The sequence below is a fragment of the Trichosurus vulpecula genome, chromosome 2, assembly GCF_011100635.1.
Source record: "Trichosurus vulpecula isolate mTriVul1 chromosome 2, mTriVul1.pri, whole genome shotgun sequence".
Classification (NCBI taxonomy): domain Eukaryota; kingdom Metazoa; phylum Chordata; class Mammalia; order Diprotodontia; family Phalangeridae; genus Trichosurus; species Trichosurus vulpecula.
In genome coordinates, this window is record NC_050574.1 from 45300331 (window position 1) to 45435195 (window position 134865).

The window sequence follows — 134865 nt, forward strand, 5'->3', positions numbered from 1 at the left end:
TAATTTGTCAGGCAAGGAGATGGACATTCAATGAAATAAGGGAATTCCAGACCTTCCTGATGAAAAGGTCAGAGCTCAATAGAAAATTTAATCTTCAAATACAAAACTCTAGAGAGACATAAAAAGGTGAATGGAGGAAAAAATGCTACATTATTCAATTGTTTACATCCTTATATAGGATTGCATTGATATATATATATATATATATATATATATATATAGTTTTATACACACAAATACACACACATATAGTTATATATGTCAGTCTTGAGAATGATGCAGTTATTATGACAATTGAAAGGGATATACATAGACTGAGGGTATCAGTATAAAATAACTGATGTTATGATAAAAACATAATTAAGGGGTACAAAGGGATTATTCTGGGAGAATAGGTAAGGAGGTAGAAAAGGGTAAATTATGCCACATTAAGAGCCACAAAAACATAGAGGGAAAGAAGGGAGGAAGAAAAGCAGTGCTGGAGCTTTACTCTCTTTACTCTCATTGGATTTAGTTCAAGGAGGGAATAACATACTCTGATAAGTATAGAAATCAAATTTGTCCTACAGGCAGTAGGAGGGGAAAGGGGAAATAAAATGGGGGGTGGATAGAAGGGAGGAAAGGAGTAGCAAGGGGAAAAGGGTAAGATAATGGAAGGGTGTCATTAGGGAGGGACAACTGAGGAAGACGGTGGTCAAAGCAAAACTCTTTCGAGGAAGGGAAGGGAGAAGGGAGAAATAAAGGCATAAACGGGGGGGAAATAGGATGGAGAAAAAGATACCAATAGTAATCATAACTGTGAATGTGAATGGAATGAACTCTCCCATAAAATGGAAGCGGATTAAAAACCACAATCCTACAATATGTTGTTTACAAGAAACACATTTGAAACAGGGGGATACTCACAGGGTAAAAGTAAAAGGCTGGAGTAGAATATATTGCGATTAAAAAAAGAAAGAAGAAAACCAAATTATCAGTATCAAAAATGAAAAGGGTGAATTTACCTCCAAGGAAGAAGAAATTAAAACAATAATTAGGAATTATTTTGCCCAATTGTATGCCCATAAATGTGACAACCTGATGGAAATAGATGAATATTTACAAAAATATAAATTGCCCAGGTTAACAGAAGAGGAAGAAAATAACCTAAATAACCCCATCTCAGAAAAAGCAATTCAGCAAGCCACCAATGAACTCCCTAGGAAAAAATCTCCAGGGCCAGATGGTTTTACATGTGAATTCTATTAAACATTTAAAGAATAATTAATTCCCATACTTTATAGACTATTTGGGAAAATAGGAGAAGAAGGAGTCCTACCAAATTCTTTTTTATGACAGAAATATGGTACTAGTACCTAAACCAGGAAGAGTCAAAACAGAGAAAGAAAATTATAGACCAATTTCCCTAATGAATATTGATGCAAAAATATTAAATAAAATATTAGCAAAAAGATTGTGGCAACTAATCACGAGAATAATACACTATGACCAGGTAGGATTTATTCCAGGAATGCAAAACTGGTTCAATATTAGGAAAACAATCAGCATAATTTATCATATCAACAACAAAATTAGCAGTAACCATATGATTATCTCAGTAGATGCAGAAAAAGCTTTTGACAAAATACAACATCTATAACTATTAAAAACACTAGAAAGCATAAGAATAAATGGAGCCTTCCTTAAAATGATAAGCAGCATCTACCTAAAACCATCAGCAAGCATTATATGTAATGAGGATAAGCTAGATCCATACCCAACAAGATCAGGGGTGAAACAAGGATGTCCATTATCACCCGTATTATTCAATTTGGTACTAGAAATGTTGGCATTAGCAATAAGAGAAGAAAAAGAAATGGAAGGAATTAGAATAGGCAAAGTGGAAACTAAGTTATCACGCTTTGCAGATGATATGATGATTTACTTAGAGAATCCTAGAGAATCAAGTAAAAAACTACTGGAAATAAAAAAAAAACTTTAGGAAAGTTGCAGGATATAAAGTAAGCCCACATAAAATCCTCAGCATTCCTATACATTACTAACAAAGCTCAACAGCAAGAGATAGAAAGAGAAATTCCATTTAAAGTTACTGTAGACACTATAAAATATTTGGGAGTCTACCTGCCAAGACAAACCTTGGGCCTATATGAACATAATTACAAACACTTTTCACACAAAAAATGTCAGATCTAAATAAATCGCAAAACATCAGTTGCTCGTGGTTAGGCTGAGCTAATAAAATGACATTTTCCCCTAAATTAATTCACTTATTCAGTACCAGACCAATTAAACTACCAAAAATTATTTTACAGAGCTGGATAAAATAATAACAAAATTCATCTGGAAGAACAAAAGGTCCAGAATATCAAGAAAAATATACTAAGGAAGGTGGCCTAGCCATACCAGAAATTAAACCGTACTATAAAGCAGCAGTTATCAAAACTACTTGGGACTAAGAAATAGAGAGGTGGATCAGTGGAATAGGTTAGGTACACAAGACACAGTAGTCAATGACTACTCTACTCTACTCTTTTATAAACCCAAAGCTTCTGGGCTAAGAATTCACTATTTCACAAAAACTGCTGGCAAAATTGGAAAATGGTAGGGCAGAAACTGGGCATAGACCCATATCTTACACCCTATACCAAAATAAACAAAATGGCTTCATTATTTAGGAATAAAGGCTGATACCATAAGCAATTTGGGAGAGCAAGGAATAGTTTACCTGTCAGATTTATGGGAAAGGGAAGAATTCATGACCCAACAAGATATAGAGAGTGTTACAAAATGCAAAATGGATAATTTTGATTATGTTAAATTGAAAAGTTTTTGTATAAACTATATATGTGTGTATATATATATATATATATATATATATATATATATATATATATATATATACATATAAACAAAGCCAATGCAACAAAGATTAGGAGGAAAGCAGAAAATTGAGAGAAAATCTTTACAATCGGCATCTCTGACAAAGGCCTCATCTCTAAAATATACAGGGAACTGAGCCAAATTTATAGGAATACAAGTCATTCCCCAATTGAGAAATGGTCAAAGCATATGAACAGGTAGTTTTCAGAGGAAGAAATCAAAGATATCTATAGGCATATGAAAAAATTCTCTAAATCACTGTTGATTAGAGAAATACAAATCAAAACAACTCTTAGGTACCACATCTCTCCTGTCAGACTGGCTAACATGACAAAACAGGAAAATGCTAAACGCTGGAGAGGATGTGGGAAAATTGGAACACTGTTACATTGTTGGTGGAGTTGAGAGCAGATCCAGCCATTCTGGAGAGCAATTTGGAACTATGCCTAAAGGGCTAGACATTTTTAAATGTGCATACCCTTTGACCCAGCAATACCACTTCTAGGGCTGTATCCCAAAGAAATCACAGAAGTAGGAAAGGGACCCATATGTACAAAAATATTTATAGCAGCTCTTTTTGTGGTAGCAAAGAATTGGAAATCAAGGGGATGCCCATCAATTGGGGAATGGCTAAACAAATTATGGTATATGAATGTAATGGAATATTATTGTGCTATAAGAAATAGGAAAGATATGGACTTCATAATAACCTGGAAAGACCTACATGATCTGATGCTGAATGAGGGGAGCAGAACCAGGAGAACATTGTACACAACCACAGTCATATTGCTTCTGTGATGACTAACTTTGATAGACTTGGCTCTTCTCAGCAATACAAGGTTCAAAGACAGCTCCAAAGGACTCATGATAGAAAAAGCTATCTACATCCAGAGAAAGAATTGAATGCAGATTAAGGCAAACTCTTTGCTTTCTTTTTTTCCCTCTTTTTTGGGGGGGTTTTGTTTCTTCCTTCTCATGATTCATTCCACTGGTCATAATTCTTCTTTACAACTTGACTATTATGTAACTAAGTTTAATACAAACGTATATATAGAACATATATTGGATTCTGTACCATCTTGGTTTGGGGAGGGGAAGGAGGGGCAGAAAATTTGGAACTCAAAAACTTGTGGAACTGAGTGTTGTAAACTAAAAATAAAAAATCTAATAAAAAAATAAAAACAGTTCTGAGCTTAACAAAAAAATTTATTATTTCCCCAATTACATGTTAAAACAATTTTTAAATATTTTTAAAAATGTTTCTAGTTTCAAATTCTGTTCCTCACTCTGTCCCTCCCTCCTAGCCTTCCCCCTTCCTTGGTAAGCAATCAGATATAGGTCATATATGTGCAATCATGTAAAACATTTCCATGTTAGCCATTTTGTACAAGAAGCAATGAATGAAATTCTGAAGGTAAAAAGAGTGAGCTCCAGTGAGAAGACAAAGGAAAGGGGAAGGTGTCTCAGAGACTGATGTGGATGAGCAGTGGGCTACAAACCAACTTAGACTTTAAAAAGGTGTGAATAGAAAGATGGAAAGGAAGGCATAGAACAGAGGATAAATGGAAAAGTGTGTCTTGGTGCAGAGGGAACTCTTTCAGGTGTCACAGTGAGTCAGGATAACCTGAGGCTCAAGAGAAATAATAACAAAAAGTTTTAGCATGTTGTTTGTTGTTTGTTGTTAAAGCTTCACTGGGACAAAGAGGAAGATCAGATAAGGGACAGGTCTGATGTTTGGGGTGGATGAGACAATAGTAACTAAGGACAGGAAGAAAGCAGAATTAGTCAGCTCTCCTTCCATCTATGTATCTTCTTCCAGTGAGGAGGGCAAAGGGATACAGTGGCTACAGAATTAGCCTCCAAGTCAGGAAGCTCTGGTTCCAGTCCTGCCTATGTGACATTCTGGCTGGGTGGCCCTGGGCTGGTCACTTAGCCCCTTAGTGTTCCAGATCAGTGGGGATTACCTCAAATATACTGTTAGACATTTTTCAGTTGCATTTTCATCTGCTCTAGACTCTCTAGGGTTCTGTGGGCTGCTCAGCCACCAGTTAGACTCCTCTACTCTAGACAACTTTCCAAGACTCTAAGTCTACATTGACCTTTTTTCATATGAGAGTTCTCAGTGAAATCATAGGTGTATTGTTTATCCCCTATTTTTTTATTAAAGAGATTTACCCTGATCTAGAAAGTACAGGACGAAAATGTCTCACAGTGAGTTGAAACCAAAGATAAACTAGCATATGACAAGATTACAACTCTTTCCTTTGATGACTTCACATTACTAGGCTCACATGAACTACATCCCACACTATTGAAGGACATAGCACATATTTTGATCACTGAGGCACTAGAATGATCTATGAAAGATCACAAGAGGGCTGCTACAAGACCAGAGAAGGGCAAATATTTTGATTTTCAAAAAGAAGACAATTCAATTTAATTTCAGCAAGCATTTATTAAATACCTTCTGTGCATTAGGCACTAACAAAAATCGGAGAATTCCTGACCTCAGGGAACTTATAGCCTACTTGGGAGAAACAACAAATACACAAGTAAATAAATACAAAATATATGGAAAATAAATGCAAAGTAATTTTGGTGGTGGTGGCCAGCACTCATGAGAGTGAGGTGGGAATCAAGAAAAGCCTCATTTAAGAGTTGACTTGTGAACTGAGTCTTGAAGAAAGCTAAGGATTCCCAAAAGGCAGTAAGGAAGGAGAGCATTTCCACCATGGACAACTCCCTATCAAAAGGCCCAGAGGCAGGAAATGCAGTCTTGTGTATGGGGAACAGCAGGGGCCAGTTTGGATGAAATGTAGATTGGGAGGGGGAGTCATGTGAAATCATTCTTATAATCAGTCATATAGGGGAGATATGAAAGTTCTCATTCTGTTTACTATGCTGCCCACAAAAAAGTATATTAGAGTAAAATGTAAACTGAAGGGGGATACCCCTCTACACATCTCCTCATGTGTAAGCTTTTTTTAAATAATATTTTAATTTTTCTCAATTACATGTAAAGATAATTTTTAACATTATTTTTTTAAAAAAATTTGAGTTCCAAATTTTCTCCCTCCCTTCCTCACCTTCCACCTCCCGGAGATGGTAAACAATCTGATATAGGTTATACATGTGCAATCATGCAAAACATTTCCATATTAGTCATGTTAGTCAAGGAGTGTGCTGTCTACCCTCCCCCCCCCAATAAAAGGAAACAAATACCCTCTATTTCCCAGGTATAAACTAACAACGAATGATAAATTATTTTCTAATTTAATGTTAATTACAGAAAATATGTGGTATAAGAGTGTGTGTGTTTGTGTGTGTGTGTGTGTGTGGTATAACTGCTTACTTGGGCAAAGTTCTACACATTTTTTCAGATTTATTTTAGAAACTTCTTCACATGCTAGAAAATAGAAGCCCGGAAATCTCTGAGGGAACAAATCTTAGGTTGACCAAAAGGGCAATGGAGGGACAGGTGGTAGGTACAAAGAGATTGTAGTATATTTCTAATGATGATACACTCAAGACTATTCAAGATGACTGGTGTTGGTTTGGGAGGCCTTGACATCTTTGAAGTCTGACCAAGCTTGAAGAACCCACAGCCTCCATCACGGCTGTTGGAACAAATTGTTCTCATCTGCCCATTCCCCTGGGGAAGTCTTCACACACCCCCAACTTACCAACCTGGTTTAGCCAGTCTACAGAGACACTTTACCAGAATGTGGCTGCTGCTCATGCCACAGATTTTTGGAGCCACAGGTGAGAATTGGGTGAAGGTGGACATTATGGGTGGGTGAGCATCCTGAAGAGGGCTTGGCAAGCTCTCACACCAAATGTGCCAATCCTCCCTGAGCACCCTATATGCCCCAAGAGAGGAACAATGGACACAGTGACCATAACAGTGTAAATAGAAAGAGTAAGAGAGGAGAATGTTGTAATTATAAACGATCAAGGTTAGCCTTGGAGAAAAGTGGAGAAAACATACCTTCTGCTCTTCATTGCAGTAGTGGGGAATTATGAATGTGGAACGGTGCATATACTGTTACTCATTGTTATGAAGGGATAGTGAGTGATCCATTTAGAAATGCATCTAGAATTTAGAAATTAATGTATGATAAAAACAAATAGCATCAACATAAGAAAAAAAGATATGTATCTTTAAAAGAACTTACAATGCCTAACTAATGTGATTTCCTTTATTGACATGGTTATTAGACTGATAAATAAGGGGAATGTCATAAGAATAGTTTACATAATTTTTATTAAGGCACTTGTCTATCATGCTACTCTTATGGAAAAGATGGAAAGAGATGGCCTAGATGAAGGGAAAGGGGAAAGGAATAAGCATTTTAAGTACCTATGATGTGCCTGGGACTGTGCTAAACACTTTATAAATATTATCTTGTGATCCTCACAACAACCCTGGGAAGTACGTGGAGCTATTATCTCCACTTTTCACTTGAGGTAACTGAGGCATGTAGAGGTTAAATGTCTGTTTATGGCTTACGGATTCAGAACTGCTTGAATGGGTGGAACTCAAAAGATGTTACTAATACTTTGATGATAGCTTGGAAACTTTCCAGTAGAATGAGCCAGTGATTTGTCCTTGGCTCTGTGCTCTTTAGAAGTTTCATCAGTAACTTTGTATAAAGGCAGAGGATATCCTTATCAAACGATGACACAAGAGGAAGGCCAGTAAAACACATCACAGAGCAGAGGCAGACTACTAAAAGATTTCAACATTTACCTGAAGCAAAGGATATGAAAAGGCACTTTGAAGGGGAAGAAATCCAAGCTATCCATGGCCATGTGAAAAAAGAATGCTCTACATCACTAATAGTGACAAAACTGTAAAATTAAAACAGTTCTGGGGTTTTACTTCATACTCAGAAGGTTGGTAAAGTTGACAAAAAAGGAAAATACTGGAGGGGCTATGGGTAAACATGTATATTAATGCTGGTTGAGTTGTGGTGAAACTATGGACTGGTCTAGTAATTCTGAAAAGTAATTTGGAACTATGCCCCCAAATGATTAAACTGTATATAATCTCTGACATAGTAATACTACTAGTAGGTCTATATCCTAAAAAGTTTAAAGAGAGACAAAAAGAACCCATCTATACAAGAGTGCATACACACACACACACACACACACATACAAAAATATCAGCAATTGTTTTGTGGTGGGAAGGAATTGGAAACTGAAGGGATGCCCATCCATTGAGGAATGGCTGAACAAATTATGGTATGTGAATATGATAGAATGCTATTGTGCTGTAACAAATGAAGCAGAGGATGGTTTCAGACAAACCTGGGAAGACTTACATAAACTGATTCAGAATGAAGGGAAGAAAACCAGAAAAACAATTTATAAAATAATGGCATTATCCCAAAGACAAAGAACTTGGAAAGATTTAGAAACTTTGATCAATACAATGACCAAACATGATTCCAGAGAACCAGTGATGAAATGTTCTATATCTCATATATAATATACATAGCAATATTATATAGATATCCTGTATATATACATGTATGTGTATGCATTTTTTTATCTGACTAATGGGGGAAATTTGTTTTACTTGACTATGTATGTTTCATGTGACAGGGGCTTTTCTTTTCTCTCTTTCTCTTTGGGGGTGAGGGAGGAGAGAGGGGGGAGCAAGAGAAGTAGATTTTTGTTGATTGAAGAAAAGAAATACAAATTCAGGAACCAAGCGAAACTTAGAAAGGTAGATACATTTGATCAATTGGAAACACTATGTGATGAATTATTTACATTAATCAACATATGATAACATATGCTAATAGGAGAAAAGAAACACAGGTTCTCTCATAGCCCTAATGTGTTCAAGGGTTATAGAAAGTTAATAATATAGGCAGAAGACCTTGGAGTGGTTTTGTTCTGTTTTGATGGATGGTTTTAGGAAAAGAAGGAATTTAAATGGTAGGGAGAGTGGACTGGGCTGAGGTGGTAAGGAGGAGAAAGTCAGTTTATTGATAAGCATTTTTAAAGTAGTTACTATATGTCAGGCACCAAGCTAAATACTGAAATGCAAAAATCAGTCTCTGCCCTCAAGGAGCTCACATTCTAATGAAGGAAACAAAATGAAAACAGCTATATACATATACGATATAGACCTTATGAATAGAGAGTAATCTCAGTGGGAAGGCATTGGGGCCAGGAGGATATACTGGGAGGAGAAGGAAACCGGAAAGGCCTCTTGCAAAATGTTAGATTTGAGCTGGGTCTCAAAGGAAGCAGGAGGTGGAGGTGAGGGAGGGGAACATTCCAGTCACAGGGAATGACTCAGCGGCAAGACCAAGAGTATAGAGAAGGAGTGTAAAGTAGGCCTATGTCGATGGATTGCAGAGGGGGAAAAGTGTAACAAGACTAGAAAGTTAGTGAGTAGCTAGACTGTGAAGGGCTATAACTGCCCGACAGGATTTTATATTGGATTCTGGAGTTTATTGAGTAAGGAGGTAACAGAGTCAGATCTTTAGGAAGATGGAAGAAGGAAAGACTCACCAGCAGGCCACTGTATACATAAATGTATACATACATGATATCTATATAATATGTACTATATATATTATATGTGAGATATATCCATAGACATGTATATATGTAAATGTGCACTCAGAGTCCATCACCTTACCATCGGGGGTAAGTGGAATGTTTCATCATTGGTACTCTGGAATCATGTTTGGTCATTATATTGACCAGGCTACTACAAACTATGAGGCGGAGTGGGCCTGCACTAGGGTGGTGACCATATCAGAGGAGAGAAGGGGATGACCACAAGAGATATTCTGGAGATAGGAAGGACAAGACTTGGCAACAGAATGGATATGGGGAGAGTAAATGAAAGTGAGAAACTGATAATGACACTGAGTTCATGAGCTTGGGTTACCCTCAGTAGTAAAGGGGAAGCTGCAGAAAAGGGGAGGGCTTGAGAAAAAAGAAAACGAGTTAAGTTTGGCATATGTTGAGTTTGAGATGTCTAGGGGACATCCATTTTGAAATGTTCAAAAGGCAGCAGTTTATGATGTGAGACTGGAGGTCAGCAGAAAGTTTAGGGCTGGATATCTGAGAATCATCTTCATAAAATGATAACTGAAGCCATGAGATCACCAAGGATGACAGAAGGGATATGAGAAGCAAGCTCAGAACAGAGACTTGGGGATGCCTACAGTTAGGGAATGTAACCCCAAAGAAGATTTAGCAAAAGGGAGTAAGGAGTCAGGTAGGAGGAGCACCAAGAGAGACCAAGGTCACAAAGGCCTAGAGAGGAGAAAGTATCCAGGAAAACAGGGCGATCAGCAGTGTTAAAGGCTGCAGGAGTCAAGAAGAATAAGGATTGAAAAAAGACATTAGCTTTGACAATGAAGAGATCACTAGCAACTTTGGAGATAGCAATTTCAGTTGAAACCGAACTGCAGAGAATTTAGCAGAATGTGAGGTAAGCACAGAAATGTTAGCTATTATTATTTTGCATCCACAGGAGCTGCTGAGATTGCCAAGTGCAGTTGCATAGGGGAAGAAGAGAAGAGGACCAAGGACAGATCTGGTGGCAGCCACGGGGAGTAGCCATGACCTGGATAAAGATTCAGTAAACGATACTAAGTGTGGGGGGGTATCATACAAGTAGGAAGAGAACCATGAGAGTGCAATGCCATGAAAACCTAGAGAAAAGAGGAGGAGAAGAGGAATGATTGGCAGTGTCAGCCTGCATAGAGGGCAGGAAGGATGAGGGTTGAGAAAAGAGCATTAGCTCTGGCAAGGAGAAGTCACTGAATGGCAGTGGTATGGGGAAAGGCTGGAAGTAACAATCAGGAACCAAGAGTATTCCACCTCCTTCCCTTCCCCTGAGCAAAAATACAACCAGTGCTGGAAAGGTTGGCAAAGGAAGTCATGGGATCAGGACAGAGACAGGTAGTGAATGTCAAAAGATGGAAGGAGTATGAAATAAAAATATTTAAGATGAAAGGAAGTTTGTTACATGTGGGGCAGGTATTTCAGAAAGCACTGTGGAAGGGATGGGTAGCTTTGGGGTGGGATGGTGGAGGTTGACTTGAAGGGAATGGAGAATGGGGTTTGTACAACAGTGGCTGTTGGTTCAAAATCACTGGGATAAGAAGGGTATGGTGGGGTGGGAGTATGTTAATCACTGAGAACTGAGTTTGGGTAGGTTATCATCATCTTTAGGAGTCTGGCCTTGGTGGAATCACTCAAGGGTGTCAGACAGTGATGTGTAGCTGGGAAATAGGGGCAGTGGGTAGGGGCAGCATAGCTAGAGTGGTAGGAGGCTGGAATGGAAGGAGGAAGGGACGTGGAATGGCTGGTCCAGGAGAGCTCTTGGTGTTAGGAAAATTTTCCTGAAATCACTCTTGAATTTGTCTCTTTTCACATTTTGCCCACTGCTTCCAGATCTTCCCCCTTGGAGATAAGCAGAATGACTAATCCTACTTTCAGGTGATAGCCCTTGAAGACACCCACCGTAACCCTCCTACATGTTCTGGATGCATTTGTTCCCCTGTCCATCATTAAACACTGTCTGATCCAGGGAACTGACTTTGGGGGCAATTTTCAATTCTGTAATGCCAACTCACTTTGATAGATCTACAAAAATTAAAGTGGACTATTACAAATCAATTAAAAATTCAGTCTTGTTTCCTTCCTAATTTACATTGTAATTTCAGCAATGTTTTATTTTTTAAAAAATGATTTTCCAAAGACAGTGATTCCACCCCCTAAACTATAGTTTAAGGCAGGCCCTTAACCTGTCCTGAACCTGTCTGGTGGTATCCAGTGAAGCCTCTGGACCCCCTTTCTTAGAATACTGTTTTTAAACACCTGAAATAAATACAGAAGATTACAAAGAAAACCAATTATATTAAAACACAAAATTATCAAAAAATTTTTATAAATTAAAAAATTAGTTCATGGACCCCTGGCTAAGAATCCCTGGCTTAAAGATTCCTCTGAGCCTTTATCAAACCCTTTGAGAACATGATGAAATCAATTATTTGGAATGAAGAAAACAAACAAACTTTGAGTCATGCAAGGCAGAGATGTTATGCAGCATAAAGTTCAACATAAATGTTTCTTTAAACTATATTCATTTAGGAAGAGCATTGCAATACCTTATTATAACAATTAGATCATGTGAAGTCTAGGGCCATATAGTGGCTCTTAAGATCTATGTGGTTTCCTCCTCTTGGCTTTAGGGAGCTTATTTTAGACAAAAAGTTAGGAGTACAAGCATGATTGCTCCAAGTTCCAGCTTAGGAAAATTCCTAACACGTAGGAAGAAGTTTGGCTCTCTCCCTTAATTTACATTTATATCTATCTTTAGTTAGATGCTGACCTCTTTGTGGTTGAGACAAAATTCAGGTTCCCAGAAATGTTTGAGTAATGAAACAGCCAACAATATCATAATGTTTGTGGATAGGCAGACACATGGATGGTAAATTGGGGAAAGAGCTGACCATTTTCTTGGAACTTTGCTCAGTAAGTAGCTGGGTAAAACCAGTGGCATTTGTCTGGGTCTTCTGGTCTTCTGGTCTTTATGATATCCCTCTTCTCTTTCTCCTTTTTTTGGTTGTCCTTGGCCTCCCAATTCTTTCTGGTCCACTTTTGTATGACCCTACTCTTTCCTCTCTGCCTTCACACTCTCTGAATCTATCTGACTGAGATAGTGGCTTCTTTTTATACACATGCCGCAAGGAGTGACCAGTCTTGGTCGATTCACAGGAAACGTATAGGCCCTGTTGTTGCTCAGTTCTGATTGACTGATTCAGTCAATGAATATTCTTATCCAACAGACTGTTATGTTTAAGTGGGACCAGATGGTCAATGGAGCCCCACCCTCACACTATGACACAAACACTTTTATGAAGAATTTAGGGGCATAGATTTAAAGAGGGACTATAGAGGGCTTCCAGTTAATCCCCTCCTCCTCATTTTATAGGTGAGGTAATTGAGGCTCAGGGAGGCTAAATGACTTGCTAAAGATTGCACATGTGGTAAGTGGTGAACCTGGGATTTGAACACAGATCGTCTGATTCTTAATCTAGAGTTTTTTCTGTTGTACCATGCTGCCTCTTTAATGTCTCCTTCTTTTCAGTCAATTGAAGGGAGTCAAAGGCCAGTTCTGGACAAAATATTCTTAAGTCACAGAACCTTAAAGTTGGCAGGAACCACAGTCTAACTTCCTGTTGTTTGTCCTTCATTCTCAAATAAGTCAGGGAGGTGATACCATGACTTGCAAGTGAATTGGATTTAAGTGAAGGAGGGCTGTGCAAAGTCAACAGCCTCACTTTCTCCTCCAGAGCCAACTGAGTCCAGTGGCCAGATATAGATCAGGATGACTGGATATGGCCCCAAGTCTAACCTCCTAGACTGTGCAGAAATTCTTAGTCTAATCAAAGATGATACTGATGCTGATAACAACAATCTGCGGAACATAAAATATAAGAGATAATAAGATAGTGATTTGTTCCTGTGCCATTTCTATCTGAACTCCATCAAAAATATGAGCAGGTTATAATAATAATTATGTTGGGACAGCTAGGTGGCACAATGGATAGAGCACTGGAGTCAAGAAGACCTGAGTTCAAATCTAGCCTCAGACACTTACTAGTTGTATAACCCTGGGCAAGTCACTTAACCCTGTTTGCCTCAGTTTCCTCATTTGTAAAATGAGCTGCAGAAGGAAATGGCAAACCATTCTAGTATCATTGCCACAACCCTGGTCACAAAGAGTCAGATATGACTAAAGAATAATAATAATGGTTAACATTTAAACTTTCCAAAGTACTTTACATGTAGTACTTGATATTTATAACAACATTGTGAGACATATTTTATTATTATCCACATTTTGAATGTGAAAAAACTGGCATATTTCAAGCCCTCATTATGGTGGTTATCTTCTTTTATTGGGAATCCAGCTTGTCAAGTATCCTATTAACATTTGGTCACCAGAACTGAAGGCACTTCTGGTACTGAGCACAATGGTATTATCTTTCCCTATCAGCTAAACACAATATTTTTCCTTCCTTCCTTCCTTCCTTCCTTCCTTCCTTCCTTCCTTCCTTCCTTCCTTCCTTCCTTCCTTCCTTCCTGCCTTCCTTCCTTCCTTCCTTCCTTCCTTCCTTCCTTCCCTCTCTCTCTCTCTCTCTCCCCCCCTCCCTGCTTCCCTCCCTCCCTCCCTCTCTTTCCTTCCTTTCTTCCTCTTGCCTTTGAAGACCAGATTAGATTTGAACCAAGTTTAGAAAAGTTCATCACCTGGCTGACTTTAGCATGATGACTTTTTCAGATACAACAGTTCTCAAAGACTACCTACTAACAGGGATTGTAATCTATATCTGTAGAGGGAGTATCCACAACAATGATGAGATCACAGATGTTTGAAAGTATCATAGGATTTCCATCCATTAATTTAGCAGCTCACCACACTGTAGGCTTATTTTGAGTTTGTTGACAATTAAAATTCCCAAATATTTTTCACATGAAATGACAGTCCCCATGACTTTTGAAGGCAACAGTTATGTTTTCTTTTTAATAAGCAGGACATGCCCAGCTCCTTCAAGAGACCCTCAGTGGCCAGTTTTAGATTCTTTTACTTCCTCTGGGTGACCTCAAGATTATAAATATTCTTCAACAAGTACTACTCAGAATTGAACACAATTCTTCAGGTGTAGTCTGAGTGACCCAGAGGACAGAGGGATTATCCCTTCTTATCTGGACACTTTCTATTAATAGGTTATTAGCCTAGAGGCTGTGAACTTGCTTTTTCAAAAAAAATTTTGAAAATATTTTGTCTTTCAATAATTGGTTTCTTTTGTAATTCTCTATATTTTATTTCACATTTTTAAAAACATGGTTCTGAGAGGGGGTATATAGGTTTTGCCAGATTGATGGCTCAAGGGGTCCAGATCACAAGAAGAATGAAGAACCCTCATATTAGTGTAATTTTCATACTATTGGATAATATTGAGTTTGAAGTCAATCAAAATCCCTAAGTGTTTTTATTTGCACTGTTGCCAGGTCAGTTTTCTCCCACACTATGTTTATGCTATTGATTCCTTGAAACAACATTCAAGATTTCACGTTCATTTATTCATTCCTGTCACATTTCATCCTCATGTTTTCATCCTTGTTGATCTAACCTGCCCAGGTAATTTTGAATCTAAATTCTGTTATCTAGTGTATTAGCTGTCCAGTTGATATGAAGCCCCCACACTGGAGAAATGTGCTTCCATTTTTCCTAAAATGAGGCAGCACAGTGTCATGGGAAAAAGGCTGACTCCGGTGGCAGATGTCTAGGTGTGAATCCTGAGTCTGACATTTATAACCTCCATGACCTTAGGCAATTCACTTCAGCTCTCAACCTCAATTTCCTCCTCTGTAAAATGAGAGGGTCACGCTAGAACCTGGGAGATTTCTTCCCGCTCTAAAGCTGTGATTTTGCAACTGTATTGCCACCGACAATCACTGGAGCATGTAACCTCATGGGAAGCCACATTAAAGCTGCAAGTCTTTACTAAAGCACATTTTCCATCCTTTATGTCTTTGTTATTCTCAGAAGGTTGTCAAGACTAGGAATACTTAATTACAGCTATGATTTTCACTACATTGTTTCTCCCCTAGAGATAGTAAGTTTCTTAAGGCCGGGAGCCAAATCCTATCTGCTTGAGAGCTAATTGTTAAATTTCCAGTATGAGCATTTTACACCTCAGAAATTGGTGAATGCCACAAATTAGAGCTTAATTTGTTATTTTGATTGTCTAGACTTAAGAAAGTAACAGAGAAAATGTTAATTATGCAGATAAAAATTAAAGCATGTTATACATACATTTTCCCCTAGAGGAGCTGGTCGTTAGACATCTGTCAGCACAATTCTGCTAAGAATTGAGTTTCTGTATTTCTTGGGTAACTCCAGATACATGCAAGTGTTAGAGTAGCAGTGGGAAAATGGAAAGCCCATAGCTTGTATTATAATTAGAAATTTAAACAAGATCATCCGTGTTTAGCTAGGGCATTCAAAAAAGTTGAATCTAGGTTTCCTAAGTGGCAGATTGTCAAAATTCCTCACTTAAGGCCATGCATGGGTAATGGACATATAAGAGATATAATTATATAGAAAATACATGCAAGACAGAAACAAGGTGATGTTTTGTGAAGGTACCACTAGCTGAGGTGATTAGGAAAAACCTTACATGGGAGGTGGAGGGGCTTGCATAGATCAATAAAACTTTGAACTATGCTATGCAGGGCTATTCGAGATGGACAGACCATGTAGAGAAGAGTTCTGACAAAAGATGATCCACTAGAGAAGGAAATGGTAAGCCACTCCATTATCTCTGCCAAGGAGACCCCATGGACAGCATTAAAATGATCAAATATATAACATCAGAAAACGAGCCCCTCGGCAAAAGATGTCCAAAACACTAATGGGGAGGAGTGGGGGACAACTACAAATAGCTCCAGAAACAATGAAGTGGCTAGGCCAAGAATGAAAGGAAGTTCAGCTGTGGAGGTGTCTGGTGACAAAAGAAAAGTCTGATGTGTAAAGACCAATATTGCATAGGAACCCGAAATTTAAGATTGATAAACCGAGGCAAAGTGGAAATGGAGATGGAAAGGATGGAAAGTTTAAACATCATCATCTTGGGTGTCAGTGAACTTAAATGAACAGGAATAAGTGACTTTAATTCAGGTGATCATTACATATACTACTGTGGGCAAGAATCCCTTAGAAGAAATGGAGTAGACCTCATAGGGTAAAAAAATAGTACTGGGGTATAATCTCCAAAATGACAGAATGATATATATATACACACACACACACACACACACACACACACACACACACACATATATACTTATATATATGTATGCATATATGTATGTGTATATATATGTATGTATGTATGTATATATATATATATTCCAATCCAAGGCAAACCGTTCTGTATCACAGTGATAAAAGTCTGTGTTCTAACCTTTGATGTTAGAGAGGCCAAAGTGGCTCACTTCTGTGAAGACCTACAACATCTTCTAGAAATAACTCCAAAAAGGGTGTCCCATTCATTGTAGGTCATTGGAATGCTAAAGAAGGAAATCAAAAGATAATTGGAATAACAGACAAGTTTGGCCTTAGGGTACAAAATGAAGCAGGACACAGCCTAGGAAAATTTTGTCAAGACAACTCAGTGGTCATAACAAACACTCTTTTTCAACAACGCAAAAGGCACCTCTACATTTGGACATCAACAGATGGTCAATATCAAAATCAGATGCATTATATGCTTTGCAGCCAAGGGTCAGTTAAAATAAGACCTGGAGCCATGTCTCAGATTATGAGCTTTTCCTTGAAAAATCAAGACTTGAAGAAAGTAGGGACCATATGGGTACGGCCTAAATAACATACCTCATGGATCCGAAGAAGAAGTGAGAAATAGATTTCAGGGATTAGAGCCGGTAGACTGCCTGAGGAACTACGGACAGAGGAAAAAGAAGAGCGAGAAAGCAAAATGGCTGTCTGATGAAGCTTTACAAATAGCAGAGGAAGGAAGGAATGGAAAAGGTAAAAGAAAAAAGGGAAAATACACCCAACTCAATGCAGAATTGCAGAGAACAGCAAGGAGAGATAAGAGGGTTTTCTTAAATGAGTAATGCAAAGAAATAGAAGAAAATAATGAAATAGGAAAGACAAGAGATCTCTTCAAGAAATTAGAGATATCAAGGGAACATTTCATGCAAAGTGGGCCTAATAAAAGACAAAAGTGGTAGGAACTTAATAGAAGCAGAAGAGATTAAGAAGAGGTGGCAAGAATATACAGAAGAACTATACAAGAAAGATTTTAACATCACCGATAACCACAGTGGTGTGGTTATTGATCTAGAGCTGGACATTCTGGAGAATGAAGTCAAGTGGGCCTTAGGAAGCATTGCTAACAATAAGGCTGGTGGAGGTGACAGAATTCTGGCTGAGCTATCTAAAATCCTAAAAGATAATGCTATTAAATTGCTGCACTCAGCATGCCAGCAAATTTGGAAAACTCATCAGTGGCCACTGGATTGGAAAAGATCAGTTTATGTCCCAATCCTAAAGAGGGGCAACACCAAAGAATGTTCAAATTATCAAATAATTGTACTCATTTCACATGCCAGCAAGATTATGCTTAAGATTTTACAAACTAGGCATTAGCAAGCTATGAACCCAGAATTGCCAGAAGAGCAGGCTGGTTTTTGAAGAGGCAGAGGAACTAGAGACCATATTGCCAACCTTTGTTGGATAATGAAGAAAGCAAGGGAATTTCAGGAAAAAAACCATCATCTACTTCTGCTTCATTGACCACTCTAAAGCATTTGGCTGTGTGGTCACAACAAAATGTGTTAAGTCCTCAAAAAGATAGGAGTAACAGATCATCTTGCCACCTGAGACAGCTGTGTGCGGGCCAAGAACTAAACATGGAACAACTGATTGTTTTAAGACTGGGAAAAGAGTAAAACAAAACTGTAATTTGTCACCTTATTTATTTAAGTTATATGCAGAGTACGTCATGCAAAATAACAGGCTGGACTAACCCAAAGCTGGAATTAAAGTTGTCAGGAAAAATATTAACAATCTCAGATATGCAGATGGTATCATTCTAATAGCAGAAAGTGAAGAAGAAGCCTCTTGATGAGAGTGAAAGAGGAGAGTGCAAAAGCTGGCTTGAAACTTAACATCAAACGAAGCTAGGACCTTGGCAACTGGTCCAATCACTTTCTGGCAAATAGAGGGAGAAGAAATGTCAGATTTTATAATTCTTCAGCTCAAAGATCTCTGTGGATGGTGACTGCCTACATGAAATTAAAACACACTTCTTGCTTGAAAAGAAAGCTATGGCAAATCTGGACAGCATACTAAAAAGCAGAGGCATCGCCTTGCCAACAAAGATCCATACAATCAAAACTATGGTTTTTCTAGTAATGTATGGATGTGAGAGTTGTATTATAAGGAAAGCTGAGTGGCACAAAACTAACGCTTTTGAATTGTGGTGCAGATTATTCACTGGAAGGTCGAATACAGAAGCTGAAGCTTAAATACTTTGGCCACTTAATGAGAAGATGAGACTTATTGGAAAAGACCCTGATGTTGGGAAAGATTGAAGGCGAAAGAAGGGAATGGCAGAGGATAAGATGGATAGGTAAGTGTCATGGAAGCAATGAATATGAGCTTGGACAGACTTCTGGAGATAATGGAGGACAGAAGGGCCTGGCATGCCATGATCCATGTCACCATGAAGAGTCAGACATGACTGAAGAACTGAACAACAACAAAAATGATTCTAAGAGGCAGACATGAGGAGGCAGGGAATTCTAAGTGTGGGGGACAGCCACTGCAAAGGCCTGGAGCAGAGAAGTAGAAGATCCTATGTAAGACTGGACCATAGAGTGCAGGAAGAGGATTAATATGTAATATGCCAGGAAAGGCAGATTAGAGGAAAGTTGTGAAAGGCCTCAGTTCCACACAGGAGTACTGGTCCAAAAAGCATTTTCTGCCATTGGGTCTCAGCTTTCTCATCTTTCAAATATGTAAGTTGGACTAGATTGTGTTTTTAAGTGCCTTTTAGCTGACATTCTAGGAGGTCTTTAACAGAAGAAATGACACCTCACTAGCCCAGTATTTTGTTTCTGACTATGGTAAGGAGGGAATGCTTTTGAGGTAGAACGTGGTCCTTGTCCTTCAAGAGCACGGAGGTAGGGAGATGAGAAATTCTATCTGAACGAGGTAGAATAGAAGTTCTCAACCTTTTATATGTCATGGACCCCTTTGGAAGTCTAATGAAGCATATGGATTCCTTTTCAGAATGGTGGGGTTTTTTCTCTTTCCTTCCCTTCCTTTTCTTTTCCTTTCCTTTCCTTGCCTTTCTTTCCCTTTCTTTTCTTTTTTGAAACTGAGTCTTCCCATCTTGCCCAAACTGAATGCATAGTGGACACTTATAGTCCCGATCCCCCTGATGATCAGTATGGAAGTTTTATCCTGCTCCATTTTTCTGACCTGGGCTAGTTTTCCTCTTCTTAGCCCCATGGCTCTCTGCTCCTGGGGGCTTATCATATTAGTGCCAGACTTAGTGCAGACTCAATCAGCTTTAGCTCAAAATTCCCAAGCTTGACATTCATGTGTCTCAGGCTTCCTCAGTAGCAGAGATTACGGGTGGGTACCATAACACCTAGCTCAGAATAACGTTATCACATGCATAAAATAAAATCTATAGGATTAGAAAGGAAAACAATTATATTGAAATAGTTATGAAAATGTATAAAAATGTATAGACCCTAGGCCCTGATATAGAAACTATTTAGTTATCTTGAGAATACTCAAGCTTTCACAATATATCAAGAATTGAGAGGGCAGGAGACAGAGATAATATCTGAAAACGGCAGGAAGGTGGAAGTGTTTGATCTGCCTTGAGCAGCTTATTTGCATAAATCTTCTCCCTCTCATGTGCTAGCTATTCACAGCTATTGTATTTGCAATAGCAAAAAATCTGGAAATAACCTACACATCTAGCAACTGAAAAAATGACTAAATAACTATAGCATATTAATGTAATATAATATTAGGAATCTGTTATCATACGAAGCATATAGAGAAATATAAGAAGACCCATACATGTTATAGTTGAGAGAGTAGGTACTAGAGAGTGTGAGTAGCTGGTTTAGCCAAGGCCTTTAGCTACTGAGAAACAACACCAGTGTAGAAACTAGGTTGCAGAGTAGGTCACTTGGCAGCTTTCCTCACTATGTGGGTTCTTTGATAAACTTTGCCCTGGGAAAAGTTTGGCCTTGAGAACTTAATAAAGCCACTGCTTACAGGAACGACAGAAAGGTGAAGTAAGAGGGAGGCAACCTATAAAGGGACTTAGCCTTCTGTCCAAAGGATTTCTGGGTAATTGCTCCCTCTAAGAGAATGATGACTTGGCTGCTGTTACTCTTCCTGACAGGGTGCCTCTTTAACCTGGGAATCGGGCTGTGGGTGATCCTTGTGCATTTCTTTAGAACAGATGTCCCTGCTGCCATTGGCCACACAGGGAGGTTCCGTGTCCTACACTGTCTCTATCTACTAGTTGTAACTTGGGTGAGTTGACCACTTTGACTATCTTGTCCTGCTAAGGGGTTGGAGAAAGCAGGTTGGATGGGAGCAGGTGCTGGGGAAAGCTCATGACACTTATTACTTGGGTGATGTTAGGATATATATACATATATGTATACACACATGTATATATACACACACATGTATGTATGTGTATGTATGCGTGTGTACGTGTGTGTGCACACACACATATACTCCAAGTAAGTGGAAAGGTTCTTCCTATAGGAGAATGATTATTGTTCCTGGTCTCTGCTACAACATCTTATCCATTGTCACTGATATTTTTTTTATGCTCTGATGAACTGGGACTTTAGGTATTTTAGTGACAGTATTTTCACACAGTGGGTGCTTGGTCAGGGCCACCAAGTAAAACGACGTGGATCTTATCCTTGAGAAGTTCATGGTTTAAATTGGAGCTTCCTATTCTTTTCTGAGTATGAACCACTAAGGATCATGGATCTGGACTTGGAAGGGCTCTTTGAAAATATTTAGTCCGTTTGGAGGGAATTTACCCCTTTGTCTTACAGATGGCTAGGGAGGTGATATGGTTTGCCCAAAGTCACCCAGGTACTGAGTGGTAGGGCCATGATTCAAACTCAGGTCCCCTGGCTCCACACTCAGTATGCTTCCCACTGTACCATCCCCTAGCTTCTTCCTTTTCAACATCAAAAATTTCTGAGGACCTCCCAATGACAATATCAACTGATTGAGAAAATCCATGAGGACAGAAAGCTATTCTAAATTTGGTTCTGTCTGTAAATAAATGTGTGTTTTATTCACCATCACAACATCTGCACACTTTTGATAATCTCATCTATGTGCCATTGGGACACGTCATGCATTTGGTCTACAGCAGGGATATTTGCCTATTTATTATACTGACGTTTTGTTGGAGTGAAGTAAACGTCAAATGACAATGCTTATTGTTCATATGTAAGATCAAACGAGATCATGTTTGTAAAACACTTTGCAGATCTGAAAATTACTATGGACAGGCCAATTTTTTTTCTTGAGAGGCAGTATGGTGAAGTGCAAAGAAGGTCATCCGAGTAGCACAGTGGACAGTGGTGATGGAATTGGAGACAGCAAGCAAGACCTGAGTTTCAATCCTGCCTCAGATACCTGTGAACAGTGTGACCTTGGGCAAATCACTTGAGGTTTCTGGACCTCAGCTTCCCTATTTGTAAAATGAAAGGGCTTGGACTTGGCCTATCACCACCCAGGTGTCACCCTTGACTCACTACTCACTCTGTTGCCAAATCCTGCTGTAACATCTCACCTTTTCTCTACTCTGTACACTGATATCATCTTGATGCTGGCCTTCATCACCTCACATTTGGACTATTGCAATAGCTTGTGGGTGGGCCTGCCCTCCTTGGGTCTCTCATCATTCCCAGTCACCCTCCATTCGGCTGCCAAAGTGATTTTCCTAAAGTGCACTTTCCTATTCAGCAAACTCTAGTAGCTTTCTGTCACCTCCAGAAAAAAATACAAAATCCTCTGACATTTAAAGCCTTTCACAACTTGTCCTCCTCCTAATTTTCTAGTCTTCTTCAACATCCCACACCTCAATGGATTCTGTGATCTAGTGAGACCGGGCTCCTTGCTGCTCATTCCCCTAGATGCCCCATCTCCAGACTGCTGGCATTTTCAGTGGCTGTCCCCCAGGCCTTGAATATTCTTCCTCTTCATCGCTGTCTCCTGGCTTCCTTCAAATCCCAGCTAAAATCCCAGTCTACCAGTCAGACAATTGACATTTATTTCATTGGTTTTTTTTTGAAAAGTTTTATCATTGGTTTTTGTTTTTACATTACAAAAATTCACAGATTTTACAGACTTTTCCCAGTCCATGAGAAAGTAAAACAGTTAAGTCAATCAATTAGCATTTACTAAGCACTGGTTCTTGAAGTACACTGTGCTAAGCTCTGGGAATACATATATAAGCAGAAAGGACAGAAAAGGAGGCAAGGAATAAGCATTTTTTATTAAGTGTTTACTATGTGTCAGGCACTGTGTTAACTAACCTCTGTGGATACAAATAGAAGCAAAAAGAAAAACAGCCCCTGATATTTGGGATCTTCAATTGTAAAGGGGGAAGACAACACAGGGAATTTGAGAAGGGAGGGTGTCATATAGAGGAATGAGGCATGGCTGACCTGGGCACCCCCCCCCCCCCCGCAATGGAAGTTCTGGGAGAAGCCATACAATTAGAGGAAGTGGCAGCGGGAGAGACAGAAGGGGCAGATGGTACTTCTGATAGGGGAATTCCAGGGCTGGAATGGCTTCAATATGAAGAACTGGGCTACAGTGGAGGAAATCTGGGGTGTAGCTTCTAGAAGTCTTTCCTGGTGCCCCCTTACTCCTGGTGCCTTTCCTCTGTTGATTACCTCCAATTTATTATATCCGTATCTATATCTTGTTTGTACATATTTGTTGGCATGTTGTCCCACCCATTAGACTGTGAGCACCTTCGAAATAATGACAATCTTTAGCTTTTCTTTGAATTGCCAGCACTTAGCACAGTGCCTGGCATACAGTAGGCATGTAATTAATACTTGCTGACTGATTCTAAGGTCCCTTGCAGATCTAAATCTGTGTTCCTATGGGGCCCTGGACTTGGAATCCAGCAGATTTGTGTGACTTGCTTCAGTCTTCTTGCATGCATATTGGATTACAATAAATACCTGGCACATCTGCCTCAAATAGTTGTGGTGAGGATTAAATGACCTAATTTCTGTTTTTAAAAAAGCATTTTCAAGTGTTAAAATACTATAGAAATGGAGTATAATATGGTATGGGTGGAGTGCAGTAACTCTGTGGCCTCCTTCCCCTCCCCTGCCCATCTCTCCCAGGTTAGGAACTACTGCTCTAAATGATAAGGGAGAAGAACAAAAGCCTATCCCTTTTACCTCTTTGCAAATGTGTCTGGAAATGAAGCTCCTCTAAGAGCTTCCCTCTGTGTGACTCTCTGCCTCTGACTTCACCTGCTTCCTTTTTTTTGGTTGCTCTCTGAGCTATACTGGTGAGTTGGGCAATCTTGGGCACAGGTCAGCTTGCTAATTTGTGTTAAGTTCAGGGCCATGAGCAGGACCTCTGAGATCCCTTCCACCTCTAAGAGGTTATGGTTTCATTCTCATGTTTCTGTCCATTCTGCCTTTCTAACTAGACTGTGAACTTTCTGCACCTAGCCGGGTAGTGGCCAGAAACAAAGTGTCTGTTTCTTTTGGAACTCTACGCTGGACCTAGCCAAAAATGGTGACACGTGTCCTGCCCGTTGAAACAAGCAGGGCATAAGCTGCTTCCAGTTACCGTAGAGTAGTAGACTTGTTTATTGATCCTTGCCTAATGTTTCCCAGACAAACCTACTGTAAGCCAGCCCTTAAAGGCCTAAATTTGCCTTTCTGTAACCTCTGCCAGGCCACTTCGGAGGTCAAACAAAACAAACGTAATCATTATTTCTTACTTGTTTTTGTGCACCTAGAACTGGATACCCTGGAGCTAGATGTCATAGTGGATTAAAGTGCTGGACCTGGAGTCAAGAAGCCCTGAGACTGTGTGATCTTGGGCAAGTCACTTAACTTTTCTATGCCTCAGTTTCCCCATTTGCAAAATGGGGATATTGATAGCACCTAACTCCTGGGGTTGTTGTGAGAACCAAATGAGAAAGTCTTTACAAAGTGCTTTGCAAAACTTAAAGTGTTCTATAAATACTAGAGGAGATGATGATAATGATGATGATGATGATGATGATAAACATAGGCATCTCAAATTGGACATGTCCAAAAGAGAACTCATTATTTTTCTCAGCAAAACCACCCACCCTTCATCTGAAGTCCAGGATACTGTCACTGTCCTAGAGTAACTAGACTAGTTACTCAGGCTCAAAACCTCCTCACTCTCACATACCCTATCTGTGCCATGGGTTTTCATTTTCACAATGTCTCTCATGTTGGTCCTTTTCCCTTCCCTTACACAGCCACCATCCTAGTTGTGGCCCTCATTATCTCTCCCCATCCCATTCATCCTCCACCCAACTGCTAATGGCATCTTCCTAACACACAGGTTTGACCATGTTCCCAGCTCCCTTCCCAAGAAACTCCGGTAGTTCCCTATTAACTTTAGGATGAAATGTGAAGTCCTCGGGCATTCAAAGCTCTTCTTGCCTTTCCTGTCTTCTTATACTTTACTTCCCTCTATCCTCACTACAATTCGCACACTGGCCTACTCTGCACTGTCTGCTCTCCCATGCCTGGAATGTTCTCTCTTCCCGCCTCTGTCTTTCAGCTTCCTTTAAGACTCAGCTCAGATCCCTCCTTAGCATATTGCTTAACACATAGTAAGCAGTTAACAAATGCTTGTTGACTAACCGGCTTGCTCCATGACAGCCTTTCAATTACTTGAAGATGGCAATAATATCATGGAGTCTTCTCCTTTCTCTAATAGACTTTCCTACAGTCCAGGACACAGACCTTTTCCACTTGATCACCCTCCTCTGGATAATCTTTAGCTTGTCAAGATCTTTACTAAAATGTAATAGTAATAATAATATTGACACTTCTAATAATTACTAGCTTTCACATAGCACTTTAAGGATTATGGAGCACTATGTCTATCACAAAAACCTTGGGAGGTGGGTGCTATTGCTATCATTTGTACTTTTATGAATGGGGAAGGAATAAGCATTTAAGAAGCACCTACCATGGAGATCTACGATCTTAAAGTCCTATGATCAGATAACTACTGCCTTCCTCATTTGGACACTATGATTCTCCTGATGTGGCCTTTTTACCAAAAGCAGGCGATTGGTTTTGGCTTCTGTGACACCCAGTAGATCCTCACTAAGCTTTTTGCATGCTCAAACCACAAGTTTTTTTTCACACAGCCCCCACTAGCCTGCTTATATGTCCCCAGGTGAGATCTCAGCTGTTCATTGATTAGCCCATCTCAGCGGGGAGTACATGGGATTATGGTGAGATGAAGGGGTAAGAGAGTGAGGGCTTTGTAATAGATCCTAGACATCCTAAGAGAAGCCCTCAGGCAAACTGAATCACTCTGTTGGGTGTGGAGTAGAGAGGATTCTAATTCATGTATGACTTGGTCTAGATGACCTCTCAGGTCCCTTCCAACATGGAGATGCTGTGAATACACTCAATCAGTAAACATTTATTAAGTACCTACTATGTGCCAAGCACCATGCTAGGTGCTGAGGATACAAATATGAAGGGCTGTCCCTGTCCCCACAGAGTTCAGAATCTAAGGGGGAAAGACACCGCATCACTGGAAGTTAAAGAGCGTGGGGAGTGAAGTGAAAGGTGCCTGGTGTGGGGGCATGATGGACAAGTCCAAAGGGGTGAAGCCAGTTTGCGAAATCTTCAAGTTCTACACACTAGGGAAGCCTTTCCTAAACACCTGGGGGAAAATTTCATTATCTTCAAGTATTTAAAGGGCTGACATTTGGAAAACGGACTAGGAAAGAGCTGGGTGAAAACTGCAGATATTTAAGGGTGATGAGAATAAAAACCTCTTCATAATCACTGTCTTGGTTGGTAGTGGGTTCCCCCTCTCTGGAAGTCTTCAAGTGGAGACTGGGTGAGCCCTTGTTAGGAATATGAAAAGGGGATTTTTGGCCAGCTAAAAGTTGGACTTAGTGGTTTTTGAATCTCTACCAACTCTGAGATCTTGTGAAAACTGAGTTCTCTTCTAATCCTAGAGGCAGCTATGTGGCAAAGTGGATAGTGAACTGGATCTGGAGTCAGGAAGACCTGAGTTCAAATTCTGCTGCAGACATGCTGTGATTTTGGCCATATAAACCTCTGTCTGCCGTAGTTTTCTTATGTGTAAAATAAAGCTAATCATAGCATGTATTTCCTAGAATTATTGTGAGGATAAAATGAGATAATGTTTGCAAAACTCAAGACACTAAATTAATGCTGGCTATTATTAAGTTTTGTGTCTGTGCATGGGAAAAGAAACAGTCATCAGGAAAGTGAGGACAGCAGCGGTAGAATGAAAGTAACACTCAACACGCTCTTCAGGAGCGTCTAATATAGTTGGGGAATTTCCAGATAAAACCTAGGCAAAGATTTTTTATTTTGCTATGACCTCAGGGAATTGGTAGATTCTGAGAAAAAAAATGTCATTCCTCCCCTTCTCCTTTCACTGTCCCTACCCCTTCTGTGGAAGTTCCTTTGGAAAGTCCCTGTGTGGTCTTAACTACAGTAAAATTAAACCATCTCCAGGCCTCCAGAAGCCCCTGGTGACAAGGATTGTGAAACTCATGTCAGGCAGTGTGGAATTGCAGAAAGTGAGCTGGACTGGGCGTCAGAAGACTCAGGTTGGAATCTTTACTCGGGCACCAACTTGCTGTGTGACGTTTGACAAATCACTTAATCCTTGGCTTTTGAGTTTTCTCATGTGTAAATGAGGGGTTTGGACTGGATGAGCTCCAAACTCCTTTCTAACTCCAGATCTATCATTATATATGCCCCGGAAATTGCGAGATGGAATGGGTAGGAACAGGTGAAAGAAATGAGACATGTCTAGGTCTTCTAGATTAGATAAAGATGCACCCCTCCTCCAGATTCCCCAAACTGAGCTCTACCCAAGGGACTGTTTTTGTCTTTCTTTTTATCCCCAGTATTTAGCACATAGTAAGTGCTTAATAAATGCTTGTAGCCTGACTCAAAGAACATTCTCAAAATGGTTTTAGTCAATAAATATACTAGTGCATAATTTTCCATATGCCTGTACTCCTCTGGACTTTGCTATCACGTTCTAGGAACCTCACTATCCTATGAAATCACTTTAGCTCTGGAACTTAGATCTTGTTGGTGACCCCTGCTCCTGTGGCCCCTCCCTCCCACTGGCAGTGGAGAGTCCCACCTAGAACTTCCATTAAGGAGGGTGCCTAGCCCAGACATCTTAATTTCTCACCTGGCTGCACTGCTCTGGTCTTTGCCATCATATCGCTATGTCAGGTACTTCCCATATACAACCCCCGCCCCCAACCCGTTTCAGCTACCTTTTAAGTATTGCCTTTTCTCATCAGATTGTAAGCTTTTTGAGGGCAAGGACTGCCTTTCTAATTTTTACAAATTTTATTCTCAGTGCTTAGCATAGTGCTTGGCACATAGTAGGTGATTAATAATATAGTATATGCCAGTATTGCAATTTTTTTACTGTGTTCAAAGTCATAAAAACTAGTCAAGAGTCCACTAAATTATCTCAAAGGCAGAGCATAGAGCTAATGCAACCAAGGATGTAGGACAATTATGTCTTGCAGAACAAAGATGGAGAAAAATCACAAAACCATTCTGACTGGGTCCATTGCAAATTTATGTTACATGATTTCAACTGAGTCCTCACTATGGCAAGGTGATGCTTTTACATCTTCCTAAATGACTCACCATCACATTTACCACAATGGCTTTTCCAAACCTTTTCATCTCTCCTAAAACCTCTTACAGCTCAACCTTTCCTCCTCTCAGCTGAAAACCTTGCCCCATATTTCACTGAAAAGAATGAGACCATTCACTGAGAACTCCTCTACTTCCCTCCTCATCTCACATTGCTACAATCCCTTCATCTACTTTCTCCTTCATCCCAGTCTTGTATGAAGAGGTAGCATATTTTTGGATGTCTTGGTTTTGCAAATGATTGGTTATGCCGAATGTTGAAGTACCCTTGCATCCCTGATATCAGTCCTACTCAATCATAATTAATAATTTCTCAGATAAATTGTTGTAGTCTGATAGGATTTTGTTTAAATTTTTTGAGTCGATGTTCATTAATAATATTGACCTATTGTGTTTTTCTCCTGTTTTATCTTTCCCTAGTTTAGGTATTAGGACTATATTAGTCTCATAAAAGGATTTTAGTAGGATGCTTTCTTTCTCAGTTTTTGAGAATTTGTGAAGTAGGCATACTAACTGTTCTTTAAAAGTTTGATAAAATTCTCATGTGAATCCATTATGACCAGGAGCATTTTTTTTCCTTTGGTAGCTCTTTTATGACTAGATCTATTTCCTTTTCTGATATCAGGTAATTTATTTGGACTTCTGATAGCTTGCGTATTTTATTTTGAAAGTATTTCACTATTTTTTGGTGTGTTCTCAGTTTTGTTACCATATAATTGTGTATAATATGTTCTGATTTTTCTTTTTATTTTGGTTTTGCTGTGATTTCATCTTGCTCATTTTAAAAAATCTTTTTATTATCAACTATTAGTATTTGTTTTCAAATTGATAGCTCATTAGTAGTATTTGCTTCTTCTTGTAAATTATCATGCCTTTAATAGCTCCAGTCCTCCTCCTTCTAATCCCTGGTGAGATCATTCCCTGCTAGCTTTAGAGCGCCTGCAGACCTTTATAATACCTCCAGAGGAAAGCATATGCAACATATCCTAATGTCTCCAAACATGGGTATTTTTCATCTCATTCTTAAGGTTTATGTTTTTAAAAAAATAAGTTGTTTCAATCTGCATTCAGACTCCGTAGTTCTTTTTCTGGACGTGGACAGCATTTTCCATCATGAGTCTTTTGAAGTTGGCTTAGACCCTTGCATTGCTAAGAAGAGATAAGTCTATCAGAGTTAGACCTTGAACAATATGGCTGTTATTGTGCACAATGTACTCCTGGTTCTTCTCACCTCACTTAGCATCAGTTCATATAACTCTTTCCAGATTTTTCTGAAGTCCGCCTGCTCATCATTTCTTATAGCACAGCAGTAATCCATTACATTTATATACCACAACTTGTTCAGCCATTCCCCAATTGATGGACGTCCCCTCAATTTCCAATTCTTGGCCACCACAAAAAGAGCTGCTATAAATATTTTTATACATGTGGATCCTTTTCCCATTTTGATGATCTCTTTGGAATATAGCCCTAGAAGTGGTATTGCTGGGTCAAAGTGTATGCACAATTTGATAGCCCTTTGGGAATAGTTCCAAATTGCTCTTCAGAATGGTTGGATCAGTTCACAACTCCACCAACAATGCATTAGGGTTCCAACTGCCCTACATCTTCTCCAACATTTATCATTTTCTGTTTTGTCATATTAGCCAATCTGATAGGTGTGATGTGGTATCTCAGAGTTATTTTTATTTGCATTTCTCTAATCAATAATGATTTAGAGCATTTTTCACATGACTATAGATAGCTTTAATTTCTTCACCTGAAAATTGTCTGTTCATATCCTTTGTCCCCATTTATCAGTTGAGGAATGACTCATATTCTGATAAATTTGACTCAGTTCTCTCTATATTTTAGAAATGAGGCCTTTAGAAATGAGACACTGGCTGTAAAAATTGTTTCCCCACTTTCTGTTCCCCTTTTAATCTTGGTCGCATTGTTTGTGCCAAAACTTTTCAATTTAATGTAATCAAAATTATTCATTTTGCATTTCATAATGTTTTCTGTCTCATTTGGTCATAAATTCTTACCTTCTTCACAGATCTGGCAGGTAAACTATTCCTTGCTCTCCAGACTTGCTTATAGTATCAGCCTTTATATTTAAATCATGTACCCATTTTGACTTGATCTTGGCATATGGTGTAAGATGTTGGTCTATGCCTAGTTTCTGCCATACTATTTTCCAGTTTCCCCAGAAGTTTTTGTTAAATAATGAGTTGTTATCCCAGAAGTTGAAGTCTTTGGGTTTATTTAACAGCAGATTACTACAGTCACTGACTATTGTGTCTTGTGTACCTAAGCTATTCCATTGATCCACCACTCTATTTCTTAGCCAATACCAAGTAGTTTTGAGGATTGCTGCTTTATAATACAATTTAAGATCTGGTATGGCTAGGCCACCTTCCCTTGCATTTCTTTTCATTAATTCCCTTGATATTCTGGATCTTTTGTTCTTCTAGATGAATTTTGTTATTATTTTTTCTAGCTCTATAAAATATTTTTTTGGTAGTTTGATTGGTATAGTACTACATCTTGCTCATTTGCTAATTTTTTTTTTGTTTTCATTTTCTGCTCTTTTCTTTTTAATCGGATTAGCTAAGGGTCTATCACTTTTATTAGTCTTTTCAATGAACCAGCTTTTAGTTTTAATTACAATTTCTATGGCTTTTTTGGTTCCAATTTATCTCTTTACTTCTAATTTTTAATATCTTCTAGGTTTTACTTTTTAAATTTTTGAAATGTATATTCAGTTCATTAATCTTCTAATTTTATTGCTATATAAGGGTATGATTCCCTCTCTCCTCTCTCTCCCCATCGAGGACTGATATAGCTGCATCCCAGAAATTTTGATATAATGTTTCATCATTACAATTTTCTTCTGAGTAGTTATTATTTCTATGATTTGTTTTTTGACCCATTCATTATTTAGGATTTCATTATTAAGTCTCCACTTGCATCTATATCTTTTGTTTGTGGTCAGTGAACAAAGTATGATCATGGCTTTCAGGTGGTTCAATAATTTTTACATTGTCTCCCCTCAACCTATTTTCTAGGTCAGTTGTTTTTCCTATGAGTTATTTAATATTTGTTCCATTTTTTAGCCTTTTGACATATCTTTTTATGTCTCACTCATGTAGTCATTAGCTTCCATTTGACAATTCTAGTGTTTAAAAAGTTATATTCTTTTTCAGTGAGATTTTATACCTCTTTTACCATTTAGACAATTCTGGTTCTTTTTTAAAAATTTTAATCTTTTTATTTTAGACATATACTAAAACTTAAAGGCATAATAAGAAAAATATATTATAAACTTAAATATTAAAACAAACATAAAAGAAAAAACATGTTATGTACACAGCAGAATGTAAGAAGATTCAAAATACATAGCAATAAATTCTATTTCAAGAAAGTCTATATAATAAATACTATATGTTGTGTTGAGAGCTGTCCAGCTTTTCTTTGCTTCCTTGTATATTTTCTTTTGTTCTCTGCTGTACATTTTTCACTTTGTTCTTTTTCCCCCCCTCCTTCCCCTCCCTCCCAGAGGCTACAATTGAGTATGGATATATTTATATATAGACATATGCATACATGTATACATGCACACATACATACATATATAAACATATACTTTCCCTAACAGTTTCTCCTCCTAATTTTTGTTTTTATGTTTGTGCATATCTCTTACATCCTATCCCTCCTGACTCCTCTACTTTACTTCTGCCTACTACCTTGTTTTCCTGTTACTTAACTTACTTCTCCTCCAATGATCCCTCAATTATCTTCCCATTCCCATGAATCTAAACACCCTTCTATTACCCCCCCTTTGACCTATTCCTTCTCCCTCCCCTCTAAAGATCCTTCCCTTATCCTTCCAAGGATCTTTCCCTTATCCTCCCATTCCCATTAATCTAAACACCTTTCTATATCATCCCTTAACCTATTCCCTCACCCTCCCCTCTAAATATCCCTCCCTTATCCTCTCCCCATCTCCTTAGTGTTTGATTTCTTTCTAAATTTAGAAGACTTTTATACTCTTCAAAATGTATATGTATTGTTCCCTCTTGAACCCATTTCCAATGAAAGTAGGTTTCTAGAACTAACAGCCCTCCTCCTCATCTAATTTCTCAGTGTCAGTTCTTTCCCTTGCACCTCATTTGTATAAGATAATTACTCTTTTTAGCCATTCCTGAATAGTTTTACTTTTTAAAGTCATATCATGCTCAGGTCTACCCTAATCTTTCTTATGAACTACCCAATTGTGGCACCACCATATTATGAGCAACAAGAAAAAAACAATATGTAGATTGGTTTTTTCTTGTTGCTCATAGTATTTTATACTTGAGTTAGGGGGTTTTGGAATTTGACTATAATATCCTTGTGGGTTTTCCTCATAAGAGCTCTTTCAGGTGGTGATTGGTGGATTTGTTTCTATTTGTACTTTCCCCTCTTATTCTAATGCTTCAGGACAATATTCTTTAGTTATTTCTTGCATTATTGTATCAAGATTCTTTTTTTAATCATAGCTTTCAGGTAGTCATATTATTCTTATGTTTTCTCTTCTTGATATGATTTCCAGATCAGTTGTTTTTCTCATGAGATGTTTCACATTCTCTTCTATTTGTTCATTCTTTTTAATTTGTTTTGTTATTTCTTAATCTCTTATAACTTTGCTGGATTCCCCTTGGCCAATTCTCATTTTTAAGGAGTCATTTTCTTCTTAAGGGGTGAGAAAGAAGATTTGCACTGGGAGAAGGAAGAGATAAAATGGGGTAAATTATCTCATACAAAAGAGGCATGAAAGACCTATTACAGTGGAGGGAATGATTGGGGGTGGTAGTAGCTTGCCATGTTTGAACCTTACTCTTATCAGAATTGGCTTAAAGAGGGAATAACATACACATTAAGTTGGAAATAGAAATCTACCTTACTTTATAGGGAAGTAAAGAGGGAAGGGAATAAGAGAAGGGGGTGGGGGAGACTGATTAAAGGGAGGGCAGATTGGGGGAGGCAGTAGTCAGAAGCGAAACACTTATGAGGAGAGAGAAAGAAGGATAAACAAGGGAAAAATAGGATGGAGAGAGATACACAGACAGTAATCATAACAGTGAATGTGAATGCAATGAACTCAACCATAAAATGAAAGTCGATGGCAGAATGGATCTAAAACAAGAATCCTACAATATGCTATTTACCAGAAACATATCTGAAGCACAGAGACACACACACAGAGTAAAGATAAGGGGCTGGAACAGTATCTATTATGCTTCAGCTGAAGCAAAAAAATAAAAAACAAAAAGGAAAAGCAAAAATACATCTAATTAAAACAAATAAGGACAGAAACTATATCTTGCTAAAAGCTACCATAGACAATGAAATAATATCAATATTAAACATATGTGCACCAAATGGCATAGCATCTAAATTTTTAAAGGAGGAGTTAAATGAATTGCAGGAGGAATAGACAGTAAAAATATAGTAGTGGTAAAACTCAACTGTCCCCTATAGGTAAATACCCCTAGGTAAATCAAACCAAAAATAAACAAGAAGGAAGTTAAGGAGCTAAGTAGAATTTTATAAAGTTAGAAATGATAGATTCTGGAGAAAATTGAATAGGAATGGAAAGGAATATTCCTTTTCCTCAGCAGTACATGGCACCTACACAAAATTGACCGAGTGTTAAGTCATAAAAATCTCACAATCAGATGCATAAAGGCAGAAATATTAAATTCATCCTTTTGAGATCACGATGCAATAAAGTTATATGTAATAAAGGGGCAGAGAAAGATAGGCTAAAAATTAGTTGGAAACTAAATAGTCTAATACTAAAGAATGAGTGGGCCAAACAACAAATCAAAGAAATAATTTTATTAAAGAGAATGACAACAATGAGAAAACATACCAAAATTTATGAGTTGCAACCATAGCAGTACTTTGGGGAAAATTTATATCTCTAAATGCTTACATCAATAGAACAGAAAAAAGAGCAGATCAATGAACTGGGTTTGCAACTAAAAAAAATTTAGAAAGAGAACAAATTTAAAAATATACAATTAACACCTAATTGGGAATCCTGAAACTCAGAGGAAAGAACAATAAAACTGAAAACTATTGAACTAATAAATAAAACTAGAAGCTGGTTTTATGGGTGAAAAAAGAATCAAATAGATAATCCAATGGCTAATGTGATTTAAGAAGGAAAGAAAACCAAATTGTAAGTATCAAAAATGAAAGGGGTGAATTCACCACAAATGAAGAGGAATTTAAAACAATTATTCAGAATTTTATGCCCAACTATATACTAATAAATCTGACAATCTAAGTGAAATGCATAAATATTTACAAAAATATAAATTGCCCAGATTAACAGTAGAGGAAATAGAATACTTCAACAACCCCATCCTAGAAAAAGAAATGGAACAAGCCATCAATGAACTCCCTGAGGAAAAATCTCCATGGCCAGATGGATTCAGAAATGAATTCTATGAAACATTTAAAGAACAATTAATCCCAATACTATATAAACTATTTGGAAAAATAGACAAATGAGTCCTATCAAATTCCTTTTATGACACAAATATGATGCTGATACCTACACCAGGAAGAGCTAAAACAGATAAAGAAGACTGTAGACAAATTTCCCTAATGAATATTGAGGCAAAAAATTTAAATAACATACTAGTAAGGAGATCACAGCAATATATCACAAAGGTCATACACTATGACTAGGTGGAATTTATACCAGGAATGCAGGGCTGGTTCAATATAAAAAAAGTATCAGCATAAGTGTCCACATCAATAACAAAATCAATGGAAATCATACAGTTATCTCAAGAGTTGAAGAAAAAAATCTTTTGAGAAAATACAGTACCCATTCCTATTAAAACACTAGAGAGCATAGGAATCAATGGAGCTTTCCTTAAAATGATAAGTAATATCTATCTAAAACCATCAGCAAGCATTATCTGTAATAGGGATAAACCTGAAGCGTTCCCAGTAAGATCAGGGGTGAAGCAAGGATGCCCATTATTACCACTATTATTCAATTTGTACTAGAGATGCCAGCTATAGCAATAAGAGAAGAAAAAGAAATTAAAGGAAGGAGAATAGTCAATGAGGAAAGAAAACTATCACTCTTTGCAGATGATATAACAGTATACTTAGAGAATTCTAGAAAATCGACTTAAAAACCTCTTGAGATCATTAACAACATTGGTTGGTTGGTTGTTGTCCTTCATTCTCAAAGGGGAACAAAATGATATCACTATGCTAGATTCAAGTTTCACTGTGTCCCTACTGTGGCTGATCAGACCAATATGAGCTCAGAATGCTCTACCACAGGTCGGGCACAAATAGTCCATGTGAACATTTGGGGTGGATACTTCAAATTTGTGCATTCTGTGTTTCCTTTGTGCTGTCTCAATTCTGCTTTCCTCATAGAGCACAGCACCTTCTCTGATATGGGCACATTGTGATGAGTGGTCCTGTGCCAATGTCTTCCATGCCACACAATCAATATCAAAGTTCTTAAGAGAAACCTTGAGAGTGTCCACTTCTTCTGACCACCATGTGAACACTTGCCCTGGGTGAGTTCTCTATAAAAGTCTTTTTGGCAAGCATAGGTTTTGCATTAGAACAATATGGCCAGCCCATCGGAGTTGTGCTCCCTGAAGTAGAGTTTGAATGCTTGCCAGTTTAGTTTGAGTAAGGACCTCAGTGTCTGGTACCTTATTCTGCCAGGTGATCTTCAGTATCTTCCTAAGACAATTCAAATGGAACTGACTCAGTTTCCTGTCATGGCACTGGTATACTGTCCAGGTTGCACAGGCATACAAAAAGGAGGAAGGCATGATGGCTCTGAAGACCTTCAGTTTGGTAGCCAGTCTAATACCTCTTCTCTCCCATACTTTCATTCCGAGCCTCCCAAACACTGAGCTACATTAGCAAAGTTACAGAATATAATATAAATCCACATAAATCATCAGCATGTCTATATATTAGCAGCCAAGCTCAGCAAGAGAAGTTTCATTTAAAACAACTGTAAACAATATAAAATACTTTGGAGTCTACTGCCAAGACAAACTCAGCAACTATATGAACACAATTACAAAACAGTTCTCACACAAATTAAGTCAGATCTAAACAATTGGAAAAATATTAATTGCTCATGGGTAGGCTGAGTCAATATAATAAAATGACAATTCTATCTAAATTAATCTACTTATTCAGTGCCATACCAATCAAATTACCAAAATATTATTTTATAGGACTAGGAAATATAATAACAAAATTCATCTGGAAGAACAAAAGGTTAAGAATATCAAGGGAATCAATGGAAAAAAATGTAAAGAAAGGTAGCCTTGCTGTAACAGATCTCAAACTGTATTATAAAGCAGTAAATATCAAAACAATCTTCTACTGGCTAAGAAATAGATTGGGGAATCAGTGGACTAGATTAAGTATACAATATATAGTATTAAACGACCACAGTTATCTAGTGTTTGATAAATCAAAAGACTCAAACTTTTGGGACAGAAGCTCATTATTCAACGAAAACTGCTGGGAAAACTGGAAGACAGTATGTATGGCAGAAATGAAATATAGATGAACATCTCACACTGTATACCAAGAAAGGGTCAAAATGAATATATGATTTAGACATAAAGGTAGATATCATAAGTAAATTAGGAGAGTACGGAATAGTTTGTCTGTAAGATCTAAGGAGAATGGAAGAATTTAGGAGGAAACAAGATACAGAGTACATTACAAAATGTAAAATGGACCATTTTGATGATACAAAATTTAAAAGGTTTTGCACAAACAAAATGAATGCAACAAAAATTAGAAGTAGAAAGCTGGAAAAAAATTTTTATAGCAAATATCTCTGATAAAGCCTCATTTCTCAAATATATAGAGAAATGGGTCAAATTTACAGAGAACTGAATCAAATTTATAAGAATACAAGTCATTCCCCAATTAATAAATGGTCAAAGGATATGAACAGATAGTTTTCAGATAAAGAAATCAAAATTATCTATAGTCATATGAAAAATGCTCTAAGTTACTACTGTTTGCAGAAATGCAAATTAAAACAATTCTGAGGTACCACCTCCCACTCATGAGATTGTCTAATATGACAGAAAAGGAAAATGATAAATTTTGGAGGGGATGTGGGAAAATTGGGACACTAATGTCCTGTTGGTGGATTTGTGAACTGATCCAAACCATTCTGGAGAGCAATTTGGAACTATGCCCAAAGGGCTATCAAATTGTGCATACCCTTTGATCTGCAATACCACTACTAGGAAAGATTCTTTAAAAGGGAAAAGAACCTACTGTACAAAAATATTTGTAGCTGCTCTTTTTGTGGTGGCTAAGAATTGGACTTCAAAGGGATGCCCATCAATTTGGGGAATAACTGAACAAGTAATGATACATGATTGTAATGGAATATTAATTATTGTGCTGTAAAGAAATGACAAAGCAGGACGATTTCAGGAAAAACTGGAAAGACTTATACGAACATATGCTGAGTGAGGTGAGCAGAACCAGAAGAACATTGTACACTGTAGCAACAATACTGTACAAGGAAGAACTATGAATGACAGCTATTCTCAACAGTGCAATGATCGAAGACAATCCCAAAGGACCCATGATAAAAAACGCTATCTGCCTCCAGAGAAAGAATTGAAGGCATCTGACTATAGACTGAAGCATGCTTCCTTTCCCTCCCTCCCTCCCTTCCTTCTTTCCTTCCTTCCTTCCCTCCTTCCCTTCCCTTCCTTTTTTCTTTCTCTCTCTATTTCTTGTTTTCTTCCACAAAATGCCTAATACGGAAAAGTTTTACATTACTGCATATGTAAAACCTATGTCAGATTGCTTCCCATCTCAGGGATGGGGGGGAAAGGGAGGAAGGGATAAAATTTGGAACTCAATCTTTTAAAAAACAACAAATGGTAAAAAATGTTTTTACATGTAACTGGGGAAAATATTATTTAAAAAATAAAATAAAATTCCATCATGGTATAATAAAAACTTCCAAAAAATAAAAAAGTTTGCTGTGACCAGTAAGCAACTTGACAAAACTCTATTAATCTCTGCCCTGCTTCATTTTGTACTCCAAGGTCAAACTTGCCTGCTATTCCAATTATCTTTTGAATTCCTACTTTAGCATTCCAACCCCCTACAACAAATGTGACATCTTTTTTTGTCTTTGTTTTTGCTATGTCTAGATGTTGTAGTTCTCTCATAGAATTGATCCACTTTGGTTTCTTTGGCATCAGTGGCTGGAGCATAGACTTGTATTATTGTGATGTTGAAAGGTTTGCCTTCAATTCAAACAGATATCATTCAGTCATTTTTGAGAGTATACCCCAGTATGCTTTTCTCATGCTTTTATTGACTGAGGGCTACTCCATTTCTTCAAAGGTCTTCTTGCTTACAGTAGTGATCACCTGAATTTAATTCACTCAGTCTCATCCATTTAAGTTTACTGCCTCCCAAGATGCTGATGTTTAATCTTTCTATCTCCTGTTTGACCACATCCAACTTAACTTTGGTTCATAAATCTTTCCATGATATTATGTAATACTGATCTTTTTAGCTTTGGATTTTCCCTTTGTTGCCAGACACATTCACAGCTGAGCTTCCTGTCAGCTTTGGCTCAACCTCTTTCTAGAGTTGCTTGTAGTTATCTTCCTCTCTTTCTCAGTAGTGGATTGGACACCTTCTGCCCTGAGGGATGCCTCTTTCAGTATCCTCTCCTTTATCAATTTTAATATGGTTCATGGGGTTTTCTGGGATGAAGACACTGGAATGGTTTGCCATTTCCTTTTACAGTGGATTACGTTTTGTCAGAACTTTTCACTATGACTTATTTATCCAGGATAACCCTGTACAGCATAGTTCATAGTTTCATTGAGCTAGGCAAGTCCCTCCACCATGACAAAGCAGTGATCCAGGAGGGTAATCCAGTTTAACCTTTTATTTTTTTTTTGATCGAGGCCTGTTTCCATTGGCTCTCTTCACCTCATCTTTGATCCCCTCTTCTTGTTTGCTATCTTCTTCCCTTTAGGGTTTTATTAGTTCCCTTTTATTGCCTGATTTTATCTAGTTGCAAATTTCTTATGCCTTTTTTTCTTCTCAAGTCAAGTGGATTCCACCTTTCCTTTCCTCTCCTTCAGAGAGTCTTGTTCATTAGGTTTTAAAAAAAATTTTATTTTTTTAAAATTCCGTACTTTATTTAATATTTTTTTAGTTTTCAGGATTGATTTCCACAAGATTTTGAGTTACAAATTTTCTCCCCATTTCTACCTTCCCCCCACTCCAAGATGGTATATAATCTGATTGCCCCATTCCCCAGTCAGCCCTCCCTTCTGTCACCCCACTCCTCCACCTCCTCCCCATCCCTTTCCCCCTTGCTTTCTTGTAGGGCAAGATAGATTTCTATGCCCCATTGCCTGTATATCTTATTTCACAGTTGCATGCAAAAACAACTTTTTTTTTAGAGCATCTTCTTTTAAAACTTTGGGTTCCAAATTCTCTCCCCTCTTCCCTCCCCACCCACTCTCTCTAAGAAGCCATGCAATTCAACATAGGCCACACATGTATCATTATGAAAAACACTTCCATAAATAGTCATGTTGTGAAAGACTAACTGTATTTCCCTCCCTCCTATCCTGTCCTCCTTTATTCAATTTTCTCCCTTGACTGTGTCCCTTTTCAAAGGTGTTTGCTTTTGATTATTTCTTCTCCTATCTGCCCTCCCTTCTATAGTCCCCCCTTTTTATCCCCTTCCCCCTACTTTCATGTAGGGTAAGATACACCTCCTCAAGTGAAATCCAATGAGAGCAAGATTCACTCATTCCCCCTAACCCACCCCCTCTTCCCTTCCAATGAACTGCTTTTTCTTGCCACTTTTATGAGATAATTTACCCCATTCTATCTCTCCCTTTCTCCCTCTCTCAATATATTCCTCTCTCATTCCTTAATTTTATTATTTAGATATCATCCCTTCATATTCAAGTCACTCTTTGCCCTCTGCCTATATGTGTGTGTGTGTGTGTATGTGTGTATACACACACATATACATACATATATATGTATATTCCCTTCAACTACCCTAATACTGAGAAAGGTCTCATGAATTACACACATCATCTTTCCATGTAAGAATGTAAGCAAAACAGTTCCACTTTAGTAAATCCCTTATGATTTCTCTTTCTTCTTTACCTTTTCATGCTTCTCTTGATTCTTGTGTTTGAAAGTCAGATTTTCTATTCAGCTCTGGTCTTTTCAGTGGGAAAGCTTGAAAGTCTTCTATTTTATTGAAAATCCATATTTTGTCTTGGAGCATTATACTCAGTTTTGCTGGGTAGGTGATTCTTGGTTTCAATCCTAACTCCTTTGACCTCTGGAATATCATATTCCATGCCCTTTGATCCCTTAATGTGGAAGCTGCTAGATATTGGGTTATCCTGATTGTGTTTCCACAATACTCAAATTGTTTCTTTCTGGCTGCTTGCAATATTTTCTCCTTGACCTGGGAACTCTGGAATTTGGTTACAATGTTCCTAGGAGTTTTCTTTTTGGGATCTGAATGGTCGGTGGATTCTTTCAATTTCTATTTTACCCTCTTATTCTAGAATATCAGGGCAGTTTTCCTTGATAATTTCTTGAAATATGGTGTCTAGACTTTTTTTTTATCATGATTTTGATGTAGGATCTTTGACTTTGTTGACTTCTTCTGGCTATATGTTTTGATCTTCTTTGTCACTAAAGAAAGATTCTATAGTCTGAGTCCCAATAGTGTTAGCAAGGCAAACAAGGGAAGAAAGTGGCAACAATGTTGCTTAACACGTTGACTTGTGTTAGGAGTTGCAATAACTCATTGGTAATGCCTTCAGGATCAATTCCTGGGACTTTGCTGTGTTCAGTTAGGTGGGTGATAAATTCTAAGTCACATATCCTGTGTCACATTATGATTATGCCATAAATTTCTAGACACAAAGAAACAGGGATATGAGACAAGCTTGTACATAGTAATCCCCTTTTAAGTAAATATGGGAAGGATTGATTGATGCATTGACAAATCAAAGGGGGAAGTCCCCTTTATGAATATAGATACAGAAAGTCAAAAAGCAATTGTCTCTTTCAGATTCAAAAAGTCCTTTCTTATACAGCTGTCTGGAAAGGAATATTGTCAGTGAAATCCTCTGGTCCTTAGCATCTGCTCCAGCCATCTTCAGCACTGCATCCCAGCATCTTCTTCTTCTCTTCTTCTTCTAGGAACCAGCTTTCTGTCCATTCTCCTACAAGAGTGATCTTAGCACAATTCCAAATTACCACCTCCAATCTCCATTACCCTGATAAATTCACATCAGAAGTCAGTGTCCTACATTCATCCATTATTAATTTCCTCATCAGGAGGATGAGATGTCAGTGCATATATAAATACATTAAATAGTCAATAACGCATATAGAATCTTAACCTTTTAGTCATGTCATATTTCTTTGATGGCATCCACAAAATAAACCACAAACCATTTTTCTTTTCAGCATCATTAATTGTAACAAGACTTTAGAGTCAAATAAATAACATTCTCACATTGCTTTACAAAGCGAGCCCTAAGTGGTTCATATGCATTTCTACCATTGTTTATAAAGCTTTACTAAGTTGGTAATAACAAAGTTTCTAGTTACTGCAGAATTCCTAGATGTCACAAAGTTTCCTAGTCAAAAAGGTGTCGTAATAGAATCTCACATTGGTAACAGTAGGACATCTTAAGGTGAGTCTGAAGCAGGTTGTATAATTTTTTGCACATGTTCTAGTTCTAGATAAAAATATTGTTAGATTGTCCAGTAGGATAACACAAAAGAGCTCATCAGACCTTCACCTATTAACAGTACAGGATCACATTCCCTCTGAGTAGCTTGTGTCATTTCTCTCAGATACTGATTTAATGCAGACCCAAATTCAAACTCAAAGCAAAATTAGTTATGGTCCCAAGTGAGCCAGGTACAGTTGCTTTTAGTCGCAATAAGCAACAACGATTTGCCAGGACTCACATACATATAAGGGATTTAATTAAACATCTTTCCTTCTCAAATTTAAACTTGTCCTGGTGATAAAAGCCAATCATTAGAATCTTTTCTATTTGTACATAAATCTGCAATTCCTCAGCAAGCCAAGTTCATTGTTAGAATTTACATAACTCAAACAAGTTCTTTTCCCGGGGCTGATGACCTTGCCCATGCAGATAGTTTCCAGTGACCTTGGCAATTTGCAAAATAAAGAGAATTAACATGGACCCCAGGAAGAGGTTAATACTGGTGCCCCTTGCCTGCTACCCTCCATACAGAAGGACTGTTCTGAATGGGCAGAACCAACCTTCTTCTTATCCTTTTTTCCTGCCTGCCTCCCCCTTTCTTTTGTTTTTCTAAGAGAATTTTAATGTCTTTGTTACATCTTTCTACAATGGCCTGTAGCAAATTCTATTTGGGCAGTCTCAATATGTTGGATTACATAGATAGCATATTTGCTATCAAATATAATGTTAAGTGGTTCAGAAAAGTCCCTTACTGCAGCTATTATAGGATACAGCTCATTTTGCTGTATAGAGGCAAATAGTGTAGTAATTATTTACTTTACATTCGGTGGGGAGAAATAGCATGCTCAGTGGTGTTGAGTTGCATCAGTGAATACTGTCCTAGAGAACTTAACAATTGTGGCAAATATCCACTGGTACCTTGATACATCATTAGAAAAACTTGCCAGTCAAGGTCATTAGCTAGTAGAAGTTCGAACAGCATGTGGTCTATTCCCTATCAGCAATGTGACTCTTTTTATGCTTTTCTGAAGGAGTTGAGCAACCATTTGAGGGTAAGGAGAAATGCTTCTTGAGGCTTGAAATGGCAAATAAATCCATTCTGTCATTTTGTTGGTGTAAAGCCCCAAAATAAATTTTTGGTGTAGGAAGGATAGTAACTTCTAGCAGGTGCTTGGGATCAATCCTATATGTTTGGCACTTTTGGAGAGCCTCCTCAACTTTTGTAAGTTGTTGTGAGGCTTGTGGGGTCAATTGTCAAGGAGAACTGGGGTGTGGATCTCCCTTTAAGATCTTGAATAGTTCTCCCAGCTCTTGGGTACTTATTTGTAGGTGAGGATGAACCCAATTAATATCTCCAAGCAGCTTTTGAAAATCATTGAGTGTCTTAAGCTTTTGTCTACAAATGGAGATTTTTGTAGGTGTTACTGATGTGGGACTGAGTGTCTACCCTAAATATGAATATAGAAGAGCAAGTTGTATTTTGTCTGGGCCATGATGAGTCTATAATTTTTTAAATGTGCCTCGGTTTCCTGTAAAATGAGGCTCAAAATTTCTGCCTGTGGATATGAACACACTATGTTATTCATGTAATGAAAGAGATTAGCTTTGGGATATTTCTCTCTTATAGGTTGTAAAGCTTGTGCAACACATTGTTGACACAAGGTGGGACTATTTTTCATCCCTTGTGGCAGGACTTTCCATTGGAATCTCTTGTGAGGTTCCTTGAAATTAACAGAATCTGTGGGATGTAATGGAATAGTATAGAAACAATCTTTTAAATCTATGATCCGTAAAGGCCTGTCCCTAGGTATCATGTCAGGTGTGGGGAGTCCTGGTTGAAGATTTCCCATAGTTTCCATTCTAACATAAATTTTTCTCAAATTGGTAAGCATTCTCCATTTTCCAGATTTCTTTCTTATAGTGAAAATAGGAGAATTCCAAGGATTGTTGGAGCTTTCAATGTGCCCCGCCTTTTAATTATTCATAAACGATGTTGGTAATGGCCTGTAGTTTTACTGATGTTAAAGGCCATTGTTCAACCCATACTGGGAGCCCATCCTTCCAGGTTATCTTAGGCATCCTATCCTTAGAATTTATGGCAGCGGCCCTTCCTAAAATTTTGGGGTGGGGTGAGATTGTATAGTGACCTTCATATATTGCAAGAGGTTTCTCCCCCATAGATTTATAGGTAGATGTGATAAAAACATATGGTCTGAATTTTCCTCTCTGTTTTTCTACCTCCCAGCTTAAACATTCTGCACTTTATTTTGGGATAGTGACCATCCCTGTTCCTTGCAGTGACATATCACTTGTTACTAGTGGCCAGGCTTTTGGCCAAAGTCAGTCTGTGATGATTGATTTGTCTGCTCCAGTATCTATCAATCCTTCAAATTCTATGCCTTCTATTTTTTTCAAAGTTGCTCTTTTTGCTGTAATATCTAGTACCCAGAAAGCCTCTCTTCCTGTGCTTCCAAATCCTTGTGAGCCCTGAACCTTCTGAAAATGATTCCCTGTGGTTTCATATTTTATCAAAATCAATTGTGCTATTCTCTCCCCTTTTCCTATATGTATGGGATGTGGCAAGGTTGTGTATAATAAAATTTTGATTTCTAACTGTCTGAGGGGTAACTAGGGAAAGGGTGGCCCCAGGGCAGTTTCCCAAATTCAAATGGCATTCTGATGCCCAATGGTTCCCCTTTCCACACCTAGGGCATGGTGTGGTTGGTGGGGAGGTGGAACTTTTCCATATCCCTATACATGGTACTCTACATTCCCTTTTCATGTGTCTAGGCTTTCCATGGTTATAGCATTTTAAAGTGGTTTTTGGCTGCTATTGATTAAAAGCAGCAGCCACTACCTCAGAGCAGTATGCCAGTGTGCCCACTTTTTGGCATCTTTGAATCATCTCAGAGATGGTCATATGAGATCCCCCACCTAACAGGGCTCTCTCACAATCTGCATTACAATTTTCAACTGCCAACTTTTGTAACAATATATTGGCAGCTTCAGCATCCCCTACACTCCTTTGGATGGTTTGTGTGAGTCTATTTAGAAAATCTGGGAATGTTTCTGTTGCCCCCTGTCTTTTGTTTTTTTTTTTTCCTTTTTTTTCTAAATTTATTTAATATATTTAGTTTTCAGCATTGATTTTCACAAAAGTTTGAATTACAAATTTTTTCCCCATTTCTACCCTCCCCTCACTCCAAGATGGCATATATTCTGGTTGCCCCGTTCCCCAGTCAGCCCTCCCATCTGTCACCCCACTCCCCTCCCATCCCCCTTTCCCTTCTTCTCTTGTAGGGCAAGATAAATTTCTATGCCCCATTGCCTGTGTATCTTATTTCCTAGTTGCATGCAAAAACTTTTTTTTGTTGTTGTTTTTGAACATCTGTTTTTAAAACTTTGAGTTCCAAATTCTCTCCCCTCTTCCCTCCCCACTCACCCTCCCTAAGAAGGCAAGCAATTCAACATAGGCCATATGCGTATCATTATGTAAAACCCTTCCACAATACTCATGTTGTGAAAGATTAACTATGTTTTGCTCCTTCCTAACCTATCCCCCTTTACTGAATTTTCTCACTTGACCCTGTCCCTTTTCGAAAGTGTTTGTTTTTGATTACCTCCTCCCCCCATCTGCCCTCCCTTCTATCGTCCTCCCTTTTTTATCTTCTTCCTCCTTCTTTCCTGTGGGGTAAGATACCCAATTGAGTGTGTATGGTATTCCCTCCTCAGGTCAAATCCAATGAGAGCAAGATTTACTCATTCCCCCTCACCTGCCCCCTCTTCCCTCCCTACAGAACCACTTTTTCTTGCCACTTTAATGCGAGATAATTTATCCCATTCTATCTCTCCCTTTCTCCCTCTCTCAATATATTCCTCTCTTATCCCTTAAATTGATTTTATTTTTTTAGATATCATCCCTTCATATTCAACTCACCCTGTGCCCTTTGTGTGTGTGTGTGTGTATACCTACATATATACATACATAGACACACACATATGTATATATATGTATACACACACACACATATATATGCATATTCCTTTCAGCTACTATGATATTGAGGTCTCATGAATCATACACATCATCTTTCTATGTAGGAATGTAAACAAAACAGTTCAACTTTAGTAAGTCCCTTATGATTTCTCTTTCTTGTTTACCTTTTCATGCTTCTCTTGATTCTTGTGTTTGAAAGTCAAATTTTCAATTCAGCTGTGGTCTTTTCACTGAGAAAGCTTGAAAGTCCTCTATTTTATTGAAAATCTATATTTTGCCTTGGAGCATGATACTCAGTTTTGCTGGGTAGGTGATTCTTGGTTTTAATCCTAGCTCCATTGACCTCCGGAATATCGTATTCCAAGCCCTTCGGTCCCTTAATGTGGAAGCTGCCAGATCCTGTGTTATCCTGATTGTTTTTCCACAATATTCAAATTGTTTCTTTCTGGCTGCTTGCAGTATTTTCTCCTTGATCTGGGAGCTCTGGAAGTTGGCGACAATGTTCCTAGGAGTTTGCTTTTTGGTATCTGTTTGAGGAGACGATCTGTGGATTCTTTCAATTTCTATTTTGCCCTCTGGCTCTAGAATATCAGGGAAGTTCTCCTTGATAATTTCTTGAAAGATGATATCTAGGCTCTTTTTTTGATCATGGCTTTCAGGTAGTCCAATAATTTTTAAATTATCTCTCCTGGATCTATTTTCTAGGTCAGTGGTTTTTCCAATGAGATATTTGACATTGTCTTCCATTTTTTCATTCCTTTGGTTCTGTTTTATAACATCTTGATTTCTCATCAAGTCACTAGCTTCCACTTGCTCCAATCTCATTTTTAAGATAGTATTTTCTTCAGTGGTCTTTTGGACCTCCTTTTCCATTTGGCTAATTCTGCCTTTCAAGGCATTCTTCTCCTCATTGGCTTTTTGGAGCTCTTTCGACATTTGAGTTAGTCTATTTTTTAAAGTGTTGTTTTCTTCAATATTTTTTTCAGTATTTTTTGGGTCTCCTTTAGCAAGTCATTGACTTGTTTTTCATGGTTTTCTTGCATCATTCTCGTTTCTCATCCCAATTTTTCCTCTACTTCTCTAACTTGCTTTTCCAAATCCTTTTTTAGCTCTTCCATGGCCTGAGACCAGTTCATGTTTTTCTTGGAGGCTTTTGGTGTAGGCTCTTGCACTTTGTTGACTTCTTCAGGCTGTATGTTTTGGTCTTCTTTGTCACCAAAGAAAGATTCTGAAGTCTGAGACTGAATCTGGGTGCATTTTCGCTGCCTGGCCGTGTTCCCAGCCAACTTACTTGACTCTTGAGTTTTTTGTCGGGGTATGACTGCTTGTAGAGCAAAGAGTACTTTGTTCCAAGCTTGAGGGGATGTACTGTTGATTTCAGAGCTACTTCTGTATAGCCAGCTCTGCCACCCCAGCACTCCTCCTTCCTCAAGAACCATCAACCCGGACCTGATGCAAATCTTCAGCAGGCTCTTCACTCCTGCTCTGATCCGCCACTTAATTCCTCCCAGCACATGGGCCTGGGGCTGGAAGTAACTGCAGCTGTAGTTCTGTAGTTGCACCTCCCCCATGCCCCTGGGGCGGTGGCCGAACCACGAACTCTGTCCCCCGCAGCTTTTCCCACTAGCCTTCTCTGTGGTCTTTGGTGTTTGTGGGTTGAGACGTCTGGTAGCTGCCTCAGTTCACTGATTCAGGGTGCTAGGGCCTGTTCTGCCTGGCTCCTGGTCTGGCTGGTCCTGCTGCCTCCCACACTGCACTCTGCTCCCCTGCACTCCGTGCACGATAGACTTCATCCAGCGACCATCCAGGCTGTCCTGGGCTGGATCCCTGCTTCCCTCTGCTATTTTGTGGGTTCTGCATTCTAGAATTTGTTCAGAGCCATTTTTATAGGTTTTTGGAGGGACGTGGTGGGGAGCTCACGCAAGACCCTGCTTTCCAGCCGCCATCTTGGCTTCACCCCCAGAAGTCCGTCTTTTGTTTTTCTAAGACAATCTTAGTGATTCTAATTTTTACTCAAGTAGATTTCACTTTTGTATTCACTCCTCAAACTTTTTGAGAGTGAGAACTTTGAATTTGCCAGTCAAGGTGAGTGGGACTCTGGAAAAGATCCAGTGGTGCCTTGTCCCTTCTCCTTGTACTGAGAGACTCAAAGCATCTCTTTTTGACATCTATGCATTTTCCAAATTTGCCTTAGTGACAAATAGTATGCCAAATTCTGACTTCATTTCACTTAGATTTGAGGGAAAAATTTCTGCTTTCTTTCTTATCTCTCTTCACATTCCAAATTGGCCAGATTTGGAATGGTGGGAGAAAGAAAGAGCATTTTTTTCCAACTACATCCCAAAAGTTTTCAAATCTTGTTTCTTTCTAATTTTGACCTGATACTTCTCTAACTTGCCTTTTCCATTAAAAAAATTAAACAAGACAACATTTTTTCTCTCTAGAGATAATGGAAATTACGGGGTGTTAGATTACACACTCCACACAGAAACACAAATACAGAACACAGACACAGAGACAGGAAACAGAATTTTTGAATCCTTTACACAAATTGCTTGGCCCTCAGGAATGTAATGGAGGCCAGGTGACATGCTTTGGGGTCTTGGAGACCCTGCTTTTTATACACAAATTTCTTGGCCCTCAGGAATGTAACAGAGGCCAGGTGCCATGCTTTATTGGGGTCTTGAAGACCCTGCTTTTTAAGATGACCTGGGGGCAAATCCCTGACCACAGGGGAAATGTGCCTGTCTCTGCTGTCTCTAAAAATTCTTGTAATTTGGGTAGTTGTTATTAAGAGACCTCTTTCCCTTACTAGCTTCTTTAGAACTTTCATATAGTATTCTCGATCTCTTTCTCCTGACTGTGTCTGCCCCATTTCTGCCTGGTGATTACTTTAGAATAGGAAAGTGAAAGTAAAGGAGAGGAAAGATTATCACCCTCCCATCTCCTTAATCCCCATATAAGCCTGGTGAAAAAAAAGGAAAGTGAAAAGGAAAGTGAAAGTTTTAGTAGCTAAGAAAAGATTTATTGCCTTATACCTTAATCGACTATGTATGTCGACTGGAGCACTCCTTTTTTTTTCCAGGGTGTCTCTGCCGTGGGAGACTCAACTCTTTCAGAGTCTCTGTCCTCCAAACCTCTCTGCTTCAGGTTCATCTGCTTTGAATCCATGTTCACCTCGGGTCTGTCTGTTTTGGGTTCATTTGCTCCGAGTGTCCGCCTTTGGTCCCTTTGCTTTGTATTCATCTGCTTCATCTGTCCTTGCCTCAGGGTCCCTCGTCGGGCGCCAGTTGCCACCAGCAGCTGTGGTGCCAAAATGGCCGGAGATGGCTGAATGCCGCAGAGAGTGAAAAGAAAACATGGGACAGGCGAGAGAGTAAAGAACAGCTCTGTTTATTAAACTGAGGGACAGGGCTTATATACCCTTTTAGGCAAGCAGAATCAACAAATCCACGTGCGAGGCATTTGCATAATGCATGACTTCCTCATGCTTAGTTCCCTTTTTACCGTAAACAATATTGTTAATAGCCCACAGGTGGCATTTAGCACGTGTGTGCCATGGGGGTTTTGGAGAGAGCACGTGTGTACTGAGGAGGCTTGAAGAGCCTTCATCCTGAGCAGCACATGTATGCCGAAGTGGGGTGGAGAGTCCACATGCCGAGTTATCAGCCCAAAGGCAAGAACAGGCCTCTGGCCTGTATCTTATCCCAGAAGGGACTTTCTCAGAGCTGGCCCTCTACAGGGAGGGTAAAAAGTTTTACAAAGATTTTCCTGATCATGGGGGTGCCACACCCCTAATCCTTTTGATGTGGAAGGGATAACTGTATATGCTTTGGAAGAATCACTTGGTCAGTTAGTCAACAAGCATTTATTAAGTGCTTACTATATGCCAGATAATCACTGGGGAAAGGCAAAATTAGTCACTGTCCTCAAGAAGCTCATATGCTAATGGGTGAGACAACATGCAAAGAAGGTATATTGAGAGTAGATGGGAATGGCGGAGTCGAGAGAGGCTAATCTTTGGGGTAAGGCACTAACAGCTTGGCACCAGAAAAAAGGTCTTGTGCAAAAGCTTGGATTTGATCAGAGTATTCAAGACAAGAAAGGAAACTGAAAGGTAGGGGGTGAGGAATGGAACATTCCAGCCAGTACAAAAGCAGGGAGTCAGATATGGAATGTCTCATTTGAGGAATGACAAGGAGATAAATGTCACTGGATTGCAGAGCTTAAGGAGAGAAGAGAAGTTTAAGACTAGAAAAGAAGGAGTTAGGTTATGAAGAGCTTTAAATGCCAATAAGATTTTATATTTGATCTTGGAACTAATAGGGAGTCATTGTTGTTTCTTGAGTAGAGGGTTGACATAGCCAAACCTGTGCTTTAGAAAAATCACTTTGGCAGCTGGGTGGAACATGGACTAGAGGGGGGAAGCTTAAAAAACTCCCAAAACATTGTACTCTGCACTATATGCCAGGCACTGTGCTAAACTCTTTATAATTATTATCTCATTTGATCCTCACAACAACCCTGGGGGGTAGGTACTATTATTAGCCTTATTTTACAGATGAGGAAACTGAGGCAAGCAGAAGTTAAGTCACTTGCTCAGAGTCACAGAACTTGTAAATGTCTGAGGCCAAATTTGAGCTCAAGTCTTCCTAACTTCAGGCCATGTGGTCTATTGACTGCACCACCTGGTTATCATCAAGCACACTATTCAATAGTCCAGGCAAGACATGCTGAGGGCCTGAATGGGGCAGTGGCTGTAAGAGCGGAGAGGAAGGGATGAATACAAGAGATAGTGTGAAGGTAGATAGTGTGAAGACCAGATTTGACAAGTGACTTGATATATGAGAGGGGTAAAAATGAGGAGCTGAAGGTGGTGCCACTCTTGCAAGCCAGGGTGACTGGGAGCTGGTAGAGCTCTCAACAATAGGGAATTGGTGAAGAGGTGAGGGTTTGTGGGATGAGAGAGTGAGTTCAGCTTTGGACACCTGGGGTTTGTGATGTCTAAGGGACATCTGGCTCAAAGTACCCCAAAGTGTGGGACTGGAGCTCAGGAGAGACAAGGGCTACCTAGATAGATCTTGGATTCATGTGCATAGAGGGGATCACTGAACCCAATGGAACTGATTTCAAAATAGCAAAAATATACTTTCTTTCTCTTTGCTTTCAGTCTCTGGGCCAGACCTTGGCTTACTGAGAAAAATATTACTTGTTCCTTGGAGGGATGAGTTCTCTTTTCTCACTCTCAAACTTCGCATTCTATATGCTTGGACACAAAGCACAGTAAAAGATAATACTTGTAAAGCACTTTATGGAACTCCAAGTGCTACATAAATGCTAGCTATTGTTAAAAGAATTTGAGGTTGAATTATCAACTTTAAGTAAAAAAAAGAAGAAAACAATCATTTCAAGTTACAAACTTCCATCTGCATGTTGCCAGAGGGAAATGGTATTTGGTTCCTTTACTTTTATCCTTTTTTCTTCCTCTTGCTTCCCAACAAAGTGGGAAAGATATGGCTTGACAGCCACAGGGAACAGGTGGCAACCTAGGCTAGCCTACGGTAACTCTTGAAAAGGAGCAAGGGGAAGCAGAGGTTTGATGGCCCCTGCACATTTGAATATCCAACACTCCTGTAGCTTCCACCATTAGCTCTGAACAGTATTGGTTTGCATCTGGTTGGTTGCTCCCCTTAGTTCCCATTTGCTGTTGGTCCAACTCTGCCTCTGGCCCCAGGAATCCTGGAGGAGGCTCTGCCCTGGTCCTTCATTAGGCTGCCATAGCTGCTGCTTCTCTCCTGCAAGACACAGTCCTTACCCCTTGTGGTCACAATGGCTCATCTATGGAAGTTTGTCCCTCCTCAAGCCACCCAGAACTACAAGACCTTGAAGCCCAGGTGGCTGCATTCTCTCACCTTCAAGTCCTTGGGCTCTCATTGGCTGGTAGAGGAGTGTTCTTTATAATGACCTTCCCTCAGCACCATGTCATTCATTATCCTAAAAAGACCCTCCACCTCTCAGCTCTGGGCACTTTCTCTGGCAGTCCCCCATGTCTGGAATGCTCTCCCTGCTCATCTTCACCTTTTGGCTTCCCTGACTTTGCTTAAGTCCCAGTTAAAATCCCACCTTCTACAGGAAACCTTCCCCAAATCCCTCTTATATCTAATGCATTCCCTCTGTAGATTATTTCCTAATTATCCTGTCTATAGCTTGTACATTGTTATTCCCCCATTAGACTGTGAGCTCCTTGAGGGCAGGGACTGTATTTGCCTTTCTTTGTATTCTCAGCACTTTGCACAGTGCTTAGCCCTTAGTCAGTGTTTATTGACTGACTTGGCAAGCCTTTACACCAGAGCTGCCCTGAACACCCCACAAACCAGGGCTACTCATCCACTTTGGGTGTCCACCTTTCACACAACTCTCATCTGTGGCTCCAAGAAGCTGTAGCATGCCCAGCAGCCATACCCTGGTAAAACCTTCTCTGGCAGATGGGCTAAACCAGGTTGAGGGTAACCAACAGGCCTCAAACCCCACTGGTGATTAGGGGGATGTCTACCCCAAATATATGAATACCTCCCCCAGAAGAATGAGAAGATGAGAACATTTTGTTCCAATTACCATGAAGCAGTATTGCGGAGAGTGTAGAGCTTAGTCAGATATAGAAGATGCTAAGGTCATCCACTGCATCCTGGGCCACTGCCAGTTGTCTTGACTTTTGTCTTGATGTATTTGATGACTCTGAAAGAGAGTGTGAGGCTGACGACTTTGAGTAACTCTGCCTCACTTAAATCCAATTCATGTGCAAGTCAAGATATCACCCCATGAAGTCATTGGTCCTCTTTGAAATTCAGGATGAACCACTGACTACCCTTGCCCTCTTTCTAACCTATGTAATCTTTGATTATTCACTCCCCATGTTATTAGTTCACAAATCCTATCATTTCTATCTCCCTAACACCTCTTGTATAAGCCCCTTCTCTCCTCTGACACTGTCACCACTCTGGTGCAGTTTGTCATCGCTTCACACCTGAACTATTGCTGCTTTATCTCCCTGATTCAAGTCTTTCCACCGTCCACTCTCAAGTCATCTTCCACTGAGTTGTCAAATCTTTCTGAAGTTCAGGGTTGCCCATGTCACCCACGCCCTCCTCCATTCCATCAACTGATCAGCGACTCCCTATTTATTGCCTCCAGGATGATAATCATTTAAGCTCATTTGAAACCCAATAATGGCCAAAGCATGAACTAATCAACCAGACATGCTTTACTTTGCTCTAAAAATGCCCTTTCCTGTGTCAGTAACTATAGGACCAGATGAGGCTGACCAGGAGCATTCTTCCTGTTTGTAACCACTAAAGGACAGAATGCCTGTCTTGAATAGTGGGACATGTCTTGGTATCCTATGAACATATGCTGTATAGGGGAAACAGATATTCTGGGATTGTGACACTTGGTCAATTGAAATTACAATTTAAACTTAATTTCTTATGTTATTGTTGAAAACATATGAAGGCTATAATTTTTGAGGGCCACAGACATCCTGAGTTGAGATTATTTTAAAAGATATAAAAGACTTTTCATTCTTTTTATCAAGCAGTCAGAATTAAAGCTCTGACTTCATGTGCTAGTTTAAGGGAATAAACAATATGAATTTATATACCACTTAGACTGTTTGCCTCTTTTAACCAAACTTTCAGGTCGACAAGGATCAAATACAAAATCCTCTATTTGGCTTATAAAACCTTCTACAACCTGCTTCCTTTTCACCTTTTACTTACACTTCTTTCTCTTCTCTGCCCTCCATACTCCGCAATTCATTGACATTGGCATCTTTGCTGTGTGACCCTGGATAAGTCACTTAACCTCTGTTTGCCTCATCTATAAAATGGGTTAGTAATAGTACTCACCTCCCCAGGGTTCTTGTAAGAACCAAATGAAATAATAACTGTAAAGTGCTTAGCACAGAGTATGTGCTATATAAATGTCTGCTCTTATTATTCTTCTTTCCCTCTAACAGGGTAACATTTTAGAGAAGCTGGGAATCTGCTCGATGCCAAAATTTATCCGTTTTCTGCATGACAGAATTCCAATCAGGAAGGACCCTGATGTTGTGGTAACCAAATTGCACTTTGGGACAATACCTGTGAGGCTATATCAGCCAAAGGCACCATCTAGAAGACCCCGTTGTGGGATCATCTTTTTCCATGGAGGTGGTTGCACATTTGGGAGCCTGAGTAAGAAAAGATTTCCCTTTTGTTTAATAAAGGAGCAGAACAATGGTTGGTCTAACCTTTTCCCAAGGCTTAGTTCTCCGTGTGCATGTCAAATAGTGAACGTGCATGTCTGAAATTGTTGCTTTTCACAAGGAGTACATATTCAACGGTTTTCAAAACCATAGGAACCGCCCCACACCCCACAAAAGTTTCATACTTGATATGTTAGGTGATCCAATTCAATTTTAAGCCTTTATCAAAGAAAAGACAAAAGTCTGTGGGGATAGTAAGTGTAACCTTTGCCATCACTTCCTGACTTGGTGTATGTAGATAGTCATTATGATCTCATTCATTTATTCCTCCCATGCATTTCTTGCAAACAGGGGACATTCCCACCTGGGACAGAAGGTGATTTAGTCACATGGTGTAAAATACAAGTATTTATATGCTTTCCATCATGGGATCATAGGATTTAGTGCTTGGGGATCTTATTATATCAGATTCTGAACCTGGGGTATTTAAACTTGTTTCTAAAAATATTTTGATGATTGTATTTCAATAAAATTGGTTTCCTTAGTAATCCTATATATTTTATTTTATACATTTAGAAATACAATTCTGGGAAGGGGTTACATAGGCTTCTTCAGACTGTCAAAAGGGTCCAGGGCCCCCACATGGTTAAGAAGCTCTGTTCTAATGTGACTTCTCTCCTGAATTTTACAAAATAGGGTCTCTGCTTAAGCTCCCTTTAACTTATTTATAATCATGAATTTGCCTATTTATGGGTCTATCTTTCTCCAAGATAGTTCATCCTCTGCCATATAAATGACTGGAAGAGTAACTGGGGAATATCGGTAGCTTGAAGTTGTTACTTCTTATGGATGATTAGCTCAGAAGTTATCCAAAGGGGGGAAAAGTGTCCTCCCTTTGACATTTAGCCCAGTAATTCCCTAAGCAAAATGAGGGCATATCTTTCATCTTTCCATACTCCTCACTTCATTGTAGTAGAGTCAATTATTCAGCCACCTTACCCACATGTTTGGGCTGGACTCTATACCAAGAAAAATGAGCAAACCCTAACCAACTCCTCTGGGGCCTCGAAAAATGTGAGATTTCCACTCATCAGCTCATAGAAAAGTGGAAGAACTCAGTTAAAACAATTGGTTGGTGTATTTTCATTTCAAACAATCAATTAGACTTAAAAAAACCTATCAAAAACAACCTGGTTGTCTGAAATGGCGATAAGGTACGACTGGATATTTTAGGATCATATCGAGACCATCTCAGGCAACATAATTGTAAGGAAACATGCAACATAGAGAGGGTCATGGAAAGACCCTTCCCCAACAGGAAGAGAGCAGATAGTGAAGTAATGAGCAGATAGAACACACATGCTCTGCACAAGGGTTAAAGCTGGGGTATAAGAGGGGAAGCATGGGAGGTAGAGCAGTGCTGGGAGAGGTAAGTCAGCTCCCAGTTACTACTGAAAACCCTTTCTTTTCCAGGGATTTACAACAGCCTGTGCTGCCACTTGTCCAGGGAAAGTGATTCCGTGGTTATGACTCCTGGGTGAGTAAGAGATGTTCCTGTAGGTAGGAGGGGTCAGGTCACATGTGAGAGGGAATAATTTGACAGTGCTCTAGGAAGCAGAAAGAGGAGGAAGGAGGGCCTGTAACTAATCAGGGAAGGAGAATCCCTATTTCTAGATATTAGAGAATCATAGGCTTTTAGAGATGGAAAAGATTTAAGAGGCAATTGAAACCAATCATCATCCAAAAAGGAATCCTTACTACAAGAAACCTCCTGTATGGAGGGGTGTGCTGCCCACCAGTTCCTGAGATGACCCATAACCTTTTTTTGACAACTCTGGTTGTTAGGAAGTTTTCTTGATCTTAAGCCTAAATCAAGCTCTTTTCAACTTCTACCCATTACTATTACTTCTGTCCTTTGGGATCAAACAGGAAAAATTGAGCCTTTTTCCCATATAACAGTCTTTCAAATGATTAAAGAGAGCAATCACATCTTCCTAGGATCTTCTCTTCTCCCTGCTAAACATTCCAAGTTCCTTCAGCTAATTCTCATGAGCAATAGACTCATGGTCTATCACCATCCCGGTTGCCTTCCTTTGGACACTCCACAATTTATCAATTATCTCCCTATATGGTGGTTCCCAGAATTGAATTCAGCACTTCAGATATCACATTAGTTTTTTTTGGCTGCTATAACACACTGTTACTATTGAGCTTATTATCCACTAAAACCTTCAGATCGTTTTCAGAAAAGCTGCTATCTAACCATGGCTCCACTATTCTGTACTTTTTCTCTAGTGTAAAAATTATCTAGCTGTCTGTATTTGGTTTACTTTTATTTTTAAAATTCTGAACATAACAAACACCAGATAAAATAAGAACTGGCATAAACAAAATATAACAAGACAGAAGATTATACTTGAAACTGTGAACATAACAAACACCAGATAAAATAAGAACTGGCATAAACAAAATATAACAAGACAGAAGATTATACTTGAAACTGTGGATCTCTTACAACATAACTTATTTTCCTTGCAAGTATAAAATAAATTCAACATATAACCTTTCTAAAAAAAATCAATTTTCTTTTTTTGCTTTTATCTTTTTTATTTTAGACAAATGCGAAAACTTAAATACACAATAAAACAAAAAGAAATATAAACATATATTAAAACTTAAATACAAAATAAGAAAAAAGTCATGTGCACAGCAGAATGTAAGAGAGGATCAAAAATATATAGCCAAAACTTTCCATTTCAAGAAAGCCTATGTAATAAGCACCACACATTGTGTTGAGAGCTGTCCATCTTTTCTTTGCTTCCTTGTAAGTTTTCTTTTGTTCTCTGCTGTGCATTTTTTACTTTATTCTTTTCCCCCCTTCCTCCACCCCCAGAAGGCTACAATTATGCATAGACATATTTATATATGGATATATGTACACATATACATAAATATACATAGATAAACATACTTTCCCTAATAAATTCTACTCCTGTTATTTGTTTTTATATTTGTGTGTATCTCTTATTTCCTACCCCTTCTGCCTCCTCTACTTTACTTCTACCCACTACCTTTCCCTCTTATTACTTAACCCCCCCCAGGATCCCTCCCTTGTCCTCCCATTAATCTAAACACCCTTCTATACCTCCCCTTTAACCTATTCCCTCCCCCACCCCTCTAAATATCCCTCCTTTATCCTCTCCCCCTCACTATCCCCTTAGTGGTTCATTTCTTTCTGAATTTTCAGGACTTATATATCTTCTAGATATATATGTATTGTTCCCTCTTGAATCCATTCCCAAAGAAAGTAGGTTTCCAGAACTAACATCTCTCCTTCCCCATCTAATTTCTTTGTGTTAGTTCTTCCTCTCACACCTCATCTGTATAAGATAATTATTCTTTTAAGCTGTTCCTAAATGGTTTCACTTTTTAAAGCATATCATACTCAGGTTTACTCCAATCTTTCTTATGAACTACCCAATTACTAATTACAATCTTGGACATACATTTTACATAACATAAAATGTAAACAGTCTGTCCTTACTGAGTTCCTTGTAATTAGTCTTTGGTATGTACCTTATTTTTCTTTTGGCTTTTGTTTTTGTATGTCAAATCTACTAAGTTCAGATTTTTTTTTTAACAAAATCTTGAAAGTCTAACAATTCATTAAGTGTCCATTTTTTTCATTGAGAATTATGCTTTACTTTGCTGGGTATATTTTCGGCCAGAACCCCAATTCTTTTGCTCTTCAATATATAAAGTGTTCCAAGACCTGTCATCTTTTAGTGTTGCCACTGCTAGGTCTTGTGTGATTCTAATTGTGGCACCACCATATTTAAATTGTTTTTTTCCTTATTGCTTATAATATTTTATCCTTGAGCTGGGGATTTTGGAATTTGACTGTAATATTCTTGTGGTTTTCCTCGTAGGATCTCTTTCAGGTGGTAATTGGTGGATTTTTTTCTATTTCTATTTTCCCCTATTGTTCTAATGCTTCAGGACAATTCAATTATTTCTTGTATTATTATATCAAGATTCATTTTTTATCATAGCTTTCCAGTAGTCTGATTCTTATGTTTTCTCTTCTTGATCTGTTCTCCAGGTCAGTTGTTTTTCTTATGGGATGTTTCACATTCTCTTCTATTTTTTTCACTTTTTATATTTTGTCTTATTATTTCTTGATCTTTCATAATTTTTCTGGCTTTCCCTTGCCCAGTTCTGATTTTCAAGGAGTTGTTTTCTTCCTTATTATTCTGGATCTCCTTTTCTGACTGACTTTCTTTTCATAATCTTCTTGTTTTTCTTGGATTGTTCTAATTTTTTTTTAGCTTTTCTTCCATCTCTCTCATTCGATTTTTAAAATCTTTTTAAAGTTCTTCTATGAATTCTTTTTGGGCAGGTGACCATTTGATGTTATTCTTTTGGGTAGAAGAGGGTTTCTTTGCTTCAGTATTCTCCTCTGAAGATGGATTCTTCTCTATTTCCATAGTAACTCTCTAGGGTTGGATACTTCCTCCTTTGCCTGTGCATTAAAAAAACATATTTGTAGTAGCTTAGTGTTCGTAATCACCTCTAGTCCTGCTGCATGGGGGATGATGCCTCTGGCCTCAGATCCTCCTTCAGTTCTCCCCTCTGACTTTGAACCCAAACCAAGACCTCCAGCCCCTGAAAGTGCCCATACCCAGCAGCATCCCCATCCCACTGCTTCTACACTCATTGGGCATGTGCTGGTTCCTTCTCACCCCTGATGTGTCTCTGAAGCACAGCTGGGTCTGGCATTTCTTGTCAGCAGAAGTTCCTTCAATCTTTCTGTCGTAGATGGCCAACTCCACTCATTGTCCTAGGGGTAAAAGTTCCCATGGCTGGGGCCAAGGCAGCCTTCCAACCCAGCTAGTCCAAAGGCTTGCTGCTTGTTTGTTTAAGTGGACCTAGCACCTAGCCTGGAGGCATCTACTCTTCTCAAGGGATCAAACCTTGTCCTGGGATTTTTCTTCAGATCTTCCCAGATTATTTTAGGAGGACCCCTGTTATACCCCTACTCTTATTTATTTTTACTACTCTATGTTTGCCCTGAGACACTATTTTATCTTTTTTACTGGGGAAAATCTTGAGAGCTTGGAATTTTCTGATCTTCTCCACCCATCTTCCCAGAATCCTCTATTTTGTTTTTCAGTTTCAAAGTCCAAGATCCAAGAAAATCAAAACCAAGAACAAATATGTGTGTGTGTGTGTGTGTATACACACACACACACACACACACGCACATGTATATATATATATACACACACATATATGTGTATATGTATATATATATACATATATACACACATATATAGTTAAGGAAAACAAATTCTTGCATTAGTTTTGCCCACTCCCCCTCAATAAAAAAAATATGCTTTAATCATCATTCTGAATCTAAAAACTCTCTATCTGGTGGTGTACAACATGTTTCTTTATGAATCATTTGGATTTGTGTTTGATCATTGTGTAACCAATCTTTCAAAGTTGCTTATCTTTACAATATAGTTGTTATTGTAGAAATTGTTCTCCTGCTTCTGTAATTTCATTTTGGATCAGTTGATATGAGTCTTTCAAGGTTTTTCTGAATATGTTCCCTTCATCATACATCACAATAGTATTCCATCTCATTCATATATTGTAACTTGTTCAGCTATTCCTCAAGTGATGGGCAACTCCTTGGTTTCCAATTCTTTGTTACCACAAAAAGAACTGCTATAAATATTTTTTCGACATATGGGGCCTTTTCCTTTAATTTCTTTGGGATTTGGACGTAGTGGTGGTATTGCTGGGTCAAAAGGTATGCATAGTTTTTAAAAACCCTTTAGGTATAGTTATAAATTGTTCTCCAGAATGTTTGGACTAGTTCATAACTCCAAAGGGCATTAATGTAATTATTTTCCCACTTTCCCTCCAGCATTTGTCATTTTCCTTTTCTGTCATCTTAGCCAATCTAATAGGTATGAGGGGTTACCTCAGAGTTGTGTTAATTTATATTTCTCTAATTACTAGTGACTTTGATAATTTTTACATGACTATCAGTAGATTTGATGTCATCTTCTGAGCACTACCTGTTCATATCTTTTGACCATTTGTCAACTGGAAATGGCTCTTATTTTTATAAATTTGGCTTACTTTCCCATATAATTGAGAAATTATAATATAATTAATATTATAATAATATAATTGAATATTATATATATATATAATTGAGACCTTTATCAGAAAAACTTGCTGTAAAGTTTTTCCTCCCAGTTCCCTGCTTTCCTTCTAAGCTTAGCTGCATTGATTTTGTTTGTGCAAAACCTTTTAAAATTTAATGGAATGGGGGGCGGAGCCAAGATGGCAGCTGGTAAGCAGGGACTAGAGTGAGCTCCGTACCCGAGTCCCTCCAAAAACCTATAAAAAATGGCTCTGAACCAATTATAGAATGGCAGAACCCACAGATCAGCAGAGAGAAGCAGGGCTCCAGCCCAGGACAGTCTGGATGGTCTCTGGGTGAGGTCTATTCCACACGGAGCTGGGAGCTGGGAGCTGGGAATGGAGTGGAGCAGAGCCCAGCCTGAGCGGCGTGGACCATCCAGACCAGAAGCCAGGTGGAGGGGACCCTAGCGCCCTGGATATGTGAACTGCAGCAGTTACCAGACCCCTCAACCCACAAACACCAAAGACTGCGGAGAGGGTTAGTGGGAAAAGCTGCGGGAGTGGAAGGAGTTCGCGGTTTGGCTTCCAGCCCCGGGGGCAGCGGAGGTGGGGCAGCTAAACCTATTGTTACTTCCGGCTCCAGGCCCAACTGGTGGGAGGAATTAAGTGGCGGATCAGAGCAGGAGTGCAACAGCCTGCTGAAGATCTAAGCCCAGTCTGGACTGGGGGTTCTTGGGGAAGGAGTACTGGGGGTCTGACAAAGCTGGCACTTCCCCCCCAAACATGGAACATAGAACTCGTTAGTCTACAAGCAGTCATACCCCACTGAAAAACTCAAGGGTCAAGTTAGTTGGTTGGGAATATGGCCAGGCAGCGAAAACGCCCCCAGATTCAGTCTCAGACTTTGGATTCTTTCTTTGGTGACAAAGAAGACCAAAATATACAGCCTAAAGAAGACAACAAAGTCATAGAGCCTACAACAAAAGCCTCCAAGAAAAACATGAACTGGCCCCAGGCCATAGAAGAACTCAAAAAGGTTTTGGAAAAGCAAGTAAGAGAAGTAGAGGAAAAATTGGGAAGAGAAATGAGAAGGATGCGAGAAAACCATGAAAAACAAGTCAATGACTTGCTAAAGGAGACCCAAAAAATACTGAAAAATACACTGAAGAAAACAACACCTTAAAAAACAGACTAACTCAAATGGCAAAAGAGCTCCAAAAAGCCAATGAGGAGAAGAATGCCTTGAAAGGCAGAATTAGCCAAATGGAAAAGGAGGTCCAAAAGACCACTGAAGAAAATACTACTTTAAAAATTAGATTGGAGCAAGTGGAAGCTAGTGACTTTATGAGAAATCAGGATATTATAAAACAGAACCAAAGGAATGAAAAAATGGAAGACAATGTGAAATATCTCCTTGGAAAACCCACTGACCTGGAAAATAGATCCAGGAGAGATAATTTAAAAATTATTGGACTACCTGAAAGCCATGATCAAAAAAAGAGCCTAGATACCATCTTTCAAGAAATTATCAGGGAGAACTGCCCTGATATTCTAGAGCCACAGGGCAAAATAGAAATTGAAAGAATCCATCGATCACCTCCTCAAATAGATCCCAAAAAGAAATCTCCTAGGAATATTGTCACCAAATTCCAGAGCTCCCAGATCAAGGAGAAAATACTGCAAGCAGCCAGAAAGAAACAATTTGAGTATTGTGGAAACCCAATCAGAATAACCCAAGATCTGGCAGCTTCTACATTAAGAGATCGAAGGGCTTGGAATGCGATATTCCGGAGGTCAATGGAGCTAGGATTAAAACCTAGAATCACCTACCCAGCAAAACTGAGTATCATGTGCCAAGGCAAAATATGGATTTTCAATAAAATAGAGGACTTTCAAGCTTTCTCAGTGAAAAGACCAGAACTGAATAGAAAATTTGAGTTTCAAACACAAGAATCAAGAGAAGCATGAAAAGGTAATGAAGAAATGGAAATTGTAAGGGACTTACTAAAGTTGAACTGTTTTGTTTACATTCCTACATGGAAAGATGATGTGTATGATTCATGAGACCTCAGTATTAGGGTAGTTGAAGGGAATATGCATATATATATGTTTATTTATATATATAAGTGAATGTGAATGTGTGCATATATCTATGTGTATATGTATGTATGTATGTATATATATATATATATATATATATATATATATATATATATATATATATATATATAGAGAGAGAGAGAGAGAGAGAGAGAGAGAGAGAGAGCAGACACAGGGTGAGTTGAAGATGAAGGGACGATATCTAAAAGAAATAAAATGAAATTAAGGGATGAGAGAGCAATATACTGAGAGAGGGAGATAGGGAGAGATAGAGTGGGGTGGATTATCTCGCATAAAGGTGGCAAGAGGAAGCAGTTCTGTGGGAGGAGGGGAGAGGGCAGGTGAGGGGGGAATGAGTGAACCTTGCTCTCATCAGATTTGGCCTGAGGGGAAATACCATACATACTCAGTTGGGTATCTTATCCCACAGGAAAGAAGAGGGAGGAAGATAAAAAAAAATAAAAGGGGGGGATGATGGAGGGGAGGACAGATGGGGGTGGAGGTAATCAAAACAAACACTTTGGAAAGGGGACAGGGTCAAGGGAGAAAATTCAATAAAGTGGGATGGGTTGGGAAGGAGCAAAATGTAGTTAGCCTTTCACAACATGAGTTTTGTGGAAGAGTTATACATAATGATACATGTGTGGCCTAGGTTGAATTGCTCAACTTCTTAGGGAGGGTGGGTGGGAAGGGAAGAGGGGAGAGAATTTGGAACTCAAAGTTTTAAAATCAGATGTTCAAAAACAAAAAAAAGTTTTTGCATGCAACTAAAAAATAAGATACACAGGCAATGGGGCGTAGAAATTTATCTTGCCCTACAAGAAAGGAAGGGAAAAGGGGATGAGAGGGGAGGGGGGTGATAGAGGGGAGGGCTGACTGGGGGAACAGGGCAACCAGAATATAAGCCATCTGGGAGTGGGGGGGAGGGTAGAAATGGGGAGAAAAATTGTAATTCAAACTGTTGTGAAAATCAATGCTGAAAACCAAATATGTTAAATAAATAAATTTAAATTTAAAAAAAAAATTTAATGGAATAAAAATTGTCTATTTTACCTCCTATCAATCTCTCTCTAATATCTTGTTGGTCATGAATTGTTCCCTTATCCATAGATCTGACAGGTATTTTTTTCTATGCTCCATTAACGTGCTTATATCACTATGTCTAAACCATGTACCTATGTTGAGCTTATTTTGATGCATGTGTGAGATATTGATCTATGCCCAGTTTCCATCATACTGCTTTTCAGTTTTCCCAGCATTTTTTGTTAAATGATTAGTTTTTGCCCCAATAACTCGTATCTTAGGGTTTATCAAACAATAGGTTAATGTGCTCATTTGTTTCTATATATTGTGTACCTAATCTATTCCATTAATTAGCCACTCTATTTCTCATCCAATACCAAATCACTGTCAAAACTTAATTTTTCTTTGAGGCTTTGCTTGTAGATCTTTTCATGTCATTTTCTTCTTCTGAGTTTGTATCTTGAGTTTCCCTGTTACCATGGTAATGTTTTATCATCAGATTTTTTTGGTTGTCTATTCATTTTTCCAGCCTACTTCTTGACCTTGGGCTTTTTATTAGTATTGAGCTTCGCTCAACTCTGCAGGGAGAATGACTTAGCTGAGCTGATTTTTATGATCTCCTGCTGCTATCACAGATCGGTCTGGGGGCCAGTAATTTTCTGGTTCCTTTCAAGGTGTGATCCAGAGAAGTTTACTGCCCTCCTGGTCTGTACTCTGTCCTCACACAGGTAGGACCCCTGCTCCCTGGTGACAAGTGCTCCTTTCTACCTTATAACTGGGTAAAGGCACTATGAAACTAACAAATGTACCTAATTCTGCACTAAGTACTATTACAGGGAACCCACAGGATCTTTTTCTGACAAGGTATTCAGTCTCCTTACTGTCCCTGGGTGTTGCCACTGCCACAGTCTAGTACTACATCCACTACAGGTGCCACTTCTGCTGTGCCATGCTCCTGGCCAGTCCCTACCCCAACATCTGCAGACTTCTCTTTTTGCTTCCTAAGTTGCCCTAGGCTGGAAAAATGATGTGCTGTGACTAGTAATAGATTTTCCCACTTAGAACTTGGGTTGGTGTTTCCTGTGGTGGTTTTATAGAAAAGGAAGGTTTGAAAGCTGTGAACTTTCACTGTCATCTTGAGTCAGCCCCACCAACATTTTTTGTTGAATAGTGAGTTCTTGCCCCAATAGCTGAGATCCTTGAGCTTATCAAACACTAGGTTACTGTGCTCTTTTGTTTCTATCATGTAATTAATTGATTCCACTAATTACACTTCTCAATAAGTACCAAATTGTTTTGATGTTTATGGCTTTGTAGTATAGTTTGAGATCTGGTACTACTAGGCCTCCTTCCTTGTCACATTTTTTCATTAATTCCCTTGATACTCTTGTCCTTTTGTTCCTCCAGATAAATCATGATGCTTTTCTAGCACTATAAAGTAGTCTTTTAGTAGTCTGAATGGTATGGTACTGAATAAATAATTCAAGTTAGGTATTATTATCACTTTTATCATATTGCTTTGGCTTTACCACAAGCAATTAATATTTCTCCACTTATTTAGACCTGTCTTTATTTGTATAAAGAGTGTTTTGTAGTTTTGGTCAGATAATTCCTATGTGTGTCTTAGAAGGTAGAATCCCAAGTATTTTATTCACTACATAGTTATTTTAAATGGAATTTCTCTATCTCTTCCTACTGAATTTTGTTGTCAATATACAAAAAAGCAGATGGTTTGTGTGGGTTTATATTATATTCTGCAATTTTACTAAAGTTGTTTATTATTTCAGTTAGCTTTTTAGTTAATTGTCTAAAGTTCTCTAAACTAAACTAGCATGTCATCTATAAAAAGTGATAGTTTTGTTTCCTCTTTGACTATGCTTGTTCTTTTATTTTTTGTATTGCTTATAGCTAGCATTTCTAGTATGTAGTTGTTGAGTCATTTTGCAATTATTCTAGCACTATACTGAATAGTAATGGTGATAATGGACATTCTTGCCTTCCCTCAATCTTATTGGAAAGGGTCTGAACTTATGCCTACTAGAGATAATTCTGGCTCATGTTTTAGATTGATACTACTTATTGTTTTAAGGAAAGTTCCATTTATTCATATGCTTTCTTATGCTTGTAACATTCATATGTTTTTAACAGGAAAGGGTATTACGGTTTAGGTATCATGACCATATTTATGTCATGGAAGGAATTTAATAAGGTCCCTTCTTTTCTAATTTTCAAGCAATTTATGTAGTATTGGAATTAATTCCAATTAACTCATAGGCCAGTTATTTTTGCTTAACACGATACTTTATCTTTTTTCCATTGTTTTCAACTTTTGACTTTTAAAGAACATTTCTTATCTTATAGTGCCATTGGCTTCTATTTGGTCAATTCCAATTTTCAGGTGGTTTGTTGTTTGGGCAAGGTTTTTTATTTTTTGTGCCAAGATATTAATTCCTTTTCCTATTCTTTCTTCCATAAAAGGCATCCAGTGGCTCAGTAGATGGAGCACTGGGCCTGAAGTCAGGAAGACCTAAGTTCAAATCTAGCCTCAGACTATGTGGCTATGTGACCCTGGGAAAGTCACTTAACCTCTGATTGCCTGACAAAATGGTTCCACTGGAGAAACTGGAGAAGGAAATGGCAAACCACTCCAGTATCTTCTGCCAAGAAAACCTCAAATGAGGTCATGAAGGGTCAGTCACAACTGAAATGAATGAACAAAAATTCTTTCTTCTAGAACTCTCATTTCTTTTCCCAGTTTTACCTCTAGTTCTCTCATTTCACTAACAAAAACACTTTTTAATTCTTGCTTCACCTCTTCTAGGAATTCTAGTTGAATCAGTATTAAAACTGTTTTTCTTTGAGGCTTTGCTTGTAGATGTTTTAGAGTCCTTCTCTATTTCTGGGTTTTTGTTTTGAATGTCCCTGTCATGATAATATTTTTCCAGATGGATTTTTTTTTTGCTTGCTATTCTTCTAGTTCATTTCCTGAACTCAGACCTGATGTTAGGGCTGTTGCTGTTGTTGTACATCCTTTGTTCTCAAAGAGAACCAATGATATCAGGAGGGTGATAACTTGACTTGCAAATGAATTGGATTTAAATGAGGCAGAGCTCTACACAGTCATCAGATTCACTCTCTCCTCCAGAGTCACTGAAGTCCAATGGCAAGACACAGGTCAGGATGACTGGCAATGGCCCAGGATGCAGTGGGAGACCTTGTCCTTTTTAAGCTAAGATCTCAGTTTGTCTGAGGCAACACCCATTCAGTAGTTAAAGGCTAGGTAAGACTTGAGGTAAAAAGATGGCCTAGTTTGCCTTCCCAAAAGAATCAATCTGGGAGGGGAAGACCCTTAAGAGTTTCTGGCCATAACAGAAATAACTGCTATTTACACTTACTTTGAGATATCAAAACCCAAACAATGAGTAAGTGAGGCTGGGGACTATCATTGGCCAATCAGTAAGAGCAAGAGTGATTTGGGTTTAAAGGTATAGTCAGGTAGCTCCACTAGAATCCCAATGAGCTTTATCAAAGACTGGTTTTCCAGAGCTCTGCACTTCTGTAGGGAAGGTCTAGGTGAGCCTTGATGCTATTTTCTTAAAGATATTGAGTTTTGTGTTATTCCAAGATCTTAGGGACTGCTCAGGCTGGGGCCTTGCAAGCTTTTAGCCCTCCTAAAATGGTCTGATTTAGGATATAGTGTGATAGCTGTTCCCTTGCTCTTAGCTCTGTAAGTATCTGATCTAGGTTTCAGCCTGAACAATAGTAGACTGTTGCTGCACTCAGTCACAATTAGACAGCTGGAAAATGATATCAGTTCAGTGTAACAGTACTGTAGGTTTCCCTTGGTCTGAAACTCTTGCTCTGGCTATTCCTCAGCAGGTTTCAGAGTCATATTGCTACTGTATGCTTCTAAACCTGTTCCTTTCTCAGTACATTGCCCAGGGCCAGGACCAAAATTTTTAAAATATAGCCAAAACAGTACTTGGAGGGAAATTAATATCTTTAAATACTTTCATGAGTGAGAGAAAGAACAGATCAATGAATTAGGCAAGCAACTAAAAAACTCTGGAAAAACAACAAATTAAATATTTCCAATTAAACACCAAACTTTTAATGAGGTGATGGGAAATAAATGGAACAAAACTTATTTTAATAAGTAAAATAAATAAAGTACTAAAAATCAAAGAGATTGATAAAATTTAAAGTAAAAAGTCATTGAATTAATAAATAAAACCAGGAGCAATTTTTGTAAAAACCAATAAAATACATACAACATTAGCTGACTTGATTTAAAAAAAAAAGAAAGTAAAATTACTAGTATCAAAAATGCAAAAAAGGTGAATTCACAAACAATGAAGAAGAAGAAATAAAAGAAATTGTTAGGAACTATTTTGCCCGATTATGTGCCAATAAAACTGACAATCTAAATGAAATGGATGAATATTTATAAAACTATAAAATTCCAAGATGAACAGAACAAGAAATAGAGAGTGTAACCGTATCTTAGGGAAAAAAAAACTAAATAAGCCATAAATGAACTTCTAAAGAACAAAAAAATCTGAGGCCAGATGAATTTGTAAGTGAATTCTATTAGACACTTGAAGAACAATTAATTCTAAAACTATATAAACTGAAAAAAATAGCATAAGAGGGAGTCCTGTCATATTTCTTCTATGATACAAATAAAATCTTGATTCCTAAACCTGGGAAAGAAAAAAATAAAGAGAAATACAGACCAATGTCTTTAATGAATATTGATGCAAAATTTTAAAATAAAATATTAGAAAAGAGACAACAATATATCATAAAGATTTTACACTATGACCAGTCTGGATTTATACCAAGAAAGCATGACTGTTTTAAGATTAGGAAAACTCTAAACATAACTGACCACATTAGTAACAAGAATAACAAAAATCATGATTATGTCACCAGATAAGAAAAAGTTACAATGCTTATATCTGTTAAAAACACTAGAAAGTATAGGAATAAGTAGATCTTTCCTTAATATAAGTAGTATCTATATAACACCAAGAATTAGGATTATCTCTACTGGGTATAAACTAGCGGATTTTCTGATAAGTTTGCGGTAAAGCAAGAACATCCATTATTAACATTACTATTTGACATAGTTCAATAAATAATAATGATAGTAATAAGACAAAAAATAAATTGAAGGAATAATCATAGGCAAAGCAGAAACAAAATAATCACTATTTTAAGGGGGCATGACCAAGAAAGGAATTTGTTTTGTTTGATGATACATGTTTGTAACAGGGGTTTTATTTTCCTTCCTTTACACCATTTGGAGGTGAATAGGTAGGCGGGAGAGAATGTAGATTTGAAGATAAAATAAAATTCAATTTTTAAAATGCATAGATGAGAATAGGGGGTTGGAGCCAAGATGGCAGCTGGAAAGCAGGGACCTGCTTAAGCTCTCCCCCAAATCCCTCCAAACACCTGTAAAAAATGGCTCTGAACAAATTCTAGAGCTGTGGAACCCACAAAATAGCAGAGGGAAACAGGTCTCCAGCCCAGGAGAGCCTGGATGGTTGCCAGGAAGGGGTCTATTGCATGGTGCTAAGAGTGGAGGGCAGCCCAGCATGGGCTGTGCTGGGACAGACCAGACCTGGAATCAGCCAGCTGAAACAGGCCTTGGGGCTATGAAACAATGAGCTGTGGCAGTTACCAGACTTCTCAACTTACAAACGCCAAAGAGCAGGTTAGGGGGAAACTGCGGGATCCAGTTCAGAGTGGTCAGGCCCCCAGCTATGGGGGTGGAGGAGGTGGGCAGCAGTGGTGTAGCAGCAGCAGGAAGCTCCTAAGGCTGCTTCCAGAACTCCAGCGCCAGCCGCTTCCTGAATCCCCGGCTCATACCATGGGAGGAATCTAGCAGCAGATCAGAGCAGGAGGGCAAGGAGCATTTTGTGGGCACATGGGCAGATTCTCTTACTGTGCCCTGTGTGGATTTGTATTGCGGTCCTGGTTGGCATTCTTGGGGGAGAAGGAGCACTGCTGGGACAGAGCCTGTGGTGACGGTGGAGTAGAAGTAGCTCTGAAAACAGCAGTGCTTGGACCCTAAAGCTTGGGACAAAGTACTCTCTACTCTACACGCAGTCATATCCTGTCAAAAAGCTCAAGGGTCAAGTAGTTGACTGGGAACATGAAGAGGCAGCAAAAACAAACTCAAACTCAGACTCAGACTCAAATTCTAGATTCCTTTTTTGGTGACAAAGAAGAGCAAAACATACAGCCAGAAGAAGTCAACAAAATCGAAGAGCCTACATCAAAAGCCTCCAAGAAAAACATGAATTGATATGAAATGGTCTCAGGCCACAGAAGAACTCAAGAAGGATTTGGAAAAGCAAGTTAGAGAAGTAGAGGAAAAACTGGGAAGAGAAATGAGAAGGATGCAGGAAAACCATGAAAAACAAATCAATGACTGGCTAAAGGAGACCCAAAAAAAATACTGAAGAAAATAACACCTTAAGAAATAGACTAACTCAAATGGCAAAAGAGCTCCAAAAAGCCAATGAGGAGAAGAATGCCTTGAAAGGCAGAATAACCCAAATGGAAAAGGAGGTCCAAAAGACCACTGAAGAAAATACCACCTTAAAAACTAGATTGGAGCAAGTGGAAGCTAGTGACTTTATGAGAAACCAAGATATTATAAAATAGATCCAAAGGAATAAAAAAAGGAAGCCAGTGTGAAATATCTCATTGGAAAAGTCACTGACCTGGAAAATAGATCCAGGAGAGATCATTTAAAAATTATTGGACTACCTGAAAGCCATGATCAAAAAAAGAGCCTAGACATCATCTTTCAAGAAATTATCAAGGAAAATTGCCCTGATATTCTAGAACAAGAGGGTAAAGTAGAAATTGAAATAATCCACCGATTGCCTCTTGAAAAAGATGCCAAAGTATGGCAGCTGGAAAGCAGGGACTTGCCTAAAGCTCTCCCCCAGGACCCTCCAAACACCTATAAAAAATGGCTCTGAACAAATTCTAGAACGGCATAACCCACAAAATAGCAGAGGGAAGCAGGGCTCCAGCCCAGGACAGCCTAGATGGTTGCTGGGTAAGGTCTATCGCACAAAGAGCTGGGAGCAGAACAGAGCAGAGCCCAGCGTGGACTGCACCTGGATCAACCAGACCGGGAGCCAGGTGAAATAGGCCGTAGCACCCTAAATCAGTGAGCTGTGGCAGTTACAAGACTTCTCAACCCACAAACACCAAAGACAACAGAAAAGGTTAGTGGGAAAAACTGCAGGGACTGAATGAAAGGAGTTCGCAGTTCGGCCACACCCCAGGGGCAGTGGAGGTGGTGCAGCTCTCAGGGTGCTTACAGAGCTACAGCTGCAGTCACTTCTGGCCCCAGGGCCACCTGGTGGGAGGAATTAAGTGGTGGATCAGAGCAGGAGTGCAGAGCCTGCTTAGATCTGAGTTGCAGTCTGGGTTGGCAGTTCTTGGGGGAGAAGGAGAGCTGGTGTGGCAGAGCTTGCTGTGTAGAAATAGCTCTGAAAACAACAGCACAACCCCTCAAGCTTGGGACAAAGTACTCTCTACTCTACAAGCAGTCATATACTGACAAAAAGCTCAAGGGTCAAATAGTTGGCTGGGAACATGAACAGGCAGTGAAAACAGACTCAGACATTGGAATCTTTCCTTGGTGACAAAGAAGATCAAAACATACAAACAGAATAAGCCAACAAAGTCAAAGAGCCTACATCAAAAGCCTCCTAGAAAAATATGAATTGGTCTCAGGCCCTGGAAGAGCTCAAAAAGGATTTGGAAAAGCAAGTTAGAGAAGTAGAGGAAAAATTGGGAAGAGAAATGAGAAGGATGCAGGAAAACCATGAAAAACAAATCAATGACTTGCTAAAGGAGATCCCCAAAAAAACTGAAGAAAATAACACCTTAAGAAATAGACTAATTCAAATGGCAAAAGAGCTCCAAAAAGCCAATGAGGAGAAAAATGCCTTGAAAGGCAGAATTAGCTAAACGGAAAAGGAGGTCCAAAAGACCACTGAAGAAAATACTACCTTAAAAATGAGATTGGAGCAAGTGGAAGCTAGTGACTTGATGAGAAATCAAGATAGTATAAAACAGAACCAAAGGAATGAAAAAATGGAAGACAATGTCAAATATCTCATTGGAAAAGCCACTGACCTGGAAAATACATTCAGGAGAGATAATTTTAAAATTATTGGACTACCTGAAAGCCATGATCAAAAAAAGAGTCTAGATATCATCTCTCAAGAAATTATCAAGGAGAACTTCCCTGATATTCTAGAGACAGAGGGTAAAATAGAAATTGAAAGAATTCACCTATTGCCTCCTGAGTATTGTGGAAGGGTTTTGCATAATGATACACATGTGACCTATGTTGAATTGCTTGCCTTCTTAGGGAGGGTGGGTGGGGAGGGAAGAAGGGAGAGAATTTGGAACTCAAAGTTTTAAAAGCAGATGCTTAAAAATTTTTTTTAAAAATTTTTTTGCATGCAGCTGGGAAACAAGATGTATAGGGAATGGGGCATAGAAACCTATCCTGCCCTACAAGAAAGTAAGGGAAAAAGGGATGGGGGTGGGGAATGGGCTGAAAGAGGGGAGGGAATGAGGCAATCAGAATATAAGCCATCTTGGAATGGGGGGAGGGTAGAAATGGGGAAAAAATTTGTAATTCAAACTCTTATGGAAATCAATGCTGAAAACTAAAAATATAAAATAAATTAATAATGATAATAATAAGATCCCAAAAAGAAAACTCCTATGTTATTGTCACCAAATTCTAAAGTTTCCAGGTCAGGGAGAAAATACTGCAAGCAGCCAGAAAGAAACAATTTCGGTATTGTGGAAACATAATCAGGATAATACAAGATCTAGCAGCTTCTACATTAAAGGATTGAAGGGCTTGGAATATGATATTCCGGAGGTCAAAGGAGCTAGAATTAAAACCAAGAATCACCTACCCAGCAAAACTGAGTATAATGCTCCAAGGCAAAATATGGATTTTCAGTAAAATAGAGGACTTTCAAGCTTTCTCAATGAAAAGACCAGAGCTGAACAGAAAATTTGACTTTCAAATATAAGAATCAAGAGAAGCATGAAAAGTTTAACAAGAAAGAGAATTCATAAGGGACTTACTAAAGTTGAACTGTTCTGTTTACATTCCTACATGGAAAAATGATGTGTGTAATTTATGAGACCTTTCTCAGTGTTAGAGGAGTTGAACAGAATACAGAGAGAGGGCACAGGATGAGTTGAATATGAAGGGATGATATCTTAAAAAATGAAATAAATTTAAGGGGTGAGAGAGGAATATATTGAGAGAGGGAGAAAGGGAGAGATAAAAGGGGGTAAACTATCTCACATGAAAGTGGCAAGGAAAAGCAGTTATGTTGGAAGGGAAGAGGGGGCAGCTGAGGGGGAATGAGTGAATCATACTCTCATCGGATTTGACCTGAGGATGGAATAACATACACACTCAATTGGGTATCTTACTCCACAGGAAAGTAAGGGGAAGGGGATAAATAAGGCGGAGGGGGTGATAGAAGGGAGGGCAGATAGGGGGAGGAGGTAATCAAAAGCAAACACCTTTGAAAAGTAACAGGGTCAAGTGAGAAAATTGAATAAAGGGGGACAGGAAAGGATGAAAGGAAATATAGATAGCCTTTCACAAGATGAGCATTATGGAAGTGTTTTACATAATGATACATGTGTGATCGATGTTGAATTGTTTGCCTTCCTAGGGAGGGTGGGTGGGGAGGGAAGAGGGGAGAGAATTTGGAACTCAAAGTTTTAGAAGCAGATGCTTAAAAATTTTTTTTAAAGTTGTTTTTTTGCATGCAGGTGGGAAACAAGATATATAGGGAATGGGGCATAGAAATCTATCCTGCCATACAAGAAAGTAAGGGGAAAGGGGATGGGGGGGGGAGTGGGGTGAAAGAGGGGAGGGCAGACTTGGGAACAAGGCGATCAGAATATATGCCATCTTGGAATTGCCGGGAAGGTAGAAATGGGGAGAAAATTTGTAACTCAAAATCTTGTCAGAATCAACGTTGAAAACTAAAATATTAAATACATTTAAATAAATTAAAAAAAGACAACCAAAAAAATGCATAGATAATTGAAGTCCCTCATGCCTCCCAAAAGTCTAACAGATTTTCATCTGTTCCTTGAATTCATCCATTTTCTTTTTCTGTCCAGGTGGTCTTCAGAATTCTACAATGAAGATATCACTTTTGCTTATCACTACATTGACCTTCGATTAAAAGCTAGATCCATATCCTATCTCTGATGGTTCACAGGCCTCAGTTTCCTCATCTGAAAATGAGGGAATTGGCCCAAATGGCCTCTAAGGGCCAGCTCTGCATTTATGATCCTAACATCCTAAGCATGCTCTCCATCTTATTTCTCTAGTTCTGGTTCCCAGATTTTCTCACATAAGTATACTTTCTTAAAATACAATGCTGGTATCTATTCTGTTTCTCTTTTTAAAAAAAAGCATACCCTTCTAGAACCATATTTCAGCCACGAATACCATCCTACAAAGTTATGATTTTTAAGTCAACACTTCTTTATTTGCCTGTTCTCATGTACCAAATACAAATGGTTCTTGGGAATGGGATAATGCACTGGAAAGAACATTTGGAGTTGAAGTTATGTTGCTTGGCTCTCATTCTCCCTAGCTGTGTGACCTTCATATTTTCTGGGTCATGGACCCTTTAGTTAATTTGGTGAATTTTAGCGACCCCTTCTCAGAATAATGTTTTAAAATGCATGAATAATATAAATAAGATTACAAAGAAAACCAATTACATGAAAATATAGTTATAGAAATATTTTTTTAAAAAGTTCATGGCCCTCAGGTTAAGAACTCTTGCTTTAGAGTAAGACACTAACCCTCTGGGCCTCCTTGTGCTCCTCTGTAGAATGAAGGCATTGGCGATCTCTATCGGCCTTTCTCGCTCTGTCAATCTATGATTCTTATGTTGAACAAAACATTTTTAACCAGATATTTGAATATAAATGAAACTGATTTTATGACAAGGCATAATCCCATTTGTCTCTTGATTCTTCTTTAGTTACCGCATGGTTCCTGACCACAGGTACCCCTCTCCATTTTATGACTGCATGGCTGCTTCCATCCACTTTCTGAGAACCCTGGAAACCTATGGGGTGGATCCATCTCGGGTCATCATCTGTGGAGACAGTGCTGGAGGTTCATGTGCAACTTCTGTTTGCCAAAGCCTCATGACCCAACCAGATCTCCCCAAGATACGAGCTCAGATTCTGATCTATCCCTATCTCCAGGGATTTAATTTCCAGCTACCTTCTCATCAACAGAACAGAAATGTCCCATTCCTTAGCTGGAACACTTTTACTTCTTGCATGTTTCAATATTTTGATATCCACCCCTCTTGGGAAACCACTATTTGGAATGGTGCTCATGTGCCCCCTGAGATGAGGGAGAAGTCTGAGGAAAGGATAAGTGACCGCAACATACCTAAAAGGTTCAAAGAGAGAGGCTACCAACCCATGTCACCTGGCCCTTTTAATGAGATTGCTTACTTGGAAACCAAACAGCTCTTATGGACAATGAATTCACCCTTAATGGCTGAAAATGACATCATTGCCCAACTCCCAGAAACTCTGCTCGTGACCTGTGAGTTTGATATCCTACGGGATGATGCACTGTTGTACAAAAAGAGGTTGGAGGATCAGGGTGTACCAGTGAGCTGGCACCACATTGAAGATGGTTTTCATGGAGTGATCCTCAGCTTTGACATAAAGCCCTTTTTCTTCCCTTGCTCCTTAAGAATTCTGAGCATTGTTATCCATTTTATAAAGGATCTGTGAACCTCATTCCCAGGACTTTGAAGGCAGAATGGCAAGTATGGACTCTGTTCAAAGCTAGGGGCCCTATTGAACTTTATTTTGCTGATTCAGAGGATAGGGCAAGTTCTGGGGCTGAGGGGCAGAGAGTGGGTATACAGTCCTACCTTAGAATCAAGAGTGCCAAAACAGTTTCTAATGGATAAATAATTAAAGGAAGGTGGTTTTTAAGTAGTGCTTGTTCACAGACATGGTAGTGGAAAGACTAGGCTGGATAATCCTTGTGTTATCTTTTCTAAGTCTATATTGGCAATGTGGGCTATTCGTACTGGGGGTGCTCTAAGAGGGATTGTGACTGCCCGGATGATTCCAGGGTGATAAGGTTCAAGATTGACTGGAACACCTGCCTTTACTCTCTGAACCTGTGGTGGCTAGGCCTATGAGTGACAAACTGGCTTATGATTGAGATTGGACATTCTTGTGTGGCTTTCTGGGATCAACTTGGAAGATGGAAAGATGATATTTCCCTTTGACCCAGAGATAGGCTTATACCTGCTGTTAGGCTTATACTCCAAAGAGATCAAAGAAAGAGGAAAAGGAGCCACTGGTGCAAAAATATGCAAAGCAGCTTTTTTTTAATGCAAAGAACTGGAAGCAAAGGAAGCTCATAGCAATTAGATGATGGCTGAACCAATTATGGTATATAAATATAATGGATTACTATTGTGATGTAAGAAATGAGCAAAGGGAGAGTTTCAGAGAAACCTTGGAAAACTTCTACGGACCAATGAAGAGCAATGTGGCAAAGGAGCAGTATTAGAGAACAATTCCTACTACAACAACACTGTAATGTACAATAACACTGTAAAGAAAAAACAACTTCAAAAGACGTAAGAACCCTAATCAATCCAATGACCAGCCATAATTTCAGAGGACCAATGATGAAGCTTGCTACCTGCCTCCTGATAGAGAGGTTAAGATGTAGACATATACATCTGGATATGGCCAATGGGGGAATTTATTTTGCTTAACTATGCATATTGGTTACAAAGTTTTTGTTTCAACTGGGGCATTGTTAAGAATGGGGAGCAGCATTAAGGTTGCCTCAAAAAATAAAGGACAAAAAAAGAGAGAAAAAAGTGCCACTGAAGCATTTTTTTTTAAAAAAAATACATAGGGAAGAAAAGAAGGAAGACCAGAATGAGTCACAGATAAGGAGGTTGGCTTTGCAGGTTACACGTTGAATATGTTATTTACATAAAATGAACATAGATTTACAGTTTTATATATAATTCTCTTCTTCTGTTCTACTATGTATATGGAAATGTTCACTTTATCTGCTGTTTGTCAAGCTCAGAATTTTTTTTGAATCCCCCCAAATTAAAGAAAAACGACATTTGAAGTTATCAAGGATAAGTGTTAGTGAGGTGATTGGTTTAATATCTTCTAGATAAAATTGGATACATTCTATATTTTTGATAACTGTGGAGATATAGGGAATCAGTCTACATCAGTGGTTCAGAGTTTGGCTCTGAAAAAATGGTAAAATGGTATGGGTGACATCTTTTGATTTGTGTGTAAATTGGATTTAAGTGAGGCAGAACTGCATGAAGTCTTTGGCCTCACTCTCTATTCTAGAATCATCACAGTCTAGTGGCAGGGCAGAATCAAGATGACTGATGATGGCTCAAGATGCTGTGGATGACCTTTGCATCTTCAATGTCTAGCCAAGCTCTAAAGTACTCCACAGCATCTGCTTCAGCTGCCTTCACAACTGTTGGAACAAATTATTCTCATCCACCCATTCCATCGGGGGAAGTCTTCCTGTGCTTGGTGCAGACACCCCCCCTAACTCACTAACAGGTTCGAGACCCCTCTGTTACCCTCAACCTGGTTTAGCCCATCTGCCAAAACGATGTACAGTGGTGTGGCTGCTGTGCATGCTACAGCTTCTTGGAGCCACAGGTGAGAATTAGGTGGATCATGTGGGCACCAAAGGTGGAAAGCAGCCCTGAAAAGGGCTCAGCAGCCGTCATATCAGAGGTACTAGTCTTCCTTGAACACACACACACACACACACACACACACACACATATCAATGGAGAGTCTGGGAGCTATTCTTCCAACCCCAACTCCACTGGCAGGTCCAGTCCCCAGAGCATGATTGCTATATCTCTCATTAGGGATCCAGGGATAACTTTGAATGCTTGCAGGGCTGTCTTTCTCATAGTGTATAGTTCATAAGTTTAAAATGGTATAACTCATGCAATGAATTTTCAGTTGATAACAATTATTTAGCCAGACTTAACTTTTAGAAACGGATATTTATTAAGTCAACACAATTAAAACGGTTGATACAAAACATCTCCCCAAAATTCTGTGACATGCTCTCCCACCAGTACACACAGAATTCAGGGGAAAGTGGACTTGAACTTAGAGAGAATACATGGCAAAGGAGTAGCTCACAGTTCCTGGAATTCCTTTGACTGGTATTTCCTAGAGGCTCCCCTGGAATAGCTTTCTGGCTCTTTGTAGAGCTGTGATTCTGTATCCAACAGTCTGCCCCTGGTATTTGTCTAGTGAAGGGTGGAGGCAATAGGGAACTACTTGTGTTGGTAACCAAAAATGGGCTCCTTAGCACTTAGTTCAACAAGTGCCCTTGAATAATTTGGCTTTTGTTCCCTTTGAGTAATTCATTGAGCCTTACTAGGTGCTAAGCCCCAGGCACAAAACCCTATTAGGTGTAAAACCTTAGTGGGTGTGGACTGGCAACTAAGGTGGGGCCCAAGGTGGGGCTAACTCCAGGGAGGGCCTAGTTTACATGTCTGGGAGAGCAGAGGCTTTTTAGTGGGTTTAAGTCCACCTCTTTGTGATGATTCTAGGTCACATGGGTGAGTCGCATGTGTGACTCACCCCTGAGGCTGAAAAAGATATAAAAACCAGGGGTTGGCTGTCTGTTCTTTGGAACTCATTCCTGCAGCAGTGGTGCTGCATGCGACTCTGGGCCAGCCCTTGTTCTGAGGTCCCGGGCTGAACCTAGATGTTGGTAACTATTAATTGTATTGGGTCTGTCTGTTGATATTTGTAATTTGTTTGCATTTTGTTCTGAAGTTCAGGGTGCTGGATTTTTCCCCTGAACTAAGTGAATGTTGTCTGTACGCTGGATTAAAGTAAACTTGTCAACCCCTTCACCTTGCTTTCTTTAGTTAAGCAGATCAAAAGAACCTGTGCTGTTGGCAGCTTTCCAGGTGCTGGCTGTGGGTGGATCTTACACCCCCACAGAAGCTGCTAGCCGGATTGTTGAAACAAATGGCGTAGTCAGCAGGAACAAAAGCCAAACTATTCAAGTGCACTTGTTGAACTAAGTGCTAAGGAGCCCATTTTTGGTTACCAACACACTACTGAAGTTTACTGAGTAGGAGGATGACATGATCAGACTTGTTCTTTAGGTATATTAATTTGGCAGCTGAGTAGATGAACTGGAGTGGGGACAGACTTGAGGCAGGTGGACCCACCAGAAGCCATTGTAATAATCTAGGCATAAGGTGATGAAGTCCTACACTTGAGAGGTGTCAGTGTCAGAAGAGAAAAGGGGGGCATGTTTGAGGAACCTTGCAAAGGTGAAAATGGTAGATACTGGCAACAGATTGGATCTAGAGGATGGCAAGAGAGAATGAGGAATTTTGAGTCTGGGTAGCTCGGAGAATGATGTCCTTGACAATAACAGATTGTTTGGAAGGGGAAGGGTTCGAAGGGAAATATAACGAATTCAATTTTGGATATGTCAAATTTAAAATGTTTACAGGACATCCAGTTTGAGATATCCAATAAGACAGGGGGACATGAAAGGCTGGAGATCCTAAAAAAGGCTACCACATTTGAGAAGAGCTCTGTAACTCAGACAAATAGATCAATCAATCAATCAATCAGCAAGTATTTATCAAGTGCTCATTGTGTACCAGGCACTGTACTATGCAGTGGGAATACAAATAAAGGCAAAAGTAGTCCCTTGCTCAAGGAGTTTATATCCTAGTGGAATGGAAAACATGTAAATAGGTATATACATGCTATATAGAGCATTAAGAATGGGAGAAATCTCAGGGGGAAGGCCCTGCAGGCTGAGGTGGAAATGCAGGGGGAGAGGGACAGTGCACTGAGTGACCCAGAAAGGCCTCTGAACAAGAGGGGGTTGGCAATGAGTCTTGAAGGAAGCCAAGGAAGCCAGATGGTGGAGGTGAGAAGAGAATTTTTGGCATAGGTGATAGGGAAACCTCATGGAGTTGGGAGGTGTTTCGTTCTCTATGGACATAAAGGTGAAAGGGAGAGAAGGAAAGAAAGGGAAGGGTCCCACTCAGGGGTATGAGTAAAAAGTCCAGAGGAAGGCAGCTGGGAGGGAAACGAAGTATGGGTATGAAACACTGAATATAATGTCAGGCTTTTTTTGATCCATCGTTTAGAGTTTTTTCCTCTTTTTTTATTCTTTGTTATGAGCTAGCTCTCTGAGAGGGGAGAGAAGGAGGGAATAAATTGGGAAATGCAGGAAAGTGTAAAAACAAAGGACAGGGAACTTCTGGAAGCCAAGAGGCAGAATAAGCAGGAAATCACCTTAACTCTCCCATATTTACTTCCAAACAAAGTGAATCCTGGAATAGCAGAACCAGCAAAAAAAAATGAGTTGAAACAATCCTCTAGCCCAAGAAATTTGGAAGGTTGTCAGGAAAGGTCTATTTCACTCAGGTAAAGGGGGAGCACTGGACAGGAAACATGCCTGCAAGCCAGCGGCAAGCCCCACCTCAGCAAACCAGTGGCAGGTCCTGAGCCTCAGAATGGTGGAGTAGACAAATGTCAATAGCAGGACCCCACCCCACACCACACCTCAGCATAAATCAAGGAATTGGCAGACTCCAGCACAGGGACCCTCCATGTAATGAAGCATAGCCAACTGAATGGGCTGGTATCTTGACCTGCCATGTGCTTCAGTGTAGCCCAGGCAAGCAGGCAGATGTCAATGCAGGGACCTCCCACAGAACTCAGCACATGCCAGGCACCAGCACTGGGACCCCAGCTCACAACCAGTAAGCCGTCAGACCCCTAAAGCCTCCAACAGGGCCACCCCACTCCATCAGCACAGCACCAGACATGAGAGTCCCCCATGGGTGCTGCACCAGGAAAACAGTCAAGGCCTGCAGCCACTGAAACAAGAATCATGGGACAGTGCACCTTCCACGCCAGAAGCAGAGCTCAAATTTAAAAGCAAGGAAAAAGGCTGGAAAAGATGAGCAAGAAATAACAACAAAATAGAATCTGACCATAGACAGCTATGGTGAAAGGGAAGTTCAAGACACAAACTCAAAAGAGGACAACAATGTCAAAACGTCTATGGGAAAAACCCCAAGAAAAGTGGGAATTGGTCTTAAGCACAGAAAGAACTCATGGAAAAACTCCAAAAGGAGCTTAAGAAGGCAAATAAGAAAGGTAGAAGAAAGATTGGGAAAAGCAATAACAGTTACGCAAGAGAATTATGAAAAAAGGAGTCAACAGCTTGGAAAAAGAAAACAACTTAAAAAGTAGAGTTGGCCAAATGGAAAAGGAGGTACAAAAGCTAACTGAGGAAAATAATTCCTTAAAAATTAGAATTGGGAAAGTAGAAGATAATGACTCTATGAGGTTGTGTGTGGTTTGTCCTTCATTTTCAAAGAGGACCATGACATCAGGGAGATGAAGACATCATTTGCAATTGACTTTGATTTGATTGAGTGAGGGCTGTGCAAAGTCACCAACCTCACTTTCTCCTCCAGAGCCATCTGGGTCCAGTGGCCAGCTATCCATCAGGATGACTAGAGATGGCCTAGGATGTAGTAAGATACCTTGGCCCTTTTAAGATTCTATGAGACACCAAGAATAAGTTAAACAAAATCAAAAGAATGAAAAAATAAAAGAAAATGTAAAATACCTCACTAGAAAAACAACTGACCTAGAAAACAGATCCAGATGAGATAATGTAAGAATCATTGGATTACCTGAAAGCCACAATCAAAAGGAGAACAACGACAGCATCTTTTAGGAAATTATCAAGAAAAAGGACCCATACGTACAAAAATATTTATAGCAGCTTTTCTTGTGGTGGCCAAGTATTGGAAATTGAGGGGTTGTCCATTAATTGGGAGATGGTTGAACAAGTTGTGGTACATGAATGTAATGGAATATTATTGTGCTATAAGAAATGATGAGCAGGCAGACTTCAGAAAAACCAGGAAAGGCTTGAATGAACTGATGCTGAGTGAAGTGAGTAGAACCAGGAGAACATTGTACACAGTAACAGACACATTGTGGGATGACTGACTTTGATAGACTTAGCTCTTCTCAGCAATGCAAGGACCTAAGGACAAGTCCAAAAGAGCATGATGGAATATGCTATCCACATCCAGAGAAAGAACTTTGGAGTCTGAATACAGATGGAAGCATACTATTTGTTCTTCTTTCCTTTTGTTGTTTTGCTTCTTCTTTCTCATGGTTCCTCCCATTAGTTCTAATTCTTCTTTACATCATGACTAAAGTGAAAATATGTTTAATGTGAATGTATAAGTAGAGCCTATGTCAGACTACATGCTGTTTTGGGGAGGAGGGGAGGAGAAGGAAGGGGAGAAAATTTGAAACTCAAAATCTTATGGATGTGAATGTTAAAAACTAAAAATAAATAATGTATGTGTACACACACACACACACACACACACACACACACACATATGAAGGAACTAGCAAGGAAAACTGCCCTGATATCCCAGAATCAGAGGGCAAAATAGACATTGAAAGAATCCACCAATCACCTCTGGAAAGAGAGTCTCAAAAAAAAATTCCAAGGAACATTATAGCTAAATTGCAGAACTATCAGGTCAAGCAAAAAAATTTTGCAAGTGGCCAGAAAGAAATAATTCAAATATTGAGGAGCCACAATCAGGATTACACAGGACTTAACATTTGCAAGATTAAAAGATCAGCAGTCATGGAACATGATATTCCAGAGACAAAAGCAAATCACTAGTGAGGAGGGAAAAGGTGAAATGAGAGAGAGGACAAACAGGAGGAAAAATAGGATGTAGGGAAATACACAGGCATCACAACTATGAATGTGAATGGGATGAACCCTCCTTTAAAATGGAAGTGGACAGCAAAATGGATCAAAACCCAGAGTCCATCAATATATTGTTTACAAAAAACATGCTTGAAGCAGACACACACACACACATACACACAGAGTGAAGGAAAGGAGCTGAAGTAAAAAAGCAGGAAGAGCAATTATGATCTCAGACAAAGCAAAAGCAAAAATATATCTAATTAAAAGAGATAAGGAAAGAAACTACATCTTGCTAAAAGGTACCATAGACAATGAAGTAATGTCAATACTAAACATACATGCCCCAAATGCTATAGCATCCAAATTCTTAAAGGAGAAGTTAAGTGAGTTACAGGAAGAAATAGTAAAACTAGTGGGGGACCTCAACTATCCCCTCTCAGAATCTGACAAATCTAACAAAAAAATAAAGAAGAAAGAAACTAAGGAGGTGACTAGAATTTTAGAAAAGTTAGATATGACACACTTTTGGAGAAAATTGAATAGGAACAGAAAAGAATATACCGTTTTCTCAGCAGCACATGGTACCTATACAAAAACTGACTATATATCAGGGCATAAAACCCCCAAAATCAAATGTAGAAAGGCAGAAATATTAAATGTATCATTTTCAGATCATAATACAAAAAATTACATTCAAGAAACTAAACAATCTAATCCTAAAGAATAAGTGGGTTAAATAACAAATCACAGAAACAACCAATAATTTCATTAGAGAGAAAGATAACGATGAACAAACCAAAATTTATGGGATGCAGCCAAAGTAGTACCTAGGGGAAAATTATTTCTCTAAATTCTTACATCAACAAAATAGAGAAGAAGCAAATCAATAAACAGGGCATGCAACTAAAAAAAATACTAGAAAAAGAACTAAATTTAAAATCCCCAGTTGAGCACCAAGTTGGAAATCCTGAAAATGAAAGGTGAGATTAATAAAATTGAAATTAAGAAAACTACTGAGCTAATAAATAAAATTAGAAGCTGGTTTTGCAAGAAAAAAAAGAATAAAATAGATAAACCTTTGATTAATTTGATTTTTAAAAGAAGAAAATCAAATGATCAGTACCAAAAAGGAAAAGGGTGAAATCACCACCATGAAGAAGAGATTAAAGCAATCATTAGGAATTATATTGCCCAATTATATACCAATAAATCTGACAATCTGAGCAAAATCAATGAATATTTATGAAAATATGAACTACCTAGATTAACAGATAAGGAAATTGAATGCCTAAATAGTCCTGTCGTAGGAAGAGATATTGCATAAGCCATTAATGAACTCCCTAAGAAAAAATCCCCAGGGTCAGATGGGTTCACAAATGAATTCTACCAAACATTTAAAGAACAATTATTTCCAATACTATACAAACTATTTGGAAAAATAGGCAGAGTCCTACAAAATTCCTTTTATGACACAAATATGGTACTAATACCTAAACCAGGAAGAGCTAAAATGGATACAGAAAACTATAAACCAATTTATCTAATGAGTATCAATGCAAAAATTTAAAATAAACTACTAACAAGTAGATTACAGCAATATATCACAAGGTTCATATTACCAAGTGGGATTTATACCAAGAAGAGAGGGTTAGTTCAATATTAGGAAAACTTTCAGCATAACTGACTCTATCAATAACAAAACACATGACTATGATAATGATTATCTCAATACATAACAGCATCCATTCCTATTAAAAACACTAGAGAGCATAGGAATAAAGGGAGTGTTCCTTAAAATGATAAGCAGTGTCTATCTAAAACCATCAGCAAACATTATCTGTAATGGGGATAAATCTGAAACCTTCCCAGTAAGATCAGGGGTGAAACAATATTGCCTATTATCACCACTATTATTCAATATAGTATTAGAAATATTAGCTAAAGCGGTAAGAAAACAAAAAGAAATTAATTAGAATAAATCAATGAAGAACAAAAGTATTACTCTTTGCAGATGATACTATGGTATACTTAGAAAATAAACTAAAAACTACTTGAAATAATTAACAGCTTTAGCAAAGTTGCAGGATATAAATCATCAGCACTTCTATATATGATCAACAAAGCCAGCAGCAAGGACAGAAAGAGAAATTTCATTTAAAATAATTGTAAACAATATAAAATACTTGAGAGTCTATCCTAGGAACTATATGAAACAATTACAAAATGCTTTTCACACTAAAGTTAAATCTAAATAATGGGAAAATATCAATTATTCATGGGTAAGTGGAGCCGATATAATAAAAATGACAATTTTGTCTAAACTAATTTACTTATTCAGTGCCATACCAATCAAATTAACAAAAATTATTTGATAGAACTAGGAAAAAAATAACAAAATTCATCTGGAAGAACAATAGGTCAAGAATATCATTGGAATTAATGAAAAAAAATGTAAAGGAAGGAAGCTTAGTAATACCAGATTCCAGACTATACTATAAAGCAGTAATTATCAAAACTTTCTGGTACTGGCTAAGAAATATAGTAGTGTATCAGTGGAATAGATTAGGTACACAAGACACAGTAGCAAATGACCATAGTAACTTAGCATCTGATAAACCCAAAGACCCCAGTCTTTGTGATAAGAACTTACTATTGGACAAAAAATGCTGGGAAGATTGGAAAACAGGATGGCAGAAACTAGGTATAGACTAACATCTCACACCCTATACCAAGATATGGTCAAAATCAACATGATTTAAACATAAAGGGTAACACCATAAGCAAATTAGAAGAGCAAGGAATAGTCTACCTGTCAGATCTATGGAGAAGGGAAGAATTCACGACTAAATAAGAGTTAGAGAGCATTATGGAATGTAAAATAGATCATTTTGATTATATTAAATTAATAAGCTTTTGCACAAACAAAAACAATGTAACCAAGATTAGAAGGAAATCAGAAAGCTAGAAAACAATCTTTACAGCAAATGTCTCTGATAAAGGCCTCATTTCTCAAAAATAGAAAGGACTGAGTTAAATTTTTTTTCTTTTCTTTTTAATTTTTTTATTTAATATATTTAGTTTTCAGCATTGATTTTCACAACAGTTTGAATTACAAATTTTCTCCCCATTTCTACCCTCCCCCCCACTCCAAGATGGCATATATTCTGGTTGCCCTGTTCCCCAGTCAGCCCTCCCTTCTGTCACCCCACTCCCCTCCCATCCCCTTTTCCCTTCCTTTCTTGTAGGGCATGATAAATTTCTATGCCCCATTGCCTGTGTATCTTATTTTCTAGTTGCATGCAAAAACTTTTTTTTTGTTTTTGAACATCTGTTTTTAAAACTTTGAGTTCCAAATTCTCTCCCCTCTTCCCTTCCCATCCACCCTCCCTAAGAAGTCAAGCAATTCAACATGGGCCACATACATATCATTATGTATAACCCTTCCATACTACTCATGTTGTGAAAGACTAACTATATTTTGCTTCTTCCTAACCTATCTCCCTTTATTCAATTTTCTCCCTTGACCCTGTCCCTTTTTGAAAGTGTTTGTTTTTGATTACCTCCACCCCCATCTGCCCTCCCTTCTATCATCCCCCCCTTTTTATCTTCTTCCTCCTTCTTTCCTGTAGGGTAAGATACCCAATTGAGTGTGTATGGTATTCCCTCCTCAGGTCAAATCTGATGAGAGCAAGATTCACTCATTCCCCCTCACCTGCCTTCTCTTCTCTTCCTACAGAACTGCTTTTTCTTGCCACTTTTATTCAAGATAATTTACCCCTTTCTATCTCTCCTTATTTCCCTCTCAATATATTCCTCTCTCATCCCTTAATTTGATTTTATTTCTTTTAGATATCTTCCCTTCGTCTTCAACTCACCCTGTGCCCACTCTCTCTCTATATATATAGTATACTCATGCATATATACACACATACACCCTCACATATACATATATATACATAAACATATATATACACATATATATATGCATATTCCCTTCAGCTACCCTAATACTGAGGTCTCACGAATCATACACATCATCTTTCCATGTAGGAATGTAAACTGTTCAACTTTAGTCCCTTGCAGTTTCTTTTTCTTATTCTTTTTCTTGATTACCTTTTCATGCTTCTCTTGATTCTTGTGTTTGAAAGTCAAATTTTCTATTCAGCTCTGGTCTTTTCACTGAGAAAGCTTGAAAGTTCTCTATTTTATTGAAAATCCATACTTTGCCTTGAAGCATGATACTCAGTTTTGCTGGGTAGGTGATTCTTGGTTTTAATCCTAGCTCCATTGACCTCCGGAATATCGTATTCCAAGCCCTTCGATCTCTTAATGTAGAAGCTGCTAGATCTTGGATTATTCTGATTATGTTTCCACAATACTCAAATTGTTTCTTTCTGGATGCTTGCAGTATTTTCTCCTTGATCTGGGAGCTTTGAAATTTGGCGACAATATTCCTAGGAGATTTCTTTTTGGGATCTATTTGAGGAGGCGATTGGTGGATTCTTTCAATTTCTATTTTAGTCTCTGGCTCTAGAATATCAGGGCAGTTCTCCTTGATAATTTCTTGAAAGATGATATCTAGGCTCTTTTTATGATCATGGCTTTCAGGTAGTCCAATAATTTTTAAATTATCTCTCCTGGATCTATTTTCTAGGTCAGTGGTTTTTCCAATGAGATATTTGACATTGTCTTCCATTTTTTCATTCCTTTGGTTCTGTTTTATAATATCTTGATTTCTCATCAAGCTTCCTTGAGTTTATAGCTCTGAAATTTGGCTATAATATTTCTTGGTGTTTTCAGTTTGGGATCTCTTTCAGGGGGTGATCGGTGAATTCTTTCAATGACTATTTTGTTCTCTGGTTCTAGGACCTCTGGGCAGTTGTCTTTGATAATTTCTTCGGAGATACTGTCAAGGCTCCTTTTTTCATCGTGGATTTCCGGTAGACCAATAACTCTCAAATTGTCTCTCCTGGATCTATTTTCCAGGTCAGTTGTTTTGCCAATCAGATAGTTCACATTTCTTTCTATTTTTTCATTCTTTACGTTGTGTTTTGTTACTTCTTGATGCCTCATAGATTCATTAGCTTCCACTTGCTCAAGTCTAATTTTAAATGAGTTAGTGTTTACATTTTGCTTTTGAGCCTCCATTTTCAATTGGTTGATTTCACCTCTCAGGGTGTCATTTTCTCTCTTTAGATTCTGTATCTCCGTAGCCATTTCGCCAATCTTATTCTTTAGGGACTTTTCCATTTTTTCCATGTTTTCTTTTACCTCCCTAATTTGGTTTTTAAAATCCTCCTTTAGCTCTTCCAGCAGTGCTTTTTGGGCTGGAGACCAGTTCATATTAGCTTTTGAGGTATCTGATGTATCTACCGTGTCAATGCCATCCTCCTCCATATCGATATTTTGATCCTGCCTGTCTCCATAAAAAGAATCTATTATCCTCGTTTTTTTTGTATTCTTCTTCATGTTTGTTGTTTTCCCTTTCCCTGGTGTTACAATGAATTTCTATCTTTGGGCTCTCTGTCCCAGCTTTCTTATTCTGGGGGTTGTGAGTCTAGAATTAAAACCTTCAGTTTCCTGAGGTGTGGGGGAGGGGTCTGGCTCCCTGGCGTCTCACTCCCTGTGGGTGCTCTCCAGCACTTGCTTTTCAGCAATGGTCTCCGCTGTTTGTTGTTTGAGCTGATGTCTGGCACTTCCCCTGGGGGAGCAAGGTTACGTCTGGGCTCCTGGCGTTGACCCCTGCTTCTAGTATTTGTCCTGTGAGGCCCCACTACTCTCTCCTCTGTTTCAGTTCTCTTTTTTTTATTTCCCGAGGAATTCTCTGGGTGAGGGGGGGAGGGATTAGAGCCTTTTACCTGGCCATTGAGTCTTCCAGAAGTTCAAGAAGCCGAGTTCCTGGGTTTTGCAAGCGTCAGGAGTGGGTGTTTTCATGGCTGGTGGCATTGCGCTGCCTCTCATCGCTCCCACAGACTGCCATCCTGTGTTGGGAGGCCTGGGGATCTCTGCCGGTTTCGGGCGCCCAGCTTTCTCCCAGCCCGTCTCCCACGTGGATTTCCCGGCCAGCTGCTTCCGCCTTGGTCTGGAGCCGCTCCACACCGAGCACTCTCCGAGCCTGCAGGTTCATTCCTCCGGCCTTTCAGACTCTCCCGGCTCGGAAATTTGCCCCACGCCGACTGCTCGCGGTTTCTGACTCTCTCAAATCTGCTCAAATTCACTTTTTTATAGGAATCTGACAGACCTTGTGAGAGAGCTCCGGTAAGACGCTGCCTTCATGCGGCCATCTTGGCTCCGCCCCCCCTCATCAAGCTTCCACTTGCTCCAATCTCATTTTTAAGGTAGTATTTTCTTCAGTGGTCTTTTGGACCTCCTTTTCCATTTAGCTAATTCTGCCTTTCAAGGCATTCTTCTCCTCATTGGCTTTTTGGAGCTCTTTTGCCATTTGAGTTAGTCTATTTTTTAAGGTGCTGTTTTCTTCAGTATATTTTTCAGTATTTTGGGGGGTCTCCTTTAGCAAGTCATTGACTTGTTTTTCATGGTTTTCTTGCATCATTCTCATTTCTCTTCCCAATTTTTCCTCTACTTCTCTAACTTGCTTTTCCAAATCTTTTTTGAGCTCTTCCATGGCCTGAGACAAGTTCATGTTTTTCTTGGAGGCTTTTGTTGTAGGCTCTTTGACTTTGTTGATTTCTTCTGGCTGTATGTTTTGGTCTTCTTTGTCACCAAAGAAAGATTCCAGAGTCCGAGACTCAATCTGGGTGCGTTTTTGCTGCCTGGCCATGTTCCCAGCCAACTAACTTGACCCTTGAGTTTTTCAGTGGGGTATGACTGCTTGTAGACTAAAGAGTTCTATGTTCCAAGCCTGGGGGGATGCACCAGCTCTGCCACACCAGCACTCCTCCTTACCCAAGAACCCCCAACCCGGACTGGACTTAGACCTTCAGCAGGCTCTTCACTCCTGCTCTGATCCACCACTTAATTCTTCCCACCAGGTGGGCCTGGGGCTGGAAGCAACTGCAGCTGTAGTTCTGTAGCTGCCCCACCTCCGCTGCCCGAACAGCAAACTCCCTGTACCCTGCAGCTTTTCCCACTAATCTTCTCTGTTGTCTTTGGTGTTTGTGAGTTGGGAAGTCTGGCAACTGCCACAGCTCACTGATTCAGGGCGCTAGGGCCCGCTCTGCCCAGCTTCTGGTCTGGTTGGTCTGCGCTGCCCACGCTGGACTCTGCTCCGCTCCGCTCCCAGCTCCATTCGGGATAGACCTTACCCAGAGACCATTCAGGCTGTCCTGGGCTGGAGCCCTGCTTCCCTCTGCTATTTTGTGGGTGCTGCAGTTCTAGAATTGGTTCAGAGCCATTTTTTATAGGTTTTTGGAGGGACTTGGTGGGGAGCTCACGCTAGTCCTTGCTTTCCAGCCACCATCTTGGCTCCACCCCCCAGAACTGAGTTAAATGTATAAGAATACAAACCATTACCCAACTGAAAAATGGTCAAAGGATATGAGCAGGCTGTTTTCAGATGAAGAAATCAAAGCTATCTATAGTCATAAGAAGAAGTGCTCTAAATCACTATTAATTAGAGAAATGTAAATTCAAAAAAATCTGTGGTACCGCCTCATACCTGTTAGATTGAATAACATGACAAAAAAGGAAAGTGATAAATGTTGGAGAGGATGTGAGAAAATTGGAAGACTAATGCACTATTGGTGGAGATGTGAACTGATGCAACCATTCTGGAGAGCAATTTGGGACTATGCCCAAAGGGTAACCAAACTGTGCATATCCTTTGATCTGGCAATACCACTACTAGGTCTGTATCCTAAAGAGATCATAAAAAAGGGAAAAGGACCTACATGTACACAAATATGTATAGCAGCTCTTTTTGTGGTGGCAAGATATTAGAAATTGAGGGGATGCCTATCAATCGGAGAACTGCTGAACAAGTTGTGGCATATGAATGTAATGGAATACTGTTGTGCAATAAGAAATGATGAGTAGGTAGATTTCAGAAAAAAACCTGGAAAGACTTGTATGAATTAATCAAAGTGAAATGATCAGAACCAGGAGAACATTGTACACAGTAACAGCAACATTGTGTGACGATCAACAATGATAGCTCTTCTCAACAACATAACAGTCCAAGACAATTGCAAAGGAAAATGCTATCTACATCCAGATAAAGGACTGATAGACTCAGAATGCAGATCAAAGCATACTATTTTCACTTACTCCGTGTGTGTGTGTGTGTGTGTGTGTGTGTGTGTGTGTATGTGTGGTTTTCTCCTTTTGGTCTGTTCCTTCTTTCACAACTGTAACTAATGTGGAAATGTGTTTTACATGATTGCACATATCTAACCTATATCAAATTGCTTCCCATTTTAGGAAAAGGGAAGGGAAGAGAGGGAGAAAAATTTGAAACTCAAAATTTTGTAAAAATGAATGTTAAAAATTAGTTTATATATAATCAGGAAAATCAAATACTATTAAAAAAAGAAAAGAAAAATAGAGAGGTGGGAAGGGGAACAATGTGTGACATATTATATATACTTTCAAAGAGGTCATTATATTTTCGTTTAGTTTTCCTTAACAGTTTTCTTTCTTACAAGAGAACTTTCATGAAGTGAGAATAATTTGCAAATGTTTGTAATGAAAATACAAAACACATCAATAAAACTTTTTTAAAGTTTACAATAAAAAACTAATAATTTATTGATTGATTACACAAAGCTGGAAAATATAGTTAATACACCATGGCCTAGCTGAGATCCAAAAAGAGCTTGACAGGCTAGGACACTGGGCTGAATACAGTAAGATGGAATTTAACAGAGACAAATGTAAAGTCTTTTACTTGGGCTCAAAATTGCAAATGACTCATCTAATTCTCTACCTGCCAACATTTCTCAGTCTTACCAGCAGTAATAGACACACACACATTGACTAACAGTTATTTCCCAATAGATAAATGGTCAAAGGATATGAACAAACAGTTCTCAAAAGAAGAACTACAAAACTATTCACAAGCACAGGAAAAAATGCTCCAAATCAATAATAGTAGAGAAATGCAAATCAAAACAGCTCTGATGTTCTACCTCACACCTTCCAAATTAGCAAAAATGGCAAGTCAATGTTGGAGGGGTTGTGGGAAGATAGGCTCATAAACACATTGTTAGTAGAACTATGAAATGGTACAACCATTTTGGAAAGAAATTTGGACTTATTAAAAGAGTGACTAAAATGTCCATGCCCTTTGAACCAGAGATTCCATTATTGGGCTCACACCTCAAGGAAGTCATTGATAAGAAGATCCTCATATATTCCAAAATATTTATAACATTTCTTGTGATACTAAGAATTAGAAACAAGGCAGATGCTCATCAATTGGGGAATGGCTAAATAAACTGTGGTACATGACTATAATGGAATATGACTTGCTATAAGAAATGATGAATATAAGAAATATGAATATAGAGAGTCATAGAAAGATCTATATAAACTGGTGCAGAGTGAAGCAGAGGACAAGAAAACAATACAGAGAGTAACTACAACAATGTGAAAGCAAAGAATAATGACATCAAAAAGCTAAAAGTAAATGCAACAAAATTACAGAGATCAATCAGGACTCAGGAAGATGTGAGAAGACACCCCAACCTATCCCCTCATGCAGTTAGGAGGTCCACAGGTGTTACACATTACACATGTTTTCAGACTTTCTCAATATATTGATTAGTTGTGTTAACTTTATTTTTCCTCTCCAAAAAGAAAAAAACCCTATTCATCACATGGGATGGCTCTAAGGAGGAGGAGAGGCAAGAATACATGGGATATTGTGGTACTGTAAGAAACAGAAAACATCAAAATTTTATTTTTTAAAAAGTGACTACATACATCAAGAGACTGGACTTGATACTTCCTGTGGGTTCTAGGTCTGTAATTCTAGATATCATGACTGGCCCAAGATCTAGAGGAAGAGCAGACTTTATAGACTTCCTTCCAGTAGGCAAAGGGTGACCTGATGGATTCTTTCCTTCGGGGTTAAAGTTCCCTGACAAACTCTGATCCAGGGGAGGCTGGCCTTCACTTAGGATTCTGATTTCACTTGGCTTTCCTTCATTTTTGGAATCTCTCCTTCTTCATTTCTGCCTCCTAGCTTCCTTCAAATCCCAGATAAAATCTCAACTTAATCAAAAAGTCCTTCCCTTAATTCTCATGCCTTCCCTCTATTGATTATCTTCTTCCCTCTACTATCTCCAATTTATCCTGTCTCTATCATGTTTGTACTTAGTTGTTTACTTGTTGTCCCCATCATTAGACGGGGAGCTCTTTGGCCTTACTTTGTATCCCCAGGGCTTAGCTCAGTGTCTGCACTAAGAAAACAATTCTTAATAAATGTTTATTGACTGACTCAGTCAATCAGGTTATTCTGGTCTAATTCATTCGCTGGAGGGACCTTATAAGAACACCAAGTCATTTGTCAAAGAATTTCCAAAGAGAAGCTTCCTCTCAGCCTCACTCTCAGGCAAAGCAGCATGATGATTTTGCTCTTCCTCCTCCTGTCAGGGTGCATCTTTAGCCTCGGAATTGGACTATGGGTGATCTATGAACATTTCTTTACTACAGATGTCCCTGCTGCCATTGGCCATACAATGAAGCTCCGCATCCTACACTGTATCTTTCTACTAGTGATAAACTGTGTGAGTGTTACCCATTTGCCTCTCAGGCCCTACTAAGGGGTGGGTGAATATGGGTTGAATGGGAGAGGGGTAGAGAAAGCAGGTGCTAAGTCATATAGCAGACCCTAAGTTAGGAAAGGGCCTTCCTGGAGGAGGTTTGGGCCTTGGGTAACACACAGTCTTCAGGCTGCTGTGTTTGGAATGCTTTGCATTTTCTGATGAAGAGAGGTTTCAGGAAGTTAGGTATATTGTTTATTTTTGTGTATAGGGGGACTCTTCTTATCAATGACCTCCTTGGGTTATATACCTAATAGTAGTATTTGGGGGTCCAAGGATTTGGGGGTGAAATCTTTCTGAATAAAGTGAGAGCTCAATCAATGGCTGTGCTATTGCCAAGAATAACCTGCCCATACCCTTCCCTCCTGGAGAAGTAGCATTACGCAGTATGTAGAGCACTGGACTTGAAATCAGAGAGACAGGGGCTCAAATCTTGTCTCAGACACTTTCTAGCTCTATGTCGCTGGACAAGTCCCTTAACCTCTCTGAACCTCAGCATCTGTAAAATGGGAATAAGAATGGTGCCAACCTTAGACAATTGTCATGAGGGTCAAATGAGTTAATATTTGCCACTCAAACAGTTCTGTGATCTCACTGACATGAATTATAAGTGTGACCATGAGGAGGAATAAATTGTGACTCTGGCTCTCCTGTGGACAAGGGTGAGGTTCATATCTAAGCATCTGAACTATTTATCTCTTAACTCCTGGGCTTTGGGTTTATCTGCAGACCAAAGGAGGTTTTTTGGTCTGGTTTGGTTTGGTTTTTGGCTGCTCAGTCTTGCAAACATTCAGTCTTGATTGAGATTTTAACATATCTGGTGTCATTCTATTTTCTTCTATTGTTATATTGAAGAATGATAAGCAGCTATATCATATTTTTATAAACAAGCTGCTTCAAAATGTGATAGGTATGGAAAGTGAGGTTGTTTTTCAAGTGGGTGAAGGCATCAAGAGCCAAGAAATTGAAAAGGTAAATCAATATATACTTTGTAACCATTAAAAAAGGGGGCAGAAAAAAAAATAAAAAAATAAAAAAAAAAGGGGGCAGAGCTAGGTGAGAGGTCTGGCATTACCCCAGAGTACCCCCTCAGGTTGGGTGGAATGCATAACCACTGGGGTTGAAAGGGAGATTAACAGTTGCACTTGATCCTTATTAATAAATAAGTAAGGCAGGGTCTAATGGTGAATGAATGATCAAAAACGCATTTATTAAACACTTACTATGTACAAAGGCACAGTGCTAAACACTCAGGGTACAAACAGAAAAGATGGCCTTGATTCTCAAGGAGCTCAGGTTCTAATCAAGAGGACATCACATAAGAAAGGTTTCAGGGGCAGGTCATATAGAAAGGTCCCATGGCCCTTGGGGTAGAATGGCCAAGCATATAGTAACATGTAATTTCCTGTGTAAGTCGTATCAGCTTCTGATGTTGAACCACCTGACAGGACCAAGGGCTTTGGTGGAAGAACTTTCTTTTCTGAGTCTTCAGTAGCACCTGCAAGAGGAGTTACTGTTCCTCCCAGGATGATGGTTTTGAGGAATGGGGTGAAAGCAGGACCTGTGGTCTAGGAGGTATTGCCACTCCCAGAGGTCTTAGGTACAGAGACACTCTCTGGAGGTACTGCCATTCCCAGGGTAATTTGGCAGGTGCTTGGTAGCTGACATTGGTAGTTGTGAAGAAGGGAGGCCCCTTCTCTACAGTGATTTCTCTCCCCAGTGGTGGTTGCAAGGGCCCAGGCTGGAAGCAGGACCAGTAGTCTGGAAAGCACTGCTATTCCTAGGACTCCTGGATTCAGGATTCAAGGCTATCTCCTTCAGGGTCTGAGGGAAGGTGATGGTCAAGGTGATTTAGCTGCTGATTGTGCCTGCTGTCACTCTCTTAGGGTGCTTTTCTGCCTCCTAGCTGGCAGTTGGTGGGGACAGCTGGCCCCCTCTGCATAGGAGTTACCTACCCAGATAATGGCTGTGGGGATGGTGTAGAAGTTGGCCTCGTGGTCTGGGGCACTGCTATTCTCAATCCTCTTTAGTTTGGGGCTGTGGGCTATTTTCTGCAGAGATATGAAGGGAGACGGTGGCGGCAGTTTGCCTTCCCCGGGACATGCTGCCTCCTTTCTCTCCCTTGTTATAAGGGCTATAGCTAGTGGTTAAAGATCTACATCGGGAAGTCTCACTTGATCATTTCTTCCTGTTTCTGCCCCCAGTTTCTTTCCCCATGCATTTATACAGAGTGTCCCTAAAGTCTGGACACATAGGAAAATAGACAGCAGCATGGAGTTATTGCATCGAGTTCATGTGAATCTTTCAAAGCGCATCAACCTTTGCATCACAAATGATGGAAATCATATTGAAGATGTTATTTGTTAATATCACAATTAAATAAAAAGTGGTTGAAAATTTCATTCCTTTTATTTCTTGAAAATATGTATTTTTGCCTATGTGTCCAGACTTTTGGAACACCCTGTATACAGTTTGTGGTAATTTGTATTTTTCATCATGTTGATTCCTAAGCATTAATCTCAGTATCATGGAGCGTATGTCTAAGGTCCATTACGACTCTGGTCAAAGGTCTATGTCCTCCTCTAATGTGGGCCAGTTGATCATTTCTAGGAAAAAAAATGTTATCCTCACTTTCAACATCAGCTTCTTGGGCTGCCCTCTTCAGAGCCAAAGAAAATCCTCTCTGCAGTTTCAACCAGAGTGAAATCAATATTATTTCCAAGTGTCCCTTGCAAGGCCATAGTGAAAATGATCATAAAGTCCAATTTACTCTGGAGGTAGTAAAACAGAATGGGTGGGAATAAGAGAAAAGGATAATGTGGACAAACATTTTTCGTTCTTGAGGAATACCATGATATCAGGAAGATGTCATGATTTGCAAGTGAACTGGAATTAAGTGAGGGAGGGCTGTGCAAAAATCACCAGCCTCATTTTCTCCTCTGGAGCTATGTGGGTCCAGCTCTGCCCAAAGGAATATAAATTTTGATCACTGAAACCTAACAAGATATCTTGGGGTTTATGAGCTAGATTTCTTTTTTATGGACTATGCCTTAAACTCAAATCACTCTGGCTCTCATTGCTGACCAACAATAGGTCCCAACTCAAGCCTTAGTTGGTCATTGTTCAGATCCTGATGGCTCAGAGTGTGTGTAAATAGCAATTGGTTCTGTTCTGGTCAGAAACCTCGAGGGTCTTCCCCTCCCAGACTGATTTTATTTGTTGACTAGGCAAAAGAGGCCATTCATTGCCTCATTTTTCCTACCCTTAATCACTGAATGGGCATTGCCTCAGACAAACTGACACCTGGGAAAGACTTTAGCTCAGAAAGGCCAAGACCTCCCACTGCATGGGGCCACCTCCAGTAGTCCTGATCTTTATCTTGCCACTGGACCCAGATTAACATATATTAACATGTGAATAAGGGGAAAGGTGCTATAGTGGAAACAGCTCTAGATTTGGAGTCTGAGAAGAGTTAGAATTTGTCTCTGTCACTATCTGCATCACTAGACAAACCCCTTCACCTGCTCTGTCTCAGTTTCCTCAACTTGAAAATGAGGGCAGTCAACTGGATGATCTCTATAAGGGCCTTCCTTTCAGCTCTATATAAGCCTATGATCTACAATATATGGCAGTGTTCCATTATCGATACATTGCATGAAAGATTAAGTGCTAGTTATAGTGTAGCTGAATTAGCTCATGTATGTACAAGGGAAAATTACAAGTGTTTCCAAATAGCTATGCAGATTCAACAAACAATAGTTTACAAAGTTTATCAAAGATTACTTCTTGCTTACCATTTAACAAATACCTATCTTGATGTACAAATGGCTTTCCCCAACCCAAACAATAAATAAAAGGAAAAGACAAAATTAGCTTCCTACCTCAAAAGTAAATCTGGTCCATATCTCCCCCTGTGGAGTATTTAAGACCTGGGGTCCACTGGAAGTCACCCCCTCACCCTCAGGCAAGGAGTCAAACAGACTGCAATTTGTCGTGCTTACAATCATGCTCTGGGTCCCCAGTGGCTGGAGCACTTCAACCTTTCCCTCTTTTTCTAAGGCTTTCCTTAGAAACATCACTTTACCTCTGGACCCATACTCAAAGAGTGAGTTTGATCACTGATTAACTTGAAGAAAATAAATCCGAGCATTCCATCTCACAAGGAAAGGTTTCAGTTCCTACAGTAATCCTAGAACAATTCTACTCATCTAGGATTGCCTGGAAGTCACCCCTTACCCTCAGGTAAGAAACTAAACTATCCTAGGCAAAAGTTTGTCCATGATTTCTTTAATGCATGTCATTCTAAATGGAATCTGGACAAAATTTCAAGGTATCCTTTTCTCCACAGAGAACACCAAAATGTCCCTAGGGGTTTCTGACATTCTGATCTGAAGTCCAGATCAATTTCCTCTGGGGCCCTATACCAAAGGACATCCCTAAGAGATGCCTGACACTCTAAGGGCAAACCTATTAGAATTCCAAACTCAATAATAGCGCAAGTTGTCTCAGTTAGTATGTAAAGAGAACAATATAACATAATGCCCCAAAAGAGAGAGGGTGCCAAGAAAAGGAAGGAAATGAGAATTTATGAAGAACCTACCAATGTGGCAGGCATTGTGCTAAGCACTCAGATGAGACCTTAGGACCTCTTGCCTCCAGGCCCAGCACTATCCATAGCCACTTAGCTGTCACCTAGCCCTGTGAAAGGGCTTAAGCATTTAGGTCTGATTATTCAGGATATCTAGGCCAACAGTCCAACTATACCTTAAAGACTAGCAGTCCTTAAGGATCTCACAATACAGCAAACACTCTAGGTCTATTTAAAAGCAGAAGGAACATAGAAACATCTGTCAGCCAGAATTAGCATTCTAAGGCCATGGAATCCCAACTTTTCAAAGATTCTGTAATATAACTGCTATTGATATTTAAACATTCAAAAATGCAAAAGTTACCTCAAAAGAAACTGTTCTGGTATGCAAAGGATACGAGAGAGACAGCAGAGAGAGAGACAGAGAGAGAGAGAATGAGAGAGAGATTGACTGCACAATCATATGATAAAGATAGAGTGGGGAAAAAAAATTCGCCAAGTTTTCTTTGGTGGATCTCCAAAGCTAAGTTATTTGATAATGAAAATCTAAGATAAAGAACTTCTCCAGAGGATCCCCACAAATTTGAAGGGAATAATTTTATCCTAAATGAGCCCCCACATGTAGCCTGTATTAACCATGGCTATCCTTATCCCAACCTTCTCCCATATGAATGAGTCAGCTCCTTCAGGGCAGGACTACATTTGCCCATCAGGGTTCTACCGGTACTACTACTACTGGTGATTCTAATTCTTTCAGCTAAAGGCCTAATCCAGTGTATTTTCACCAATGACAACTTCAAGTACTTAGCACAGCAGTTTCATTTGAACAATTAAAATAATTAGTTTTTATAATGGGATTTCAATGAAAAGATAGATAGCAAGAGAAATACAAACATTCCCCTGTTCTCCCAAGTATACCCTGGCTAACCATTTGGCAAATGTGTGATTATTTGTTAAGGATGGAATACAGTGAGGGCATGTGGATGGATCTGTGAAAAGTAGTCTACTAGAAAAACAGCTTCAAATGTGTACAAAGATGACATCACAGAATCAGAACCAGCAAGATCGACTGTGATTACGACTGCCCAGAATGATACAGCAATGCCTGAAACCAGACTCTTTTAATTGATTTCCTCTTTCTTCTTACAGGGGAAGATTTGTGAGAAGCTGGGAATCTGCTCAATGCCAAAATTTATCCGCTTTTTACTGCAAAGAATTCCAATCAAGAAGGACCCAAAGCTCATGGTAAAGAACCTATGCTTTGGGACAGTACCTGTGAGGTTGTATCAGCCAAAGGCAACGTCTGCAAGCCTCCGGAAAGGAATTATCTTCTTCCATGGAGGTGGCATGATAATTGGGAGCCTGGGTAAGATCTAATTTCCTTTGACCTTTTAAGAGATCAGATCCACCTAAGCATTGCTCCTTTAGCCTGGTCACACTGGGAGTATCCTGATGCTATGGGAAATGTTAAATGGTGGTCATAAAATGTTAGATGGTCATAAAAACGGTGGCTGAAAAAAGCTAATGCTTTTTAAAACCAAAAAGAACCCCTAAAACCCTAGACTTGAAATGCTGATTGATCTAACCCAACTTTAATACCTGGCTCCTCATATCTGGAATGCTCTCACTTCTAATCACAACTTAGTTTCCCTGGCTTTCTTCAAGATTCACTTAAAATCCTACCATCTGCAGGATGCTTTTCTTGATTCTCCCTTCTACCCCCACAGCCCCAGTGTGATTTGAGATTTGTTGCTGTTGTTCAGTCATTCAGTTACATCTGACTTTTCATGTTTCCATGGACCATAGCACACCAGGCTTTTCTCCTCTACTGTCTTCTGAATTCTGCCCAAGCTCATGTTCATTGCTTCCATGACACTATCTATCCGTCTCATCCTGTTCCATCGCTTTTTCCTTTTGCCTTCAGTCATTCCCAATATCAGGTGGGAATGAGTCCCATCTTCTTATTCTGTGGCCAAAGTAGTTAGGCTTCAGCTTCAGTATTTGACCTTCCAGTGAATAGTTTGAGTTAATTTCTTTAATTACTGACTGATTTGATCTCCTTGTTATCCAAAGGCTCTCAAAAGTCTTCTCCAGCTCCACAATTCAAAAGTGTTGATTCTGCAGCACTCAGCTTTCCTTATACTCCAGTTCTCACAGCCATACATTGCTATAGGAAAAACCATAGCTTTTGTCAACAAGGTGATGTGTCTGCTTTTTAGTATGCTGTCCAGATTTGCCATAGCTCTCCTGTCAAGGGGTGTCTTTTAACTTCATAGCTGCAGTTGCCATCTGAAGTGAACTTTAAGCTCAAGAATATAGAATCTGACACTGCTTCCATCTCTTCTCCTTTTATTTGCCAAGAAGTGATGGGACCACGTGCCAATAGCTTAGGTTTTTTATGTTAAACTTGAAGCCAGCTTTTACACTCCCCCTTTTCACTCTCATCAATAGGCTTCTTAATTCTTCATTTTTCTCCCATTAGAGTGGTATCCTCTGCATATTTAAGACTGTTGATATTTTTCCTGACAACCTTAATTCCAGCTTTTTATTCATCCAGCCCAGCATTTCAAATGAAGTACCTGCATATAAGTTTAATAAATAAGGTAACAATATACATTTCTGTCATAACCAATCAATTGTTCCATGTTTGGCTATTAGCCCATATACAGGTTTCTCAAGAGAAAAGTAAGATGATCTGGTACTCCCATCTTTTTAAGGACTTGACACATTATGTTGTGATCAACATAAAGGCTTTAATGTAGGCAATGAAGCAGAAGTAGATTTTTTTTCTGGAACTTCCTTGCATTTTCCATAATCCAATGAATGTTGGTAATTTGGAGTCTAGTTCCTCTGCCTCCTGAAAACCAGCCTGCTCTACTGGTAATTCTGAATTCACATATAGCTGAAGCCTCACTTGGAGAATCCCAAGCACAATTGTCTGCTAATCTGAACATTCTTTGGTATTGCCTTCTTAAGGATTAAGACATAAACTGATCTTTTCCAAACCAGTGGCCAACGGTTGCATTTTCCAAATTTGCTGGCATATTGAATGCAACAATTTGACATCATCACCTTTTAAGATTTTAAATAGATCAGCTGGAATGACATCACCTCCATTGGCCTTGTTTTTTAGCACTGCTTCCTAAGGCCCACTTGACTTCATTCTCCAGGACATCTAGCTCTAGATCAATAACCATACCTTTGTGGTTATCAGTGATGTTAAGATCTTTCTTGTATAGTCTTTCTGTATATCCTTACCACCTTTTCTTATTCTTTTCTGCTTCTGTTAAGTCCCTACCATTTTTTTTGTCTTTTACCATGTCTATTTCTACATGAAATGTTTTCTTGGTATCTCTAATTTTCTTGAAGAGATCTTTTGTCTTTCCTATTCTATTTTCTATTTTCCCATTCTATTTTCTTCTATTTATTTGCATTGCTTATTTCTCCTTGCTATTCTCTGGAATTCTGTACTCAGCTGAGTATATCTTTTGCTCTCTCTCTTGCTTGCTTTCTTTCCTCATCTATTTGCAAAGCTTCATCAGATAGCCATTTTGCTGTCTCACTCTTTTTATTTTGGAATTTTTTTGTTTCTATCTGCTGTATAATATTGTGAACCTCTGTCCATAGTTCTTCAGGCACTCTATCTACCAGATCTAATCTCTTAAATCTATTCCTCACTTCCATTTCATATTCATAAGGGATGTTATTTAGTTTATACCTATATGGTCTGATGGTCTTACCTACTCTCTTCAATTTAAGTCTGAATTTTGCAGTGAAAAGCTCATGATGTGAGACACAGTCAGCTCCAGGTCTTGCTTCAACTGACTATATAGAGCTCTATTAGACACCTTCTTTCTGACCTGAGGGGCTAAACTTCCATTGTCATATCTTTCATCATTTTAACACTGTTCAGTGGGTTTTCTTGGCAAAGATAATGGAGTGCTTTGCCATTTCCTTCTCCAGTGAATCACCTTTAATCACAGCTCTCTACTACTACATCTTGGGTAACCCTACATGGCACAGCTCATAATTTCATTAAGCTATGAAAGCCCCACTGACATGACAAGATAGTGATTGCCCTTCATAGCTTAAGGTCATTCATAAGACACTACATCTTCCATCCCACCAAAAAAAGACATTTTCTAATAATTAGAGGATATTCCTTTATGGTAGCAGAAGCTGATTTAGTCCTAATGTTTGAAATATTCTATACAGCAAGGGTTTCCAAAGTGGGAGGCAAGCTCCACTCCCATCTCCTAAGGTTCTGTGGCCTGACCCTAAGAAGTGTGTGATCCTGTTGATTAGAGAAATGCCAAATAAAACATTGTCTAATGTGACAAAAAAGGAAAATGAGAAATGTTGGAGAAGATATGAGAAAATTTGAACACTAATGCATTGTTGGTGAAGTTGTGAACTGATCCAACCATTCTGGAGAGGAATTTGGAATTATGCCCAAAGGGCTACAAAACTGGACCCTCTGGTGCAGCAATACCACTACTAGGTCCGTATCCCAAAGAGATCATAAAAAGGGAAAAGGACCCACATTTACAAAAATATTTATAGCAGCTCTTTTTTTGCGGCAGCAAAGAATTGGAAATTGAGGAGATGCCTGTCGACTGGGGAATGGCTGAATAAATTGTGGTACATGAATATGAATACTATTGTTCTAGCAGAAATGATGAGTAGGGGTATTTCAGAAAAAACATGGAAAGACTTACATAAACTGATGCTGAGTGAAGTGAACAGAACCTGGGGAAATTGTACATAGCAACAGCAACGTTGTGCGATGACCAACTTTGATAGATTTATCTCTTCTCAGCAATGCAATGTCTTCTAAGACAACTGCCAAGGCACTCATGATGGAAAAGGCTGTCAACATCCAGAGAAAGAACTACGGAATCTGAGTGCAGATTGAAGCATACTATTTTCTTTTTTTCCCCCTTTCTCATGGTTTTTCCTTTCTGTTCTGATTCTTCTTTCACAACATGACTAATGTGGAAATATGTTTAATATGATTTTACATGTAGAGCCTATATCAGATTGCACGCTGTCTTTGGAGAAGGAGGAGGAAAGGAAGGAAGAAAAAAATTTGGAACTCAAAATCTTGTAAAAGTGAATGTTGAAAACTATTTTCGCATGTAACTGAGAAAAATAAAATACTATTAAGTGGGGAAAAAAGACTTTTCACACAAATAAAGTCAGACCTAAACAAAAACAAACAAAAGAAGTATATGGTCAGCCACTCAAATGGTTGGAGGACAGATAGCATCTCATCCGTCTTCAATAACTTTGTTAGGCAAATGTGCTTGGCTCTAATACAAGCAAACCTGTCCTTATGCCCCAGCACTCTGCCTTCTCCCTTTGCTTTTTAAAAAATTTATTAATTACATATGAACAAAAATTTCCACATTAAAAAAAAACTTTGAGGTAGAAATTCTTTCCCTCTCTTCCTCCCTCCCCTGTCCCTCTTTGAGAAGGTAAGCAATTTAATATAGATTATACATGTGCCGACAAAAGTCTACATAGCTTGACAACAAAGGTACACATAGTCAAAGCTATGGTTTTTCAAGTAGTAAGGTACGGCTATGACAACTGGAGTATAAGGAAAGCTGAGAACTGCAGAATCAATACTTTGGAATTGTGGTTCTGGAGAAAACTTTTGAGAGTCCCTTGGACAACAAAGAGATGAAATCAGACAATACTTAAAGAAATTAATTAAAACTATTCACTGGAAGATTAAAGGTTGATTCTGAAGCTTAAATACTATGCCACAAATTGAGAAGACCAGACTCCCTGGGAAAGACCCTGAGATTGGGAAAGAGCAAGGCAAAAGGAAAAATGATGTCAGAGGATAAGATAGATAGTGTCATAGAAACAATGAAAATGAACCTGGACAAACACTGGTGTGCTATGATCCATGGCGTTAGAGTTGGTCACAACTGAACAACAAACAAAATACACCTAAGTAGTCATGCAAACCATTTCCACATTAGCCATGTTGCAAAAGAAAATAGAGCAAAAAAACCCCTAAGAATCAAAAAGTTTGAAAAAGTGTCCTTCAATTTGCATTCAGACTCCAAGAGTTCTTTGTCTGGATGTAGATAGCATTCTTCATCATAATTCCTTTGGAATTGTCTTGGATCATTGTATTGCTTAGAACAGCTAAGTCATTCACAGTTGATCATTGTTCAATGTTACTGTTTCTGCATACAATGTTCTCCTGGTTCTGCTTGTTTCACTTTGCATCAGTTCATGTAAGTCTTCCCAGGTTTTTCTGAAATCTGTCTGCTTATCATTTCTTATGGCACAATAGTATCCCATCACAATTTGTTCAGCCATTCTGTAATTGATGGGTCTCCCTTCACTTACCAATTCTTTGCCACTGCTGCTATAAATATTTTTGTACATATAGGTCTTTGTCCTTTTCCTTTTTTTTGATCTCTTCGGGGTACAAACTTAGTAGTGGTATTGCTTCTTCTGTTGCTTCTAAATCTCCCAAACTGAACTTCTCAGACTTCTCATGTCAGTGGGGCTTTCATAGCTTAATGCCTTTTAGGGCAGTGAAAATCTAAACTAACCACTACCCACAGAATTTGTGCAGGTGTCACAGGGAAAAATTCTGCCTTCTCCTCCTTATCCCAAGATCATTTCAAGGCTTCTATAGGCCCCTTCAGAAGACAGGTTCTGCATTTGGTGGCAGTGACTAGTGAGTAAGAGGTCTTCCTCCCTCCGCCGACACACTGGATAGGCAGGTATGAATGGTCTATGATCTTGTTCATAGATGTTACATTGTTCCCCTGACAAACACACCTCTTCCAAACTTCTTCTTTTACTGTGGAAGGCACCACCATCTTTCCAGGCACTCAGGTTTTCACAACTTCATTTTTTTTCCTCACCCTACCTCCTCCCCATATCTAATCCAATCAGTTGCAAAATCTTGGGTTCTATCTTCACATCTCTTAGACCTTCTCTCTACTCACACAGACATTATTCTACTTTAGGCTCTCAACATGTCTTGCCTAGACTGCTGGATACTAGTTGGTTTTCCTGCCTCAAGCTTCTCCCCTCTCCATATAACTCTGTCCTCCACATAGCTGTCAAAGTGATCTGAATAAAATAAAAAATCTGACCATGTCACTCTCCTACTCAATATCATCTCTCTCTCTCTCTCTCTCTCTCTCTCCCTCTCTCCCTCCCTCTTTCTTTCTTTCTTTCTTTCTTTCTTTCTTTCTTTCTTTCTTTCTTTCTTTCTTTCTTTCTTTCTTTCTTTCTTTCTTTCTTTCCCCTGCCTGAGACTCATGGGGTTGGAAAAGATTTTAAGAATCATCTGCACTAATCTTTTCATTACAGCATTCTAATAAGATTTAGAGCTAGAAGGGTCCTTGGAGATAATCTAATTTATTCCCACATTTTATAGAAGGGGGCCTCTGTAAGTCTCTTCATATAAATTTATAACAATGAATTTCTCCCATTTATGCCCTCTACATTTCCCTAAGCCCACCTTCCTCCATGGAAGCCATAGGGAGAGTAACTAGACAGCATTAGCAGTCTGAAATTATTACATTCCTTGGGTAAGTGGCTGAGAGGCTAGCATTTCCAAAATGGCAAAAATACCCTAGCTTTGAGATCTGAGAGCAAAAGACTAATAGTGATAACAAGTAAATTCTTTTATGTTCCTCTTCTCCTCACCTTATTGTTGTGTAGAGTCAATTAGGCTGCCACTTTAGTCATGTGTTGGGGTGGGCAATCTTTTGAGTATGATGAAGAAACCAGAATCTTCCCTTTGAGGCCTTATAACCAAGGGTTCCATAACAACTGGTCAAAAAACACGTAGTTAAATCAATGAATGGATTTTCTTTTTTCCACAAAGGACACACTACTGGTTAAACTTAAAAACAATTAGTTGCCTAAAATTGATTGTTTTTCTGGTTATTCTGGGATCATGTAGGAATTGCCAGCAAGGAACTATTGTTTTAAAGAAACATGAAAGATGAAGTGAGTTGTACAAAGGGACAGAACAGAGAGATTACACAAGTTGTCTAACACATGAGGTTGAGTTAAATCTATATAATACAAATGTGCTATGCATCACTTAGTGTAATCACTTATGGTACCTGTTCTATACTCGGGGTTGCAGGATGAAAAGTGTGGGAGAAATGGCAGTGGGTAGGAGAGATAAGCTTGCTCCAGACTATTAATGAAAAGTCTTTATCTTCCAGATGACTACAATAGCTTTTGCTGCCACTTGTCCAAGGACACTGACTCAGTGGTTCTGTCAGTTGGGTAAGTAAGGGAAAAAGTAAGTAAGAAGGGAAGAAGTGGTCAGTTAGTAGGCCATTTGGGAAATGGAGGGAGAAGACAGGAGAGTCTGAGAGTAATCAAAGAAAGAAAACCCTTTTTTCTAGATTAAGAGTTCTTAACCTAGGGTCCATTAACTTATTTTACATTTTTATAACTGTATTTCAGATAATTAGTTTCCTTTGTAATTCAATGTATATTACTTTATGAATTTTAAAAATTTTCTAAGAAGAGGTTCATAGGCTTCATCGGACTGTTAATGGGATCTGTTTTTTCTTTGACAGCAGTGACTAATATGGAAATGTTTTACATGATAACATATGTATAAACTATATCAAACTGCCTACCATTTTCAGAAGCGGGAAGGGAAGGGAGGAAGGGAAAAAATTCAGACATGTAACTGGGGGAAAAAAGAAATGCTACTAAAAATATTCTAAGATATTCTAAGATAAAATATTCTAAGATGAGCACCATAGGTTTCATCAGATTGTTAAAGGGGTCTGTGATGCAAAAATGGTTAAGAACCCCTCATAAATGAGTAAATAAACAATATGGGGCTATATAAGAAAATGGAGAGATACTTTATAGCTGCCAAATATGATACATAAAGGGTAACCTTTTCTACAATTGGAAACCTAGAAATATTTTTAGCTGGCATAATTATATTTTTGGGGCCTTGCACTTTATTTGATACATTTCATTTTGACATATCAGTCACTTCCCAATAAATACTCCCCCCATATTACCTTCATATTTTAAAAAATAAGCAAAATGGTCTAATACAGCAATTGCAATTTTGTATATGTGTAACTTCTCAGTATCCTTTTTGTGCTGCTTTCTTTGCTCTACATCAGTTCATAGAAATCTTCACACATTTCTTCAACTTCATAGTCATCATTCTGATAATACTGCATTATATCCCTAGACCACATTTTGTTCTCTGCAGTCCTATTCATATTGGTAGCACTGGACTACATCTGGAACGTAGCTGCTTCACACTTGTTTCTCCAATTCTTGTGCAATCTGTGTGTGAGCTCTGGAGCACAAGTCACAGCCTTGGTCTGTGATGTCTGTGTACATTCTCATACACCAAAATGACAACACAGTGGAAAGAGATGGTCTCTCTTATGAACTCATTCCACTCTCCCAGATTTCCAGCCTTAGTTTCCTCAAATATAAAATGGGGTTATAGTAGCACCTTTCTCACAAAGTTGTAGTAAGAATCAAAGGAGACAGTATATGTAAAGCACTTTGTGAACCTTAAAGTGGTATATAAATGATAGCTATTATTATTATGAGCAAACACTTCTTGGCAGAGAGAAGACTAAAATTTAGCTATCCTATTTAACTTACACTCTCATTAATTGCTTTCAATTCATTTATTGTTTAATTTGGTGCTAGAGGGAGGAGAGAACTGAGGAAGATCCTATAAAAGGAATCATAATTGACACGGATTTAGCACAAAGTAACCTAAGCTCTTTATCTCACCTGATGCTCACAAACAATGTTGCTAAGTAGGTGCTCAAAGAGAAGTTCAGCTTACTTACCTAACAATTTTGTCTAATGCTATACCTGTTCCTACTGGGTTGCTATTGCTGCTCAATCTTCCTCAAAGAACCGGTGTGTGGTGAGGACTGTCACTAACAGGAGGTATAGGGGTGTTGTTGTATGGCTGAAAGGGAGGCAGACTAGATGTTTCTAGCACTTTCTTCCTCCACCCTTTTCCAAGAGAGATTTCATTTCCTGCCAGGACAAGAAGCAGGAGGTTGGGGCTACAAACTTGTTCACTCTGCTCTTGGTTTAATGACAAACAAGATCATACAGAGGAATAAGCTTTGAGTTCTCTACATTAAATGAGCTATGTGAAGACAAGACACCAGCACTTTTTTGAGTGGAGAAGGTAGAGTTGTAGTAATTAGCCTCCTTTCTCCAGGGTCAAAATAGCTGTTGGTAGTCTGGGGTGAACAGAAGACTGCCACTGAAAGGGGAGACATGATATTTATCAAACATCCTTAACTTTATGTTGTTACCAGGCACAGGGACAACATATCTGAATGTGCTGTTGGTCAAAACGGCTGAATCCAGTCAATCAATAAGCCTTACATGCCTACTATGTGCCCCATAAAGTATGACATTATTCCATCATTCTTGCCCTCATAACTTCTCTTCCTTTCTCAGAAGAAGAAAAAAAAAAGAAAGCAGACTTTCATGATCACAAAATCCTCCCAGTCTTGAGATAGATACTTTCTAGGCAGAAGGAAGTTATTTTTCATTTTGTTCTTTTTTATATCAGCTACTGAATTTTTTACCAAGAGCCAGGGAGTTCCTTTGTATACCTTATTTCTTAATCAGCTGTTGTCTTACTTCGAGGTTCTAGTTAAAGAGATTGGGCAGTGTGGTGGAGTGGAAAGAGCACTGGACTTCAAAGATGAACTGGCTCAATCCAAGCCCTTCTATCTCTTCGTTCCTGAATATTCTGAGTTTCATTCTTAGGTTTGTTGTCCTTGAACTAGTCTTAAATTCATGCTTTCGGAAAAACACATCAGCTGTCAGCAGCTCAATGGAAGCAACATTTGAGATCTAAGGCTAGTGAACATCTGTCCTTGGGAATAAAGGAGGGAAGTTACCTTGGGAAAGCTAAGGTTGGACTCAATTCATTTTTCCATACAAGAAATCTGTCCACCTGGTTCCATATGTTAGGCTATGTATAGCGGCGTAGGCCTTGAGGACCAGTTTTAATGCTGTTATAGCCATGCTCCCTGCTTATAACTCTCATAGCAAATTTCTTTTATCAGGGTAGACAAACAGTAGAAGTTTGCCATTGCAATACTATATCTATTAGTTATTAGATTAATATTAAAGCATCTGAATTACTGTAATAAGCTGTAAGTGGGAAAGATCTTGCTGTTTTGATCTGAATTTGTCATTCCATGGCCTAAGCAAGAGTTAACGTTTGAACTTGTCATATGTATAAGGTTCAATTCCTGAAGTATCTAATTCTTTCAGAATTATATGAATATAATTAGACAAAGGTAAACAAGTTTGTGAAATGAAGATGTAAATCTATTAATTGTAAAGTTAAATTCAGGAATGTCTTTTGTTTTTGTTTTAAGGAATAGGATTTCAGATGGTTATGTTAGTGGAGAATAATAACTTATGAGCTATATGATGTCACCTCAATGGGAAATCTGATTTTACTTATGATTGTTATTTAATCTGGGTTTAGAACCTGTGTGTATAACATGCCTTGAAATGCATGCAAACTAGTCAAAAGTCACCTTAAAGATGTTCCCATTTTTTAAAAGGGATTCTGAGAGCAGTAGTCTATGCTTACGTCCATTTGAACATGGTTGATAACTGAACATGTTAGTTAATGTGGTGAAGAAACTGTTCCTACTGTTCCACTGACAGATCACAGTTCCTACAGCTTTCAAAGTTGTTTGTTTTTAGAGTGTTGCTGTTATTGTACAAATTGTTCCTCTGGTTCTACTCATGAGATTTTTAATTAGTTTGTTAAAATCTGCAAATTTCTTCATGCTATAATATTGATGTTATGGTATAAATTGGTTTTTTGTTTCTGCTTAAAATATAGGGTTAAGGTTTTGATGTTTTCTGTAAGCTGTTCTCTGCATATAATTTGGGATTATTAGAGTTACACATCCCATCCCAAGTCTTTTGTTGTTATTATTTGTGTAATGCTGAATTTAGGAATGAAAACTCATATAGTTAGCATAAGTGCTAGATATATCAAGATGTAATTTTTCTGTGATGAATCTTTTCTAGTCATTACCCAATTATAGTCAATACTTGTTGTCTAGGATATGAGATCTTTGAAAGCTGAATCCACCTGAAGCTCTGATTATTGGATCTTGCTATTTAAGACCTTATAGGGCTGTTCCCTGATATTTTTCTAAGACTGACCAGGTATGATCATCAAGGAATGCTAGAGCCAACAATCCATGATGCTAGCAATCCTATGGGGTTTTATATCTATGAACTGCAGGTGGAGTTCTCATGGAAAAAGGTTGGGAGAATGACTTTTGGCATGGGCTGAGGTAGGATTTTTCTAACTCTATTTCTCCAGTGTGACCTTTCCTCTTTAATGGAAAACATCCCACTTGCCTGACTTGTTAAACATGGCTCAATACAATTGGCTATCAGTATAACTTCTGCCTGGAACTTACATCAAGATAACACTTCCCCTTAAGTCCCCATTCTTTTTTTATGGCAAATTTCTATAATCATGTCTGATGATCAGTATGAACACAATATTCAAATCTTTATCTTATAGACTAATACTGGGGCACATCTGAGTATACTATACTAAGATGCAGGTATAAGATGAACTATTTAAACTAGAATTTTAGTCCTTTCTATATTGCAAACAAACAATTAAGTAGGTATTTAGCTTTGACATCTGTTACTAGTTATATATTTAGATATAAGATCCTTTAATTTCTCATAATGGCATGGGGATAATTGGGCAAATGATATAAAGATCCATGAAACCAGCATGAAATAGTTATTTAATGAAGTTAATACCATAACTGTCTCAGTTCTTTGTTAATGAAAAGAATGTCAACACAATTAGTTATCCTAAAAGAAGAATGTCTTGTGGTCTATCTTGTAAATGCTTTGAAAAACATCCACTTTTATTAGGAGTTATTCATTTGAACATGGATAGAAGTTGGAAATGTTTTATTATAAATAACTTACTTGATATGCACTGTTCTAAAATTGATTATTTATATGTATTTATTTACATGTATTTATATGTATTTGTATATCAACCCTGAATCTTTTGTTACAATTGAAGTTAATCTGACAACTTTTAGATGAATTCATTTTTGTATTAAGAGTCCATCTTCTTATAAAATGTGTTCTATCATTAATTCCTAAGTGGAATCTCATCCTCCTAATAGGGGAATGAAAAACACCAAGTATAAAAACTGGGTTCAGTTTTCAGTTTGTATCTGAATATCTTAGATATATCAATATGACAATTGGAAAACCTAAACCCTGGCCTAAAAGGTTCCAAATTTGATTTTCTAATAATAGAAACGTCAGGTTTGAGCTAACTTTAATTATTTCACCTGGCTATTGGCAAAATAAATTAAAAATTCTGTTAAGGTCAATTTGTTGGACATTTTTAGCAGGGAAGAGAATTTCTATAAGTGACCTAAGTCCAAGAAGACAATCAACTGGAAAGTGCCCTGAGATGACTCTCAGACCAGAGAGGTACAATCAGATGGTATCCTGAGAATCAGACAGCCATATGAGATGAGGCTTCTGAGCCTTAAATGGACATTTCTTTTTAGCTGTTTACTTTTCCCTGTGCACTTTTTATCTCTGACGTTTGCTTAAACGGAGGGGACTAACCCCTCCAATTTTGTCAATGTGATCGATCTCTTTCCCTTTTTTTCTTCATGTTGTTACCCATCGTAAGCCTCATAGTTAAGAATCCTTGACGATATGTTTGTGATATCAGTTAGTGATTCATTGAGAAGACTTTGCTTCTCAATGGAATCAAATGGGGGAATATGAGAAATTAATTATTTCTCTCTCACATTTAATAACTAATTATTGTATCAGGACTAAGATTTTTCCTCTTTTCTACTTCCTCATCCAGAAGCCAACCAGTGTGGGAAAGCTGTCTTAAAGATCTACTCAGGTCAAGATCTAGTCAGACAGTAAACAAAATTCTATGTTTGGGCTACTAGATATATTCCTGCTCATTGTGTTTGCTCAGACAGGTCTGGGGAAAGGTTGATTTTCCCTATTATCAAGATAGGTGATATGGAAATTGATGTCTCTTTGACCAAGATTTGAGTGACCTATGTCACATACCCCAAGACCTTCATTTTAATATACCTCACATCTCCTACTGTGTTAAGCAATACAAGTTCCCCTCAGGAATACCTACTCTTCAAAGGGCATATAAGCTTTGACCCCATTCAACACCATTAAGAGTCTTTGGTCTAAGAAAGATGGCCAAATGACCATCCTTTTAATAATAATCTGCTGGCTTTATTAATAAAATGATTAAATTACTCAGAAACTATGTTTGTTGAACATTTTTAATCATCACAGGCCATCTCTCTGTTAGATCAAAGACAGACACGGTGGTGAGCTAATAGTTTATATGCCCTTTGAAGAGTAGGTACTCTTGAGGATGGCAATCAACTTTGATTGACTAACAATTAATGAGACAATGAATATTATAGTGAAGGGCTGGACCTGAACTTTGAACATGTTATTTACTTATAACCCTGGTCTTGGGCAATCTAGTCAAAGAATTTATCTCCACCCTAACCTGAGTGAAACACAATGACTGTCCCACCTGTGTGGCTTCTAGATAGAGGAGAAGGTTAGCTCAATCCTCAAAGACTCTTGAAATGAGGATAAAAGAAAAAAGGGGGAAATCTGAATCTCCCCAAATCATTGGTTATTAATAATAATTTCTCTCAGTAAAATACTAAATACTACTGCTAAGCATATACCCCAGGGAGATCAAAGATAAAAAGAAGCTCTCTGTACATGAAAATATTTGTAGGAGTATTTTTGGAGGTAGCCAAGACCTGGAAACAAAGTAGATGCCCATCAATTGCTAAACAGACTGCGGCACATGAATTATCATGCTTTACGAAACCAATATGAAGCATACAGGTAGGAAGATTCATATGAACCACTACAAAGTGAAAAAGGTGGAACCAGGAAAACAATATACACCATTACAATGATGTAAACAGAAAGTAGAAAGCTGTGTGGTTCTAATGAACCAGCAGTACTCGCAGGAGGCACATGCATGCCCCTTCTCTGCAGAGATGGAGGGTGACATATGGACTTTCAGAATTGAGGGCTGTGCTGGGAAGTGCTGCTGAATGTCTCTTCTCTCTTTTTTTATTCTTTGTTATAAAAAGATGACTTTTGGGTAGGAATGTAAGGGATATACTGGAAAATAAAAGTTATATAAACACAGAAGTTTTCAGTAAAAAAAAATATAATGTCTCTTTCACCTTAAAAGGACAGATTAAGTATGTTTGTTATTTGAAAATATCTGCCAGGGAGCATACCAATGACCACCACTTGTTATCACAAAAAAATAATCGGCAAACGTGGTACAGATTTCTTTTTGTAGAAGTAAAATACATGAAACCTTTAGATTTGCCAACTCTTTTAAGCAATTTTTCAGGGGACAACCAGTAAACTTCTGTGTGGGGAAAATGGTGGCAGATGTGATCCTTTGGGGGTAAAGGTTTTTGAAGCATTTTTTAAATTTCTTGTTTTAGAACTTCCAAAAATAAATACTTGGTGGTAAATTATTTGATTTTTTCCAGTACTTGAGTATAAAACTATCCAGTTTTTTGCCAATGTATTGCCTACCTCTTTTCACACTGTTCTGAAATACAAACCTTTCTGTGGCTTGTTACATGAATTGGGAAATTCAGATAAACTTACACAAATTGCAACCAAACATGTGACTCTCAAATACTCAAATGGATCTGTAACCATATAAATATGTCACCTACAATGTTCAAGCAATCAATGAGAATTTATTAATTGCCCACAATGTGCCCAGTACCATTTGAAATGCTAGGGATACAAAGACAGAAATGAAAATACTTGCCCACAAAAAGCTTATGCTCTGTCTAGGGAAACAACATGTAAATAAATAAGTATACAAAGAATACACACACAATAATTATCAGCTAATTCTTGGAGGAGTGAGAACAGAGAACTTCGCCTCACATTTTACAGAAAAGATTGAGGCCATTTACTGGGAGCTCTCTCCTCTCTTCTTCCTTACTTGTTAACACTTGCATGTCTTCTGCCATGTTCTCCTTCACTCCTATTTGACACAATCAAGTGGCCTTATTCCTTACCAAGGCTAACCCTTCTGCTTGTTCAAGCAATCCCATCCTATCTGGTCTCCTCCAACAGATTGCCCCCTCTGTCACGCTCACTCTTTCACTTATCTTCAATCTTTGCCTGGCTCCTTCCTTACTGCCTGCAAACATGCCCATGTCTCCCCTGGAAAAAAACCAAAAACTCTCACTTGATATTTCCATCCCCTGCTAACTATCCTTGTAGTCCTCTTCTGCCTTTTGTAGCTAAACTCCAAAGGCTATGTGCAACAGACACCTACACTTTCACTCCTCCTACTCCCTTCTTAAATCCCTCACAATCCAGCTTCTGACCTTATCATTGCACTGAAACTGCTCTCTCCAAAGTTACTAATGTATTAATTGCCAAATCTAATGACCTTTTCTCAATCCTCATTCTCCTTGATTTCTTTGCAGCCTTTACCACCACTGATCACTCTCTCCTCCTTGATATTCTCTTCTCTCTAGTTTTCTGGGACACCACTCTCTCCTGGTTTTCCTCCTACCCATCTGACAGCCCCTTCTCTGTCTCCTTTGTTGGATCCCTTTCCAGATCATGCTCTCTAACTGTAGGTGTCCCTCAGAGTTGGGTACTGGGTTCTTTTTTTTTTCTTCCTCTATACTACTTCTACCTGGCAGCCTCAACAACTCCCATGGATTTAATTGTCATCTCTATGCTGATGATTCTCAAATTGACCTTTCCTCCCCCCAACTCTCTGTTGACCTCCCATGTCACATCTCCAACTGCCTTCCAGATATTGCAAACTGGATTCCAGTAGACATCTTAAACTCAGTACATCTAAAATGGAACTCATTATCTTTCCCCCTAAACCTTCCCCACTTCCTACTTTCCCTATTACTGTAGAGGACAACACCATCCTGGTAGTTCCCACAGGCTTACAACCTGTGAGTCATCTGAATTCTTTATTCTCTCTCACGCCCTATATTCAAGTTGTTGCCAAGGCCTACTGATTTCACCTCTTGAATACACCCACTCCTCTCCTCTGACACTGCCCCCACTCTGGTGAAGGCCCTCATGACCTCACACCTGGATTACTGCAATAGACTGCTGAAGGGGTAGGGGAGAGGGTATTTGCCTGCCTCAAGTCTCTTCCTACTCTATTCTCCATTCAGCCTCTAAAGTGATTTTCCTAAAGTGAAGGTTCAATCATTACACACATACACACACACACACACACACACACACACACACACACACACACACACACACCCAGTAGCTTTCTATTGCCTCCAGGATCAAATATGAAATCCTCTGTTTGGGATTCAAAGTCATTTTATAACCTAGTGCCCTCCTACCTTTCCAGTCTTCCTTCATCTTACTCCCTGACATGTACTCTTCAATTCAGTGACATACCTTATGGACATTCCACAAAACAGGACACTCCACTTCTTGGCTCTGGGCATTCTCTCTGGCTATCCCCATGCCTGGAATGATCTTCCTCCTCTGCTCTGACTGCTGACCTCCCTGGCTTCCAGGAAGCCTTCCCCACCTGTTCGTAGCCTTTCCTCTGTTAATTATCTCCTATTTATCCTCAATATAACTTGCTTTGTACACATTTACTTGCATGTTGTCTCCCCCATTAGACTATAAACTCCTTGAGGACAGGGACTGTCTTTTGCCTCTTTGTATTGTGTTACCAGTGCTGGCACACTGTGAGTGCTTTAACAAATGCTTATTGATTGAAAGATTGATAGGCACTGAGGGCCTCAGGAAAGGCTTCACCCAGAAGGTGGTGCTTGAGTTGAGTCTTGAAGGAAACAAGGGATTCTGAGAAGTGAAGGAGAGGTCTTTTTGTGTGAGGATTAGAAAAGCCAGTGTGGTCACATCACAGAGTGTGTGAATGGGAGTAATCTATAACACAGCTGGGAAAGCTGTGTTTGGGGCCAAATTGTGAAGGGTTTCAAAAATTGTGAAGGGGTTTATAGATGATCTCAGGCACAAGAGGGAACCACTGGACTTTACTGAGTGACAAGAGTGGATTTGCACTGAAGGGATATCACTTTGGCAGCTGTGCAGAGGTGGATTGGAGAGGGGGGAGACCTGAAGCAAGGAAGTCAATTAGGACACTGTTGGAATAGTCCAGGTGAAAGGTGCTGAGGGTATGGATTAAGGGAGTGGCTGTAGGAGAGGAGACAAGAGGACTTACTCTAGTGACAAGGCCTCCTTCCTCCTTGGTTTGGATAGTCTTCTCATGTACTCCAATGTTAAGAAATGGTACATACCTTTTATTTCTTTCCAAGCATATTCCTTTCCCCTTCCCTTTGCTTTCTTCTCCTAAAATACTCCAAGCAACCAATCTTCTCCCAGGCTATTTTTCTCTTTCATAAAAACAAAACAAAACAAAAAATCCTTTCACTAAAATGTAAGTAATTCATCATTCTTTAATCTCTTACAAATGCTCAAATGTATTTACCTTTCTTGTTTTTGGTTGAAGTTTGTGCTAGCATTTCACAGGAAGCTAGGTGGCACTGAGTATTGCACCTAGAATCAGGAAGATCTGAATTCAAATTAGACCACAATTGCTTTATAGCTGTGTGATCCTGGGCAAATCACTTAATTGCTTCCTGCCTGCCAGTTTTTTCAACCATAAAACAGAGATAATAATAGTACCTACAATAATAGTACCTACCTTGCAGGGTTTTTGTGAGCCTCAAATGAGATAATATTTATAAATCCCTTAGCACAATGTGTGGCATGTAGCAAGTGCTTAATACATGCTTATTCCTTTCCTCTTTGTTTTCCTTTCCTTCTCATGCCTTCCCTTCCCTTCCATTCCCAATTTCTGATCAACTCTGGTCTTTTTGTCAAGAATGCTTGAAAGATCTCTATCTCACCAAAGATCCATTTTTTTTTGGAGGGGGAAGGCAGGGCAATTGGGGTTAAGTGACTTGCCCAAGGTTACACAGCTAGTTAAGTGTGTCAAGTGTCTGAGACCAGATTTTAACTCAGGTCCTCCTGACTCCAGGGCTGGTACTCTACTCACTGCACCACCTAGCTGCACCCAAAGATCCATTTTTGACTTGTAGGATTATATTCGGTCTTGGATAAGTAAGTTGTTTTGCTGTTGTTTGTTTGTTCTTGTAAGCCTTTATCTTTCAACTTTTGGAATATCTGTTCTAAGTTTTTCTCCCCTTTTTCACAGTTGCAGTAAAGCCTTGTGTAAATCTGATTGTAGTTCCTAGGTACCTGAATTCTTTTGGCTACTTACAATATTTTTTTCTTTGCCCTGAAAACTCTGGATTTTTGCTATGACATTTAACATTCCTCAGTGTCTTTAATTTGGGGTTTAATTAAGTGTATAGAGATTTTCACTTTGACCTCTAGTTATAAAAGATTTGGGTAGTTTTCCCTTATGGTTTCTTGAAATAGAATATCTAGCATTTTTGCTTAGTCATAGTATTTATAGAGTCTGATGATTATTCAGTTCTTTTTCCTCAAACTATTTTCTTTTTTGTGAGGGAGAATATTTTATTTTTTCTTCAATTATATGTAAAATCAATTTTAACATTCACTTTTTAGAATTTTGAGTTCAAAATTCTCTCCCTTCCTTTCTCCCCTTCTCTCTCGATAAGAAGAGAAACAATTTGACATAGGCTAAACATGTGTAGTCATGCAAAATATATTTCCATATTGGTCATATTGTGAAAGAAAATACAGACCAAAAAAACTCCAAGAAAAATTTAAAAAGTTTTTTTTTAAAAAGCATGTTTCAATGACCAAATGGGATTTATACCAGGAACATAAGGCTGGTTCAATATTAGGAAAAGTATCAGCATAATTGAACACATCAGTAACAAAACTAACAGAAATCATATGATTATCCCAATAGATGCAGAAAAAATCTTTTGACAAAATATAATACCCATTCCTATTAAAAGCACTAGAAAGCATAGAAATAAATGGAGTTTTCCTTAAAATGATAAGTAGTATCAACCTAAAATGATCAGCAAGCATTATCTGTAATGGGGATAAGTTAGAAGCCTTCCCAATAAGATCAGGGGTGAAACAAGGATGCCCGTTATCACCACTATTATTTAATATTGTACTAAAAATGTTACATTTTGCAATAAGAAAAAAAAATTTAAGGAACTAGAATAGGTAATGAGGAAATCTATTACTCTTTGCAGATGATGTGATGGTATACTTAGAGAATGAACTAAAAATGTGAATGTAAACAGCAATTGTTTCTGTTTTGGCCAGAAACCCTGAGGGTCTTCCTTTCCCAGAATGATTTTTTAAAACTAGGTAACAGAGGCCATTCTCTGCCTCATTTCCTACCTAGGCTAATCACTGAATGGGCATTGCCTCAGTCAAACTGAGACCTGAGGCTTAAAAAGGCTGAGGACTCCCACTATATCCAGGGTTACCTCTAGTCATCCTGATCTATATCTTGCTACTGGACCCAGATGGCTCAGGAGGAGAAAGTAAGGCTGGTGACTTTGCACAGCCCTCCCTCAGTTAAATTCAATTCACTTGTACATAATGGCATCACCTTCCTGATGACATGGTCCTCTTCAAGAACAAAGGACAAACAACAACCTCTGTGAGTAGGAGTAGGAGCTGCCCACACTGGAACTGGCCAGTTGGGCAGCACAGTTCTTTCCTTCCTTCCCTCCCTCCTTCCTTCCTTCCTTCCTTCCTTCCTTCCTTCCTTCCTTCCTTCCTTCCTTCCTTCCTTCTCTCTCTCTCTCTCTCTCTCTCTCTCTCTCTCTCTCTCTCTCCCCACTTAACAGTTTTATTTTTTTCCAAATTACATGTAAAGATAGTTTTCAACATTCAACATTCCCTTGATTTTGATTTACAAATTTTTCTCCCTCCCTCTCTCCCCACCCTCCTTCCCAAGATAGCAAGCAATCTGATATAGGTTATACATGTACAATCATATTACGTATGTTTCCACATTAATCACGTTGTGAAAGAAGACTCAGAACAAAAGGAAAAAACCATGAGAAAGAAAAAACAAAGTGAAAATACTATGCTTCGATCTACATTCAGAATCCACAGTTCTTTCTTTGGATGTGGATAGCGTTTTCCATCATGAATCTTTTAGAATTGTCTTGGATTGTTGTCTTGCTGAGAAGAGCTACGTCTTTCATAGTTGATCATTGCATAGTGTTGCTGTTACTGTGTATGATGTTCTTTTGGTTCTGCTCACCTCACTCAGTATCAGTTCATGTAAGTCCAGGTTTTTCTGAAATCTGCCTGCTGATCATTTCTTACTGCACAATAGAATTCCATTACATTCATACAACATACCTTATTCAGCCATTCCCCAATTGATGGGCATTCCCTCAATTTCCAGTTCTTTGCCACCACAAAAAGACCTGCTATAAATATTTTTGTACAAGTGCGCCCTTTCCCCTTTTTTCTGATGTCTTTGGGAGACAGACCTAGTAGTGGTATTGTTGGATCAAAGGGTATGCACAGTTTTATAGCCCTTTGGGTATAATTCCAAATAGCTCTCCAGAATGTTTGGATCAGTTCACAATTCCACCAACAATACTTCAGTGTTCCATTTTTTCCTCATCTTCTCCAACATTTATCAATTTCCTTTTGTGTCATATTAGCCAATCTGAGAGGTGTGAAGTGGTATCTCCAAGTTGTTTTAATTTGCATTTCTCTAATCAAGAGCATTTTTTCACATGGCTATAGAGAGATTTAATTTCTTCATCTGAAAAATGCTTGTTCACTTCCTTTGACCATTTCTCAATTGGGGAATGACTTGTATTCTTATACATTTGACTCAGTTCTCTATATATTTTAGAAATGAGGCTTTTTTTCAGAAACACTGGCTGTAAAAATGGTTTTCCAGTTTTCTGCTTTCCTTCTAATCCTGGTTGGAATGGCTTTGGTTTGCAAAATTTAATGTAATCAAAATTATCCATTTCATACTTCATAATGTTCTATATCTTGTTTGGTCATAAATTTTTCCCTTCTCCACAGATCTGACAAGCAACCTATTCCTTGCTTTCCTAATTTGCTTATGGTATCACTCTTTATGTCTAAATCGTGTACCATTTTGACCTTATCTTGGTATAGGGTGTGAGATGTTGGTCTATGCCTAGTTCTGCCATACTATTTTCCAGTTTTCCCAGCTGTTTTTGTCAAATAGTGCATTCTTATCCCAGAAGCTGGAGTCTTTGGGTTTATCAAACAGTAGATTCCTGTAATCGTTTACTACTGCATCTTGTGCACTATGTCTATTCCTCTGATCTACCTATTTCTTAGCCAGTACCAAATAGTTTTGGATGGTTTGGTATAGGTAGGCCACCTTCTTTTGTATTTTTTTTCATTAATTCCCTTGATATTCTTGAACTTTAGTTCTTCTAGATGAATTTTGTTAGGGTTTTTCTAGCTCTGTAAAATAATTTTTGGTAGTTTGATTGGCATAGCACTAAATAAGTAAATTAGTTTAGGCAGAACTGTCATTTTTGTTATATTAGCTTGGCCTACCCATGAGCAATTGATAGTTTTCCAATTGTTTAGATCTGACTTTATTTGAGTGAAAAGTTTTATGTGACTGTGTTCATATAGTTTCTGGGGTTGTCTTGTCAGGTAGACTCCCAAATATTTGTATTGTCTACAGTTATTTTAAATGGAATTTCCCTTTCTATCTCTTGCTGCTGGGATTTGTTGGTAATATGTAGAAATATTGATAATTTGTGTGGGTTTATTTTACATCCTAAAACTTTGCTAAAGCTGTTAATTATTTCAAGTAGTTTTTTAATTGATTCTCTATGTATACTATCATATCAACTGCAAAGAGTGATAGTTTTGTTTCCTGTTTTAATTTCTTCAATTTCTTTTTCTTCTCTTACCGGTAAAACTAACATTTCCTGTGCAATATGGAATAGTAGTGACAATGTGCATCCTTGTTTCACCCCTGATCTTACTGGGAAAGCTTCTACCTTGTCCCCATTACAGATAATGCTTGCTAATGGTTTTAGATAGATACTGCTTATTTTAAGAAAAACTCCATTTATTCTTATGCTCTCTAGTGTTTTTTAATAGGATGCTGTATTTCGTCAAAAGCTTTTTCTGTATGTATTGAGATAATCATATGATTTCTGTTAGTTTTGTTACCGATATGTTCAATCAGGCTGATAATTTTTCTAATATTGAACCAGACCTGCATTCCTGGTATAAATCTCACCTGGTCATAGTGCATTATCCTCATAATAAATTGCTATAATCTCTTTGCTAATATTTTATTTAAATTTTTTGCATTGATATTTGTTAGGGAAATTGGTCTATAATTTTCTTTCTCTGTTTTGACTCTTCCTGGTTTAGATATCAGCACCATATTTGTGTCATAAAAAGAATTTGGTAGAACTAGTTCTTCACCTATTTTTCCAAATAGCTTTTACAGCATTGGAATTAATTGTTCTTTAAATGTTTGGTAGAATTCACTTGTAAATCCATCTGCCCCTGGAAATATTTTCTTAGGGAGCTCATGGATGTCTTCTTCAATCTCTTTTTCTAAAATGGTATTATTGAAGTATTTTATTTCCTCCTCTGTTAATCTGGGCAATTTATATTTTTGTAAATATTTATCCATTTCACTTACATTGTCAGATTTGTTGTCATAGAGTTGGGCAAAATTGCTCCTAATTATTGCTTTAATTTCTTCTTTTTTGGTGGTGAATTTACCATTTTCATTTTTGATACTAGTAATTTAGTTTTCTTCTTTTTTAAAAATCAAATTAACCAAAGGTATTTATTTTATTAGGTTCCCTTACACACACACACACACACACAAACACACACACACCAGCCCTTAGTTTTACTTATTGGTTCAATAGTTTTCTTACTTTCATTTTTATTAATCTCTCCTTTGATTTTTGGAATTTCTGATTTGGTATTTAATTGGGAGTTTTATTTTTTTCTTTTTTCTAGTTTTTTTAGTTGCATGCCCAATTCATTAATCTCCTTTTTCTTTATGTTATTCATGTAAGGATTTAGAGATATAAAATTTTCCCTAAGTACTGCTTTGGTTGCATCCCATAAATTTCGGTATGTTGTCTCATTACTGTCATTGTCTTTGATGAAACTGTTGATTGTTTCTGTGATTTGTTGTTTAACCCCCTCATTCTTTATGATTAGATTATTAAGTTTCCAATTATTTTTAATCTATCTTTTCATAATCTTTCACTATGTGTAATTTTTATTGCATGGGTGAGAAGGATGCATTTAATGTTTCTGTCTTTCTGCACTTGTATTGTGAGGTTTTTATGCCCTTAGACATGGTCGATTTTTGTGTAGATGCCATGTATCACTGAGGAAAAGGAATATTTCTTTCTATCCCTATTCAATTTTCTCCAGAAAATCATACCTAACTTTTCTAAAATCCTATTTACCTCCTTAGTTTCTATCTTATTTATCTTGTGCTTAGATTTATTTAATTTTGAGAGGGGGAGGGTGAAGTCCCCCACTATCATAGTTTTGCTGTCTATTTCTTACTGTAACTCTCTTAACTTCTCTACTAAGAATTGGGATTCTGTAGCACTTGATGTATATATGTTTAATATTGATATTACTTCATTGTCTATGGTAACTTTTAGCAAGAAGTAGTTTCCTTCCTTATCTCTTTTGATTAGGTTTATTTTTGATTTTGCTTTGTCTGAGATGAGGATTGCTGCCCCTGCTTTTTTAATTTCAGCTGAAGTATAATATATTCTGCTCCAGCCTTTTATCTTTACTCTCTGTGTATTGTAGGATTATGTTTTTTAATCCACTTTGCTATCCACTTCTGTTTTATAGGAGAGTTCATCACATTCACATTCACAATTGCTATTACCAATTCTGTATTTTCCTCCACCCTATTTTTCCCCCTGCTTGTACTTTTCTCTCTCCTTTCACCCTGTCCCTCCTCACCACTGTTTTCTTGTATTTAAAGATCAAATTTTCTGTTCAGCTCTGGTCTTTTCATATTTGATAGTCCCGATTCGGGGGCGGAGCCAAGATGGCCACATGAAGGCAGCCTCTTACCGGAGCTCTCTCACAAGGTCTGTCAGATTCCCATAAAAAAGTGAATTTGAGCAGATTTGAGAGAGTCAGAAACCACGAGCAGTCTGCGTGGGGCAAATTTCCGAGCCGGGAGAGTCTGAAAGGCCAGAGGAACGAACCTGCAGGCGCGGAGAGTGCTCGGTGCGGAGCTGCTCCAGACCAAGGCGGAAGCGGCCGGCCGGGAAATCCACGTGGGAGACGAGCTGGGAGAAAGCTGGGCGCCCGAAACCGGCAGAGATCCCCAGGCCTCCCAACACAGGACGGCAGTCTCTGGGAGCGACGAGAGGCAGCGCGACGCCAACAGCCGCGAAAACACCCAGTTCTGACGCTTGCAAAACCCAGGATCTCGGCCTCTTGAACTTCCGGAAGACTCAATGGCTAGGTAAGCGGCTCTAACCCCTCCCCCCCTCACCCAGAGAATTCCTCGGGAAAAAAAAAAAAAAAAAACTGAAACAGAGGAGAGAGTAGCGGGGCTTCACAGGACAAATACTAGCAGCTCATTAGTCCCAGAGGGGAAGAGTCGGCAGGGGGCCAAGCCAGGAGCCCAGACGTAACCTTGCTTCCCCAGGGGAAGCGCCAGTCATCAGCTCAAACAACAAACAGCTGAGACCATTGCTGAAAAGCAAGTGCTGGAGAGCACCCATAGGGAGTGAGACGCCAGGGAGCCAGACCCCTCCCCCACACCTCAGGAAACTGAAGGTTATAATTTTAGACTCACAACCCCCAGAATAAGAAAGCTGGGACAGAAAGCCCTGAGACTCACAGATAGAAATTCGTTCTAACGCCAGCAAAAGGCAATCCAACATGAAGAAGAACACAAAAAAACCGAGGACAATAGATTCTTTTATGGAGACAGGCAGGATCAAAATATCGACTTAGAAGAAGATAGCAATGACACGGTAGATACATCAGATACCTCAAAAGCTAATATGATCTGGTCTCCAGCCCAAAAAGCACTGCTGGAGGAGCTAAAAGAGGATTTTAAAAACCAAATTAGGGAGCTAAAAGAAAATATGGAAAAAATGGAAAAAAAAAAAAAAGGGATAGTCCCCTATTTCACTGACTGTTCCTCTTTTTCCCCTGAAATATTATGCTTGATTTTGCTAGGTAGTTAATTCTTGTTTGTATTCCAAGCTCCTCTACCTTTCAGAATATAATATTCCAAGCTCTCCAATCCTTTAATGAAGAAGTTGCTAAGTCCTGACTGTGGCTCCTTGATATTTGAATTGTTTCTTTCTAGCTGCTTGCAGTATTTCTCCTTGACCTGATGATCCTGGAATTTAGCTACAATATTTCTTGAAGTTTTCATTTTGGGATCTATTTCAGGAGGTGATTTCAACAACTATTTTACCCTCTGGTGCTAGGATATCAGAGTACTTTTCCCTGGTCATTTCTTGGAAGGTGCTGTCCAGGTCTTTTTTGAACATGGCTTTCAGGTATTCCAATAATTCTTAAGTTATTTTTTCTGGATCAATTTTTCCAGTCATCAGTTTTCCAAATGAGATATTCCACACTGTATCCTATTTTTTCATTCTTTTAATTTTGTTTTATTGTTTCTCGATGTTTCATAAAGTCCTTAGCTTCCACTTGCCCAATGCTATTTTTTTTGAGACAATCAGGGTTAAGTGACTTGCCCAAGGTCACACAGCTAGTAAGTGTCAAGTGTCTGAGGCTAGATTTGAAGTCTTCCTGACTCCAGGGCTGGTACTCTCTGTCCAGAGTGACCTAGCTGCACCCCAATTCTAATTTTTAAGGGATTATTTTTTTCATTGAGCTTTTGTACCTCCTTTTCTATTTGGCCAATTCTACTTTTAAAGGAGATCTTATCTTCAGTAATTTTTTTTGATCTATCTTTTCCGATCTGGCCAATTCTGCCTTTCAAGGCATTCTTCACTTGACTGGATTTTTTACCTTTTACCATTTGGCTTATTCTGTTGTTGTTGTTGTTTTAGGGTGTTGTTTTATTCAGTATTTTTCATGCCTCCTTTACCAAACTGTTGCCTTTTTTCTTATTTTCTTGCAACACTCTTATTTCTCTTCCCAATTTTTCCTCTACTTCTCTTACTCAATTTTTAAAATCCTTTTTGAGCTCTTCCATGGCCTGGGGCCAATTCAGATTTTTCTTTGCGGCTTTGGCTGTAGGAGTTTTGACTTTGTTGTCTTCCAAATTTGTATTTTTATCTTCCCTGTCGCCACAGTGACTTTCTATACAACTTTCTGTTGTTTACTCATTTTCCAGCATATTTCTTGACTTTTAATGCTATGCTAAAGTGCACTTCTGCTTCCAGAATTGAGGGGGCACCATCCTGAGCTTCAGAGGTTTTTTTTGTACAACTGTTTTCAGAAGTAATTCTGAGGACCTGTAAGTTGTCACTTCTTCCAAGTTGATATGATCTACTGAGAGGTGTGTTTGCTATTCTCCTGTACTGTGCAATGCTCTGTGAGTGACCACAAGCACTCTTTTCCACCCTAGAACTGTGACCGGGGTCCCTGTGACCCTGTGGCTGCAAGTTCTGATGTGCTGGTCCTCCTCCTTGCCCTGGGAATGCCACCAAAGACTGAGACCCAGAACCAAGTATGGGCAAGGCAAGGGAGTCCTGCACCAGTAAAAGGACCCCTGTAATTTCCTTCTGACCAACTCTCCACCCTCTCTTATCATCTGTGCAGTGAGAGATCCAAAAATGGCTACTGCCACTACTGATTCTGTCACCCCCAAGGTCTGCTTCTGATTATCTGGGGCCTGGTCTGTGCTGGAATGGCCTCACTCATGGCACAGCACTCCACCCTCACCCTGGTGCAACAGACCTTTCTTGCCAACTTTCCAAGTTGTCTTGGGCTTGAAAATTGTTTCATTCCATCTTTTTGTGGGTTCTGCCACTCTAGGATTTGCTTCGAGTCATTATTTAAAGGTATTTGGAGGAGTTTAGGAGAGAACTCAAGTGAGTCACTGTCTTTTCTCTGCCATTTTGGCACCACCTCCCTTAGGCAAAAATTTTCAACAGAGTGAAGTTCAAAGGAGGCAAAATTATTAAGTAATGGAAGCAGAGAGAGAATATGCATGTAGTATGGGGAGCCCTCCAAGACCAGTGGGCCAGGAGATATAAGAAAGGTGCAGCCAGTGCTGGAGAGTATGTCAGGGATGAAATATCATCAGGGGGAAAATAAGTTGCTGTGAGTGCAAATAAATTGATCCCCCAAGTTGCTTTGAGTACAAATAAATCAATGCCCCATTCTATCTTTCTTTCCCCCAGTCTGAAAAAGAGGTTGCCCTTTTCTAAGGCCAACTGCTCTACATGTACCCTTGATCCCAATCTCTCCATTTTCTTGAGAAGAATGCCCTCCCCATTCTTCACTTCCTTCCCATCCAATCTTCAACCTCTCCCTTTATTACTGCTTCTTTCCCTACAAGTCTCCCCATCCTTACAAAAACAAAATTCGTTAATTAGATCCTACCATGTCTTGAAGCTGTTGTCCTATCTCCCTCCTCCCTTTCTCAGACTAATTCCTAGAAAATAAGCTGCTTGTGCTTGTAGCCTCCACTTCCCCTCCTCTCAGGCACACTTCAGCCCTTTACAGATTAACTTCCAACCTCATCCCTCAAGTGAAACTGCTCTCTCCAAAGTTACCAATGACTTATTGTCAAACCTTACATCTTCACTTAATTCTCATCTTTCCTGACCTTCTTATCACAGAATTAGAGCTAGAGTTCATCAACATTTATTAAGTGCTTATTATGTGCCAGGCACTGTGCTAAGTACAAAAAGTTGGCATTGTTGATCAACTTCTCCTGGATATTCTCTTTTCTCTGGGTTTTCACAATAAAACTTTCTCCTGGTTCTTCCTACTTGACCACATGTCAAGTATTTCTTTTGCTGGCTCATTATCCATTTCATGTCCCTTAACTGTGGGGATATCCCAATGCTGTCAAAATACATGTCTGGGGGTGGAGCCCAGATGGCCGAGTAAAAGCAGGGACTTGCCTGAGCTCTCCCCCAAATCCCTCCAAACACCTGCAAAAGATGACTCTAAACAAATCCTAGAGATACAGAATCCACAAAATGACAGAGCAAAACAAGTCTCCAGCCCAAGAGAGCCTGCAAAATGGATGGGAAGAGTCTATCGTACCAGGCTATTAATGGAGTGCAGTCCTGCGTGGGCCATGCTGGCACAGATCGGACTGGAGCAGGCCTCAGGGGACTGAATCACTGGCAACTGCAGTGGTTTCCAGACTTCTCAACCCACAAATGCCAAAGACAACTTAGCAGGTCAGTGGGAAAGCTCTGTTGGACCTGGGTGAGAGAAGGGTGCAGTCTAGCCCCAGCCTCAGGGTGGAGGAGGTGGCAGTAGGGGCAGCAGCAGTGGCAGCAGCGGTTGATTCTGGAGCTCCAGGCCCACAGACACTGGGGAGATTAAGCAACTGATCAGAGGAGGACTGCAGGGATCTCTTTGCCAGAGCTGAGGTAGGATTCTCTTGCTTTTCCCTGCTTGGATCTGGGTCACAGTCCTGGGTGAAGGTCATCAGGTGAGGAAGAGTGTTGGTGTGGCAGAGCTTGTGGTGGCTGTGGAGAGGGAGTTCTCCTGACAGTTTCAAGGCAGAAAAGAGTACTTGAGGTCACTCACAGATGAGAACACAGGCCAGGAGAGGAGTAAACACCCCTCATTGGATCATACCACCTGTGTTGGTAAACAAAATGGGCTCTTAGCACTCAGTTCAACCAGGTGCGCTTGAAAAGTTTGGCCTTTGTTTCCTTGATTAGATTGAGAGTCCTTGGTGACCTCCTTGCCTCAGGGGAGGGCCTAGTTTACACATGGGTTTGAGTGGCATGTTTGGGACATCAGAGGCTTTTAGACCACATGGGTTTAAGTCACCTCTTTGTGACGATTTCAGGTCATGTGGGTGAATTGCATGTGTGACTCACCACTGACCCTGAAAAAGATATAAAACCAGGGGTTGGCTTTCTATTTTTTGGAGCTCTTACCCACAGCAGTGGTGGCATGCATGACTCTGGACCAGCCCTTGTTATGAGCTCCCGGGCTGAACTTAGATGTTGGTAACTATGAATTGTATTTGGTCTATCTGTTGATGTTTGTAATTTGTTTGTATTTTGCTCTGAAGTTCAGGGTGCTGGCTTTTTCCCCGGAACTAGGGAAATGGTATTTGTATGCTGAATTAAAGTAAGCTTGTTAACCCCTTAACGTTGCTTTCCTTAGTAAAGCAGATCAAAAGAACCTGGACTTTTGCAATATGCTGGTAGCATGCTTGTTGTTGGTCTTGTGTTGGTTTTTCACCCCCACAACAGCTGCTAGCTGGATTGTTGAAATACCACCTCAGAAGAATTGAAAATTTACAGGTGCCTACAAGTAGCTCAGAAAACAGCAACACAAACCCCTTGAGGCTTGGGGCACAGCACTCTCCACTCTGGAAGCAGAGTCATACCTTGACAAAGAGCTCAAAAGTCAAGTAACTGGCCGGGAAAATGGGCACACAATGTAAAAAACTCAAGACACTAGAATCTTACTTTGGTGACCAAGAAGACACAAAACACACAGCCAGGAGAAGACAACAAAGTCATCTTACATCAAAAGCCTCCAAGAAAAATATGAATTGGTCTCAGGCCATGGAAGAGCTCAAAAAGGATTTGGAAAATCAAGGAAGAGAAGCAGAGGAAAAATTGGGAGGAGAAATGAGAGCGATGCAAGAAAATAATGAAAAAGAAGTCAATGACTTGCTAAAGGAGACTCAAAAAAATACTGAAGAAAATAACACCTTAAAAATAGACTAACCCAAATGGCAAAAGAGCTACAAAAAGCCAATGAGGAGAAGAATGCCTTAAGAAACAGAACTGGTAAAATGCAAAAGGAGGTCCAAAAGACCACTGAAGAAAATACTGCCTTAAAAATTAGAATGGAGCAAGTGGAAGCTAATGACTTTATGAGAAATCAAAAAATTATAAAACAGAACCAAAAGAATGAGAAAATGGAAGAGAATGTGAAATATCTCATTGGAAAAACAACTGACCTGGAAAATAGATCCAGGAAAGATCATTTAAAAATTATTGGACTACCTGAAAGCCACAATCAAAAAAAGAGCCTAGACATCTTCTTTCAAGAAATGATCAAGGAAAACTGCCTTGATATTCTAGAACCAGAGGGTAAAATAGAAATTGAAAGAATCCACTGATCACCTCTTGAGAAAGAGTTCCAAAGGAAAACTCCTAGAAATATTGTAGCGAAATTCCAGAGTTCTATATTAGGAAGGCAGAATTTATGATTTCAAAGAGAATCTCATATGTGCCTAAAAGGTCCGGAACCGCAGGATATAAGGAATTCTCTAGGCAGAAGGCAGGAGAACTAAAACATGTATTTACACTCCATAATAACAAGCCCACAAACCAGTGTCCCCATTTTGATATTTTCATCAAAAGCTTCCAGGCCCAATAAGTCCGCCTTATAAGGGTAACCAGGAGGCCACAGAGAAGCGAGATGGTATAAGGCAAAATCGTATACATGCTTCCCCTCTACGGTAAGAAGATTACCCACTAGCCTCTAGTCAGCTCTGCTACCGGCAGCTCAGCTTCGGCTGTAGGTGTCTCTGGCTCCAACCGGAAAAGGAAAGGAGGATCATCAAGCTGTCCTCTCCCCTCTTATAGAGTTTTTGACATCATCAAGCGCCGCCTGAGCGACCAGGGCCGATTGGTTCTTGACTTGGCCCCTCCCCCAGCGTAGACCACGTTAACACACCTCCCCTCAGCCAGCGCCACGACTCATCACACAGGAAGCTCTGGTTCTGCCCCGGAAGAGCAAGCCCCAGAGTCCAGGGAAGCTCAACGAGGCAAGCTGAGTCATTCAAAGAAAACAAAGTCCATTCTGGCTACACTCCACCCCTCACAATGTTCTAGGATGCACAATCCAATCATAATTCAAATTAAATTATATATCCTAGAACATTGTGATCCAATTATGCAGGAAACTAAAACATATCATTCACAATAAAGCAAAACATATCATTCAGTGACATTCCCAAATATTGGTTTATGATTCAAATGTGATCCACCCCTAGATCCCAGCCAGATAATCTCTTCAATCAATCATCCCAAAATAATTATTAATAATTCAAATGTCCACCCCTAGATCTTTGTATCCATTACATAGGATCAATAATATCATAACAATAAAACAATATAGCAAGGATAACACAAAATAAGTACACAGAACACTATCATCATCCCTCCCTCAAACAATTGGGGCTCAAAATCTTGGGGTAAGGGGTGAAGGTCTCATTTTCCATAGCTTCTTCTTGCTGAAATTGGATGTAGAGGTGTCCCTGCCCCAAAGAGTCCAATTCCAGAGTTCAGTTCTTTAGCGAGCTGGCAGGAATTCCAAGAATGCTATGTGCTTAGGCAGTCACCAGAAACTGCAGGGTGCTTAAACCTGCAGGAGACAGAACTAGCGACAAGGTTAACTAAAACAGAGAACAAAAAGAGTAGGCAAGTATGGGTTATTATCCTTCAAATAAAATCATCTCCAGTTTAGTTGAAATTTCAGTTATGCAGAGATCCAATATCAGAGCCAAACTCAGATGGGAAATGTTTCTTTTTAAACGGAACACAATGAGGAAACTAAGCCAAGAAGATCCCACCCTAGATGGAGACCAGGATTGTCCTCCCAGCCTTTCCCCAGATGTACAAGGGAAACCAGGAGGATCCCATCCTAGATAGACTAGGATTGTCCTCCCAGCCTTTCCCCAGATGTACAAGGGAAACCAGGAGGATCCCATCCTAGATAGACTAGGATTGTCCTCCCAGACTTTCCCCAGATGTACAAGCTTTCATCCGTTAATCACACAAAGTCACCTTCCCTCTGAGTGGCTTGTGTCAATTACCAGCATCAGCCATACCTGTGGGGTCCGTGAATCTAATATTATAGCCCTATTCACGGTAAAATATATGGTTCAGGGGCACGATTTGGTAATTATCTTCCCCTGAATAGACAACTGTTACAGTGTTGTTCTTCCCATGGGCTATGACTTCTGCAGCCTTTGGAATATCATCTGGCTTCTGGTTTACCCATACCTTAGCTCCCAACTTTATTCTATCAATGGAGCAAGCCCCTTTTGCCCCTCTAGTAGTTATTTTGGGAGGAGGGTCAGTTTTCACAAAGGGTATTTTTTCACAGGGGATAATAATCACTTGAACTATCCTATCATTCCTACCAAATTGTACAGGTTTTTCACCCAAATTCTGGAGTGTCACAACAATTTCTTTTTGATAATTCGAATCTATCACTCCAGCCAATACATGTACTCCTTGAGCTGCTAATCCTGGTTTAGGTAATATCTGTCCAAAATGATTCTTGGGGATTCTCATACATACTCCAGTAGGGGTTTTTCTTATCTCTTTCCTATTCAACCTAAAATTCTCTATACAAAGTAAATCATATCCTGCCGAACCAGGTGTTCCTGGACATGGTAGGGGGACATCTTCCCTCACAGTCCAAAATTCAATATTTTGGATCTCACATGTTTGCTGTTCTCTAATCTGCAAATTTGGGGTCATCGTTCTGGCTAGAGGTGTACTTCCCCCTAAGGGCCTATTATTCAAATTACGTAAGGCAATAGACAAATTATCCTTCCAATGTCGATATGAATTATTAGAGCTTAATTTTCTCAGCTGATCTTTCAACAATCCATTCATTCTTTCAATCAGCCCAGATGCTTGTGGGTAATATGGAATATGATATATCCATTCTATATTATTCAACACACAATATCTTTTCACTTCTTTGCCCTTGAAATGTGACCCATTGTCACTTTGAATCTGCATTGGGGTTCCATAGTATAAACTTACAATATCTAGGGTTTTACAGGTGTTTTTCTGAGTTGCATCCTTATAAGGACAAGCCACTAGGACACCTGAATAGGTGTCAACACACGTACATACATATTTACATCCTTTATCCTGGGGTAGTGGGCCAATATAATCTATCTGCCAAATTTGGGCTGGAACTTTTCCCCTTGCTATTTCTCCAGTTACTATCCTAGGAAGAGTTCGTTCTTTTTCTAATTGGCATATACAACACCTCTCTGTTATTTGTTTTAACAACGCATGAGAGATACTGATACCTCGATCCTGTGCCCATCGGTGGGTGGCCTGGACCCCTAAATGGCCGGCGGTCTGGTGGACCCATCTCGCTAAGGCTAAGTCATCAGTTGGAGTTGGAGTAGGGACAATACATTCAGTGGCAATCTTTGCTAGTCGATCCACGTGTGCATTGTACTCACGCTCTGGTGTGGTCAGGGTCGCGTGAGCATCAACATGAAAAACTGACAAATCTGTAACCAAAGACATGTCCCATATATTTTCCCATAACTCTTTACCCCAAACTTGTTTGCCATGAATCTCCCAATTCTGATTCCTCCATATAGGCATCCAAGTAGCTAATCCATTAGCTACCGCCCATGAATCAGTAAATATATGACACTGTCCTCCCTTCTCCATTCTGATGGCCTGATGTACTGCCATCAGTTCAGCATATTGGCTACTTCCCCCTATCCCAGAACTTTCCAGAGTTCACCTAGTACAGGGGTTATAGGCTACTGCTTTCCAATGTCTCTTCTGTCCTAAGTATTTTGCTGTCCCGTCAGTAAACCAAGCGTGTTTCTTCTGTTCTACATTTAGTCCATCATACCCATTATTCCATTTCACTAAGGATGGCACCATCTGTTGCTTAGATTCAAGGGGTTTTTCATTTCTCTCAGTGCCAATGTTCGCCACCGATTCATATAAAGCAGATACTCCACTTTTGCCTGCTCTGGACCTATTCTGAATATACCACTTCCATTTGATTATGCTTGCCTCTTGTGCATGTCCAATTCTGTGAGAAGCTGGGGTACTCATTACCCAAGTCATAATTGGAATTCCAGGCCTTAATATCACTTCATGACCCAGGGTTAGTTGCTCAGTTTCTACTAAAGCCCAATATGCAGCCAACAGCTGCTTCTCAAAAGGTGTATACTGCACTCCAGATGAGGGCAGTTTCCTTGACCAAAAGCCTAAAGGTACACTTTGGCTCTGTTGTTTTTGCCTCAGACTCCAATTTGCATAATCATCTTGTACAGTCACTTGTAACTCCACTGGCCCATTTTGCATAGGCCATAAGTCCAGAGCTAATTGTATAGCAGCCTTTGCTTCCTCAAAAGCTCTACTTTGTTCAAGGCCCCAATCGAATTCATATTTCTTCCTGGTGACTTTATACAAGGGTTTTAAAATCTGTCCCAAATGTGGGATGTGGTGTCTCCAATAACCAAATAGCCCTATGAACTTTTGGGCCTCTTTCTTATTAGTAGGGGTGGGAAAATCCTGAATTTTTTGTCGAGCTTGTGGGAGAATTTCTCGCAGTCCTCTATTGAACTGTATCCCCAAGAATTTTACAGTTTGAGCTGGCCCTTGAACCTTTGCGGGGTTGATTTCCCATCCTTTGCTTTTCATATGGTCAATTAATAATGCTAAACTCTCCTCCACTTCTTTTATATTCTTTCCCTGTATCATGATGTCATCTATGTAATGTGTAAGCTGTACACCAGGTAGCTTTAATTCATCCAAATGCTCAGCTACAATCCTGTGGCAAATAGTTGGGCTATGAATATATCCTTGTGGCAGTCATATAAATGTATACTGTCGGCCTTGCCAAGTAAAAGCAAACTGGTTCCATTGCTTGGGGTCTATTGGGATCGTAAAGAAGGCATTGGCCAAATCAATAACTGCATACCAAGTCCCTTCATGTTTTTGTATTCTCTCTATTAAAGTAACCGTGTCTGGAACAGCAGCATACAAGGGAGGAGTCACTTTGTTCAGCTGTATATAATGTACTGTCATCCTCCATGTCCCATCTGACTTTCGGACTGGCCAGACAGGGTTGTTCCATTGAGTAGTTGTAGGGACTAACACTCCTGCCTCAACACATTCTCTTATAGTGTTGGCAATTTCATCTTGCCCACCTGGCACACGATATTGCCTCAAAGTAATTACTTCAGAAGGTTCGGGCAAAGTGATTGGATCCATCTTGATTTTCCCCACTAAGACTGCATTAATGCCTATTTTCCTCACAGCAAATTGGTATTTCCCTTCAGGTAAATTTAAGGTCATACCCTTCAAAATGTCTATTCCAATGATGTATTCAGGAATAGGCACAATAACCACACTATATTCTTTCTTGGGCAACTGTCCAGTTTTCATCATCAATTTAACTTGTCTGGCTGATATTTCAGTCCCTCCTAGTCCTGTGATGGTAATAGGAGGTCCATGGCTGAATTTGTCTGAATTCCCATAGATAAGGGTGGCCTCGGACCCAGTGTCTATTAATGCCCTAGTTACTGTACTTGACCCATTTTTCCAATATATGGTCAAGTTAATGTGAGGTCTGCAATCCAGCTTACGTATTTCCTTAATTTGGGCTGGGGCCTGGCCTGTTTCCTAGTATTCCCTAGCATGTGATTCACTTGAGTATGAAGGTTCAACATCTGTAGCATTTGCAGGAGCAGTTCTTATTTCCCTGTCTCTCCTGTTATCGAGTCCTTTATCTCGGTACATCCTGTACAATTCATTGGTTGGAATGCCATCTATCATTTCAA

At 39.1% G+C, this 134865-nt stretch overlaps 1 protein-coding gene across 1 annotated transcript; it reads left to right on the plus strand.

Annotated features, from left to right (window-relative positions):
- The first annotated feature begins 20854 nt into the window (after window positions 1-20854).
- Window positions 20855-75664, plus strand: AADACL4 (arylacetamide deacetylase like 4). Its single transcript, XM_036742716.1, has 4 exons — window positions 20855-21022; window positions 54290-54506; window positions 55991-56054; window positions 74890-75664. Exons 1-4 carry the CDS (start codon window positions 20855-20857, stop codon window positions 75662-75664), a joined length of 1224 nt encoding a protein of 407 aa, XP_036598611.1.
- The last annotated feature ends 59201 nt before the right edge of the window (window positions 75665-134865 follow it).

Bases quoted from the DNA above. Each gene is read 5' to 3' on its own strand.
- AADACL4 (XM_036742716.1), top strand. From the start codon at position 20,855: ATGATGACTTGGCTGCTGTTACTCTTCCTGACAGGGTGCCTCTTTAAC. The intron at 54,507-55,990 runs GTAAGAAAAGAT...TTTCTTTTCCAG, and splicing joins TTGCACATTTGGGAGCCTGA to GGATTTACAACAGCCTGTGC. The intron at 56,055-74,889 runs GTGAGTAAGAGA...ATTCTTCTTTAG, and splicing joins TCCGTGGTTATGACTCCTGG to TTACCGCATGGTTCCTGACC.